Here is a 144179-nt window from a genome sequence, read left to right as displayed (position 1 = left end):
ATTTTCCAAAGAGGGAACATTTAAACTGAGATGTGAGTCATAAGATGTGTCAGCCCTGGGAAGATCTGGGGAAAGAATTTTCTAGGTAAAGAGGATAGAAAGTTGAATGCCTCAAGAATAGAAGAAGCTTAGTGGTTGCAAGAAGAGAAAAAGGCCTGTTGCCTATGGGGATGAGGAAGGGCGGTTGAGAGAGATGGTCCCAAAGGCAGGGAAACCTCAGATCAGGCACAGCCTTGTAGCCTCAGGTAGAAGGTTTTATTATTATTATTATTATTATTTATTATTTTTTGAGGCAGAGTTTTGCTCTTGTCGCCCAGGCTGGAGTACAGTGGTGCAGCCTTGATTCACTGCAACCTCTGCCTCCAGGTTCAAGTGATTCTCCTGCCTCAGCCTCCTGTGTAGCTGGGATTATGGGCATCCGCCACCACAACTGGTTAATTTTTGTAGTTTTAGAAGAGAGAGTTCCACGATATTGGCCAGGCTGCTCTCGAACTCTTGACCTCAGGTGATCCACCCTCCTGGGCCTCCCAAAGTGTTGGGATTACAGGCATGAGCCACTGTGCCTGGCCAGCAGAAGGTTTTAGATTTAAGTTTAGGTGTGACAGGAAGACATTTGAGGATTTTCAGCCAAACAATGATATGATTTAACTTTAAAAATATCACTCTGTCTGCTGTGTGGAGAAATGGTGGTGGATCAACCAAGTGGAGACAGAGAGCCTAGTGAGGAGGCTATTGCAACGGTCTGAGTGAGTGATGGTGGTGAGTGCAGAGAGAGAGAGGAGGGTGCAAATTGGGGTATGTTTGGGAGACAAAGATGGCGGTCCTGGTTGAGTGATTGATATAGTTGTTGGGAGGTCTTGGTCTTGGCTTGGGAAGTTGGGTGGTAAGTGTTGCTGTTTACTGAAGTGAAAGTGGCAGAAGCCTGACAGGGGCACAGGTTAAAGTGTTTTAGAGGAAAGAAAAGTCAGTAGGAGTTGGATGGCCTCATAGTGACTTCATAGAGGGAGTGAGACAAACTGAGCCTTGAAGAAGAATTAGGAGAACAGTGAAAGGGATGGCTTGAGATCCTGGGAAAACCAGGGTTTGTTTTGGACATGTTAAAGTTCAAGGTGTCTACTAGACATCTAAGTGGGGATAGCGTCTGAAATGTTTTTATTCACCTTTTTTATGTGCACATTTCTTGCTTTGCAACCTAGACAGCAAGCAACTCAGGGTCAGGGATCATGTCTAATATATTTTGCATCTCTCACAGTGCTAGGGAAAAGCCCTACGTACAGCAGGCCCTCATTAGATTGGAATGAATGGATATATTTGATCAGCCGGAAAAGTAAGGACTAAAGATGACTAAAGATGCCAAAACTAAGCCTTTTCTAATTAGCTCCAATAATTTTTTTGAACTCAAACTTCATTACACTCTAGCAATTTTTCAGCCCATGTTGCAAGAGAGTTAGTATTGGGGAAGAGAGAATCCTAAAGAGCTTGGAGTCCAAAAGTCACTGCAGAGGGACTTCTGTTACAATTTTGACCCTCTCCAAAACCTCAGACTTCCAAACAATGGCCTTTTCTGTTAATAATTGTGCTGGGTCTATGCTTTCTGACTTGTCTTCTTGCCTGTGATGGCACCCCAGGTTCTGCTCCCTGCGAGGCTCCTCTAATACCCCTCCCCTCACTGATCTCCAGTCTCCATTGCCTGAGGAACTCTCTTTCTTTATCAAAAGCATGTCATCAGAAACCTATTCAGCACCCTGCTGTGGGTTAGGGAGCTAGACATGCCCTGGCCTCAAGATTTCTGACAATTCTTAGAATCTTTCCGCAGAAATTGTCATGGCGCACTCATTTCCATCACCATCTTCAGAGGGTTGGAGAAGTGACAGTGAGGACATCGTTCAGGCTCTGCAGCATGTGCCTGGATATGGGTGTTAACCAAAAGCAATGCACATCTCCCGGGCTCTCTGTGTTTCAGTGAAGTGGCTGAGAGACAACGCTTGGGAAACACACAGAGCAGGCTCTGAATCCTGACTAGTACTTTCCAGCTGTTTTTCTAAACCTCAGTTTCGTCATTTGGATCGTAGGCTTTTAAAGATCTACTTTGCAGTTTGTCAGTTATAAATGAATAAATGTATGTAGGGTCACAGTGGCTCACACAGTCAGCATTCAATAAATGGTAACTCCTGCTATTATTATTATTATTTGAGTCAGAGTCTTGCTCTGTTGCCCAGGCTGGAGCGCAGTTGTGCGATCTCAGCTCACCACAACCTTCACCTTCTGAGTAGCTGGGACTACAGGTGTGTGCCACCACACCCAGGTAATTTTTTGTAGTTATAGTAGAGACAGGGTTTCACCATGTTGGCCAGGCTGATCTTGAACTCTTGGCCTCTCGAGTGATCCACCTGCCTTGGCCTCCCAAAGTGCTGGGATTACAGATGTGAGCCACTGCATCCAGCCTCCTGCTATTAATAAAATTGGACACACCATGTAGAACACTAACAAGGGGCTGAAAACAGACACAGATACAGTGAGAAAGTGCTGATAAAAATCTTTTAGATATGAGAGAGGACAAAACGGAAAAAGGAAGAGTTGTTGCAAACGTAGGTGGTGAATGCACACATGGAAACCTGAAGGCTACGTTATCAGCCTGATTCAATTCATGGGGACCTGATAAGGGAAAGGTAATATCTCCTGGAACTCACTCCATCAAGAACACGAAGATTTTATGACTTCTTCCAGACATGCACAAAGCCAACAACACAGTAGATTATCTTTCCCAAATCCCTTCTTTAGAAAGCTTTGCAGGTAAGGACAGCATCTCTATGTAAAAATTCACTCCAGGGGGTCACTGACTGCCTCTGGGGTCAGGAAATGGCTCTCTGAAGAGCTTGCTGGGCTTTGTGGTTGGATGCCGGGGCTGAGGATTGCATTAAGTTCTTCGAATAAACCTGTAGTTTGGCAAAAAGGCTTTCCTCCTGGGCAGCTGAATAATTTTTAGATGATCCAGCTGGCACATTGTGGAAACACGCTAATGAGTCAGGAGTGATCTAAGGCTCCCCCCTCAACCCACACCCCCTCCTTGCTCAAGGGTAGAGAATTTCCAGGGAAGCCAGTGAAAGATTTATGAGACTAATCCCGGAAATATTTCTTCCCCATCTATTCTTCTCAGCAGGAGTGCCAGCAGCCCTGGCTTTGGGGTGTGAGGGGTAGAGAGGGCAAATTAGAAGGGGACAAAAATGCTGACTTCTGCCTTCAAGTGCTGGAGAAATCAGCGACTACAGAAACCACCTAATTAGGGTTCCACTGTCAATAAAATATTCAGGTCTTTTTTGGAATGGGCCTGCCTGCAGGCCCCACAGAGCTTCATGGATGAATTTGAGGAGGCTTGGAGCATTGTGGCTTATGCAGTATGGAGTGAAGGAAAGCTTGTTTCAACTCTGGGCTGGGAGGAGTCTGACAAGTGAGCTCCTCTTACTTTCCAGGGATGAGGGGGAGGAGGCTGCAGGGATTTAGTGGTATAGGGCAGTGTCTCCCATCACCCATCACCCGTGAACTTCCTTCTCCACGCCCTGCATGCGCTACCTCTTCTTTGGGTGGGCTGACCTCTCCATGACGTCCTGGTCTGGAGGGCTACCCTGTCTTTCCTATAACGCCAGGCTCCTTTTATAGAAAAGCGAGGGCATGGGAGTTGGGTCACTGGAGAATATCTATAACAGGGTGCTACTCTTTGGTTAAAAAAAAAGTTCCTGTGTGCACTCAAAATATGATTTAAAAAAATATATATAAAAAGGTAAAATGGAGTAAGAAAATTCAATCCTTCTGGCTCAGTTTCAGTCACGCATGGGCAAAGGGAACAGAACTATCAGGCATGATCATTTGCCACAGCTTTCCCATTTTCTGTTTAGAAAAATATTTTAGTTGTAAAGGTTGGGAAAAGTAGGCTATTTGAGTTTCGCCTCTTATGTCTTCCCCCACCCTGTTTTCTGTAAAGACACTGCTAGAAATGGCCAAAAAGGATGTAAACACTGGAAGAGGCTTCAGGCACCAGCAGAACCTGCTGGAGAGTAATGAAGAGAGGCATAAACTACAGGAAAGGCCTTTCTCTTGATTAACACGTATTCCATTCAGCATCACCTTTCCTCATTGTTTCAGGTAGCCTCAGTCCTAAGATGGAGAGACCTTCTAGTCTCTGAGGAGAATGGTCCTGGGCTAACCTTCAGTTTGGACTTCCCTCAGACCCTCAATGGCTCCTGCCACCTGGGCACAAGAATGGCCTTCCTACCTGTGTCCTCTACCCAAAGCTTTCCAAACACAGATGTACTATTTAATATAGGTAAAAGGGAACTTTATTTTATTTTATTTTATTTTTATTTTTGGAGACAGGGTCTTGCTTTGTCACCCAGGCTGAAGTGCCTCAGTACAATCATGACTTACTGCAGCCTCAACCTCCGAGCTCAAGCAATCCTGTCATCTCAGCCTTCTGAGTAGCTAGGACCACAGGTGTGCACCACCATGCTTGGCTAATTTTTAAATTTTTAATGGAGATGAGGTCTCCCTATGTTGTCCAGGCTCGTCTTGAATTCCTGGGCTCAAATGATTCTCCCACTGCAGCCTCCCAAAGTGTTAGGATTGCAGGCATGAGCCACTCCCCATCTGGGGACTTTTAATAGTATAATTTTGTGTAACTACTGACAGTCTTGGTAGCAGAAAGGGCAACCATGACATTTCCCTTCCAGAAATTTCCAAATAGTCTCTGAAGATCTCAGAAGTCAGACTCTCATTTTTGCTAACAAAAGGAGGTTACCTAGCTAACTCCACCACTGTATTAGGTATGTAAATTTTGAGTACATCCATTTTTTTTTGTACATCTTTTTTGAGTACAACTTAGTACACTAAGTTATAAGCGGACTGGACTTGAAAATATTCAAATTTTAACCAAATATTTAAGAAAACTCCAATTTGACTACAGGCTTCAGGTCCTCACCATATGTCCCAGATTTCTGGGAGAGTCCCAATTCCAAATATTAAATATTGTGGTCAGACAAGTATTTTGGTTCAGGAAGTATGAAGTCTGCCTCAGGGAAAGAGGTAGGTGGTTCATCATAGCCCTAGTTTGCATTTTATAGTTTGCTTATATGGAGAGCAGATCTTTGGGCAGCGTTCCAAAACACCAGCATCTGAATTATCTGTTTAAAATTATGAAAAATATCAAGTCATCCAATGTCAGGACTATTTTCAGTTTCCTGTCACTATATTCAACCTGAGCCCAAACACAATCTATTTAATAAACCATTTCTCCCTACCTGGCTAGCCCTAGAGATGAACAATTGTCACTAATCCAGGGAAGATTCCATTCAACGTGTATTCACTCATAGCCAGGTATGCCCTGGGTTCCGTATGAGGTGAAGTATGTTACAGCAAAATACTTCTCTTTTCAAAACCAGAAATCATAATCATTAATAAACTTCTGATAAGGGTTTGTCCCACACTGTCAATTTATCTTTTGGAGGAAGATCAAAATGAATTAACCATAGAGAAGTGGAGCCAAACGGCACAGGCTCAAGATTTGACTGTGAGAACAAAACTTTTAATTAGGAGGTTTGAATTCTTCTCATGAGAACTGCAGGATTCCAAACCTTATCAACACTTGGGAAAATCCAGTGGATTTTTTTTTTTAATAACCCCATGTTCTTTGCTAACAGGAAACAGAAAAAGCCTGCTTTTTTTTTTTTTTAATTTGAAACTGGTTCTGTTGTAAATTAGGATGACACCACTAAACAGCTTCAGATATAAATTACTTTCAATGATTTTTTTCCCTTTCATCCAGAACCAGAGCTTGTATTTCCTGTTGATAAAAGAAAAAAAAAAAAAAAAAAAAAAGGCACTGTGTTTACCAACCTCCCTGATCTAGCCAGTCCCTCTGGCCTCTGTCTTTCAAACGAATGTGGAGTTTGCTTGAATCTGAGGCAGTTTAGAAGCGAATCTCCAGACCACCCACTTTCAGGATCTATAAGATGGTGCTGGAGTTAGGCTGAGCTGAGGCACTAATGCAAGCTCATGGGTTAGACCAGAGGTTCTCTTGACTCCATCAGAAAAAGTATTTTACAAATATCTTCTTGCTAGTGTCCTCCAGTGGAGGGGCTGACTCCAGGGCCCCTGGCTGCTGACACAGGTTGAATCAATCTACTTGCATGTGTGGAGGAGCCTCTTTTTAAGTTTCCTGGCTTCTTGACAGACACAAAATGTATTTAGGCATCTTCATTTTTTATAAAGTGGGATAATAATATCGAACATCCTTCCATCCATTACCTATTATGTCTTTCTACTAGGAAAACTGCCTTGAGGTCAGAGACGCTCCACATTTTCTGGTGAAGCACTAGTGCTGATTTTACCAAGTCCTGGAATCATAGTATAGTCAGTCTGGATCCTTGTTTTGAGTTCTTTTATTTGACTGATGTGGCAACCATGGTCTAGAGCGCTGTGAGGACTTTCCTCAAGTCATAGTGCTACTGCTTATTTATTTACTAATTTACTCATGCAAGAATTTTTTCACATCTGCTATATGCTGGGCATTGTGACAGAAAGAACCTCCGTCCTTCAGGAGCTTACAGTGTGTTCTGGAAGATTGCTGATAAGAAAATAAACATTATAGCCAGGTGCTGTGGCTCATGCCTGTAATCCCAGTACTTTGGAAGGCCAAGGTGGGAGGATTACCTGAGGTCAGGACTTCAAGACCAGCCTGGCCAACATGGTGAAACCCTGTCTCTATTAAAAATATAAAAATTAGCTGGGCATTGTGGCGGGCACCTGTAATCCCAGGTACTCAGGAGAATCGCTTGAACCTGGGAGGCAGAGGTTGCAGTGAGCCGAGATCGTGGCATTGCACTCCAGCCTGGGGAACAGAGCAAGACTCTATGTCAAAAAAAAAAGTTACAAATGGTGATATATTTTGTGAATGAAACAGGTAGGCTGCTCTTATAGAGAAAGGACGGGTGAGAGGTCGGAAGGGCCTCTTGGGCAGAGTTGTCAGGATACGTCTTTGGGAGATGAGGTTTTAGGCAGTGGGAAGAGGAAACTGGGGGTGTGTTGAGAGTACATTGCTGATAGAAGGATGCAGGGGAGTTATGGTAAAGAAATGAAGATAACCACAGGCCTTGATTCTCTGGCAGAAATCCTCTTCAGATTTCAAGTGAAACTAGATCTTGAATGACCAGTGAGGTTTATTAGTAGATGTCATTCTAAACTGCTCTTTTTTCTTTCATCTATCACAGTGGAAATAACATAAAGACTATGCCAAGTGAGGTTTTAGATAAAAAACTTATTCCGTTACATTCTGATATAGAGAAGAGACGATGTTTACACCACCAGCTCGTTGGGTTCTAATAGAGATAAATAAGCCCTGAGTACAAGATATGCACAAGGATAACTCAACACAGCCCAACTCCTGATTGCCCCTCCTCAGCTAGAAATGGACTTGCCTTTGGCTGGGTGCGGTGGCTCACACCAGTAATTCCAGCACTTTCGGAGACCTAGGCAGGTGGATTGCTTGAGGTCAGGAGTTTGAGACCAGCCTAGCCAATGTGGGAAAACCCCATCTCTACTAAAAATACAAAAATTAGCTGGATGAGGTGGCGCGTGCCTGTAATCCCAGCTACTCAGGAGGTTGAGGCATGAGAACTGCTTGAATCCGGGAGGCAGAGGCTGCAGTGAGCTGAGAACGTGCCACTGCACTCCAGCATGGGTGACAGAGTGAGACTCTGTCTCAAAACAAACAAACAAACAAACAAACAAAAAAACTACACACACACACACACACACAAAAACAAAAACAGAAATGGACTTGCCTTCCATCTGGCTCTGGGTCTCCCCAGTGGCACTTAGGACAATCTAGTTTTTCCATATCCATCTGCCCTCTATGGTGTCTTGTAAGTTCCTTGAGAGCAGGGATGAGTTGAACTCATCCACCAGCAAACCCAACACCCAGCATATTGCCATGCTCATGAAGACTGCTCAGTGAACGGTTGAATGGTTGATATAGAAATACTTAATCTTTAGGAAGATGGGATGCTGGAAAAACAGGGCCATTTTTCCCTTTTATGGCTTTTGCACAGGGCTTGTTATAGGGAGCCCATAATTATTACTGTTATTACCAATAACTGAAAAAAGGCTATTATAGGATCCTTGCTTAGTTCCTTTGATGAGGCCATTGGCTCAGTGACAAGAATATTACTGAGGATGGAGAAACAAACATTGAGCTGTTTAGCAGAACTTGCAGCAGAGCGATCATTGCATCATTCTGCTGAGATGTGAAGTAATGTCTGAGCCTTCAGTTCCCAGTGTAGGGCAGCTCGGTCTGTGCTCCCAGTTCGGACAGCGACATAAACCCTGTATCCTGTCTCCTGACCCTTGCTCTAGAGGCTCCAGGCCAGTCCCACAAGAGGCAGCTTGGCAGCCAGGCCCATCAGGAAGTACATGCAGCCCTAGGAGGGTCTCATAAGTACATATCAACACTGTGTTTGCCATGGAAAGTTTGGAGGAAAGACTGTCACCACTCAGTGAAATCCTTTCCTCTAATTCTCCGCTCCTGTCCTGCTTGCAAGTAAAGGAGAACAGCACAAGGAAATTGGGAACTGCATTGTTCTAGTGCCATCTACCCAAATGAAAAACAATATAAATATTTCACACAAATCCCAGGTCAAATTCCTGTATATACCGCAGCAGAGAAATTTCTCTGAAATGATGGTTGTGGATAGTAGTACAAATGATGAGAGAAGTTAGGAGTAGAACCCAGAGCCAGTCTGTCCCTGAGTGATGGGTACCGGGGGAGATCCCTCCTACTGTATTACCGTTCTGCAGTCACACTACTTCCTTATTAGAAAAACGCTTTCTCAGTGGGAGGCAAAAGGTTTAAATGCTCCAGAATCTGAGCTGACAATGGGATGTTGTTGCAGGTCAGAAGTGACAGATAAAAACAAAGACAATAAAAAGGATCAATGCCCCTAATTTGTTGATTGGCTCTCTGCCCCAGCTAACCACTCAGTCAACGCCCAGGGAAACTGGGCCACAGTTAACTGGGCATTTGGGCCAGAGGCACTAACAGGTGCTTATTGTTTAGTAGTGGATTCCTGGCTGGGCACGGTGGCTCAAGCCTGTAATCCCAGCACTTTGGGAGGTGGAGGTGGGCAAATTGACTGAGGTCAGGAGTTCGAGACCAGTCTGGCCAACATGTTGAAACCCTGTCTCTACTAAAAATACAAAAAATTTAGCTGGGTATGGTGGCGTGCGCCTGTAATCCCAGCTACTTGGGAGGCTGAGGCAGGGGAATTGCTTGAACCAGGGAGGCGGAGGTTGCAGTGAGCCGAGATAATGCCACTGCACTCCAGCCTGGGTGACAAGAGTGAAACTCTGTCTCAAAAAAAAAAAAAAAAAAAAAAAAAAAAAGTGAATTCCTGAGAAGCCCAGTGTACTGCTTACCTGTTGTCCCAGCTACCTGGGAGGCTGAGGGAGGATCCCTTGAGCCTAGGAGTTTGAGTCCAGCTTAGGTGACATAGATTCTGTCTCTAAAAAGAAAAAAAAAATTTTAAATTGTTGGATTCCTATGTCCATAAGGAAGACTTCAGGAATGGCAAGCTTCCCTCCTAATTTGGCTCCTCCTGAAGACACAGTATGACCTGGTTTACTTTGGGTTTAACACCCTATAATTACTGTCAGATGAAGAGAGAGAAAGATGCACTGTATTTCTTACTAGTTTCTTTTTCCTTTATTTTTACCTAAAACATAAGCTGAAAAGCAGCAGAAAAAGAAAGAGCCAAATTCAGGTAAGAAAGACCCAGTACTTCAGACTAGCAGTGGGGCAAAACCCCCACGGTTAAAAAGGGATACTAGTTTATTGTGTTTGAGGTTGGAATCACCAAGAGACCAATTAACACCTTATTTTTAGGATTAGCCATTCTGGTATTTGCAGATAGTTTCTTAAGCAGGACTGTTTGGAGTTCACACTGTAGGAGTAACTGAAGTGTTGATAAAAGAGATTCCAGAACAAATAGAGATTTCTACAGTAAAAGCTGGGGAGGTGTGTAAGGCTCCAGTCTTTGGGTTCACAGCTTGGCTCTACATTCATTGCTGGAGGAATCCAAGCCTCACAAAAGACCGCTTTTAAAGAAAAAACTCTTTTTTTCTTAGAAGAACTAGGTAAGTCTAGTTTTTCTCGGAAGTTTGTTTCATTACATGTCTCTGTTACCACCATCCATACAGCTCTGGGGGCCTGCATCTCCCAGGATTTGTAGCTTTCAGCTGCATTGAAAGTTTCTAACTTGGGAATCAAATCTTTGTTGTTGTTCTTGCTTGCAACTCGTTATTTTAAATTGCTTGCATAATTGCCAAGGTAATTTGCATTTAGAAGAGATCGACTGCATTTTCTTTACCCATCCTTTGCTGTATTCATTTGGTAAGCTTTTAAAGAACAAGTTTTGTAACCGGGAAGGTGGAGATCAGATACTGAGGGTCAATTTGGTGTCTCACTCAGAACCTGCCTCTCTGCAGCATTAATGCTGTCTCCAGGCAGAAATCATAATGGTGGTTTCTCTATGCTGTGCTTTCCCACTGCCATCTCCTGGGGAAATAAGGCGGGGGGCCTCTTTCGAAGAACCTATAAAGATTAGATTAATTACTGACCCACAATCCCATTATGTGAACTCATAGAGCCAAAGAACATTAAAGCTGGCAGAGAATAATTTAACCGTATTTTATAGATGAGGAAACTTGGGCCCAGAGAGGAAAAATAATCCCCCCACTTCTCCCGAAGTCTCAAAGCTAATTACCAGCCGAACTGGAACAGAAACCAGGTCTTTTGATTTCTAGATTAGTATTCAACAAGTATTTAACTCATTAATTAGAACTGTCATAGTTCCAACCTGGATGTCTTTCAGAATGGGTGGCTCAATTTTTATGTTTGCTGTTAAGATTCCCTCAGGGCTGCCTGGCTAATTTTACTATTATTTTGATTTTACTAAGTCAACATTTCAGATATTTGCAGTCTTCCCATCATCTGTGTCAGAACTATCTGTTAAAAATGCAAATCCCTAGCCTTTTCCAATCTTCAGAATCCGAGTCTCTTAGAGTGTCCTCAGGATCTGCATCTTAATAAGCTTCCTTGGAAGAGTCCAAGGCGCTTGAGAACCATTTTACTTGGCTCAAAGTCATGTAAGTTAATGTATTTTGTTGATTTAAAATGTTAAGATTTTGGAAATCAGGTGGCACCTTCTCATCAACGGTTAAGTAAGAAAAAAGTTGTTTTTTACATAAATGTTGTATCTGATAATCAATAGGAACTTAAGAGTTGAGGCCATGTTAAATTTCTCTTTTAAATCCTTTAGTTACTAAAAAGCAAAAACTTAAATTTGTATCTGAATTCAATTTCATGGCATTTGATTCTTTAGTGCTTAAGTTCTTCTTTAGTAGCAAAGAAAAAAATATTGAGAAATTTTATTTTTTCAGGCCATGGGCGGCCTTCAGTGAACCGTTACCTCCACAACTCAAGTCCTAGCCTACAGATTTTTCAAGACTGTTCATTATAAGACTCTGGCTTCTATTTTATAGTTTTTTTTTTCTGAGATTACCTCTAAATTTTCGTGTATATTTATTGTAAAATTTCCAACAAAATCTAGAATGATTAACTCTCTCTATATTCCTGAAAGGGTTAAGGAACTTACCATGCATTTTCTATTCATTGAATACCACTCCCATAGTATTACTATCTAGGTTTTTAGATTTGTCTTTTAAAAACACACATTAGTTACTTAAAGTAAATGGTTAATCATATTTATCAATGATTTCTCAATTTTAGGACTTAGCATGTGAGTGATAACACACTTAGTCTTTTTGCTTGAAAATGATTTATTTTACTCCACTGTGAATGATAGTTTACCTGGGTATAGAAGTCTTGGTTGATAATTGGCTGTGAAAAGATTCTTCCGCTGTTTTCTGGCACCCATTGCAGATGAGAGTCTAACTGTCTTTTCCTTGCAGGTTAGCTGTCTTTTTACTTTGGAAGCTTTCAAGATTTTCTCTCTACCTTCAATGTTCAGTAGTCTCACTGAAAAATGTTTCCTGTTATAGGTTCATTACTATGTATTCTTTTTGGCACTTGGTGTATGTAACCTTTTCTTCTGAGAACATATATCATTTTCTTCCATCTGAAAAGTTCATAGTATCTCTTTGACTATTGATTCACAGACATTTTCCTCTATTTTATTCTTGAACTCCTATTAGACATATATTAGATCTTTTCAATATGTCTTCCACATCTCTTAATTGCTATTTCCTGTTTTTTCCCCCTTCCTTAACTCTTTATTGCTGCATTCTGGGTAAGATCCTCTATATAACCTTCTAATGTATTAATTCTCTGTCTTGTTATATCCAAGACAGAGTTAATCCTGTTTATTGAGTTTTTCACTCAAATACTGTGGTTTTTATTACCAGAATTTCCAACTTGTCCCTTTTCATATCAGCCTGCTCTTGTTTCATTTTTTACTTGTTTTCTTTCACAATTTACTATTCATTTCTACGAATATTCCTCCTTTCTTTTTCTCCTTGATGGTTCTAACAATCCCTATTTTATTTTATTTTTATTTTTCTGAGACAGGGTCTTATTCCAGTTGCCAAGGTCGGTGTGCAGTGATGCAATCTTGGCTCACTGCAGCCTCCACTTCCCTGGCTCAGGGAATTCTCCCACCTTAGCCTCCTGAGTAGCTGGGACTACAGGTACATATCACCACACCTGGCTAATTTTTTGTACTTTTAGTAGAGATGGGGTTTTGCTATGTTGCCCAGGCTACAATCCCTATTGTAATTTCACTTTCAGATTCTGCTATTACAGGCATATCTCAGAGACATTGTGGGTTCATTTTCAGTACAATGCAATAAAGCAAATATCACAATAAAGTTAGTCACACAAATTTTTTGGTTTCCCAGTGCATATAGAAGTTATGTTTATACTGTTCTATAGTCTAAGTATGCAATAGCATTATGTCTAAAATTGTATGTCTCTTAATTAAAAAATACTTCATTGCTAAACATGCTAACAATCATCTGAGCCTTCAGTAAGTTGTAATCTTTTTGCTGGTAGAGGGTCTTGCTTTGGTGTTGATGGTGGCTGACTGATCAGGGTGTTGGTTGCTGAGGATTGGGATGTCTGTGGCCATTTCTTAAAGTAAGACAACAATGAAATTTGCAGCATCAGTTGACTCACAGAAGATTTTTCTGTAGCATATGATGCTATTTGATAGCATTTTACTCACAGTAGAACTTCTTTCAAACTTGGAGTCAATTCTCTCAAACTTTCCCACTGCTTTATCAACTAAATTTATGTAATACTCTAAATCCTTTGCTGTCATTTCAACAATGTTCACAGCATCTTCACCAAGTGTAGTAGATTCCATCTCAAGAAACCACTTTCTTTGATCATCTGTAAGAAGAAGCAACTCCTCATTCTTTCAAGTTTGATCATGAGATTGTAGCAATTCAGTCACATTTTCAGGCTCCACTTCTAATTCTAGTTGTTTTGCTATTTCCACCACATCTGCAGTTACTTCCTCCACTGAAGTCCTGAACCCCTCAAAGTCATCCATGAGGGTTGGAATCAACGTATTCCAATATCTTGTTAATGTTGATATTTTGACCTCCTCCCATGAATCACAAATGTTCTCACTGGTATCTGGAATAGTGAATCTTTTTTAGAAGGTTTTCAATTTACTTTGCTCACATCTATGAGAGGAATCACTATCTATGATAGCTATAGCTTCATAAAATGTGTTTCTTAAATAGTTAAGACTTGAAAGTTGAAACTACTCCTTAATTCATGGGTTGCAGAATAGATATTGTGTTAGCAGGCATGAAAACAACATTAATCTCCTTGTTCATCTCCATCAGAGCTCTTGGATGACTAAGTACATTGACAATGAGCCCTAATATTTTGAAATAAGTCTTTTTTTTCTGAGAAGTAGGTCTCAACTGTGGGCTTAAAATATTCAGTAAACCATACTCTAAACAGATGTGCTGTTTCCCAGGCTTTGTTGTTTTACTTACAGAGCACAGGCAGAGTACATTCAGCATAATTCATAAGGGGTCTAGGATTTTCAAATGGCAGATAAGCATTGGTTTCAACTTAAAGACACCATTTGCGTTAGTGCCTAACAAGGAAGTCAGCTTGTCCTTTGAACCTTTGAAGCCAGGCATTGACTTCTTTTCTCCAGCTAGGAAAGTCCTAGATGGCATCTTCTTCCAATAGAAGGCTGTTTCATCTCCACTGAAAATCTGTTGCTCAGTGTAGTCACCTTCATCAGTGATCTTAGCTAGATCTTCTGGGTAACTTGCTGCAACTTCTATATCAGCACTTGCTGCGTCACCTTACACTTCTATATTATGGAGATGGCTTCTTTTCTTAAACCTCATGAACCAACTTCTGCTGGTTTCAAACTTTTCTTGTGCAGTTCCTCACTTCTCAGCCTTCATAGAATGACTTAAGTGAATATTGTGGCTGGGTTGATTTTCTATCCAGACACTCAGACTTTTTCTATATTAGCAATAAGGCTGTTTTGTCTTCTTATCATTTGTGTGTTAATGGAATAGCACTTCTAATTTTCTTCAATAACTTTTCCTTTGCATTCACAATTTGATTAACCATTTGGCCTAGCTTTCAGTCTGTTTCAATTTTTAACATACCTTCCTCACTAAGCTTAATCATTTATAGCTTTTGATTTAACTTGAGAGTTGCAGGACTTTTCCTTTCACTTGAACACTTAGAGGCTTTTATAGAGTTATTAATTGGCCTAATTTCAATATTGTTGTGTGTCAAGGAATAGGGAGGCCTGAGGAGGAGAGAGATGGGAAAATGGCTGGTTGGTGGAGCAGTCAGAACATATACAACATTTACCGACTAAATTCATTGTTGTATATGGGTGTGATTGGTGGCACTCGAAAACAATTACAATAGTAATATCAAAGATCACTGATCAAGATCATCATAACAGACTAATAATAATGAAAAAGTTTGAAATACTGTGAGAATTTTCAAACTATGACTCAGAGATATAAAGTTAGCACATGCTGTTGGAAAACTGGCATGATAGACTTGCTTGATGCAGGATTGCTACAAATCTTCAATTTGTGAAAAACGAAGTGTCTGCAAAGAGCAATGTAATAAAACGAGGTATGCCTGTATTTCTACTTCATCTGAAATGAATGTATCCCAAATATTGATTTCATTGGCTCCTTTTCTTAATGTTAGTTTTCTTTAATTGTTTTAGAATTTTAACTTGTGTGATGTACATTTTGAGTGACATCGCACACACTTTCTCTCTTCTTGTTATACCTTTCCCTCCCTGCTTGGCCACAGGGCCCCAGTTCACAACCTGGTTTTATGTTGGTGGCTCTGAACTTTTATCTTACGATGGTATTCAGATATTACAGATTTAGTCACTGAGTCAGGAGGCAGCTTGGCCCAAGTCTTGGTTATACCTGCTTGTTTCTACTTTTCTAGATGCACATTTATATAAGTCCTAACCTTAGGTAACAGCTGCACCTTTTTTAGGGCATTTAGGTTCAAGCAATAAGCCTGGATCCAGGCTCCAACCATCTAGGGCCCCTTTACTCCCAATACTGCAGAGGAGTTATCTTGCCTATCTGTGTGTGTCTCCAGAGCCCACAAGCTCACAGCTTTAGTAACTAGTGTGTTATATTTCTGGTCTGTTTCTAGCACATAGATATTTATTTTTCTTTATGTGTGTATGGGCATGTGGTTTACTTTTTTTAAAACTTTCTTTTAAATTCGTTCTTAAAATATTTTATTTATAATTGCTAAGTGTTTGGAGTGCAGGTAGTGACTTCAAAGCATGAGCTTACAATGTCATTTTGATCTGCAGAGGCAGGCTCTGGGGATGAAAATAGCAGCAGTTCCTATGATGCCGTCTTTGAGACAGCTACCATTACCGCTACTGCTACATTAATATTGTCCTTTGTTTCCCATCTAACAAGCATTATTCTCCTAAAAATGGCTCTGTGTCTGACAAAGCCCATTCACTATAGATTAATTCTCTCTTAAATGACTTTATTAAGCTCATTAATGATTCACTTAGCAACCACTTTTGTAATAAATTTGCAATATTCTCTAAAGAAATCGATCTGGAGAAACGCCACACTGATTTAGGAAGGAACATGGTTTAAAAATGAGTGAATCATTCTCAAAAGCACACAACATGGCTGTAGAAATATTTTAATGGGTTTCTATCTTTCCACAGATTAAACTAAGATCCTTTGCCAATAAGAAGACAAACAATGGAAAATTCCTACAGATTAAGAATCCCAACCAAGCTTTCAATGAACTGACTTGCTTCAGCTCTGGGAGAACAGTTATGACATGGTGCTGAATTACATCAGCGAGGAACCAGAGGTGAGGCTGGGATACAGGGGAATTGGGTTTAGAATCACCTTAGCAATGCAGTATGCAAATCATGAAACAGCATAAAGACACATAAATTATGCAAGAATACATAAGGGGTTTCCAGAGAAACCTCAATTTCCATTATTAAAAATGGTGTGGTAAGCAGTCCAAAAAATCATTTTTGGCAGGTCACTATTTTTAACTGAGCTTTGAAGTTCATCTACATTTTTTTCCCCAGCATTACACTTGGTGGTTAGGACCCCTTGTTATAAGGGGCCGTATTAACACATGATTGTGGAAATGGACAAAGAAACAATTTTAATTCATATGGTAAGAGACAGGATAAAGATATGCAGGTGAGGGGTTCCCTAACACAGCCTACGAAGGTCAGAGAAGACTTCCTAGAGGAGGTAATGTCAGAGCTAACCTTTCATGGACAAATAAGCATGCATCAGGCAGAATGGGATGGTGGTAGCAGGTAAGAGTAAGGGGAGTTGCAGTATTCCAAGTATGGAGAAAAATGGGGTCATGACATACATGATTATTACTTTTCAGATGACCAGCATCTGCACCCTCTTCCTTTTTTATGTTAACATGGTGCTTTTATTTTTTAAATTTGTATTATTTATATACAATATTTGCACATATTTATGGGGTACATGTGATATTTTGTTAAATGCATAGAGAGTATAATGATCAAATCTGGGTATTTGGGCCTTCTATCACCTTGAACATTTATCATACCTATGTGTGGGGGGCATTTCAAGACCTCTTGTATAGCTATTTTAAAATATACAATACATTATTGCTAACTATAGTTATGTTACTCTGCTGTGGAACATTAGAATTTTTCCTTCTGTGTAACTGTATGCTTATACCCACGAACCAACCTCTCTTCATCCTCCCACCTCCAACCCTTCCCAGTTTACCCCCTTCCTTATATCACAACAACTTCCTTTGGGGAATTACCTCTTCCTGTACCTGTCCTCCATAGTTGTATTATTGGCAGGAGGTAATGTAGGGGTCGCTTCCTCCTACTAGGGAGTTGAAAGAATCACATTCTCCTTTAGCTGACCTCAGTACAACCATGGTACCAAGCTGCGGTATACTACTCAGATGCTTTTTGCTGAAACTTTGCTCTTGATCCCAGGCTGGACAGAAGCCTGGGAGGAAATTCATTGCAAGGTGGCAGGCCTACTGGACTGTTCCTATCAGAACATTTTTGCTATACTTTCTATTTCTTCCCAAGTGTCCATGGTTCCTGCCTTTTCCCAAGCTTTTCGCAAGCTTCAACCCTCAAATCATTTCAGTAAATACTATTTTGTTTTTAAATGGTAAAACTATTTCATTTTGGGAGACAGCAAGAAGTTCAGCATGGTGGAGCGCAGCACATGCATAGTGGTAGAAGGAAGTCGTTGAGAGGCTAGAGAGATGGGCGGACTAGAAAGTGTCTCTCTCTCTTTTTTTTTTTTTTTCCTGAGTTGGAGTTTTGCTCTTGTTGCCCAGGCTGGAGTGCAACAGCACAATCTCAGCTCACTGCAACCTCCACCTCACGGGTTCAAGCTATCCTCCTGCTTCAGCCTCCCAAGTAGCTGGGATTACAAGTATGTGCCACCATGCCCAGCTAATTTTGTATTTTTAGTAGAGACAGATTTCACCATGTTAGTCAGGCTGGTCTTGAACTCGTGACCTCAATTGATCCACCTGCCTCGGCTTCCCAAAGTGCTGGGATTACAGGCGTGAGCCACTGCACCTGGCCTAGACAGTGTCTTATATGACATCAGAAGCATCCCAATTTTATTCCCTAGGCATTGGAAAGCCTCTGAATGATTTTAAGCATGAACAGATTCATATTATTTTTGTGGCAGCTCCATGGTGAACTATTTGGAAAAGGGTGTGAGAGAGGACAAGGCTCAAAGCAGGGAGAGGGTACTTAGAGAAGACGCAGTAATCTAGGCAAGAAGGGACGATGGCTTGAGTTTCCAGGAGTTGGACTACTCAGTAGTTGGACTATTCATGAGGAAGGGTGAGATGTGAGCCCTTGCTGTCAGGTATGGAGAGCTAAAAGAATAATGGATCCATACCAGAGATAAGGAATATAGAGAGAGGGACAGGAGTGTGTGTGTGTGTGTGTGTGTGTGTTTGTGTGTGTGTGTGTGTGTATGTTAGCTGGAGGGCTCAGCTTTGGTTCCAGTTCCTAACTTTGGACCAGCAACAGCTCTTCTGCTGCCGCACCAGTGAGGAAACATCTGTCTACCAACTAAGATGCTGACTAACCTGGTCCAGGTTGGTGATTTCACCTGGGCAGGCCTGGTCTGAAAGGTGGGCCTGGAGCCTAGGGAGAGAGACAAACTGGGCATGATGGGCTGTGGGTTGGTGAGAGTTCCAAGAAGTTCAGACGTAAGAGGCCAGGCCTCCTGCCAATACAAGTGCTGTTTCCTCTTCTCCCTCCTTTATCCCTCTGGCGCCCCCCAGGGCTGGTCTATCTTGTTCTCTTTCTCCCTCCCCACACCTGTTGCTTCCTGCAAGGTTTCCATCTTTCAATGACCCTCTGAAAGGTTCCTCTGATAGTGGAGAGAATGGTTTTGGTTTAGAATTAGACTGGGGTCCACACAACAAGTGTTTGGCTTTCTTGGTGGCAGAAGTGGGACTAGGAAATAGAAGTAACATCTGGTTCAAGCTTGTTTATTGAGTTGATTGGTGCCAAGGTAGTCTAAGGCACCAGACCGTGTGACCATACTTTGCCTACCTTTACGGAGCTCACAGCCTGAGATTTCTTTACATTCTGGCAAAGTAGTTACTGGTAAAACTCAGTTTTGCAGAACATGGCATTCTAGAAGCACAGGGCAAAATTACAGTTCCAAGGAAGAACTGTAATTCTTTTGGGGAAAAGTCTATGGGGAAAAAGAACTTCCCTTGTCTTCTTCCTTATTTCCTTGGAAGTAGAAAAGAGGTACTCAAAATGCTCAGAGCACCTCATCTCTGGACTTTACCATAAAATTCTTTGATTCCAGGATATCATTTCATGTCAGCTTTGGCTTATGGATCCAGGAGGAACATGGGGTGGTTGTAGACAGGAAAGGGCAGATCCTAAAGGTAATTTTAAAGCAGGGCAATCTAGTTTTTAACATGAGGTGTGTTTTCTCCAACCTTATTTTTCTTTGGACTTCTCATGACAATAGATAATATGCTTATCATTTTGAATAATATTTGCTTATCACTTATATCTTCTCCTGGATTAAGAACTTCTTGAAGACATGACCTCGGTTTTACTCACTTTGTTACATTGTAGGGCCTCATCCAGAGCCTAGCACCCAATAAAAAAGCTCAGCGAATGATTGTGAAAAAGATGTGAATGATTTTCAGAAACGTCCCTATTCTTCATGCTTCCCTCCCTGCCTCCCTTTTCTGGAAGACCCTCGCCTATTCAAAGTTAAGGATAAGAGAGGCAAAGGAGAGCATATTCAGGGATCTAACACTTCCCTACAGGGATCTGTATCCCTTACCTACCTCTGACTCCTCCCCACCAGGAAAAGAATCTATTATTCAGTGAAACCTTTGAAATGTATTAACATTAAGGTCTTAATGACTAGTAATGGCATGCTTGCTTATCAAAACAAACCCTTTTATTGATAATATAAGGCTAAATCTTGATTTTTTTCCTCTCTTTTTCTGATTCTCCCCATTTTCTCTTTCTTTCTGATTACCTCTGCATCTCTTCCCAATCACCTACTCCCCAAGAGATTGAATAATTTTCAGCCTCTCTTGGCTTTTAGTAAACTCTCATTTAGGGCTTGTTTTAAGAGACAAGCAATGGTCTGAATCTATATTAAGAAGTCTAAGAAGATAGGACAGTCTGTAAATGAATTCAACTTTTAAATAAAAGAAAGCAGCAAGTCTTCCAAGGGACAAAAGAAAGGGAAAAAATCTGGGCTTACGCACCTGCAGCAGGCCCAGCCAATGTGTGGCTATGCTGTCGCGGAATCTTAGAATCACTAGTGTGTGCTGTACTTTGATGTTCACCTAGCTTTTGTGTGTGCTTTATTTCCCTTTCTAATTTCTCCTTAGAATCTTAGCAAAGTTCTTTTGAAAAGCCCACCATATGTCAGCTAAACCAAAAGAAGGAGAAGAAAGGGAGATTTGTGTACATTTAGATGAGAAAACAAGATTGGTGGTAAGAGTCTGATATAGCCCAGGGCTGGGATTTCTAATTTTGGGGGGTGCCAGACTCCTCTGAGAATCTTATGAAAACTATGGACTCCTTTCTTAGAAGAATGTACATATGCACAAAAGTTTGTGTCCAGTTTTAGGGAGCCAGAAGGCTCTGTAGATCCCAAGTAAAGAACCTCTATCTTGGCAGGAGGAGAAACTGTGGGTGAAAGCTGATATTGGTTGAGACCCTCATTCCTTCCAACCTGAATCAGTTCTTTTCTGAGCTAATTTTTGTCTTGTCCCTTGGATTATTTTATTCCATCAAGATCACTGTAATTAATAGGTTACATTTACTATTTGTTAGCATGTGATCTCACTTAATCCTGCCAACAACCTCACGAGGTAATTCTATTATTTGCATTTTGTAGATGAACCTGAGATTTAGCAAGGTTCAGGAACTTGTCCTCAGGTCCCACAGCAATTAATTCAAATCTGGACCATGCCCTTAATCCCTATGCTAAACTCATCCATATTTTTTTGTGTTCTGTTGTTTTTAAGGATGAGATTCCTTGATTCCTTCACACATCTCAATTATCAGGAACACCAAGGTGGCCCCAGTTTTACAACCATGTACAGATGCATCCATTTCAATAAGTGTCATATTCTTAACAGAGCAAGCTGTTTTCTGAATGTTCAGCTGCCATTCTATTCGACATTCTGGGCAAACCCATCCCTGTAGGGACTCTTTTTCCAATAGTGAGAACAAAGAGTTAAGTGCTTGTCTGAGGCAAAGAACATGATATTGTTCTCATTAGAGGACAACTGATGTCCTTCAGTTCCATAACTATTATTTGAGCACCTACTATAAGCCAGGCCCTATGTTGGTGCCTCAGCAGATCTCTCTGCTTATTGCTGACAACTCAGTGGGGGAATGGACACTGCTCAGGCAAATGTTAACTAGAATTGGTATATTTTGGATCAAAACTTCTGCAGGGCAATGGTTCAGGAGACTTAAAGTTTTCCTCCTAACTAACTTGAATGGAGTGATAAGAACTTGAAGGGGAGAAGTTTATATTGCTACTGGAATGTAACCATCATAAGGAACAAAGAAAGGTGAACTGGAGAGGGGCCTGGGCTTGGGCTTCCCTTATGGTTGTCCCATTAATTCACCATTATAGCTGGGAAAGCTATCAGCAACCATGGCATATTAGCCCATTTTCACATGCTGATAAAGACATACAGAGACTGGGCAATTTACAAAGGAAAGAGATTTAATAGACTTACAGTTCCATGTGCCTGGGGAGGCCTCACAATCAGTGACAGAAGGCAAGGAGGAGCAAGTCACATCTTACATGGATAGCAGCAGGCAAAGAGAGCTCATGCAGGGAAATTCCCCTTTTCAAAACTATCAGATCTTGTGAGATTTATTTATGTCATGTGAACAGCACAGGAAATACCTGCATGAGAAGAACAGCATGGAGTCCCTCCCACAACATGTGGGAATTTAAGATGAGATTTAGGTGGGGACACAACCAAACCATATCATTCCACCCCTCACCCCTCCCAAATCTCATGTCCTCACATTTCAAAACCAATGATGCCTTCCCAACAGTCCCCTAAAGTCTTAACACATTGTTGCATTAACTCAAAAGTCCATAGTCCAAAGTCTCATACAAGACAAGGCAAGTCCCTTTCACCTATGAGCCTGTAAAATTAAAAGCAAGTTAGTTACTTTCTAGATACAGTGTGGGTATAGGCATTGGGTAAATACAACCATTCCAAATGGGAGAAATTGGCCAAAACAAAAAGACTACAGGCCCACGCAAGTCCGAAATCCAGCAGGGCAGTCAAATCTTAAAGCTCCAAAATGATCTTCTTTGACTCCATGTCTCACATCCAGGTCAGGCTGATACAAGAGGTGGGCTCCCACAGCATTGGGCAGCTCTGCCCTGTGGCTTTGCAGGGTATAACCTCCCTCCTGGCTACATTCACAGGCTGGGCTGGTGTTGAGTGTCTGTGGCTTTTCCAGGCACATGGTACAAGCTGTCAGTGGATCTACCATTCTGGGGTCTGGAAGATAGTGGCCCTCTTCTCACAGCTCCACTAGGCAGTGTCCCAGTAGGGACTCTCTGTGGGGGCTCTGACCCCACATTTCCCTTCCACACTGTCCTAGCAGAGGTTCTCCATGAGGGCCGTGCCCCTGCAGCAAACTTCTGCCTTGTCATCCAGGCATTTCTATATATCTTCTGAAATCTAGGCGGAGGTTCCCAAACCCCAATGCTTGACTTCTGTGCACTTGTAGGCTCAACACCACATGGCAGCTGCCAGGGCTTGAGACTTGCACCCTCTGAAGCCATGGCCCGAGCTCTACGTTGGCCCCTTTCAGCAACACTGGAGTGGCTGGGATGCAGGGCACCAAGTCCCTAAGTTGCACACAGCAGATGGACCCTGGGCCTGGCCCCTGAAACCATTTTTTCCTCCTAAACTCCAGGCCTGTGATGGGAGGGGCTGCTGCAAAGGTCTCTGACATGCCCTGGAGACATTTTCCCCATTGTCTTGGTGATTAACATTCTGCTCCTCATTACTTATGCAGATTTCTGTAGCTGGCTTGAATTTCTCCTCAGAAAATGGGCTTTTCTTTTCTATTGCATTGTCAGGCTGCAAATTTTCCCAACTTTTATGCTCTGTTTCCCTTTTAAAACTGAATGCCTTTAACAGCACCCAAGTCACATTTTGAAGGCTTTGCTGCTTAGAAATTTCTTCTGCCAGATACTCTAAATCATCTCTCTTAAGTTCAAAGTTCCACAAAACTCTAGGGCAGGGGCAAAATGCTGCCAATCTCTCTTGGCTAAAACACAATAAGCGTCACTTTTGCTCCAGTTCCCAACAAGTTCCTCATCTCCATCTGAGACCACTTCAGCCTGGATTTCATTGTCCGTATCATTATCAGCATTTTGATCAAAGCCACTCAACAAGTCTCTAGGGAGTTCCAAACTTTCCCACGTTTTCCTGTCTTCTTCTGAGCCCTCCAAACTGTTCCTACCTCTGCCTGTTACCCAGTTCCAAAGTCACTCCCACATTTTCAGATATCTTTTCAGTAATGCCCCACTCTATTTGTGCCAATTTACTGTATTAGTCTGCTTTCACACTGCTGATAAAGACATACACAAGACTGGGCAATTTATAAAAGAGAGAGGTTTAATGGACTTACAATTCCATGTGACTGGAGAGGCCTCACAATCATGGCAGAAGGCAAGGAGGAGCAAGTCACATCCTACGTGGATGGCAGCAGGCAAAGAGAGGCCTTGTGCAGGGAAACTCCCCTTTTTAAAACCATCAGATCTTGTCAGACTTATTCACTATAATGAGAACAACACAGAAAAGAAAAGGCGTGCCCCCATGATTCAATTACCTCCCACTGGGTCCCTCCCACAACATGTAGGAATTCAAGATGAGATTTTCGTGGGGACATAGCCAAACCATATCATATGGTGTGGCTGAACAGGACAGGTACACACCCACTTTGCAGTGTGGGCCATTAACAACCGTGGAACATGCCATTTTATTGATAATTGCATTACACAAGATAGAAATTGTAAGATTTAAGGGATAAAAGGGTGATATTAAGAATGTGTTGTGCCAGGTGTGGTGGCTCATGCCTGTAATCCCAGTACTTTAGGAGGCTGGAATGCTTGAGACAGACCAGGCTGGCCAACATAGCAAAAACCCTGTCTTTACAAAAAACACACAAAATTAGCCATGCATGGTGGTGAATGCATGTAGTCCCAACTACTTGGGTTGAGGGGGCAAGATTGCTTGAGCCTGGGAGGTGGAGGCTACAGTGAGCTGAGATTGCACCACTACATTCCAACCTGGGCAACAGGAGTGAGACTCTGTCTCAAACAATACACACAACAACAAACCAGAATGAGTTGTGTAGAAGACTTTAGACTTCATTTTAGGCCAGGGCTCACCAGGTAGGATTCCTCACCCTCCTCACCTTTCCCATTTTCCAAATCCCAAGTGTGACAAAGACACATAGCATGTCCTCCAGCCTTTCAGAACACATTGCACACCTCTTGCACAGGGGCGAACAGGCCCGCCCTCATTGTTCTTTTAAAACAAATAATCCTTATAAGATACTGCATCATGTCAAATACAAACACAGGAATTGTCTGTGTGTGGTGCACACAAAGCACATCTGAAGAAGTGGCTTCGATGAGTTGTTTTCGTTTGAAAAGTAAGTACATATTTCCAGGGAGAATGAGCTATTCTAAATAGGATATTTTCTTTCATTCGTATACAGTCCCAAAATTCAGCAAAACTCTGTGTAGGTGGTATTCACGCCATGTCACAAAAGCACAAAAAGCAGGATCTTCTCCACGAGTGCAGATGTTGCCTTCACTCTTCCTAGCTGACATTTGTTTTTACAGTGGTGAGAATCAAGGATAGTGCCACCTCTTCCTGTGAACATCCATCCCCATGAAGCTCAGGAGCCTGTGCTATTTAAATATATGTCTTGTGCCCTGAGAGTTAATGCTGGCGGTACCTTTGGGTGCAGTTATTTCCTCACTAGCTCAGAAAAACCAGGATGTAGCTTTTTCAAAGGGGTAGAATGGAGCTTTTGAAAATGCAAATGTGTGTGTGCACTTGAGACAGAGGATGGCTTATGATTAATGAACTTTTGTGTATTGCTTATTGTGTGTGGGGTGGTCAGCTCAATAAAAAACACATTGCCTTTTCTTTGTCAGTGACAGATATTCTTATCAGAAACAAGGCTCTTATTGTACCAGTTTCCCTCTGACAGAAGAACAAGTGACTGCTGTGCGTGGTGCTGGCGGGGAGTGCAGGACAGACACTGGGAGTGGCCAGGGGTTTCTTTAAAGACCATCTGAAAACATTGGCATATTTATTGGAATAATCATGAAGAAGTAAGAAGTATTTTACTTAATACTGCAGTATGAGGTCCACTATAGGGTTAAAGTGGGGATTCCTCACTGGTCTTCAGTTTTTAAGGGGTAAACTTGCCAGCTCTTTTTAGAAGAGACTGAGCACCCATCACCTACTTTGTAGAGGGTAAAAAAAAAAAAAAAAAAAAAAAAAGCAAAAGAAACACATTTCTTCCCGTGGACTTTCTGGACTTACTCATTTTTAACACAAATTTAGTATCCTCCATGAACATTCAAGAAACAATGCTGGTTGGGCACAGTGGCTCATGCCTGTAATCCCAGCACTTTGGGGAGGCCAAGGCGGGCGGATTGACTGAGGTCAGGAGTTCGAGATCAGCCTGGGAAGTATGGTGAAACCCTGTCTCTACTAAAAATACAAAAAATTAGCCAGGTGCGGCAGTGCACAGCTGTAATCTCAGCTACTCAGGAGGCTGAGGCTGGAGAATCTCTTGAACCTGGGAGGCAGAGGTTGCAGTGAACCAAGATTGTGCCACTGCACTCCAGCCTGGGAGATAGAGCGAGACTCTGTCTCAAACAAAACAAAACAAAACAAAACAACAACAAAAAAAAACAATGCAGAAAACACTAAGTAGAAGTTTAGGGGCTCAAAAAGAGACCTCATCTCACTGAAGTAAAGTCTGAAGGGCAAGGGTCCTCTCTGTGGGGTGTGTATGTGGTGAGCAGGGATCATGTTTCTGAGACACTTTCTGAGCAGTTGCCTTTGTGAAATTCTTTTACCTGGTGGCTAGTTTGAGGACAGTCATTGGAAAATTTATGGCCTTAAACAGATTCCAAAATTGACGTTGATGTTTTACTTTCTGGAATAAAAATAATTCTAGAAGATTCTTTTTCCTGAAGGTGTAGACACATGGAAGCTCTTTGAAATGAGTTTAAGGAATTAGAAGTATCCTTTGATATGCTGAGCAGTCTGCCTAATTTTCATTTATAATCATACCTACCTAGTTGTGTGACTTGGTCAAGCTACTTTTATTTCTCTGTGCCTCAGTGTCCTCATCTGTAAAATGGAGATGCTAATAGTATCTACTTCAAGGAATTCTGAGGATCAAATGAATTGGTGGCTATAAAGCGTGTGGCACATAGGAAGTACATAGTCAACGCTATGTGTTAGGCCTTCTTCTTCTTCCTTCTCCTCTTCCTCCTCCTCCTGCCCCCCACCCCCACCCTTCACCAACCCATCTTCTCTACCTCTAGGCAATTATTCTCACCAGATCATGAGAACACAATGATCTTCTAGCCCTGAATAATTTCATAATTTGTCAAAAGAAAAATTCCCTTGAAAACAGAATAACCAAAAGAAGACAGAGAAAGAACTCACGTGTAAGATTCTCCTTTAGTCTTGGTTTTCTTCAGGTCCTCTCCCCAATCTCATGAGCCTAAGGGCCAGTGCTTGTTTTCCTTGCCTTGGCCAAGGAGGTTAGCCTGGTCTGGGGAGCCTGGTCTGGAGGAATGAGCACTGGTCCCAGAGCCTGGTTCTGGTCTTTGTTCTGTTTTACCTCTGTGCAGGGTTGCGCAAGTCATTCCACTTCCCTGAGACTCAGTTCCCTCCAGTGCAAATGAGAAGTTTGGACTAATTGATCTTTAGGCCTCTTCACAGTTTGGACAGCCTGGGGTTTCAGCCCCCTTGGAACCTACAAACTGCATGTATAATTAAATATCTCCTGGCTGGAAACATCCTCTGAGCTCAGGATGGGCAATGTCTAAGATTCGGGGTGTCAGTGCATTTCAGCCCCATTACCGCCTGTATTTAGGATGGGAGCTTCGTCTGTTCCAGGGCTGTGGCCATCATTCCCCATCGGGGATCTGTAATGACTGTGGGCCATTCCCCTTTCCTCTCCTGACCCTGACCCCAACTTCTTGGCACTTCCACTTAGGAACAAAGCAAGAAGTACTCAGATGAAGGCGCAGTCCTGTGATGAGCAAGCCCACAGAACCCTGTGAGTTGGTGGAGCAGGCACGGTCAGTCAGGGAGGATGTCACTGAAGAAAGTAAATCCATCAGCTCCCCTTATTACTATGTAAATGAATTTATCATGACTGGGGGGCGGGGCAAGAACAGGGAGGCCTCCTGGAGTTCCAAGGCCTTCAGCCTTTCTGATTTGCTGAGAGAGCTGCAAACAGGAAGACAGTCCATGACCACACCTGTGTTTGACAGCAGCACTAGGGGCAGCTCCGCGGGGAGTGTGGCATGCCCTGGGGGTGTCATCATCATTGCCACCTTAGCACTAAGTGTTTCACTGGACTCAGTCTTTCCAGCAGTGTCTTGAGAAGTGGCCTAAGTATGGGGTGGGGCAGGGTGGGCACTGGAGAAGAGGAAGGGTTTTTTTTTTGTTTTTTCTTTTTGTTTTTGTTTTTGAGATGGAGTCTCGCTCTGTTGCCCAGGCTGGAGTGCAATCAGTGCTGTGATCTTGGCTCACTGCAACCTCCACCTCCTGGGTTCAAGCAATTCTCCTGTCTCAGCCTCCTGAGTAGCTGGGACGACAGGCGCATACCACCACGCCCGACTAATTTTAGTATTTTTAGTAAAGACAGGGTTTCACCATATTGGTCAGGCTGGTCTCGAACTCCTGACCTCAGGTGATCCACCCACCTCGGCCTCCCAAAGTGCTGGGATTATAGGCATGAGCCACTGCACCCAGCTAGGAAGGGGTGATTTTGGAACAGAAATAGCATAGAGGGTAGAAATAGCATGGAGGGTAGAAAAATTGTGAAAGCAAAGGATGCCTGGGAAGGAGAGATGCTGTTGACAGGAGCTGATGCAGAGGCAGAGACAGATGGACATCCTACTAAGATGGCAGTTTCTACATTGAAGTAATTAATGCTTGTGATTAGGCCGGAAGGAGTGTTTTCCGGGAGTGCTGGAGCTGGTCTTGTCCCTGGAGATCGGGGCCCTGGAGGGGGTTTGCTCATGGTGGCTGCTCTTATGCTCGCACATTTCTGTCTTCCTGCCCTGGCTCGTGGATCTCCCCATGCCCACACCACCCCCTCCCAACCCAGTTTAGATCATAGTTTTAGCTTGTAAGTTTGCTCAGAGACAGGACCTGAGGTCCAGAGATGTGAAGAGAGGTGGCCAATGTCACACAGCAGGGCAGGACTAGAACCCACGTCTATGACCACTGATTCAGTGCCAAAGGGAGAGAAGGGGGAAGGGGATTCAAATTTATTCAGAGCTTTTCTGTCCTCAGCAGAGAGAGCTCTAGTTACTTGTGTGTCAGCTATTTCATTCAATTTGACTCTGTGAGGTAGGAATTAGCACCCCACTTTACAGATGAGGGAGTTGAGATGTTGGAGAGGCAAATTAATTTGTGCTGACAAATTGTGAACCCTCATCAGATTCCAAGCCCCATCCTTGGGACCTTCACACTCATGTTCTTTCCTCTGTGCCTTGTAATACAAATGACCAGCATTTCCATTACTCATGCAGCTGGTGAATCAAACCAACATTAAGCCTGTCCCTGGCTCTTCTCCCATCAAAACATGGCTGATCTATGCTCCATTCATTTTCCATCCTTGGGAGGTCATGAGTTTCAAACAAATTATTTGGTTTACACAGTACAGTACTAAAGTGAAATTTTGTCTTTGTCCTTTCCAGGTATCCTAAGCAAGGGGTGTCTTCTGTCCCCAGGAGTTACTTGTCAATATATTTGGCTGTACACTGATTGTGTGGTGGTATTGGCAATTAATATCCTGGGATTAAGGAGGCTGACCATCTTTTAATACTCTAGACAGTACTATACAATGAAAAATGGTCCTAATCAGAATATCAGTTGCACCCTCTCTGAAAAACATGGTACTGCTTTAAAATGAATGTGTCTTCCCAAAGACTGCGTTTCATTGCAGGAATGTGGGACAGAGGTTAGCCCTCTGGCTTTTGGTCTGGAGATCAGTAGGACATAGTAGATGACTTGCATGGTGTTCAGAGAAGTCTGGCTCTGCTTAAATGCATCCTGTATAACATTCCTACGTTCTCTAATCTTCATTTCCCTGTGTGTAAAATGGGGATAATTATAGCATCTGCCATACAAGGATTGTTGTATTGCTTTAATAAGTCGCTATGTATGGAGGGCTACAATAGTGCCTGGTATAATTAATCAATAGATGTTGGCTCCAATCCTATATATAATGTAATGCACTATACAGAATCATTAGGACTCCTTTGTAAAATGCTCAATTATATGTATTAACACTTTGAAATTCTGGGCCAGGCGTGGTGGCTCATGCCTGTAATCCCAGCAGTTTGGGAGGCCAAGGAGGATGGATCATTTGAGGTCAGGAGTTTGAGACCAGCCTGGCCAACATGGTGAAACCCTGCCTCTACTAAAAATACAAAAAAATCAGCTGGACATGGTGGCACATGCTTGTAATCCCAGCTACTCAGGAGGCTGAGGCAGGAGAATTGCTCGAACCTGGGAGACAGAGGTTGCAGTGAGCCGAGATTGTGTCACTGCACTCTAGCCTGGGCAACAGAGTGAGACTCTGTCTCAAAACAAAAACAAAAACAAAACAAAAAAATAAAACAAACAAAAAAGACTTTGAAATTCCTATTGTTTACTTAAATTTGAAGTAAAAGGACCCCCCAAATTTTAGTATTCTTAAAATATCCACCAGCTATTGGAGAATAAGGGTTCTAGTAGAAGTTGAAGGGTTACAACTCTATAAAATTAAAAAACAAAAAAACAGATACACCTATGAACATTTTCCCAGGCCTGAGTGATGCCTCTGGGAGTGAGTTGTCTCTTCCTATCTGGATCCTGGGATGGACACTGGTGTCTGTGGGGTGATCCATCTGCGTTCATGTCACATGCTATGGCTAGGAATAACCAGGAAATACTGGAGTGAGGATTCACACTGGCTCTTTTACATTTTCCCAAGGAGGAGAAGGAAAAGAAAGAGGGAGGAGGAGGAGGAGGAGAAAAAGGAGAAGGAGGAGGATGGTTATAGTGGTTCTTACAAATCCCTCAGCTGGATGGCTGGATTTAGGGCTGGGCATTTGTGCTTTCAAGAGCCAGGTCATTCTAAAGGAATGTGAGAAGTGCATCTCTGAGGACAGAGATTAAACAGTGGGAAAATAGATAAGTGATCTGGGGGCCTGTCCACCAATTGCTAGCTAAAAGTTAACATTTCACTAGCTCCCGCTGAGAAGGTAATGGCCAGGCTTCACACATGGAGCTTTATTATGAGAAGAGAGAGAGGCAAGTGGGGTAAGACGAATTTATCATCCCTGCACACGGTACCTCCAAACACACCTGTTTTTTTCTTAAACAGCTCCTTGTTTAGCATTCTTACAAAAGGCACGATAATGTTGGAGGATCAATGTAACATACTGTAAGTGATAAGAAGTACTAAATGTCAATATTATGACATTTTCAATATCATTCGGTCTATTAAAGGCCTGTTGTGTCCTGGAAGCTGTACTAAAGCCTACGGAAAATGCAAAGAAGAACAAGGAGTGAACCTTGGCCTCAAGAGATTTACAATATATTAAAACACCTAAGACACCAAATGGGAGTGCTTTTCAAAGAGTAGTTCTTAGAATCACAGGTTGGTTACAAAAGGAGATTCTTAAGATCCAAAGCAGATGGGACCCAGGAATCTGCATTTAAACTAAGCCCTCCAGGTAATTCTGATCTATACTGTGGTTTGAGTAGCCTTGGCCTGGAGCAAATGTAGGCTCTAAGCCTGGGGTATAAAGCCTTCAATTCTGTGTTACATAAGCAGTGTAGCCATATCTTGTAGAAGAGTGTCAAGGGATGTTTGAAAGAAGTGTGCAGCCTGTAGGCCTCAAGATGAGAAATATGTGGCAGGTGTGTTTGCAAAGTGGGGAAATTAGCATTGGGAGGTAAAAAATAGCATGACCTTCGTGGTGACCAGTGGAATAAATAAATATAATCCCAATGTTTATGGAACGTCTCGCTGAGTTACTGATGTATTCATCATTAGCGTTTAATCCTAATAGTTTTTAGTATGCTCTCAGACCAGGGGGGAAATCCAGAGGCTTGCATCTCCACAAATATTTATCAATGGATGTTTTGGGAATTAAAACATGCCAGGAAATAGGGGCAAAGCACACAAGTGCCTGTCTTTGTGTATGTAGGTTTCATAGATTGGGATATTCACTGGATAGAATAGTTGGTGACCTGTATTTATTTGGGGGTGTTCCTGTTTGTGATGTTGAAGGCTAATTCCTGGGGGAAGAAATTGTGAAATTTGCAAAGAAGAATTTACAGAGGGCCAGTGAGTAGACAGAGGAATGAATGTGTTGGGAGCAGGAGGCAGCTCGGGAAGCTCGGCAGTTGTTCTATTCCCTGGCTGTCTCCCTGGGGGAGTTTCTGTGGCAGAATCCAGGGCATGTTGTCCATCCTGGGATCAAGAGGCTGGGCAGGAGGTGTAGGAATCTAAAGCCTAGAAGTGGACCTGTGGCCGAGCAGAATGGTCCCTGCTTTCTGTGACTAAGGAGGCTCAGAGAGTGCTCAATTTAAGCCTGGAGTGGAAATAGATGAACTTGATGGAAAGAAGCATGATCCTCTGGCGTTGCTGCAGGAGACTGGAAATGTGAGTACATGGAAGGAAATTGGTTCATGCTGAAAGCCCAAGTCCCGTTAACTGAATTGCAGAGAACAGTGTCTCTTAGCCTAGTCTTGAACCCTGAGATGTTCCTCCACTGCTTTTATGTGACTAGCCATGGGAAAAAGGAGAAATAGAGTCCTAGGCTGGGAGAGTGATAGACTGGGGTGGAAGTCTTTGGACAAATCCTTTTCTTATTCTCTAGGTAGTAATGGGCCATGAGTTGAGGAGTCAATATCAAGAACCCCTAGGGGAAGACTTTAGTATGTGTTTGGGATTCTGCTTTTGGGATTTTTAAAATCCTGAGATGAGGGAACAGACTACTGTGAAGGCATGATGGATCCTGTGAACTGACCTGTTTACTCTGTTCCTGGGACAGTTATAAATTGAATGCTCTCCTGGCTGGAAAACAAAGGACACTTAGTTTGCCCTTTTCCTGGCCCCTGATTGGACACTTTGGCTCAAGGTAGACCACACTATTTTTGTTTAGTAGTTTCTCCAGGCTATTCTTTTTGTTACTGTAATAACTAGTTAAAGGTTGTGAAGCATGTTCTCTGACCTGCATTATAACTCTTGATCCATCTGCAGGGCACTGGGTAACCTCTTCCTCCTGGTCCTGGGTTTCTTTTTGGCCCCAAGGAAGTGGTGAAGGGATGTGGGGCTCCATCACACCGGAGGTTCAATTTTGCATGGTGAGTAAACAAGCAGAGAAGGCTTAGAAGAATCCCTTTTCCAGGAGTACCTCGCAAGGCTGTTTTGAAGCAAGGCTGGAGCCCCAGAAAGCTGTACCTTAGCTCCACAGCGGCAGCATCCCCTGTAGGAACCCCTCTGATCCTTTGTGACGTTCTTGTTCATGGTCCTGTGAAACGGTGCTCTGTGGGAGACTCCAGTCTGCTGGGAGAGCTCCCTTATTCTCAGCACGGAGAGGGGGAAACCATGAAGTAAGGGACCTAATTCATTTTTCAACAACACAACACACCAGTGCATACTCTTCTAAGTAAGTGAGTGTGAGCCCTTTCAAAGTAGCTCCAAAGTGGAGTGAAAGTCCCCCCTTGCCCCTCTGTCATTTTTTCTGACTGAATTCAGTGAGGAAAAGTCTTTATGCTTGGAAGGCAAATCGATTCTCAAAGACCATCCACAGTCCTTAGGAGTCAGGTTCAGTAAATAAAGTAGGCCTGATTGTAATATCCTAATAGTATTTTCTTCATGTAAAATGGCTCTGAAAGCAATGACAACAATAATTCCAAAATGATTCCAAAAAACGCCAGCCCAGTTGAAATCATCCTTCAAGATGAATATTTTCATGACAATGTATAAGCCCCTTAGTAATGTGGCTAATTTATTTTTTAAACCTATTTCTCTCATATATATAATTCATATGCCTACTATTATTTGCCAACTAATACTAAATTTATAGTTCTCAATGAGAATTGGTTTTTGTCTAAAACAAACTGTTTCCCTATTTATAAGGTTCTTTACACAAATAAGGTGATTAAAAAGATTGGCTTTGAGCAAACGAAAATGCAGTATGATTTTACTAGAATGAATGCTTTGGTTAGCACAACTATGATGGACTAACAGCTTTTCTTTACTACATGTTGATAGAGTGAGAAGATTTAAAACAAGCCTAATGTACATTAGCTGGGACACTTACTATTAGTGACAAATACTAAGAGAGAGGCTCTACTTGAACAGGCTCAAACTTAACTTAAAAATTATTTCTGCCTGTAATGGACCTTTTAGTTGCCTGAGCAATTGAGTGCTTTAGATAACCCCCATACATATCAAGAACATTCTAAATTTTTTTTCCTTGGCATTTGGAAATTTCAAGTTAAGGATGTCTGCCCTTGCTCAAGTTACACACTCTTCAACTTGGGCAGTTCAGCAGAATTCAAAAGATAAGATGTGAATGAGTCTATCTATTCATGTCATCACACTTCGCTAAATTGCCAGGCTATTTGATGAAGGGATAGCTCAGTTCTCACTAAACTGCAAGTGGGTTTGGCAGATCTTCAGCCGGAATCCTCTGAGGTGCTCTCATTTCTGAACACTAGATTGGGAAACCAGTTGTATTTTAAAAGCTCTGAGACCTCTTTAAATATCTGTCCATTTTGAGAGACCCATTGATTTACAGTAAAATATGAATGTAAGAGATGAACTTGTGGCATCATAACTAAGGGCTGTTGGCACTCTGGAAACTTGCTCAGAAGGTAATCAACATAGAGCTAGAACCATAGTCTTAGTTTTTGCTGTAGTCAATCAAGCAAAGGGGAACATTCTACTTAAAAACACATAAATAATTTTGTTTTTTTCCGTATTACGTTGAAACTTCAAAAGGGCTTGTAAATAGGAAGAGAAAATATTGCTAGATGGGTTGTATTCAGTAGTTACTTTTAAATAAAATAAAAAATTGTGGCTAAATCTATTGCCTAAAAACTGTGCTGTAAAATATGTAAATAGCCTGTATCTTTAAAGCCTTTTCTTTGAGATACAAATAAATGGTTTACAGTCCAAATTCTTCTTTAAGAGTTCAGTTTAATTCTTCAAATTCCATAAGCTTGAGATAGGTTTTGCAGTTAAATACTCCTCATTTGAATGCTTAGTCAGAAGGGAGTATTATATATAGATTATATGGAATCTTAGCCTATTTACAAATAATGAATGTTACTGAAAATATTCTGTCATAGAGACACATACATGTGTATGTCCATCACAGCACTATTCTCAATAGCAAAGACATGAAATCAACCTAAATGGCAATGATATACCAGATAAAGAAAATGTGGTACAATAACACCATGAAGTACTATGCAACCAATTAAAAAAAAAAAAAACAAGATCATGTCCTTTGAAGAAACATGGATGGAGCTGGAGGTCATTATCTTTAGCAAACTAATGCAGCAACAGGAAACCTAATACCACATGTTCTCACTTATAAGTGGGAGCTAAACGATGAGAACATATGGACACACTGGAGGGAACAACACACACTGGGGCCTATCAGAGGATGGATGATGGGAGGAGGGAGAGGATCAGGAAAAATAACTAATGGGTACTAGGCTTAATACGTGGGTGATGAAATATTTTGTACAACAAAGCCCCATGATGCAAGTTTACTTATATAACAAACCTGTACACGTACCCCTGAACTTAAAATAAAAGTTAAAAAAGGACATATTGTACAAACGATGTCAAAGCAAGTTTTGAAACAAAAGTTACTCATGATCCCACTATCCCAGCATATTTTTTATTTGTATGTATTATCTTCCGATTATTATTCATGTACATTCATATGCTTATGTACTTGCAATCATATGCACCATTTTATAGTCTACATTTTCATTTAGGATATCTGTGATGGTTGTTGGCTATATTATTGAGAATATTCAAAAAATACAAGAAAAATAAACAGGATGTTTGAAACTCACAAGACATGTTAAGCACACATTGCTGTGTAAGCAAGTAGCTCATGTGATACAGGCCAAACTCACTAGCTGTGTTAGGCTCGCAGATAGTGAGGAAGCAAGCAGCCTGTGCAATGTGGGCAGAATTTACGTAGTGGGTATATGTTAAATATAGGTAGTGGGTAACCTGAAAGACATGTTAAGAATGGAATGGAATATATAATGGAACAAATAAGATGAATACTTTTAGATAAAGAAGAAACAGAAAGATGAAGTCATATGATTTGGTCACTTCTGGGATGACGGCTATGCCATCCCTAAATTGGCACTCAATAGGAACATCCATTATACCCACTATGGGCCCATGTGTGCTTGGCCCCAAAAATGCAAATAAAAATCTATAGTTGCTCAGCAGACTGTTTGGCATGTTATAGCTATAACTCAGATCTCTGTGGAGTATGAGCACATCTTAGCTCCAAGCACATTACATTTGCTGGGCCTCTTTGCTCAAATCTCATTTTGGGTCCTTATAACCACATCAGTAGCAGAGGAGACTCATGTGGAGGAGAAAGAGACGAGGCATATGAACAATTGTGTAAGTAGGAATCAGGCAGTGTGGTCCTCCCAATTGGCTTATCTTTACCTTACCCTAAGTGTGTTAACCTAGCCTGGCTAGTTCCCCTTACATCTTGCCATGTGTTTTAAATAAATTTAGTACATTGTGCAATATGAGCATGTTATTGCAAATATGTGAGTCTGTGACTCTTTCTATTCCATGACCCTGGGATAGCCTGCCCGGTAGTGTACTTGGAGGCTACCATATGACAAGGGCTAGCAAAGGAGCTAGGTAGCTTGAAGGGAGGAGAAAGAGAGTTATTAGGGTTTTAAACTGGGCTTAAGGGTATAAGTCAACTGAATAACATGAGACTGGCACTCATCTGAGGTCATTTGTGCCAAAGACCCTTGGCTCTGCAAGCCAAAAAGCACCGACTAACCAACTATTTGTTTTCCTATAATGGAGAAAGCCCAAGAGAAGGGAAAGAGGGAAGAGCTGTGTCCTAGAAGCTGTATCTTTAAAAAACAAAATGCTTCCATTAAAGCGTTGTAATTGAACTTACTTCAGAATAGACAGTGTGAACCAAGTGTGATTTGCTGGTTATAATAAACTAGGATAGATTAAACATTTGAAGTTATCTCCTAATCAGGAATTCATACTCTAGGGGTAGTAAGTGAGCATCTGAAAGACCCTAATTTGGAATTCATACCCAGAGGCCATTACCATAAGTAGACTTGAACTAGGCCCATCAAGATCTGCCTTAGAGAATTTAATTCTTATAAGGGATGCTAGACATTTTTTATTGGGGAGCTGAATGACATTCTATTTATGTGCCTTGAGTAGAAATATTCAATTGCATGAACAGAAAACAAGATTCTGGTGAGTCCAAAAGCCTAATACCCTTTGGAGTGGTGGGATACTTGGTTTAGAGCTTCAGTCTAGTCCAGTGTTCTGCCACTTGATAGGTGCTTCTGTCACCTAATCAAACTAGAATATTAGCTTAATCGTGCCACTAGAATATGGCCACATCTACCTCAGGTAAACTTTTCATGGAAAGTGTTTGCTGACATGCTTAAAGGACAGAGAGGTGGGACCTCACCCGTTAAAAGAACAGATTACATGACTTTTTTTGGCCTGGCTGTTAATAAATGTTTACATGTGTGCTGAAAGGTAGCTTGATACTTATTGTTATTATAATATATTGTCAAGAACTGTGACTGGTCTGAGACTTAACCCTGCTTACAAGTTAACAAAGTGGTCTGCCATAGTTTCACGGATGTTGGTAGAAGACATGAGACTCTTCAGTCAGAGATGAAGGACAGTTTATCCCTCACAGCAAAAGCAGTAGCCAGAGTATTAGCATTTTTGTACCACTTTCTCAAGCTTCAATCCCCAAAGTGTGATGGGAGGGCCAGGTGACACCAATACATGGAGTGGATTATGTTACAGGAGATGACCCCTTCATTGAGGGAAACTGGATCTTATATATCTTATAATGGGAAGTAAACTCTGGAGAGAGACTCTGTCTTCCAAGATTATTCACTATACAAACATTCTTGAAAAGGTAGTCCAGAATAAAGGCAGTCAGTGTCTTGCTAACAAGACATGCAGAAAGTGAGGGAATTGCGGAGAATTGTCTCTAAGTCCGTTTTCTGTTGTTTATAATAGAATACCTTGAAACTGGGTAATTTATAAGAAATGAAATTTATTTCTTACTGTTCCGGAGGCTGGGAAGTCCAAGGTCAAGGAGGGACACCTGGTGAGAGCCTTCTTGTTGGTAAGGGACTCTCTGCAGAGTCCTGAGGTGGTGCAGGGTATCACATAGTGAGGGGGCTGAGCATCTTTGTTCAAGTTTCTCTTCCTCTTCTTGCAAAGCCACCAGTCCCACTCCCATGCTAAGCTATTTACCCATTAATCCATGAATGGATTCATCCACTCATAAAGGCAGGGTCCGCATGACCCAATCACCTCTTAAAGCCCTGCTTCTTAATATTGTCACATTGCGGATTAAACTTTAATGTAAGTTTTGCAGGGGACAAATATGCAAACCATAGCCTAACATATAGGCTCTAGGAATGAGGTGCGAGGGAGAGGTCCTATTGCCTTCACCATCTCAAATCCCTGGAGACAACCAATATTCACCAAAAAGAATAAGAAAATTGTGAACAGACAAATTGTTCCAGCCCCTCTGAGCAAAGGCAGCTGAAATCTCTCAGCACAAGTGGTGGGAAGTCCCTGGCTGGGAACATTCTGTTTGGTTCCCCTGCCTAGTTTGAGAATCCTACCCCCTTCCAATGCAGCAAATGGCAGTGAGGAGACTCCAGAGTCAGTTAGCTTTCCCTCGTGAGGAAGCTTCAGGGCCAGGGGCAGGCCCTAAGCAAAGCTACCTTGGTTTTGTGGGCTAGGTCTCTGGGCAAGAAGGCTAGCCCCTAGGGAGTAGACTTCCAGGCTCTTTGTACTGGATTTTCTGGATTCTGTTTGGTAGACTCAGATACAAACATATAATTATGTCACTGAAAAAAGGTTCTACTGAAAAAGACAAAACATACAAAAGGAGTCTCAGTAAATAGAGTGCACAGAGAGTGAACAGAAATCTAAAGTGATGGGCTGGGGAGGTGGGGAAGGAGGCTTCGGGAGAAACTAACAAGCAAAACCAAACCATTTCTTGTCTAATCTTATGTCCCTAGCAAAGGTGCAGACGGAGCTATCAATACTGCAAAAGATAGCAATCATATTGATAAGCAGGGGTAAGCATGTTCTTGTTTTAAGCTTACTTTAGATATCTGCCCCCTTAGGGACTGGTATCTTGGAAGAAGCAAGCAGGGCATTTGCCAAAGCTATCACTTTCTAGATATTCAATACCTGGCTTTGGTAGAGCATGAAGGGGAACATTCCATCAGGGCAAGACTGAGATTAAGAAGTAGAGACCTGATGGATCAGCGTTTTAACACACCTAGTCAAGGGGAAATGAAAGGCTTCCCTAGCTGCCCCATTAACTGCAAATTTTCAGGCCAACGGGGGGTGGCGGGGGGTTGGGGCGGGGAGGTGGGGCAAATGACAGAAGGGAGAGGCTCCACAGAACACCATTAAGCAGCTGCAAATTGAACCATTAATCTCTGTGATTCGGCTTAAAGGAAAACCAGTTCTCTAGTTGATGAAAATGCTGATAGGCTCCATGCTGGGAAAGTTCTGGTTAGAGGGGTGGCCCTCCCTTGGGGGAGCTCCAGGGACTGGTTGGGGGGATGGCAAGTCCCTGGCAGCACCCAAGCATTTTATTACAATTGCAAACGGGAATGCATGGTACTCCTTTGGAAACATTCTCCTGGAATTTGCAAATATTTTCAGCTCCAGCAACTTGATGGCTTTTCTCAGAAGCACCAGATGAGGGAAAGGGCTCCTCTTCTGCCATGATAGTGCCCATTCTTTATGTTGAGCCCTAGGGAAGGGATTGGGAGTCTTGTCAAGTGAAATGTGGGCTATCGCACGCTATCTGCAGTCTGCTGCCCACGGAGCATGGTCTGCCTGGGTCTTAAAGCAGGTTGTCTTCTTCCCTCTCAGAGCTGGGACTGTTTGTGTGAGGGGTTGCTGGATATGGGGCTACTCTTGGGGCTCCAAGGCTTCTCACAAAGGACACTGCCTCTTTGGAGTCAAAAAAATTAATGGGGTCTCAGGCCTGCTTCAGAACATTCTTGGTATATAGTAATATCTAACAATGACCACCCACTGTCTATGTTCCAGCATCTGCTCTAAGTGCTTTACATGTATTAATTCCTTTGAATCCGCAAAACCTGTGTTCATTATTGGACACTGAGGCAGAGACTTTAAGTCACTTGGCCAAGCTGACCCAGCTTAAAGAGGGTAGAACCAGCCTTTCAACCAGGCAGAGAGGTGTTAGCCTGGGGTATACCACTTCTCGTGGTGTGCACCCAACTGATAGTCACTGACTGGTAGGCTGCTGTGGCTGGTGAGGCCTCTGCCCTGCAGAGATTGGCTAGCCACAGCTTACCTGACCATGTGGCTGTCTGCATGGCACCCACTTCTGCATCCGCTAGGCTGGGCTCTGCTCGCCAGTCTGGACGTTCTGATTCTCTGTCCCGCTGCTTTACTGGACTATTCTTATTATTACAGCCTCCAGTGCCTGTGTTCTATCTGCAGGGCTGGATTCCTTCCAGTGGGGAGGGGGGACAAGCTGTGAGCCCCTGGACACCACAGTTGTCCCTTCTTTGACAGTTAGCTGGGTGCTGCCCCACCGTGTCCTCAGCTCAGCTACTGAACCTGCTGCTGGCTCATGAAGCGTCAGAACTGCGCTGTGCTGGACTGGAAAGAAGAAGGCTTTGGGCCCTGGTGAAGTGGGATTGAACACTATCTCCCCAACGGATCGGCTGTATGGCCTTCATAAGGTCACTCCTCTTTCAATCAGGGCTTCCCTCGGAAGAAAAGATGAGCTAACCTTTATGAAAGCACTTGACACAGGACTTAGCACACAGTAGGCTATCAATAAATCTTTGCTCTCCCGCCCTGCCTTCTCCATGTGAAATACAGCTACTCAAAATAAAGAAGTGTTAGCCACAGGCCCTAGGAATTTTATGTGTTTGCTTAGTCCCCCAGGGGAGGAACTGTGAGTGTACGTGGGGTCGATGTATGAGCGGGTAGAACTGGGCAGTGTATATACCAGGCCATTAATAATGATGTGGCTCATATGTTTGAAATTCAAGGATATGTTCATACAAGACCTGAGTATGTTTTTATAGCTCCACAAACCATTCATCCACCCCAGCATGACTTTTTTAGTGCCAGTTTTAGAATTTTGATGTTTTCTCTTTTCGCCTTAAAAAAGTGATTTACATTGCAGAGCAGTTTCTGGCCTTGGCGTGCTGTGGAGTTGGTGCCTGGACATTTCTTTTCTTTAACTGTTTATTAAGGATGAAGAATCTAGCTTGGAGATATCTTCAATCCTATGAATTTTGTCAAAAATTCAGCTCCAACCACTTTTTGAGCATAAAAAGAAAATCATTGGTTTTAAAATATGTACATAAGTTTACACGTTGGGATCCCTGCCGAGACCTGGGGAGGAATTACGGGAATGTCAGAACCTGGAGAATTCCCAGAAAGGCTGGGATGAGGCGCTGCTGGGGCCCTTGAGGAAAGGCTGATCTGGGTGGGAGCATGAACCCAGCTTGGGTTAGGGTTTTCCAGGAAGCACAGGCCTTCAGTGCTGTCTGTGGCAGTCCAGATAAAGGGATATTTCATTCATAACTAACTTCTATCTGAACCTGAGTACGCCGTGGGAGAAAATTATGGCTTTGTGTTTTTTTGCCAAAGTCATTTGAATTCTATCCAGTTCTGTTACAATGAAAACTGCTCTCCTTGATTGGCTAGGTGGTATATTTAACATTCTCGTTACTTGCAGGATCAGGAGCTGCCAAATTTGATCCTATCACTGTGATGTTGGTAACTACTGATGCTCCATTTTCCAGATAAAAAAATAGAAAAATATTTTGAAAAATGTGTAGAGCTATCTATAAACAAGAAGCTGACCTAAGACACACAGCTTTTGACCCCTTGAAGGTTTATTTATTTATTTCACTACTGTCCTCTCTAGCCCATTTGACTGCTGCTAATTTGGACATGGAGGCCAGTGACTTTACCACTGACAGCCAGCAGGACTGGCCTCATGGGCGTGTGACCTGTGTAGTAACCCACAGCCCCATCCTTAAAGCAGCCCATACCTGGTTTAATGCTCTGCTGGGGATGTCTTGAAATTCTTAATACTTTTTGAAAAAGGGACTTGCATTTTCATTTTGCAATGGGCCCCCAAAATTGTGTGGTTAGTCCTGATGGCCAGACTTACCCCGTTCATTCGCCTGCCTAGGTGGCAATTCCTTTCTTCCTTCCCTCCCTCTTTGGTCCATATATGTCACTTTGGTGCCCCTTTGTTGAGGAAGATGACTGTTTCACTTCTCACAGCCTCTATCTGCTAGCTGGGAGGTTTGGCCAACTTGGGAAGGGTGAGGGCTGTGAGTGCACAATCCAGATTTGAGTGGACGGCAGAATGCTCTGATACTCAGGAACACATGGCACCTCTGCAGGGAACCTGTTGTGTGTCTTGGAGTGAAGACTAGAAGTGACTGTGTCGTCCACAGCTATGAAGATCTGTATGTCCACTTAGGAAGGTGTCAGAGTTGTGGGGATGGGAGTGGTCAGGGGCATTATTTTGAAAGTAAAAGTAAATAGAACGGGATGTTGAAGCTGATGAAGCCTGAAAGCTGCAGTGAGTAAAGATCCATCTTGATTAAGTTGCACGTGCAGACAGGGTACATGAAGCCAGGCCTTTTCTCTTTATTTCTTCATATAGGCATACCCTTATTTTTTTTGGTGAGGCCCTTGTTGTTCCTTCATGCTGACGTGTAAGTAAAATTGCTCTGGGTCTCAAGATATAACTGTCTGTCATGCCTTCTTTAGAAAGGATTTTTGGGTAAAATGTCAGGGCCAGTTTGGATTTCACAGTGCCAGGAATCAAATTCCTGGTCAGTGTGTGAAGACTGAGGACTTTGGTCCCATAGTCACACATAAGTGCACATGAATATGTAAGCACAACTGGATATCAGGGAAATCTGGATTACAGAAAGATGGACAATCAGGACTGAGCTAGGACTGCAGTTTGTAGAGCTAGTCAGAGGGGTGACTGGAGCTAAATCCAGTCTGCATCTGGAGGATGTGTCTGCCCCGAGGTATTGCCTTTTAAATATCTACACAAAGGGGCCACATGCGGTGCCTCATCCTGTAATCCCAGCACTTTGGGAGGCTGAGGCAGGCAGATCACTTGAGGTCAGAAGTTTTAAGACCAGCCTGGCCAACATGGTGAAACCCCGTTTCTACCAAAAAATACAAAAATTAGCCAGGCGTGGCCGGGCACGGTGGCTCACGCCTGTAATCCCAGCACTTTGGGAGGTCAAGGTGGGTGGATCACAAGGTCAGGAGATCGAGACCATCCTGGCTAACATGGTGAAACCCTGTCTCTACTAAAAGTACAAAAAAATTAGCTGGGCATGGTGGCGGGCGCCTGTAGTCCCAGCTCCTCAGGAGGCTGAGGCAGGAGAATGGCGTGAACTTGCAGTATTCGTTTTAGGGGGCAGAGCCTGCAGTGCGTCGAGATCGCGCCACTGCACTCCAGCCTGGGTGACAGAAAGAGACTCCGTCTAAAAAAAAAAAAAAAAAAAAAAAATTAGCCAGGCATGGTGCTGTGCATTTGTAATCTCAGCTACTCATGAGGCTGAGACGGGAGATTTTCTTGAACCCGGGCGATGGAAATTACACTGAGATGGCACTGCTGCACTCCAGCCTGGGTGGCAGAGTGAGACCCTGCTTCTAAAAAAAAAAAAAAAAAAAAATTCACACACAGCCCTCAGAGAGATTCTTCATCTTGAATTCTACCATAGGATTTAATTTTTTTCTGATTTTAAAGGCAAAAATTGAACTTTGTATAAAAGCTTGAAAATAAGTGAAAAAGAACAATAAAAATGTACTCATAATCTCAGAACCCAGTGATAATCATTGTCTTCTTTTTTTTAAAGGATTTTGTAAAGGAGTCAGTCCTCTGAGGCATTCAGGGATGACTTTATATACAAATTTTATGTCACATTAGCCTGTAAAAATTCGCCACCTGTGTATGCGAATAGTCTTAAGAGATGAGTGTCTTATAAAAATGATTTTGTGTTTCTGCAAACCTGATTGTTATTGGAGTCCATGGAATTTCCTTTTTCTTTTCTTCATTGTGGTGGAAAAAGATGTTCATTCGGTTTGGTCTCCTTGAAACTGAGAACTTACAAGTAAAAATCCACTCTCCTTTTTTTTTTTTTTTTTAGGGGGGAAATTATTATTCAAGTGTTCAAATGAAGTTTTAACTGCGTATGCAGAGCCTCTTAAGCTAGTGGCCTTCCTGTGTTTGTCAAACTAAACTTTGGATTGTGATTGTGGAGAGTTTCCTGTGCTATTCTTATTAATAGATCCTGTGGATAAGGATCTCACAGACCTATCTTCGAGTGGCCACTGTATTCGTGTTAGGGGGGAGAAGTGATTTTCATGTAGTATGTTTTTTCCTTCTTTAGTTAAAAAATCATTAAGGCCTTTTGTGTTCATATGACTTGAAAGGCAAGGGGACCTATAGTTAACTTGAGAGTTAAATTATAACTTCTACCTTCTGTGTAAAGATAAAGACTCCTTTTTAAAAAAAATCAATGACCAAGTTGGTTGGGTGAGGGGTGTTTTCTCACATATCTGCTCTTTCTACTTTCACCTGCTATCCCTTTCAACCTTTAAAGAAAAAAACTTGATGTGTGAATGTGGATGAAAATGACTCTTTGGTTTTTGTTTTGTTTTGGAGTTCTAACATTTATTCAATTTAATTCAGCCATCATTTCTGCATGGATAGACACCTGCCTGATGAGGTGGAGGTGGGGGGAGGATGAAATCACAGGCAGAAGACTCGTAGTGCCTGACCTAGAGGGGTGTTGCCGCTCCAGCTGGGTAAATGGAATCGTATTCCAAGACAGAAAGGATACAGTGGTTTACAATTTCCTTAACCGAGGAGCGTTTGACAGGGATGATAATAATACTAGAGTAACTGACTTCACTTGCAGTTCTTTTAAGGGTTAAAACTAAACCAGAGGCCTTTGTTAATAGACCTGGATCTATTGTAAAATTACGCCAGGTTTGTTGGGGCCGCAAACATAAGGTCCTCTTCATCATTTTGGGGGTTTGGAAGCCAAACCAAGGGCCTTGGTCAGGATCGGTCCCAGGAACATCTAGGTTGATTCTTTCCCACTCCTTTCACCTAAATTTCCCTAGAACTGTGCAGAGTGTGTATAGGTCTATGACTGACACCTCTGGGATGAGATGGGTCTCTAGTCCTGGCCCGTGGGTGCAGGTAGAGAGATCATAGTGACTGGCTGGGGCCACATCTTCTACTGGGCTCCTTGAAACTGCCACAAAGGGTAGGTCAGAAGTTCCTGACCATCGTTTTAAGTTCTGGTTGGTTTGACCCTTTTGGCTTCTTTGTCCATCTGATGAATGATCACCAAATTGTCAGAGAACAGAAGCTAGACCTTCTTCGGAAGTATTATTTTGTTTTGCTTAGCATCCCTTTGGAGTGATAGCTTTCAATTTCTGGCAGGAGAAGTGAAACACAGATTAGATAGCTTGTGCCCATTTAGATAAAGTGTAAGGTTCATCGGGAGTTGGTACCTAAGCCTTTTCGTTTAGAGACCTCCATCCTTAGCCTCTGAGCTTACAAGCCTTTTCTTAGCTCATAGGTTTTTCTTAACGTAATCAATGTGTTTCAGAAATGCTGCTGAGAGAATTTATTTTTGTACAAAGCAATTATATTTTTATAGACAACAAAGATGCTTTTTCTTTCAAAGAATCAAGTTGTACACTATTTTCTAAAAAGAGCTGTGAATCTCCATTTTATCCTGTACATCAAGTCTTTTAAAGTAGGAAATACATATTCATTAATAAGTAGGCTAACAATTGTGTATTAAAATGATAACAATGTATCTGATAATTATGTGTCTTTTGGAAAACAGATCTTTTCTGAATGGCACATTCTCATCTTGGAAGAGGATATTCTTTAAATGGCGTTTTGTTGTTCCTGCCCTCTGCTCTTTTGACAGACGGTTTTGCCGTGATTGGTAGTATTTTCCTATCACGTTCCATTTTCAAATGTTAATCATTAGTCATTCTTCATGACCTCCCCATGCAGTCGCCAGAATATAATTATTAAGGGCTGCCTACTTGCACAATGATGGGGAGGGGATCTGAGGGTTACAAATGGCCCAGGGTCATGTCCCAGGTCAAAAAAAGATGAAACGTTAGTCTAGTGATCAGCCCCTGGGTCCTGGGAAAGATAGACCTCTAAGAGCAGTGGAAACTGAGAAGGAAGAGTGTCCGCTTGCACTCAGGGCTCTCAGAGCCCCCTTTGATTTGTTGCCCATTCCACACGATGTTTAGTAATAAACAGAGTTCAATGGCCAGAGTCTAGACAAACAAATCACGGCCTGGAAAACCCTGTGTTTTGATGACATGTTATGTCTTTACAGCATGTAGAGGAAGGAGCCAGCTTTGAAATTCTAATGCATGGTCTTTGTGAGCTTGCAGCAAATCAGAGAGGCTGGGTCGGGGAGTCAGACAATCAGGCCCTGCTCTGGCCAAATTAGAAGGCATTCCCCACTTTGTGGCTTGTGATTTTCCTGCTCTGTCTTCCTCCAGGCATTAGGAAGCTGTCGTGAACTTTAGTGAAATGTGAGAGGTTTAAATATTAATATTTCTGAAGCCCTCAGGGTAGACTCAACACCTGCTTTCCCTGCAGCAGCCGCCCTAAACAGTTTTCACTGGAGAGACCATTTTTCTCTTTAAACAAAATATTTTATCAAAGTTGGTTTTTAATTGAGCCAGGGCGCCTTTGTGTTCACTGGCTAGATTTATCTCTGCCATTTGGAGGGGAAGAGAAATCTCAGAGCTTCCCCGTTGACTCACTCTTTCCTCCCTCACTCCGTCAATGGAAGTCCAGCATCAAACGGGGATGCCTTGGCAGGCTGGGTATTAGCAGCATAAAAGACAAACACTAAAATTTCATTGCTGTTGGGACGGAAACAGAAAAAATGCTAAGGAAGGGCTGAGCCTGCTGAGTTCCCTGTAAAATTATGCCTGGAGTGAAAACAGCAGCTTCTTCTTCTTCTTCTTCCTTTTTTTTGAACATGTGCTTCTTATAAATACAGTCCAGGATGATCCACTATGTATACAACAAAGCATGCTTAGAAAACGTGGCTGGTAGTATTTTTCTGTGAATGTATTTGAGCTATTTTCATTTTGAAATAATTCATTTCCAGCATGTACGGAGGGAGGTTCTTTTACAATTATTCAAATACATTTTTCTTTGCAGGCATTGAATTGTTTACTCAATGTTAATGGTTCCTTACAAATATTTACTGAATCTCTTTGTAAACTCTCCTCTAAATTAGACCAGAAGGTTCTAAACTCTAACTCCCCTCTGGTATCCAGCCTTTTAAGGTAATCTCTCTGCTGGTATCTGTACAATTAACTGAGAACATTTTAATAACAGGGAATAATAATTGCTGTTTGCTTATCAACGAGAGGAATTTCCCCCTTGTGAATTTACTTTTAGGAAGACTAGATTGTTGTGTAGCACACGGTGATGCTGATAAGGACTTTAATTACTGTGTGAGAGATTTTGGTGGATGGGGAACAGGAATTTGCAATGTTTTTGCTCATATTTTATGGAGAATTGAGAATCTTAAATTTCTGTAATTGCTGAAAATGTGGGAACTGCTAGAGTAAAAGGTGTTTATATAGATAGCCATAAATCTACAAAATTGTTTATGTGTGCAACAAAGTGCACAGAGATGAACAAAGGATCAGGTGATAAAAACCCAAAGCTTACGTTTTTTGCTACTCTTTTCAGAGCAAAAGCTTTGTCATGGACATAAATTAATTCCTCTACAGATTTTTTCTTTTGGAATACTGTATTTTAATAGAATGTCTTTTCCTTATATATTTTTGTTAAGAAACAAAACATAGCCAGTCTATATATTAATTTAAATTTTAATTGCAACATGAAAGAACAATACCTGATTCTACTCTAACATTTACACCAGAGGTGACAATGTTCATGTTTTCAATAACTGAATGCCTTTGTTAATTAAGTTTCAGGGATCAAGAACTGTATTAAATAAGCTCAATTAATATATATGCATAAATGTATGTGTGATACTAGAACTGCAATTAATGGAATAGAAACATATTAAAACTATTTCTACATTACTGCAAATACTCATCAGTTTAAACTCTGAAATTCAAGGGGTTCTTTGTCATCCTTTATGTGGGGAAGTAGATGCAACTCATGTAGCTGCAGAATGTCAAAGGTAGGATATTTAAGAGTTCACTAGCCTGATCATATTAATTCATTCATTTCTACATTCATTCAACAAATGAAGGCCCACTGTGTGCTCAGTGCTGGCATCACCATGGTGAGTGAAGTAGACCGGCTCCCTCTCTCCAGAGGTGGATGTTGGGTAAAAGTGACATGATCAGATCTGCATTTTGAAAAGTTCAGCCTCATTTACTTTTAAGTTTTATAGATAACTATATAATTCAGGTAAACTACTGGAATAGAAACTTTTAATTCTAGGAAAATTTAAGGAGTGACATGTATTCAGTGATGAACTCTAAGTTTCTGAGAAGCTTTCTAATATTACAATGGGTTATATTGTTGTTGTGTGTTGCTGAAGTTGGAAAAGAATACTGTAGATACTTCCCCCCGACCCACATTCTTTTTCTAGACTTATCTATTGTTCTGCTGAACATATAAATTCCAAAATTTTTGATGGCTTAATTAATAGTTAAATAATGCATAAGAATTCAAAAACAGTTCAACTTAATCTTTACCTTGACACCCCATTCTCCTTGGTAGCTGAAAATTTAATCTTCCAGACTCAAGGGAAACAGTCCACGTAGTGATGACCCAGTCAAATGATTTAGTCATTTGCAGGGTTCTGCTCTCCTCCCTTTCTTAGGGGTGGCATCTAAGTTTACAGATGGGGAGGGGTTGGTGGCACTTGCAGAATGGGTTTGAGGAATCCTCTGGTTCTCTGGCCCAGGTTGGCACTCTGCGAGGTGTTTTTGGCCCTCTGTTCTTTAAAGGCTATTGGCCTCAATCCCTCTGGATTGTGCTACTAGGTCCACATGGTCTGACTTAGTCCACTGGGGCTATTGTAAGTAAGCACCCAAAGTGGATGGTCTATAAATAACAGAAATTTATTTCTCAAAGTTCTGGAAGCTGGGAAGTCTAAGACCAAAGTGCTAGCAAATTTGATATCGGGGGAGGGCCCTCTTCCTGGTTCATAGACAGTGACTTCCTGCTGTCTGTGTCCTCACATGGCAGAAGGAAGAGGAAGTCTCTCTTGGGTCTTTTTTTTTTTTTTTTTTGAGACAGAGTCTTGCTCTTGTCACCCAGGCTGGAGTACAGTGGCGCGATGTCGACTCACTGCAACTTCCGCCTCCTGGGTTCACGTCATTCTCCTGCCTCAGCCTCCCAGGTAGCTGGGATTACAGGCACCCGGCACCACACCCGGCTAATTTTGGTATTTTTAGCAGAGATGGGGTTTCACCATGTTGGTCAGGCCAGTCTTGAACTCCTGACCTGAGGTAATATGCCCACCTTGGCCTCCCAAAATGCCGGGATTACAGATGTGAGCCACTGAGCCTGGCCTTGGGTCTTTTTTTTTTTTTTGGCACTTAATCCCAGTCATGAGAGTTCTATTCTCTGGACTTAATCACCTCTCAGAGGCCCTACCTTCTAATTCCATCACCTTGGGGGTTAGGATTTCAACATAGAAATTTTGAGGCAATACAAGCATTCAGATCATAGCGTCACCTCCACTTACCAGACCCCCACATTCTGCATTCATCTCGTTCCAATCATGAGACCCCTTCACATCTGTGGCCCTTTCTCTGGCTTTCTATAATCTGATTGTGGGGGGAAGGACTCTCCACAGACACCTGACTGGCTCTTTCTGCTTCTTCCCGCTGGACCCTGGGGAATGAATTTGCTGCACAGGCCGTACTGCTCTGGGACCCTGGGATCTCCTTACTCAAGTTACCTGGGGCAGGGCATGGGGGTGGGGCATGGGGAATAGAGCAGGTAACTCTACTGCTATCCTGCTTCATTCTCAACACTCTACTCCCACTCAGAAAGATTTGTAATCTCCCCTCTCCCCAGTGGAGAGAAAATGATTTTCTAAACCATTATTCATGGATAAGCTTTATATAGTGATTCCTTCAGGGCTTTGGCTCTTGATATTCAAATCCAAGCTTTTAGACCTCAGACAGTCTTTTGCTGTTAAAAAGCCTGGTTTTACAAATCAGAGGGTCTTGGTTTTCAAGATGATTGTCTCTACTATGAGTTTCAACAATTGTTATTTGGAAATGTGGTTGCTTTATTTGTTCTCATGTCTTTTGCCCTCTTCCTAAACATAACTTGCAGCCTCACGGTACAGTTTTAATGGGAAAATGGGAGGCAGGGTTTGTAGCGAAGGCCGTAAGAGAAGGAAGGTGAATGGGCGGTGATTAGAAAAGTTTACAGGCCAGGCGCAGTGGCTCACACCTGTAATCTCAGCACTTTGGGAGGCTAAGGTGGGAGAATCACTTAAGCCCAGCAGTTTGAGACCAGCCTGGGCAACAAAAGGAGGCCCCATCTCTACAAAAAAATTTTTTAAATTTGCTGGGCATGGCTGCAGTGAGCTATGATCACACCACTGCAGCCCAGTCTGGGCAACAGAGCAAGACACTATCTCAAACCAAATCAAACCAAACCAAACCAAACCAAACCAAATGAAAACCCCCCTCAAAACCCATCAATAGTGTTTTCCATTGCCAGCTCTGCTGTACTTAGAGGTGGAGCTACTTACTAGAACTTCTTTAGTTTGTATTTATTCAGGGCGTGCCACACTCTTCAGAACCACTGTGATGTGCCAGTTTGTTTTTGTTTACAACTTTCTTAGCAAGGTCTTTATTGAGGTCAGTTCTATATCTGACCAAAATTTACAACCTAATTTACCCTGAAAACTCTTCTTGCTTCTGCTTTCTATGCCTCTACAGTGGTTTTAAAATTTGCCAAGAGTGAAATCTCACCCTAAAGCCTTTTTCTTGAAAGTGATTCCTAACCCTGAGGAGTGGATGATTTAAATGACTCTTTAAAAATCATTACACAAAATGTAGGATGACAGGAGACGTGAACTGCCAGCCATGAAGCGGGGAACACGATGCCAGGATTTGTAAAAATGAGACTTTCTTGATTCAAACAAAATAACCATTACCAGATTACCACTGGGGGGCAAATAACCTGTTATCCCTACTGCATTTCAAGTCATTGGACACTCCACTCATCTCTCTAATAACTCCACTCTGAAGAAAAACCAAATAGCAACCCTGTCTTGAGCATGCCTGGCTCAGAGTGGGTGTTTAGAAGCATCTGTTGACTGTCTGATGGCTTCTCACAGAGTGAGCAGAGCTCCTGGAGCTGTGAGCTTTCAGTGGGCATCATCCAACCACCTTGTTTTTCAGGGAAGAACCCAGGAGGCACTTGACATAGGAAACAGGACATGGGATCTTCTTCTATGAGACTAGTGTTAGCCGAACCTTGGCACCTGGATAATGTTTTGGAGACTATAGGAGAGAAAGCCCTGCTCTCCTCATTCTGTGGGACAAACTTTTTCTGGTGTCCCCAAGGATACAGAACCCTTCCCCATTACGGAACCCTATACACAGCCTGTCCCCTACCCAGACCCCTATACAGAGCTCTTCCCCATTTAGAACAAGCATGGAGACTGAATGACAAGTTACAAAACCAGCTACGGCCCAGGCTTGCAGCACTTGCTGCCTCTTTTGTTGAGAAACAATGCGGTCTAAAAGAGTAACCCTGAGTTCAGATGTTATCTCTGCTGTTTCTGTAGTGTGTTTTCAATAATAATAGTTTCTAAAAATATTTTCCAAATATGTAAAGTTACATGATCATATTGAATATGTTTCTTCAAACTATATGCTCCTCATCATACATTTGTGAGTTGCCCATCCCATGGGGAATCACTGAATTAGAGTTTTATAATGGACTCCCACGCTCATCTGGAGTGGGAGCACATACTGCAGAATATTATAACATAATCAATCTGAATGTCATTACCATTCATTATCTTTAAACGCATATAGGAGACAGCTATATGCTTGGGGCACTGTCTAGATGGATCCACAGCCTTTGATTTCTGGCACCTTGTAAGTTAAGATGGTTCTGCAGTAGTCAGGCATGAAGGAACTGGTATATTGGCAAGATCAGATCGCAGTTAAGACCTTTTCATTGTACACAAGTATAGGGAAGGAATACTTGGGATCGTATGGAACATATTGAGTAATGCGGAGAATGAGAATTGGGTGTGGAGATGGGTAGAGGTTAGTTAGTCTGGAAATTCTCAAAGGTGGTGATTGGATTTTGGGAGCTGCTCCAGAGAAGGGAAGGACACAGAGAGGGCTGGTCCAGCCAATTAAGGATAAATCCAAGTTGGGATGGAATAATCAGATAAGTCATGATCATTGGATCATGACTAATTTCAAAGGTTAGGAGAGCCCTGGAGATCTTCTGATCCTACCAATGAATGAAATATTTTGCATCCATTTTGTTCTGGTTCTAGGCTACAAGGAGAAATAAGATAATTTCTGCTCTCCAGATGCCATCAATCCAGCATTTGTGTGTCAGAGTAAGTACAGTGCAGAGTGTAGTGTGTTCAGAGGAGGTGCACAGCTAGATGGAGGGGCAGGCCCTTGGGGAAGCTTCACAGAGAAAGAGTCATTTACAGATGAGGAAACTGAGGCCCAGAGAGGCAAAATAAATTGTCCAAAAACACACAACAGAGGAGTAACAGAGCTGAGATCACAACCCAAACCCCCCATCCCTAGGCTATCATCCTTCCAGGAAATATTGCTGGTAGCTGTGGGTCTGTCTGAGGAAGGAAAAAAATCACAAGGGAGCAGAGAGCCATGAAACACACAGGGAGTGGCTCTGGGGTTTCCTGACAACAAATCTTGAGGTCGGGGCTTGGCTTAGGACACAGAAGACCTGCATTCTTAGGATCTCTTAGATGAAGCTGAGAATGAAGCCCATAATGGAGAGAGTTGAGAAATGAATTCCTGGTGACTTCATTTGACCTTTGAATCCAGCTATGTCTGAAGCCACTTCATGGTCTGAAGCCAGTTCTACCCATGTGTGATAAGGAAGCTTACAAACCTGAGTGGCCTCACCCTGGGAGACATTTTTGTATAATGATGATGGACTGGACTAATTATTAATGATTGGATGGGATTCCAGGAATGTGCTAGCCAGCATCTTTTGTAGTGGTATATTGTTTTGACTTAACAGATCTCTGTTAAAAAACCAGAGGGTAGACTATGATATTCTGAAATATACATTTGGTCTTTGTCCAATTTCCTGACACACAGACCTTAAAATCCTTGGAATCTCCAGAATAATAGGAGTATCTTTTGCATAGAATATCTTTTGCTCTCTTATTAGAGAGCTGGGGTCTGGGAGCCCCTAGATGGCTTCAGGATGGGGACTAGTCACAGGAAAGACCAAGGCATGGTTAGAACATTGGGACTTTCATCTCCATCCCCAACCTCCATGAAAGGGAGATGGGTGGAAGGTTAAGCTGATCACCAATGACCAATGATTTAATCAATGGTGCCAGTGTAATGAAGCTTCCATAAAAACCTCGAAGAACTGGATTTGGAAAGCTTCTTGACAGTTGAATCTGTGGAGGTTCTTGGAGGGTGGTGCTCTTGGAGAGGGAAAAGAAGTTCCACATCTCTTCCCCATACCTCACCTTATGCGTCTCTTCTATCTGGCTATTCATCTGTATCCTTTGCAATATCCTTTATCATAAAATGATAAATGTAAGTAAGTGTCTTCCTGAGTTCTAAGAGCTGCTGTAGAAAATTAATCAAACTCAAGAAAGGAGCTGTGGAAACCCCCGATTTATAGGTGGTTGCTCAGAAGCTCAGGTAAAACAACCAGGGGCTTTTGATTGGCATCTGAAGTCGGGGGCAGTCTTGTGGGACTGAGCCCTCAACCTGGGGGATCTCACACCATCTCCAAGTAGACAATGTCAGAATTGAGTTAAATTAGGGGATACCCAGCTGGGATCAGCTGGATAATTGCTTGGAGGGGAGAAATCCCCACACGTTTTGGAGACCAGAGGTTACACAAGCATTCTGTAATGTGAGGGTAAAGTAAGAGAACCTGAGTTTCTTTTTTCTTCTATCATCAGACCATGGGATTTGGCTCCATTCAGTCTGAGTTTATGACATACTGCTCCAGAATCTTGATTAGTGCAATTGAACAGACGTGGCTGCCTTGACAGTGTTCCTCTTCCTGACGTTTTTCGTGGTCTGGCTGAAAGGACACTGTGGGAAGTTAATAGTCTCCCTATGGAGACTGTAGATGTAAAGATGGGGAAAGGAGGTTCGCAAGATGCTGAAGAGGATAAGAGCAACAACAATTGTTTAAATGTGGTTTTTGAAGACTCTCTGGACCAGAGGTGGCCTCAAGGCAGTCTTCTGGCAAAGTGCACTTCAGGAAAACTTGAAAAAACAAGTATGTCACCAAAGCAGTGGAAAATACCCACCCTGTGGTTTTAGGATTTGCTGTTCAAATTGTATGATAGCTAAAAATTCAGAGAGAGAATTAGTTAGGAGCCAGGCTGCCCATACATGCTATTCATGTAATTAGATGATGAGAAGAGAATTCTAAAAGCTTCCAATTCAATTTCCTTCATTTAGGATATTCTTATTTAATTATCTGTGATCCTAAGGGAACAGCCTGAGAAAGTGTTGAAAATATGGGGAACAAAGTGAAATAAGAAAATCTGAAAGTGATTGTAGTTACTCTAATGTACGTACTTTAGGATTTTAGTCAGAGAGATTCACAGCCCATTGGGTCCCTTCACATTTCCTTGGTACACTAATAGAATCTGATTTCCTAGTGTCAGAATGAGAAATTCTGCATAACATCAGAAACACATATGTTTAGAGAAGCTGGAATGTGACCAAGTGTAAGCTGACTGCCCATCTGGCAGCTGGAAAGATGAACTAATATGACTCTTGAGCCCCAAGTTTGGTATGAAATAGCAGGAAGAGCTGGACTAGAGAACATGACTGTAGAGGGTGCTCTCACATGACGTCATGGGAGGAAATCACTGACTCTGCTGATTCTTTCTGAACAACCCAAGAGGCTTTGTTTAGTGTATCAGATGTTTTTAATTGATTTCAGGAGTTTCATCTCATTTCCTGGGTGATCTAACTGCAGAGTGTGAGAGAGCAGAACAGGATGCCATCGTTGAGAAAAGCATTATTCGTGTCACTGGAGAGGAGATTTTTAGACAAAGGAACACCTAGGAGCATGCTCTTGAGACCGTTATCCTGATGGGTTGATGAGAGAAGTCACCAAGTCTCCTAGTCTGAGAAAACTTGACTTCCAGGGTTGCCAGCCTGGTAATGATATGGGAGAAGAGTCCGTAATTCCCATGCCAGTGAGTGTCCTCCTTGAATCTGAGTGTCCAGTTTCATTACACTGACTCATTTTTGAGCAGGAGACACCTGAGTATGTAATGTGGCACTATTCTTCTTTTCTATTATGTTGAGCTGTATGAAAGTGAAGATAGTCAACCTTCTTTTTCTAACTTCAGAAATGACAATTTCATATAGTCCAATCTAATACGTCAGCAAAACTCAGTAGTGGTGTGAAATATAGGGGTGCTTTATTCTTCATGAGACTGTTACGGCCTGTTATTTTCACTTCCTATTGAGCTCTCTGAAATAAGACAAATTGAAGCTCCCTCTTGATTTCACACAGATGGGGCACCAGCTCTGCCCATTCATGCAGCACCATTCGTCTTCAGTGCCTGCCATGGCCCAGGTCCGCCGGACTTGATTTTCTGCTTCTCTGTTTGGGTAGCCAATGTCAGGTTCAGAGATTATGCTTTTGCTGCATGTCTGCTATTATTAACACAGAGAGCTGTCCAGTCATTCCCCACTTGTTTTTAAAGAGATCGCCCTGCTTTCCTTTATCTCTTTTTTTTGGCAGGGGGTGGGAGGAAGGTTTTTTTTTTTTTTTTTTTTTTGTACAAAGCTTTTGCTCATATTTTATCTCAGCATCATCAAAAAATTCCATGTAAAATACTCATGTAGCTGAATTTTTTTTTCTTTCAAACAGATATTTTCTGGCACTGCTGATGCATATATTGGATATTGTATCACAGCAACACAGCAGTGCATATTATTTACTACTTATCCTGTAGCATATTAACTTTGTTCCCATATCTATGCCTCTAGCATAAACATTAGGCAAAGTTTTTTCTCCATTAAAAAAATTTACGTTTACATTTACATTAAACTAGGAGGTGTTACAAATCAACACAGACAATTATCTAACCATATTGCCCCCCACCCCAAAAAAGTATACCTTTCACCAGTATAAAAATAAGGTTCAAGTGGATTAAAGAGCTAAATATGAAAATCAAAACTTAGAAACCTTTAGAGAAAAAAGAGGGAAGATTAACATTTGAAGACATTGGAACAGAAAGGAATTTCTTAAGTGAAACATAAGGAACATATAACAAAGATTTATACACCTGACTACATTAAAATTAGTAAACTTCTGCATGACAAAGCACTGTAAATAGAGCTAAAAATAAAACTCAGACTGGGAGATTTTTCCATTTCTAAAATTCCACAAACAATAGGTATCAAAAATATATGAGTGATTTCACACCAACAATTTTGAAAATGGGAAAAAGTATAAAGGGGCAGCTCGTAGAGAGGAAGGGCAAATGTGAACAACAGTTGCAAAGACACTCAACCTCATGAGCGACCAAGGAAATGCAAATGAACTCAGCAGTGGGTTCCATTTCATATCCACCAGACGGACAAACTTCAAAAGGCCTGCTAACACCAAGTGTTTGTCAAGGATCTAGGTAAATAGAAACTCATATATGCGTTGTTGGTAGAAGGCAGATTTTGCGGTATTCCTTTGTAGAGCAAATTGGTGATACCCAGTGAGTCCTCTATGACTTAGTTATTTCACTTCTAAGTATGGTTATGCATTGCTTAATGATGGGGATACATTCTGAGAAGTGCGTGGTTAGGTTGTGTGAACATCATAGAGTGTACTCACACAAACCTAGACAGTGTAGCCTACTGCACACCTAGGCTATATGGTATTGCCTATTGCTCCCAGGCTACAAACCTGGATAGCGTGGTACTGTACTGAACACTGTAGGCAACTGTAACACAATGGTGTTTGTGTACCTAGTCATATCTAAACATAGAAAAGGTACAGTGTTACAGTAGAAATGTGGTATTATTAATTTTTTTGTTTGAGATGGAGGAAATATGGTATTATTTTATAAGCCTAACGTCATATATGTGGTTTGTTGTTGACAAAATGTCATTATGTAGCGCATGACTGTATTTACTCTAAGGGTCTATCACAAAAGCTAAAGGAACTCTGTTTGTTACAGCAAAACAGTGGAACGGACCAAACTCTCTGGTGACTAGAGCGGGGGCTGGGCAAATTAAGCCTCCTGGGGTCAAATCCAGCCAACTCCCTCTTTGCACAGTTTGTGAATAGTTTTTACATTTTGATTGATTGATTGATTGATTGAGACAGAGACTTGCTGTGTCACCCAGGCTGGAGTGCAGTGGTTCGATCTTGGCTCACTGCAACCTCCACCTCTTGGGTTCAAATAATTCTCCTTCCTCAGCCTCCTGAGTAGCTGGGATTACAGGTGTGTGCCACCACATCCAGCTAATTTTTGTATTTTTAATAGAGACGGGGTTTCACCATGTTGGCCAGGCCGGTCTCGAACTCCTGACCTCAGGTGATCTGCCTACCTCAGCCTCCTAAAGTGCTGGGATTACAGGTGTGAGCAACTGCCCCTGGCCAGTTTTTACATTTTTAAGTGCTTAAAAACATCAGAGACAAATATTGTTTTATATTATGTAAAAATTTTATGAAATACAAATTTTAGTATCCACAGTAACGTTTTATTGGAACACAACCACACACATTCATGTAAGTATTGTACTGTGAGGGCCTTGAGGTGCTTCCGATGCATGCTGGAGTTTGAGGACCAATGGGATAGAGAAATGGATAGATTGTGGTATAGTCATACAACAGAATAGTATGCAGTAAAGGTATTAAATCTAAATGTATTAACATGACTAAATCTTGAAGTAAAAAAATTGCAAAAGGACATGTATAGTGATACTACTTTGTACTTCAAACATAATCATGTGGTTCAAAGATACATATATAAGTAGCAAAAGTTATAAAACATGCCCATGAATGATACATCTTAACTACAGAATAATGGTTACCTCTAAAACCAGAGGGAGGGGGAAGAATGAAGGAGGGGTTAGATTTTAGCTGTATTAATGTTTTATTCCTTAAAGGGACTCAAATTAAATATGACAAAACATTAATATCTGTTAAATATGAGTAGTGGATATGTGATATTTGTTATAGGCTTGAAAAATTCATAATTAAAGATAAGAAAATTTTAAGCCACACCTTCTCACTGAAAAAATTAGAAATATAAAGAATAATATCAAATAATTAAATATTAAAAGTGATCTATAATCCTACCACCTGAAGATAATTACTAATAATATTTTCGTATTTTCCCTTTTAGTCTTTTTTTTAACCTATGCATAGTAAAATAATTTTCATCATATATTTATAATTTTGTATCTTTTTCTTTTTATTTAATATTGGCTCTTAAGAATTTTCCATGTAATTATTCTAATTTTTATAATAACCACATATACTTTATATTTATATAGCACTTTTCATAAATATACGCTTGCTATAAAAATTTGGAAAATAAATTTCATAGAAAAGTGAAATTATCTGTCATTGCAGCACTTTGATGTAATAGTATTTTCTGTATATTTCTCTAGTCTTGATTGTTGTTTTATAGCTCTAATTTTTTAATTTAATGTATCATGAAAATTTCCTCCATGATAATTGTTCTAAAATATGACTTTATTTTTTTAAAATTTATTTATTTACATATTTTTTGAGATAGAGTCTCTTGCTCTGTCACACAGGCTGTAGTGCAGTGGTGTGATCTCGGCTCCCTGCAACCTCTGCCTCCCTGGCTCAAGCAATTCTCAGGAGGCCTCATCCTCCCGAGTAGCTGAGACTACAGGTGCCCGCCACCATGCCGAACTAAGTTTTTGTATTTTAATAGAGACGGGGTTTCACCATGTTGCTCAGGGTGGTCTTGAACTCCTGAGCTCAGGCAATCTGCCGCCTTGGTCTCCCAAAGTGCTAGGATTCCAGGTGTGAGCCACTGCACCCGGCCTAAAACATGACGTTGAATGGCTCCATATAATTCTATTATATATGGATTAAGATATGCACACATTTAATGAATTTTCGTCTGTTACCCTTCATGTTCACTCTGTTCACATCTGTAAACATGAGAGGGAAAACTGAATAATCTATTGGCAACATCTGTGGGACCAGAGAGGGAACAGCCAGGCCTGAAGAATGTTGAAGGAAAGACCCCTGTGCTCTGAGGAATGGGTGGGAGGGGTGTTGCCCTTGATTCTCACCTAAAAAGGGCTCTATGTGGGTTGAAGTTGAATGCTTATCTTCCACCCTTACCTTCTTCAGGACTTAGGTATGTTCCTGGCTGACTTGCAGGGTAAACTTTTTGGGGCAAGATACTGTGTAGTTCTCACCTTCCGTATTAAGGAGACAAGTGATAACTGTTGAGTGGTATAGGGGAGAAAGAATTTCGGGAAGCCTTCAGAAATGAAGACCCAGAGAAACTGAGAAATCTGTGTATTTTTATGCACAGTCATGCGGAAGTATGAATGAAAGACAAATGGGTATGATCTAATGGCAGTAAACGGAGAGGAACTTAGCAAGGCCTGTTTCTTCTCTGATTCTTCTCTGCATCCCTGTGTCTTTGTTCCTTTCCTCTGGGTATAGGGAGAACCTGTCTATGACGGTCTTATGATCTACTTTAGGAGAAGGTCAGAGAATTCTTTTATGGCCAGCTTCAAGGGAGAATGGCTGAAGAAAGCCAGAGAGAACATGCTTCTGCTGTTTTCTCAAATGCCAAGGTGCCATATTTTGGGGTTAGTGTGTTTTAAACCCCATCATTCCTTGTCTGAAACTTCCCCAAGAAGTTTCACAGTCCAGAAACTGGGTATTGGATTGTCCTGCAAGTTACTGAACCTGTCTTTTAGTCGTGGGTATAGACCAGTTCAGCTAAACAGTTAACAGTTATGTTTCATGTCAGGAGTTAGTGTGGCAGGTCGGCTTCCATTAGACTTAGACCTCTATATGGTCTGATCAATCAGGTATTTAAATGAGTCATTTCTATGAAAACAAAGAAAAACAAAAGCTAATGGTTAGAGCAAACTATAAACTCAGTTTCTGAATCCAGATGACAGAGAGTCGAGAAGATTTCTAAATATGAGCTTGAAGCATCTTCAGATGGAGTGAGGACAAGCAGGGGCACTCTGACAGATTTTTCTAGTTTGCAGTTTGAATGTCACGATGGTTGTCCATATGTAAGCTATTGTGGTGACTTCTCTGAAGTCTATATCAAGTCATCTAGCTTCAGTTCACAAGGCTTCAGGAAAGGGGCAGTTTTAATTTCAGTGACTCTATGTCAAAAGGGTGGGGAAACATTAGTCTGGAGAGTTGCAGCCAGATGTTGGAGGAAACTGTACGAATTTAGAATCCAATCCAGTTTGCAGGTAAATAACAAAACCTCAAAAAACTATGAACAAGGCTAGAATCTAATAACAGCCACACTACAAATTTTTTTCTGAAATGTAATTTATTTCTCTGTGGTCATCCCCAGTTTTACCAAAGATAACCAAAGTAGATAAATTCACTTGCAAATTAAGTTTAGTCTCATTAAACTTGGCCTCTTTATATACATAAGTGTAGGAAGAGTAGTGACTGACCATGTAGGCTCTGTTAAAGTTTGCTTTGCTGGAACTTTTCATAAGGAATCTCAGACTAGATTTTTAAAAGTCTTTTGAGGTTAAGAACCTCATCCAAGGACTTGGCCATCAGACTTCTGCAATACCTATAGTTTTGTTGAATTCTTCTCTTCTCAAAGTCCTCAAAATCTTCTGATGTTCCTCGGCCTGCCAGGAAGTGACATCCCTTACTCACCTGTAACTATGTAAGGGAACCATTTATAAGAACCATGTATGCAGAGTATCAGGTCAGTTTTTTTCCCCCTAAGAGGCTTTATTGGCACCATAAAGTCAACCTTAGTTCCTTAAGTTGTCTGGTCACATCTGAAAATATGACATTCCAGTCAATGCCTTCAGAATATAACCAGTGTTTCCAACTGTATCCTGTACAAGGAGAATAGATTTTTATTAAACTTATATAAATAACTATGTTATATAAATAACAGTTATTTATGTTAGTCATATAAATATGTTATTTATATAATATAGCTATTTATATAAATGTTATTTATATAAAAATATAATCCCTGGTATCTTATAATCCCCTTTAACAATTTTCCAATGTTAACACCTCTGGGATGTGACTTACAGTCAAAGACTTTCTAGGGTCAATAAAAATCAAAGACTTTCTAGGGTCTTGGCTGAGCTGGTATCTTAAAGCTGTAGTTTTCAATCCTGGCTAATGCTTTCAATGTTAGAATCATCTGGAACATTAAAAAAAATCAGATACCTGGTCCTCACCTCAGAGATTATATTAAATTGATTGAGATGGGAGAATATGCATCTATATTTAAAAAGCCCCCAAGAGTTGAAACCATTGTTATTTACAGCCTTTAGTGGAAGGAAAAATTATAGTAATCAAAGACCAACTGAGGGTGACTCTTAATAAAGTTATAGGACAACTTGGCTTCCAACATTTAGAGAAGTTCAATAAGGTGTCCTAGTCCTAGAAGAAAAAGCATTTGGCTTGGAATCAAAAGAGCTATTCTGGCTCCAGCAATTTCTAGTTTTATGACCTTAGGCAGGTGATGTTGTCTCTTCCAGACTGGGTTCCTTCCCTTGTTTAATAGCCGTATACCTACTTCACAAGGTTGTTGTGAGAAATAAACATGATAATGTAGTAACATACCTACCACATTTCATGACACATTTTTGGTGTCTATAAGCAGAGGTTTTCTTCCAAATATAAATTAAATTAAAAGTAGATTTATTGAGCCTGGAAGAAAAACAATAGAACTAAGTGTGGCTTATTTAAACCTTTTGAATGTATTTCTAGTGTTTAGGTTCCCAGCTCATTTACACGATAAAAATAGAAGCAACAAAAGTATAAGGGCCAGTGTCAGCTTAGTTTCTCATTTTTTTTTTCTCGAAAAATACTTAAAGGAATTGAGTGGAAAGAACCTATGCTAAGAAATACAAATTTACGTATCCAAAATGTTTCCAAATCCACCCAGCCAGATTTATAGAAGAAAGGGCTGGTTTTCCTCACAGCCAGTGATCACAAATGCTAATATGAAATGTGGGCAAATTTATATGACAGTATGGTAGGCCCCCCTTATCCCTAAGGTACATTCCAAGACCCCCAGAGAATGCCTGAAATCACAGATAGTACCAAACATTATAGCAGCGGTCCCCGACCTTTTTGGCACCAGGGACTGGTTTTGTGGAAGATAATTTTTCCATGGATGGTGGAGTGGTTGCGGGGAGGGGTTGGTTTCAGGATGAAACTGTTCCATCTCATATCATCAGGAGTTACATTCTTACAAGGAGCGTGCAACCTAGATTCCTCACGTGTACAGTTCATAGTAGGGTTCATGCACCTATGAGAATCCAGTACCGCCTGATCTGACAGGAGGTGGAGCTTAGGCAGTAATGCTCACTGTCCCACTGTTCACCTCCTCCTGTGCAGCCCAGTTCCTAACAGGACACAGATCGGTAAGGGTCCCTAGCCCGGGAGTTGGGGACCCCTGCTATATAGGCTATATTTTTCCCATACATGCATATCTATGATAAAGTTTAATTTATAAAATAGACACAGTAAGAGATTAACGACAATAAAAGAAAACAATTAAAACAATATATTGTAATAAAAATTATGTGACTGTGCCCTCTCTCAAAATATCTTATTGTACTGGAAACCTGAGCAACCTCAGCACATGATTTTTTTTCTTTCCTTAAGTCAACAGCTTTCACCTTTTCATTTAAAGGAAGCGCTTTACAGTTTCTTTTCGGCATGTCAGAATTGCCAGCATCACTACTCCTGGGCTTTGGGCCATTACTAAGTAAAATAAGGGTTCCTTGAACACAGGCTCTGGGATACCGCAACAGTCAATTGGACAACCAGCTGGCTACTAAGCGACTGACAGGCAGGGAGTGTCGGCAGCGTGGATCTGTCAGACAAAGGGACCATTCCTGTCTCAGTCAGGAGGGAGAGGGACAGCCCTGAGATTGTATCACAGTACTCAGAATAGTACACCATTGAAAACTTATAAATTAATTATTTCTGGAATTTTCCATTTAATATTTTTGGACTGTGGTTGGGCATGGGTAACTGAAACTGCAAAAAGCAAAACAGTGGATGGGGCAGCAGGGTGACGAGGACTTCTGTACCAACATAGACATTATTCTCCATTTTGGGGTTTGGTAAACAGTGTGCTTTAAATTGCATTAAATTCAATTTCTTTATGTATCATAACCGTTTCCTGTGTTTGCTGAAGAGATATGTAATAGTCCAGCCTTTTTCCACTATGAGAAAAAATATTTTCCAGCTGCATTGCATTTCTGGAAATGGAATCAACCGTAACCACTGGCACCAAATATTTAGCAGTCTGGATGCTAGTGGAGAGAAAAAGGGAGGAGTTTGCACTGCTCTCAAATCGTCTTTGCCACAGGGCAGTTACTATAATGTGATATTCCTGTGCTCTGAATAGCCAAGCTTGCAGCGAAAGCCAACATCCCCAGTGCTCAGAGTCAAACCACAACCTGGAATTGTCATGCCCAGGAGGGCCTTCATCTTGGATGGGTAGGGAAAGCCCTTTTCCATGTATAGCCAATGCTTGATGATCTGCTTCTGTGGATAACTCACTTTATGGATTATTCACAGCAAATTTTAGGCCAAGCCCGGATCCTTTTCTCCCAACTGTCTTGCCACCCACTATGATCCTCTAAACTGTCTCCTCTACTCAGCTGATGTGTGCTGAGGAAATCGGTTTTAACGCCACCACCATGCTTGTATTTATTAAATGCCTATCATGTGCCAGACTTTTCATTAGGTCAAATGTCTATACAATTTTGTAACGTAAGTGGTATTATCTTATTTTCCAGAAAAGGCAACAAGGATTTAGAGAGTTCAACATACTTGTCTAGGGTCACACACACATTTCAAAGCAGAGTAGAATGACTTCTAGGTTAACCACTCACTTTTGATAACTTGAGTCTTAGAAACTTCTCTATGGGTGAGAGGAATCTGACATGACTTTTACCAATTTAGTGTGGTCAGTTTTAAACCAGTCTCTTTATACATGAAAAGCTAAAGGCATTTAGCAAGTAAATCAAATTCAAGCTGTGTAACAGATACTCTATGATTTTATATTGAGGTTTTTAAAAATAAAATCAGTTTGCTTAAGTGTCTTTATTGCTAGATATTATTACAGGGAGGATTACAAAAGTAGTTAATTTTTTTTGGCCAGGTGTGCTGGTTCCTGCCTGTAGTCCCAGCAGTTTGAGAGGCCGAGGCGGGCAGATCGCCTGAGGTCAAGAGTTCGAGACCAGCCTGGCCAACATGGTGAAACCCCGTCTCTACTAAAAATACAAAAATTAGCCAGGCATGGTGGCATGTGCCTGTAATCCCAGCGACTCGGGAGGCTGAGGCAAGAGGATCACTCAAACCTGAGAGGCAGAGGTTGCAGTAAGCTGAGATTTCACCACTGCACTCCAGCCTGGGTGACAGAGCAAGATGACTCTCTTGTTAATAGTTCTGTTTAAAGCCCATTACCTTTGCTCCTTGTCCTACTGTACACCCTCATTTCCATAGCAACAAGACAGCATGCAGAGGGGCAGCCACTGGCTCTCGAGATAATGCAAATGCAGTGGAAAGTTCCACCTTGAAAGACAATCTGCAAATCCCTTTAGCATATGATAAACAACAAAGAAAGTGATGCTTTTTTGGGGAGACAGCTTATTTGGTTTTTGGAATGCGCTCATTTTTCTGACAGCTTCTCTGTCTTGTGCTATCTTTCTGGCCTTACTTTGTTGAGACCAAAATAAAATCATTAAAAAACAAAAATCCAACCTGACATTGCATGTGATTCCATGGCAGATGTAGTGATTTGTGCTTCCAGAGATAGATCTTGAGCAGAACATTTCCAAAGCCTTTTAATTGTGCAATGAATTTGACTCTTTATTAAGTAAACTTGTTACCAGGATATAGCTGAAGAGTGAGATATTCCTCTGAAAAAAAATTTCCCGAGGTTTTTTTTTTTTTTTTTTTTCTATTGAGGACCTCTGCTATTATTTTTCCTTGTATCTTGCTAAAAGATTTTTAATATACTCAAATGCTTAAGAGTATGTACTATTAGCCTATATGGCCTTAACTTAGGGAAATAAGATTTCCTTTATAGAATATTAGAAATAATGTGAATCTTTTTGGATTCACATTACTATTTTTGAGTACTTTCAAAATTGAGTTTCCCAAGAGGGATATCACTGCTGGAAGATTCTGTCTTGAGATAGTCAACTGAATAGAATGAACAACATAGGCGTTTATTTTATATTTCAAAAATTCTAGGCCTGTTTTAAGTATCCACTCTTTGTATAACACAAAGCACAATGTAAACATCATGTATATCTTGTAGGAGTAAAAAGAATACAGAAATGGTGCTCCTGTAAAGTTGGGGGAAATGCCTGTATCACCTCACTTTGTGGCCAAATATAGTCACTCTTCACACCTATTCATTGCTATTATTTATAGGGATTGTTCTTAGATATCTTTCCCCTGGTTCAAAATTTCAAGTGATCAAGGATCGTAGAATCCATCTTTAAAATTGTCTAAAGGTAAGAATTAGACACCGTGACACCTCCTTTTAGGCATGCATATAGTGTAGCTGTCACATGTCAGCTGAATGCTCTGGAGTAACACCCTTCTCCTCGAGTGTTTTCGCATACAGCTTCCCGTGGAATCATGCTTGCATATGGGATTTCCACTCATAAGGCCCTGAGCCTTCCCCTTGAGTCACTCACTGCGTGCTTTGCTCTACTGAATGAAGCCAATGGGCAGAAGATCTCAAGGTGTGGGTCTCCGGCCACCTGCAGCAGAATAACCTGGAGTACCTGGTACCTGTTAAAAATGCAGAGCCTCAAATCCAGACCTATGGACCCATTTCTGGGGATGAGGCATGATAATCTGAATTTTTAGTAGGCTCCCTAATCATTATTGTTATTCCTGATGCTTAAGAAAGTTTGAGAACTGGCTCTCAGCTAAGGAATGTTGAGGGTGGGGGCTGTCTGGTGCTAAGAAAGCCTTCAGGTCCCCATATGCACAAGCAGCCATTAACTCCTGCTCTTCTGTCTTCCCTGGTCACTGCACCAACCCCTCTGTGGCCCCTGCACCTGAACCCATCATCTCCCTCCTCACCAGGTCTTAAACCCTTCTGGTGTCTTCTTGTAAGTTTTTTCCTTAAAGTGTATAGAGAAATGATGTAATGTGTGAAGCAAATTAAATTGTGCATTACAAATTAAATCATTCCTTGACTTAGGAATGGGTGTGTGTGTTGGGGGACAAGCTGATGTGAGGGAGCGGGAGAGTTTTGTGTTTTTGTGCCAGGGCTCTGCCCTCATAGGATGACCTTGATCACACTGGTTCTTCCTGAATGGTGGGGGTGAAGGTGGGAGTACAACAGCCAGGGATATTCCATATAGGTGCTGATATGAAAACATTTCCATTTCCGTTCTTGATTTCATAGCTTTCATTTTGCACAGTTTGCAGCTAGAATCACACATGATGAAGAGTTTTTCTGGTTATGAAAAAACAGAAAAAAAGTGAGATGCACACTTAACTGGATATGATTTCAGGGCAGTATGGTTATCTCTCTAGTGGTTTGGTTCAGATCTATAAAAACGTAGCTTGCATTTCCTGAGAATAAACCAAGTTGTGGCTATGGAAAAGTGACCCAGAAGCATTGATGGATATATGGAGAAACCTACTTGGGTTAAAAAAAAAAATTCACCGACAATCCACAAGTGGATAATTTTGAGCTGATCTGATTTCTATGTAACCAACTAATGCATCTGAGGTAACATGAGATAAATAAAAGGGAAAACATTACTGCTGGTAGGAAGTTCCAAACTGGGGCCTGTCTCTGAGAATCACAGGTGAGACATTGTTAGAGAGTTCTCTGTGGTCTGGGAATGTAGAGAGTCACACTGAGTGTGTGATATGGATGTATGGTAGTCACCTTTACTTTCTCTAGGTCTAGGCTGGCCCTGGATTCCCAGGCCTGGTAGCTAGAGTGATATCGAGTAAGTCACCACCCTCACCAGCCCAGGTTTGAAAACTGACAAAAGCTCTACCCTTCACTTCTATGCATTCCTAGCCATCCTGTGCCAGAATTGAAATTGCTCTGGAAAATTCAGGGTCTCTAATAAGTGATTGGCAAGGCAGCACTTTTTCTGATACCATAGGGAGTAACAGCTTCCCAGATTGACCAGTTAACACATAGCAGAGATCACACCTTGTAAGAAGGGAAATTAGCAGGGAAATATTACTGATACTTAGGGGACAGGCAAGATCCAGGATGCAGGACTGAGGGCAGCTAAATCCAGGTAGGGGAGGAGACAGTGGGAGAGCACCGGGTCTCTGTAGATGGGGAGGGCCATATGGAAAATGTGGAAAGTAAAAATGAGGGCAAGAAAGGATAGCAGTAATCTTGTTACTTGCAAATGATGTATGGCTTTTCATAGCCATATGTTCTTTTGATCATTCTGATATGGGGGGGGGGCAGGGAAGTGCTGGGTAGAGAAAGGCGGGGTCCCTGAGGAGGGCTCCACCCTGGGGCCTGTGCCCACAGACCTCAGTGAGAACAGGCACTCCTGTGTTCACGCCCAAATGTTGCGTTTTCCAAGACCACTCTGGCCCATCATGCCCTGCATCCTGTGTCCATATAAACCTGAGACCTTAGTGGGCAGAAAAACAAGCGGCTGGACATTGAGAGGAGCAGAGGAACAGAGAGGCAGAGAGTGGCAGGGTAGCACAGCAGAGAAAGAGAGAAGAGGAGGGACATCTGGACACCAAGAGGAGTTCAGCTGGGGTGGTCAGAGAAGAGTTCGGCTACTGGGGACTTGACTCCAGGGGAAGATCACCTTCCCACTCTATCCCCTCCTTCCTTCCCCCCATCCATCTCGCTGAGAGCCACCTCCATTACTCAATAAGACCTTGCACTCATCCTTCCAGCCCACGTGTGATCCGATTCTTCTGATACAATGGGCAAGAACTCAGGCTGTCACACTGGTCCCCTGCCCCAGCAATAAGGCAGAGAGTCCATTGAGCTGATTAACACAAGCCGTCTGCAGATGGCAAAGCTGAAAGAGCACACTGTAACACACGCTCACTTGACACTTGGGCTTCGGGAGTCGCAGACACCCACCCCTAGATGCAGCCATGGGGCCAGAGCCCCAAAACACTCCCCGTGGCCTCTGCACCTGCCATCTGCATGCTTCCCCTACAGTTTTTTGGGGTTTTTAAAAATACTTTAAGTTCTAGGGTACATGTGCACAACATGCAGGTTTGTTACATATGTATACATGTGCCATGTTGGTGTGCTGCACCCATTAACTCGTCGTTTACATTAGGTATATCTCCTAATGCTATCCCTCCCCCCTCCCCCCTCCCCACAATACACCCCGGTGTGTGATACTCCCCTTCCTGTGTCCAAGTGTTCTCATTGTTCAATTCCCACCTATGAGTGAGAACATGCGGTATTTGGTTTTCTGTTCTTTCGATAGTTTGCCGAGAATGATGGTTTCCAGCTGCATCCATGTCCCTACAAAGGACATGAACTCATCCTTTTTTATGGTGCATAGTATTCCATGGTGTATATGTGTCACTCCCCTAGGGGTTTGAGTGGTGGGGCAGTGAGCCACACCTCCGTCTAACATCCTGCGACGGGGATACGGGAACCTTTCAATTCCAAGAGCCCTCAAAGTTTGAGGGTGGTTGTTATCCCCATTTTACAGCTGAAGATACTGAGCCCCAGAGAGGTAGTGACTAGCTAGGACTAGGACACGTATTTTTGTCTCTTGCTCCATTCTTAAATCTATATCTGTGTCTCCCACTCTGCTTTTGACTAATAGACTGAAAATAACCTCAAACTAACTCTGTCTACTTTATAATTTTGCCCACGATTAGCCTGATCAGGGAATGAGAGGTTAGAGAAGGAGGCATACTTAACAGACTGGACATTTTGCCTAGGTTGACTTCTGCTAAATGATGTTCATGACTGATGGTGTTTTGTTAGGCTAAACTGCATAATGGTTCTTTAATGTGGGTAAGACAAGACCACCCAATTCACTTTTAACTGATGAAGCTGAAACCAGATCTTTAGAAATGAAAGGCATATGCATTAACCTTGATAATAGATTTCCAGATGGCTGGAGTCATACCTCTGTCTCTGTCTTTGGCCAGTGATATTGACCAATAAACTGCTTTATGTCATTAGATCATGAGATATAGTGAGAGTGAATGTTACATGTAGATAATAGCCTTTATTCAGGATCTTTTATGAAGCCATTTAATGTACAATCTTTGCTTAAAGCTCTCAGAGGGGAAATGTTCCGAGAAACCTTTCTAGGGTGAAAGTATTTTAGGTGATTTTTTTTTTGAGAGGATAACACATACTAAAGTTAAGCAAGGTGTACTTAGAAGAAGGAAAAAGGTGAAGGCATTTGTGAGTGGTTTTGAACAGTGCTTGTAGCAAACAGCACTGCCTTTCCAAGCATCCTCTCCACAGATGTAATTTTGAAAGCAGTGTTATGAGTGACACACAAAAAGTAGAAGAATATCCTTATGTAACTGTCATTTGCTCGTGGAGAAGCATGATTATTTTCAACTCTGCTTTATGTAATGTAAAAGTGTGTCTCCGAGAAGGTTATTCTCTCCTGTGAATTATAATGTAGTCCATCTCAGAAGGGGTGATGAGTCCCCTGCAAGTAAATTTTGACATCCTGGGATGTTTCTTTGACATTGAATTTCGGGAGGTTGATCTGGTTAAGGCTGGTAATTGTGCCTCCTTCCTTGTGGGCTGTGTGCATATTTGCATGGGAGGGAAATGAATGCAAAGGCGGATGCAGAGTGCTCGCAGCACTTGGGAGTTGGCAGATGAACTCTTTTAGTGGTTGTTTTTTAAAAGTTGCTTTGAGTGGTCTGGGGAATACATTAATTTAATATCCTCTTCATATTCAGAATATGTAACACCGTTATGAGAAATAAAACCCCAAGGTGAACAAGATTGAAAGTGAAGGCAGCACTCTAAGGAGGAAGCAAGCTGACTTGAATGGTGATGTAAGCAGCCTTGGAGGCAGGAAAATGAAAAGTGCATCCCAGATATTTGTGTGTCTGTCACATTGGTGCTAGCAAGGGTGCAGAGATGTAAGAGATTTTACATTTTTACTGAGTCTGCAGCAAGAATCAGAATTGAAGGGCAAATGTGAGAAATGAGACAGTGTGTAGGTTTCCAAGAAAGATAGGGTGACAAAAATTGCCTGTCACTCCCATTTCAATACTTGTCATGCTGATCTGAAGAATAACATAACTGATCTAAAACTAGGACAAAATAAAAAATTTTGATAATGCATGGCTCTTGAATTCACAGCTTTCTCTTGCACAGTTTATAGCTAGAATCATACATCATGAAGACTTTTTCTGGTTATAAAATAATAGCATCAAAATATTACAAATAACTGTGCGAACTTTCTTTTAAATTTTGTTATCCATGTAATTTAGACATAGATAAGTTTATGTAGTCATGGATGTTCTCTTAACCTCTCTTGTTTAATGGTTTTTATTTACAATATGGACAAAGCATCATTCATTCCTTCAACTCAACAAATATTCATTGAGTGCTTACTATGTGCAATGCTCTGTTCTGAGTGCTTTTTCAGGCTTATCTCCTCTAATTCACACAAGCCTTAGGTCAATTCTCCAGAAATCAGACACTGAGTTGGAGACATATGATGTACATGCAGAAAGTTTGTTGGTGAATGCCTTTGTGATCAACACCTGTGGGGAGTAAAGGCAGTGAGACTGGGAGGCAGTGGGAGAGGAAGGAATTGCACTAAGACGTCACTGCAGCAAAGGTCTCAGCAGATCCCACTGGGTGCTTGAGCTGGGAAGGCCTTTGAGAGATGTATCTTCTTTTAATTTATCTTTTTTTTTTTTTTTGAGACTGAGTCTTGCTCTGTTGCCCAGGGTGGAGTACAGTGGCACAATCTTGGCTCACTGCAACATTTGCCTCCCGGGTTCAAGCAATTCTCATGCCTCAGCCTCCGGAATAGCTGGGATTACAGGTGTGCGCCACCACGCCTGGCTAAGTTTTGCATTTTTAGTAGAGATGGGGTTTCACCATGTTGGCCGGGCTGGCCTCAAACTCCTGACCTCATGATCTGCCCACCTCAGCCTCCCAAAGTGTTGGGATTACAGGCATGAGCCACCTCACCCACCCGAGAGTTGTATCTTCTTGAGGCAAAGAGAGTAGGTTTTTATATATTCCCATTCCCCACCCACATACCCCATCAATGGTCATTAGATATAGATGCCCCAGCAGAAGGTGTTACCATGGGGAAGACAATTTCTCATCAGCTGAGAGCCATCACCTGTCACTATTTCTAGCAGTTGGGGATAGATGCAATAGCACTGAAGTGGGACTGTCTGGGCAGCCCCCCATAGCATTCAGTATGGTATTATCTCCATTTTTACACAAGAAAACAGAGACTCCTAGAGTTTAACCATATGCCCAAGGTCACACAGGTACTAAGTTGAGGTGTCATGATGAACCCCAGACAGTCTGATGACTCTCATGCATCTGTGAGTAGACTAATATCCTGTAACAAATACCCTCTACACACACACACTGAAATCCAGGTGCTTAAAGAATAAGAAGTTGACTTTTAATGGCTCACACTTTGAGCTGCTGTTTTGTCTCCTCCCAATCGCTGCAAACCAGATAAACTAGTACACAAAAAAGATAATTTTGAAGAGAGAAAAGTGCTCTGAAGAAAATGAAATGTATTAATGTTGAGTTAATATACTGATGGCACTTTTACTTTCTGCCACCACCAGCTATCACACACACCGTGTGTGTATGGTGGAGACCACTAGTTCTCCCATTCTCCTACCTGGGAACACAGCTGATGTCATTACCCAGTTTCACTTGTAGTGATATGGGCCATTTCCCAGCCTGGCAAACAGAGCCTCTATACGTCCTTCTCCATGCTCCTTCCTTATGCCTGTGGGCTTTAGTGGCCAGAGTAGTCTCGGAAGCTGGTACAGAGTTATGGCTGCTGTGGTCCTGGCTCTCTCAGTGATTCCATGGAGCAGAGAGCCCTTGACCTAGAGTCTTCACCCTGGACTGCTACATGAGATAGTAAATGTATTCTTTAAGTCCCTGGATTTTAGTGTGTCTGTGTAGGGGTATTTGTTACAGGATCTTAGTTTAGTCTCATGAGTACTGTGTAGAAATTTATTTAAAATACTTTAGTATAAGCTGTATAAGGTATGAATAGTTATTATTAGGGTGGCATGATAATTTTATTTGTTGTCAACTTGGCTGGGACATAGTACACAGATATTGACTGAACATTATTCTGGATGTGTCTGTAAAGGTGTTTCTGAATGAGATTAAAGTTTTAAAAGGTAGAGTTTGAGTAAAGCAGATTAGTATACATAATGTGGATGGACTCCATCCACTCAGTTGAAGGCCTACATAGAACAAAGACTGACGTCTTCCATCCAAGAAGGGATTTTGCTGGCAGATTGCCTTTGAGCTGCTTCTGTAACGTCATCTCTTCCTGGTTCATCAGCAGACTGCCTTTGGACTTGAACTCTAGCTCTTTCTTGAGTCTCCAGCCTGCTGGCCTACCCCATCAGATTTTGAACTCTCCAAGCTTCTGCAATTACATGAGCCAATTCTTTAAAATAAACCTCTCTCTGTCTCTCTGTATACATGACACACACGCGCATGCCTCTTGGTTCTGTTTCTCTGGTAATCTCTGACTAATACAGGTAGTTGTTATCATTCAAAGCACCCAAGTGAGGGCTCTCTACTTCAGAGACAGATACAGCATCTTCGTGAGATGTTATAGAAATCTATTCGAAAAGGTTTATTAATTAGCATAAAGAATAATATAAATACTTTTTAAAATTGGTGATACAGAGTATATTAAAAAATGCTTGGCTGGCTAAAGAGATTTTTCAGACACCATTGCCCTTATCAGTATGACTTGCGAGAATCTGTCAGGTGCAATAGCATTAGGCAGAGCTCTATTGGGCCAGGCCACATGTCCCCCTGCCCCACAGAGGACTCTACTGAGCCTGATCCAGCTAGGAGTCTAGCTGATTCTTCTGTTAGAGTTTCTTTGTGCCTACCTCTGAGTGAGCCTCTCATGCAAGGAGTGTGCTGATGAGCCTGAGGACAAAGAAGAGAGACCTTACCCAGCTTTAAGGGACTGGCTGTATTGGCTATTTTTTTGTGTTTGTTTACTAATCAATATCATATAGGTGGCCCAATTTGATGTGAAAATTGCTTTCATTCTAACCTAATGTATCCTTTTTCACTTTTCCTCTCTGAAGGCTGTCACTGTTTACCTAAAGAACTGACCATTGTTGAGTGACGAGCTTGACTTAGATCAGTTCCCCCAGGAAGGAATTGAAGGAATTAAGGCAGCATAGAGCAGCATGGGCAAGAACATGGACGGTGGCTTTAAAGGACCTGGATTTGAGTCCCAGATCTGCTGCTTGTTAGTTGTATGGTCTTGGTCAACACATTCTTCCTTCTCACAGTTTCTTTAAGTACAGTCATCCTTCAGTTTCCACAGGGGATTGGTTCCAGGACCCTCATGGATACCAAAATATGTGGATACTCAAGTCCCTTATATAAAATAGTATTTGCATATAACCTACATATATCCTCCTGTATTTTTTAAATAATCTCTAGATTATTTATGATACCTAATACAATATAAATAACATGTAAATAGTTGCTATATTGTATTTTTAATTTGTATTATGTTTACCGTTGTATTATTTTTAATTATTATTTTTTCCAAATATTTTTGATCTGCTCTTGATTGAATCTGTAGATGTGCAGCTTACAGATGTGAAGGATTTATTGTATGCATCTGTTGCCAGGGGCTGTTGGGAAGATCACATGAGTTAGTGTCCATGACGTTCTTAACATAGTGCCTAAATAAGTGTCCACAACAAGCACTAATATTACTATTGTTAAAGAGTGGTTCTGTATATTGGAGGCTTTTAGATAAATGAATAAATCTTTTAAGCATTGTTACAAAAAGTAAAGAGTTTTCATAGATACATTTCTCACTTGGCTTCTTAATAAAGAGAGTGAACATTGAGAAAACAATCCTATTCTAAGTTTATATAAATGTTTACATACTCTATGTAAAAGTCCAGGTGTTTACTCCTAGGTATGAAGAGAGAGAAGTAAGCTAATTCTTTGAATTACCTTGAACAACATTTTCTGAGCTGTTTTGAGAGTTGTCACTGGCTGGGTGCAGTGGCTTACACCTGTAATCCCAGCACTTTGAGAGGCCGAGGCGGGTGAATCACTTGATGTCAGGAGTTTGAGACCAGCCTGGTCAATATGATGAAACCCCATCTCTACTAAAAATACAAAAATTAGCTGGGCATGGTGGTGCGCACCTGTAATTCCAGCTACTCGGGAGGCTAAGGCAGAAGAATTGCTTGAACCTGGGGGGTGGAGGTTGCAGTGAGCCAAGATCATGCCACTGCTCTCTAGCCTGGGCGACAGAATGAGACTGCCTCAAAAAAAAAAAAAAAAAAAAAAAAAAAAGAGAGAAAAGAGAGAGAGTTGTTACTACGATTTTGGAGACCTGAGTGTTCTGTGTTCAAATAAATTTGAGAAATACTGGCGTATTCATCTGTTTAGGCTGCCATAAGAGAAACACTGTCTGCGTGGCTTAAACAATATAAATTTATTTTAAATTTATTTTATTTATTTTTTATCTGAAAAATTCAAGATCAAGGTACAGGCAGGGTTGGTTTCTGGTGAGGCCTCTTTTCTTGGCTTGAAGACGGCCACCTTCTTGCTATGTCCTCGCATGGCCTTTCCTCTGTGTGTGCACACTCCTGGTGTCTCTTCTTCTTATATGGACTCCAGTCCTGTTGGATTAGAGCCTTACCCCTTAAGACCTTACTTAACCATTATTACCTCCTTAAGGGCCCTATCTACAAATAGTCACATTGAGGGTTAGGGCTTCAACCAATACATTTTGGGAAGATGCAATTCAGTCCATGACAAGTGAGTATGAAACAAAGATAAATGTTTGTTATAGGATTTTATTGTCCTAAAGAGACTCTCCAAGAGGACATATGTTATATAATGTTTCCCAAATGTATTTTTCTTTGAGATTACATTTTAATGTTTAAGAGTCACTTATTACAGATTTGGGAAAAACTAAACTATTGTGCTAATCCTGAGTGTGTGCCTTGGTGTGTGCTCAGAGAAGGCTGGGGCAGGCAGGACTGTTGGTTTCTGTGCAAAATATCCCAGTTTATCCTCACCTTCCAGTATTGGTTTTAATACTGGTTTTTATAGCCATCCCCACCAGGGCAGTGAGATGCCACTTTCTTTGCAATAGTGAGTATGTTGATCACAGCCTATCTTCTGTCATCTTGGCTGTTTTGGTTGCTACTCATGGTCAGATGCCCTTTCAAGGCTCCCCTGGAAAGCTGAGGGTGTACGACATCTAAATATTAATAAGCGGTACACCATTGTATTTAGAAAGCAGTTCTTTCTCTCTCTGAAAAAAATGGTAATACTAAAATATTATGCTCTTGGATTGACATTGCTGTAATGTGATGTGCTCATTTGTATTCATGCAGAGCTTCAAAACAACTCTCCTAGCCTGCAGATTCTCCTAATTAAATAGCTGGAAAAAGCATCTACCATTATCTCATTTGAACTTACTGTAATTGCTTATTTCCTCCGCTGCTTCTTCTTTTTAATGTATAAATAAAGCTTTAGGATTTTAATTTCCCTGTGACTCTTCTTTACCCATAAATACTACCCTTCTTGACATTTTTTTCATCAGTTCATGTAAAATAAAAGTTTATTGCATTATCTTTTAGATGCAATGTCAAAAGGCAAATTGCTGTAATTCTCCATTATTAAGGAATTATTATTAATAAATATTGTGATTCATTGCTACAAAACATTAAAGCATATAATTTTCTCCTCTGTTAAGCTTCATTATTTAATACATGTGAAGCTTCCATATTATTTGGTGGTAGTATTTAGAAACACCATTCTCTGGAGGCAGGATATGTTTTAGAAATGTGGCCTCTGTAGTTGTGGAAACCACTTATTAGCTGTCAGAACTTGCATGATTTATTGAAATCTAGAGGTATCATTTTATGGATCTATAAAATGAGGCTATCTTATAATTTTTTTTGGATTTGTGTAGTTGCAAGGATGATAAATTCATTCAAAAGAGTCTTAAAGGGAGGTTTTCTCCAAGAACGTAGTATCAATTGATCATCAAGTGACTGAATGATTGATTCATTCAAAAACCTTGAGCACCCAATATATATCACAAGTACTGTTCTCGACACTGGAACTAGTGTCATGAACGAAAACAGGCAAAGTGCCTGCTCTCTCAGCACTTAGCAGACGGGAGATGGATGGCATCTGCCAGGTGGTGATGAGCACTACAAAGATAATGAGGCAGGGTATGGGCAGGGCTGCTGCTACCCTTCATAACATTTTTGTGCAAATTAGGTACTTTACTGCTGAAAGATGTCTTAATTAATACACAAATCTTTGATGACTATGATGTGAATGGTGCCCCTGGAGTTGTGCAGTGCATATCCTGAAAGCCACATGGCAGCCCTTCAAGTGACAGAACCACCACAGCAAAAGTATTATTTTGCATAATGTAGTCAGGGAAGCCTTCTCTCATAGGGTGATATTTGAATAGGGATTTGAATGAATTAGAGAAAGAGCCTTACAGACATTTAGGGGAGAAGCATCCCAGGTGGAAGAAACAATAAGTTCAAAGACCCTAAGGTGGGTGTGTGATTGGTGTGTTCAAGGAGCAGTGAGGGCACCCAGGGTAGCTGGATGTGAGTACGCAGCAGGGACTGGTATGAAATGAGAGCTGAGAGCTGAGGGTGGGAAGGGGAGTGGGACAGGGGTGGGCAGTGGGGCCACATCCTATAGGGCCTCATAAGCCAAGATAAGAACTTGGTATTCTGAGGGAGATCAAAAGCAATGAGATGGTTTTAAGCAGAAATGACGCGATCTTTGTGTTGGAGGCAAGCAGGGAGGCTAATTAGCAGACCATCCATGTAAATCAGGTGAGAGACAATATGGCCATGGTTTAGACTGGAGGGGTAGTAGTGCAGGTGGTGAAAAAGTAGCAGGACTTTGTATGTATTTCATAGCTAAAAGCCAACAGAGTTTGCCAACAAATAAAATAGGAGCGTGTGTGAGAGAGCAGTTTGGAAAGACACCCATGTTTTTGATCTGAGTGACTGCTAGGAAGGGTGGCCACTTACTGAATGGGGAAGACGTCAAGAGGAGCAGGCTTAAGTGGAAGATCAAGAGTCTGGTTTCCAACACATAGAAACGCCTGTTGGAAATCCAGATGGAGACCATGAGCAGATGGTTAGATGTAGGGGTCTGGAGATCAGGGAAGAAGACATTGGAACTAATGGAAACCAGGAACAACACAATACTGAGAGGGGCTCCATGGGACGGGAGTTGAAGGTTTACTTTATAGTTAAATCTACTTTCGGGATCAGGAGCAGAAGTGTTTTTCACACTGGGGCTCCTACACCGCTAGGATCCAGTATGCTGATGTGTCATCTCTCTTCCCAAAGCAACTGAAGCTTTCTTTTTAAACTTTTAGCTCAAATTTCTAAGAGAGGAATTCTATGGGGCCCAGCTTATCTTTTACCCTTAGGACACAAATTGCTGACTGGTCATGGATCTGCTGCCTTTTGCTGAGGAGCCCATTCCCTGTCCAGTGAGCTGTGACTGCTGTTGCAACTGAGATCACAGGGTAGAAATATGGCTGCCTAGAAATATGGTGTGGACCAGGCAGTAATTCTTAGGAAGGAGTGGCTGATAGGCAGGAAATGGCTGAGATCTCCTGAATAAGTTCTGTGTTACAGAGCTGTTATGAGACTAGAAGGGAATAACATGAGAAAATGCCTTGCTGAGTTTCAAACATTTTAATTCATGACCAGAGGGAAAACAATGAAGCAAAAGGGACACACGTTTTCATGCTTGAGGTATACAATCTATGATTAGGTTGTAATTATGGGGAAGAGGCACTTAGAGTTCTGCCTGGCATCCCGTTTGCTGTTTATCTTGCAAACATTTGATTCTTGAAATTCAGTTCAGAAGTGACCTTCCCAGGAAGGCTTTCCTGAGCACTCCATTAGTTGACACTATTTCTGGGTCATAAGTACCTCCTCCCCACACCAGAGGGTTTATAATGTTTTAAAAATTAAAAATATATTTTTCAGGCCAGGCATGGTGGCTCATGCCGGTAATCCTAGCACTTTGGGAGGCCTAGGTGGGCAGATCACTTGAGCCTAGGCGTTCAAGACCAGCCTGTGCAACATGGTGAAACTTTGTCTCTATTAAAAAAAGAAAAAAAGTATTTTCAGCTTATAAAAGGACTCATGTTCATTGTATTAATTTGGAAAATACAAACAAATATAAAGAAGTAAAAAGAAAAAAGGTACCCATAATCCCATTACTCAGAGATGGCAACTGTGTGACATTGTACACTACCTCTCCCACTCTTCCAAAGGAGAGAGAGAAATCACTCACGTCTACACAGACTTACAGGGCCATAACTTACTGCTGTTCTAAACTTTATTTAACCATTTCTCTATTTTGAGTGTTTAAATTGTTTCCAATTTTTGCAATTATAAATTATGCTACAATGAACTTTTTGTGTATAAATCTATTCACATTTGTGATGATTTCATTAGAGAAGATTTCTTGATGTAAAAATTGCTGAGTTAAAGTGTATGTACTTAAACGTTTAAGCATATATTTCAAAATTGTTTTCCAGAAAGACAACCCAATTTACCTTCCATAAACCAGCAGTTTATGAAAGTAGACATCTCTCTATACTTTTACTAGTACTTAATAGTGGTATCTCATTGTAGTTTTAATTTGCATACCTATGATAATTAGTGACTGGTAATTAGTAAGGTTATTTTTAAATATTTATTAACCAGATATATTTTCTCGAGAATTATCTAATTGCATATATCTGTCTTGCATTAGTTGCTACTGTTTTTCCCATTAATTTATAGCAACTCTTTACATATTAAGAATATTAAACCTTTATCACATTGTTTGAAAACTGATTTTCCTCTATTGTTTGATTTTAATTTTACCTAGAATATTTTCTGGTAGACAGATGTTTACATCATTTTATGTGCTCAAATGCAAATATCTATTTGTTAAATATGGGTGTTAAATATGTGAGTGTTTATGATACAACTCTTCATAAATAAAACAAATTTTAAGTCACACCTGCTCATTAAAGGTTTCTTTCATTTATATTTAGAAAGCTATTGCATTTTCCCACTATTTCATGAAAAATTTATTTCTTTTCTCTTAGTTTGCTTCATATAGTGCTGTAATTAACACATCTATTTTCCTACTAGACTATAAATTAGAACTTTGAATCTCGGAGTCCATAATGTCTAGTAGATCCCATTAAATGCTTATTGTATAAATGAAAAAATAATCTCGGCAGGGCGCGGTGGCTCACGCCTGTAATCCCAGCACTTTGGGAGGCCGAGGCGGGTGGATCACGAGGTCAGGAGATCGAGACCATCCTGGCTAACACGGTGAAACCCCGTCTCTACTAAAAATACAAAAAATTAGCCGGGAGAGGTGGCGGGCGCCTGTAGTCCCAGCTACTCGGGAGGCTGAGGCAGGAGAATGGCGTGAACCCGGGAGGCGGAGCTTGCAGTGAGCTGAGATCGCGGCACTGCATTCCAGCCTGGGCGACAAAGCGAGACTCTGTCTCAAAGAAAAAAAAGAAAAAAAAAAAAAGAAAAAATAATCTCTTGGGGAGGAAGGATCATAAGAAGGATATGTGAGGTTGCAACCTGAGTGTTGGCTACCTCCTCATCCTGAGGCTGTGGGAATGATACAACTTAAAAATAGAACTTCTCAGCAGGCATGACTTGACGCAGATTTCATGGTAGACTTACTGAATCAGTCAGAATATTTGAGACTTCACAGTGAATATATACCAATCCCTTCCTTAAATGCATCCCTTTCCCAGGGTTAAATAGCATGAGCACCTTTGTTGATGATGCTGCCAAACAAATCAACAGTAAGGAAGACAAATATCACAGTGGCCACTCCCATTGCCAAACTCCCACGTTACTTAAGAATGGAAGCTAATTGTTTGACATGACATCTTATCTTGCATCAATAAAGACTTGTGGGATTAGGCTTGTCTTCTGAAAAGAGGGTGAATTCCTTAAGGGACCTGGCCATGTTAATTTTACCCTATTATCTACAGTGTCCAGCAAATTGCTGAATGCATCATAGACGCTCTGTAAATACCAAGGGATTATAATTGTCTTTCTTTTGTAGATTGCTCTTCTTAGCAATTTTGCATAAAACAGGAGGACTTTTAAAAAATGTTTTCAGTTAAAAAAATGATATATGCATATTTTTAGACTTGGGGTCTTGCTATGTTTCCCCGGCTAAAGTGCATCAGCTATTCACATTTGCAATCATGGTGTACTACAGTCCCGAACTCCTGGGCTCAAGCAATCCTCCTGCCTCAGCCTCCTGAGTAGCTGTTACTACAGGCGTCTACCACCTCACCAAGTGAAATGGGGAAACCACTGGGCCTCTCAAAGGTCATACTGAGCAGATGATAACAGCACCATGAAAAGCACCCAGCCCTTGGTAAGTTCACAAACCTTTATTCCATATCCCATGTTGAACTGCCTGCCCTGCCTACCTCTGTGCCTGGCTTTTTTTGTTTTGTTTTTAACCTAATACTTTTTTATATTCAGTTGAGAGTAAACTTTCTAAATATAATCTTAAATCTCAATGGAATACACAGGCTATTTTTAAAGCCTCATTTTGAATTCTTTTTTTTTTTTGAGACAGAGTCTCACCCTGTCGCCCAGGCTGGAGTGCAGTGGTGTGATCTTGGCTCACTGCAACCTCCGCCTCCCAGGTTCAAGGGATTCTCGTGCCTCAGCCTTCTGAGTAGCTAGGATTACAGAGGTGGGCCACCACACCGGGCCAATTTTTGTATTTTTAGTAGAGAGGGGGTTTCACTATGTTGCCAGACTGATCTCGAACTCCTGACCTCAGGTGATCCACCTGCCTTGGCCTCCCAAAGTGCTGGGATTATAGGTGTGAGCCACTGTACTTGGCCTCATTTTGAATTCTTATTTTAAAATATTGTCTATAAACATTTGGAATTTTATTTTTTAAAAAACAACCATGGCTCTCTTGGTTCTTCACAACGATACCAAGCATGCTTACGAGGTGGCCCTGGGGGCCCTGGACCTTTGATGGAACAGATGAGAGGAGGAAGAGGCAGACAGCAATTCATGTTGCAGCTTACCTTGCTACTTTGTGTCACAGATAAGATAGCTGTGTCTCCCTTAAATCTGTAAAATAGCTTTTTTTGGGTAAGCACTGCATCTTGCTATCTTTTTCTGCTCCAGGCTGGAGACAGATAACAGAACATTACAACAGACTGGAAAAATTAGGCAACACAGTGTGAGTAAAGCAATTTGGCAAAGCTAAGTAAAACGAGAAGGAAAGCTCTGTGGTCTGGCAGTGTTGAGTGACTGGCTGTTGTATGAAAGAGGTCTGACTTCCATGGGTCAGAAAAAGTCCCGGGCAGCACTATGTAGCTGCTTGAAAAGAGATTTTACTGTGAAATCAACAACTAGCTTTGTTGGATGATTATACAAAAAAAAAAAAAAAAAGAAAAAAGAAAAAAAAGCAAGTAATATATGCTTATGTACTAGCATGAGGTCCCAATAGAGAGCACTGAGATATTCCTTGTTGACATCCTGTGCAGTTATTTACTTTTCCCAACAGCTGTTGTTTTCTTGGCTTTTCTATTTTCAGCCACAGGTGTAACTTTTTATGACCTTTTCTTCCATTTTTTTTTTTAATTGTAGTAAAATACACATGACCAAAAATTTACCATTCTGATGATTTTTTTTTTTTTTTTTTTAGATAGAGTCTCGCTCTGTCACCCAGGCTGGAGTGCAGTGGTGCATTCTCGGCTCACTGCAACCTCTGCCTCCCGGGTTCAAGTGATTCTCCTGCCTCAGCCACCTAAGTAGCTGGGATCACAGGCATCCAGCACAACACCTGGCTAATTTTGTATTTTTAGTAGAGATGGGGTTTCACCACGTTGGCCAGGCTAGTCTCGAACTCCTTACCTCAGATGATCCACCTGCCTCGTTTTAAGTGCCCTGTTCAGTGATATTGAGTATGGTAAGTCCTCACTTAACGTTGTTGATAAGTTCTTGGAAACTATGACTTCAAGTGAAATGACCTATAATGTAGCCAGTTTAACATAAGTTAATTGATATAAACAAGAGTTAAGTTTCTAAATCATATTTCTGGTCACAAAAACATCACCAAACTTCTAATAGTAAACACTTCTAATATTAAATGTCGAAGCAAATGTGAGCTATACATACATTTAAGAAAGAAACATTAAAAGCAAGCAAAAATTATATATCCAATGTTTGGTGAATTGGTGAGTGACGGCAGTCAGAGCGATGGTGGGTTACATCAAGGTATAAATGTTTGCAAATCAAAAATTGTCTGGAGTACCTCCTATCACCACACAGTTCAAAAACAAGAACAAATAAGGCAGGCTTGCTGAATGCTTTTGTACAGCATTGTTTATTGTAGTTCATTTGTATGATTATCATATAAATTATAATTTTCTATTTTATAATAATTTGTAATCATTCATTCATTCATTCATTCTTTCTCCAACCTGATTATTTCAGTTCAGGATCACAGGTGGCCGGAGCCTTTCCTGGCAGCTCAGGGCACAGGGTGGGAACTGACCTTGGACAGGATGCCCTCCCACTGCGGGGTGCACTCACACCCACACCCACTCATGCTGGGATCATTTAGACATACCAATAAACCTAATGTGCATATTTTCTGGACATGGGGAGGAGGCTGGAGTACCTGAGAAAACCCACACAGGTGCATGTGCAGACTCCACAGACAGTGGCCCTAGCCAGGAATCAGTATTTTCCTCATCAACATTGTAATGAAATGACTTTGATCAAAATGATCAAAGAATTCTTATTCAAGAACCTCCTGAATTATATTAGTCAGATTTCTCCAGAGAGACAGAACCAGTAGAATATCTGGAAGGGGCTTATTAGGGGGAACTGACTCATAACAATCACAGAGGGTGAGAAGTTCCACCACAGGTCGACTGCAAACTGGAGAACCAGAGAAGCCGGCAGCATGGCTCCATCCAAGTCCAAAGCCTCAGAACTGGGGAAGCTGACGGTGCAGCTCCAAGTCAGTCCTGACGGCCCTGGGGAGACTGCTGGTCAGTCCCAGAGTGCAAAGATGGAGGAACCTGAGTCTGATGTCCAAGGGCAGGAGAAAAAGCGTCTTACTCCTGAAGCGAGTGAGAAAGCAGACAGGATGACTTCCCTGTCCTCTGCCTCTTGGTTCCAGCCAGGCCCCCAGCCAAAGTTATGGTAGGCAGGTCTTCCTCTCAGTCCAAAGCCTCCCACTTCAATCTCCTCTGGAAACATCCTCACAGGCGCCCAGAAGCAACACTTCACCCACCACCTGGGCATCCCTCAATCCAGTCCAGGTGACACCTAAAATTTACCCTCACAAGTACATTCATGGTTTAGCTGGATTTTTTGATACTAGAGTTTTCTCCTCAAGATTTTCTGTCGTAGGCCCGTGAAGCAACTGGAGAGTGAAAAGATTGGCACTTGGCATTGTATAAATTAGCCTAAAACTTTTATTTGTGTTTAAAAATTTTGGACTAACTCAATTTGGATTTTATTTTTAAAGGGTATTGGTGGTGGTGGTGGTGGTGGTAACAGTTGTACAGCCAAAAATCAAACCTGGCTTTGTTATCAAATATGATGTTAAGGGAACTTCATTCATGTGACAATTCAGTTAAAACATCTTTGGAACCTCAGGAATCAAATGTTTGTCAGAAAATAAAGCTGGTTTTCCAAATTGGTGTTCGTTCCTGGGCTGGGATCAATTTCCTGCTCATCTGACGTGTCTCCTAAAAACAGTGAGTGAAAACACATTGTCCTCCTATACCTCCCATGTTGGTCCTGGGGACCAGTCACAGGATTTTAGGAAAGTTATATTCTGTCCTGTACCATGGTTCCTTCTGCAGATAATAGTAGCATTTTTCACATTACTGAAGAGCTGAAAGGAATCATGAGATCTATGAGACTGGCACAATAGAATTTTTTAAAATTTCATGTATGCTAAACCTGCTTTGTTCTTATAAAGTATCTTGTACACCAAGAGTTTTCAATACTTTCTGGATGGTGTGTATGTGTGTGTGTGAATGTGTGTGTAAGGTTGTTGTGAATGTATGTCATTGCTTTAATGATCCATTTCCCCCTGTTTACTTAACTCCTAGTAGGAACACAGGTATTAAAACAAATGAAGCTGATATTCTTCACTGCTTGCTTGGTAGGAATTCTGTCTTGCCCTATGTAAATGATTATTTGCAAAACAATCTTACAATTGAGAAATAAAAAGAAGATCCAGGTAAGCCCCTGGACAGAGTTGTTTGTTGTTTCAGCAAGACATTTCAGAAGGTGTAGATTTCATTTTCCTGTCTCCCATTCTTGTTACTTTCCCATCTCCCATTCTTGTTACTTTCCCCTTTCCTCTCTTCCTTCTTTCCTCCTTTCTTTCTCTGGTGTGGAACATACTGCCTAGTTAATGTTGTCTTTCTTTGGTAAGTATCAATCTACTTTTTGGTCACACCGATCACACAGGTAACCGTTTCCTTGATTGGAGGTGTATTTATTGGTAAGATCTGAAAAGAGCTGCTCTGTCGTATGCTCTGTTTATTACGTTTGCTGAGCTATAGCTAATACATGGAATTCTGCTTTTTGCATCTTGTTTAAATATTGCAGTTTGTGCTCCATAATATCCTGCACTTAAAGGACATGATTACTGCTAATTATCATTTAGAAAATTGTTTTTGCTTGATTAGAGATCTTAGCTATGTGTACTGAAATCTAGTGGGTCTTCATTATGTGCAGTATTTTCTATTCTATACTTGCTTAAATATTAATATATGGAAATTTAGCTTCATCTGTCCTACCTTTTGATGTCAGAAGCATAATCAGCATAATTGGCTTAGATTGTTTTTTCTCCTGTTTGTATTTCATATTACCTAATGTCATTAGTGAGTTGACTACTGAGTGGGTAATCTGCATTTCAGAACTGCTTCTAGAGCACATTATTACCATTGATTTTGATTATTTTAATTCCCATTCACCCCAGGCAGGCCCTCAAGCTGTGCCATATTATTCAAAGAACTGCTTTCTTCCATTCTGGGAGCAAGCCTATTTCTGAAAACCCATCAGTATTCTTATAAACACTGATGTTTTTGCTTTGTCTAGGGGGCAACTTGATTTTCATAATATATGGATGAGGATGGGTAGGTAGCTCAGAACTTGTGTGCCTTTATTCTGAATGGCAGGTAATATGGTAGTCCCTGTTATGCATTTAGGATCTTGTATGGTAGAAAATAGAGTTAAACATGGAGGAGATTCTAAATTCTTCACATAGAAACATTCTGATCCCTGCCATCTAAGAGTAAAATACCAACACTTTCATGGTAATGTTGAGCTGGTGCCCATGAGGAAGCAGTGCCTGATCCTGCCTGCTTTCAGAGACTGAGCTGGATAACTGACCAGGGGCTCCCCATCCCTAGGACTCCTGTGTAATCTAACTGCTGGTACACAACAACTGCACCTCTCCTCCTCTTCCTAAGGCTTGCAGGTCTGCCTTTTGCCCGTGGAAAATAACGGCTGGACTGACTTAGGGATTGGGATCCAACTTCCTTTTGGTTTTTGAGTGTATTCCAAAACTAACTGTAAAAAGAACCCCACATTAAAGTCTAAGTTTGGCTATGGTCAGCCACAGATTCTGCTAACCCTCTGGCTGGGATACATACACTCGGTTTTCCTGGTGGTGGTGATTAAAGTCATTTGTAGTTGTACAGAATCTTGAATGTTATGGCTATAAGAGAATTTAACAGCACCAGTATTCTACTTCTGTCTTTTTATAGACAAGAAAACAGAGGCCTGGAGAGGTGAATAATTGGCTGAGGTCACACAGCTACCAAGTGGCAGAGCTGAGTGGTAAAGAGTCCCCTCTGTTCAGACAGAGCTCTTTACTTCTTAATGGTACCTTGTTACTGGATGACATAGTGTAACAGCATATTGTACACACCTGCTGACCACCACGGTCAGTGTGGGTGATTGACAGCTTTATATGTGTATATGTAGCCCAATGTGTTTTTCAGGCCAGAGACTTTTATGAGGGAAATGAGAATACAAAAATAATATAATTAAAAGCACTTGTATATGTGTCTACACACAAGTATATGTTAAGGGGATCAGCAGGGTTTTAAACCTGCTAAATTCTACTTCTGCCTGAATGTGACCTGAATCAGCAAATTAAAAAGTTGTGTTACGGTTTCCCAAAAAAAGCAGAACCAATAGGATATATATATATATATCCTAAATATATAGATATGTTTATAGAAAAAAAGATTTATTATGAGGGATTAACTCATGCGATTATGGAGGCTGGGAAGATCTGCTGTCTGGAAGCTGGAGGGCCAGGAAAGCCAGTGGTGTAGTTTCAGTACCAATCCAAAGGCCTGAGAATGAGGGGTGCCAGTGCTATAACTTCCAGACCGAGTCTAAAGGCCCAGAACCCAGAGTGCCAAGGTCTACAGACAGGAGAGGATGGATGTCCCAGCCCAGGCAAAGAGAGCAAATTTGCCCATCCTCTGCCTTTTTGTTCTACTCAGAACCTCAACAGACTGGATGATGTCTACCCACCTTGGTGAGGGCAATCTTATTTACCCAGTCTACTGGTTCAAATGCCAATCTCTTCCAAAATCCCCCTCACAGACACACCCGGATATAATGTTTTACCAGCTATCTGGGCACCTCTTAGCCTCGTCAAGTTGACACATACAATTCACCATCACGAGTCTCCCTTCTCTTTTTCCTGTTAGGACAAGCTCTTTGCTCTTGTCGTGCGGGAGAAACACAGTAGACTGGTGCTCCCGGAAGGGACCACATGAGTGAGACCCAACCCCTGGTTAGCACTTTTCTTCACTAATTTGAACCAAGGATTTGGAAGTGGAGGCAGCTTTCTTGGGGAGACCGGAGGGGGAGAATTGGGTAGGACTTTTCTGTTTGAAGTTTCTGTAGTAATTAGTTTAGAACCTACCAAGGTGTGATTCCTGATGAATATTATTGCCGAAGAGATTCTTAATTATCAAAGAGGTTTTAAAATGTTTTAACCAAGAAGCCTCCAGGGTGAATATTTTAGAATATGTGACATTAGTTAGCGTCCATAACCAGCAGTTCTTCTAACAGTTGCTTTAAGTTAATTTGGCCTCGTCAAAGGAGGCAAATAAAATTGAACCAGACAATATTTTACTGCACGTGTCTAGAAACAAAAATCTTAATCCTAAACAATCATTTCCTGATGTTTCCTTTTTGGGTCAGGACTCTCCTTGTTTTAATTTGTTGGTTTCTGGTATAGGGATGTGGGCTAATATCTTCCCTTCACAATTGTGTGTGAGAACCAGGTCCTCTGGTACACCTAAAATACACCCACATCACACCACCTTCCTTTACGATTAGTTAAAAATGCAAGGCAAGTGGCTCAGTTGGCACAGAGTAAATCTTGGACCAGCTGGACATTTGGAGACTGAATTTTTATATGAGTTGCCAGAGAACTTTCAAATTGAGTGGACTTGGATACTTAACAGACTAATTTACTTAAATGAAAAGGTCCAAAGGATAGACTTGGCTAGCAATTTCTTGATTTTTGAATTTCACTGACCGATAAAATTTCTAAAGTGATTTTGGAGACCGACATAGGATTATTAACATTTGTTCTTTGCCAAGTAAGAGCATTTACAAAGTACCAAAGCACCACCTACTATGAACAACTTACTATGGTGTCCTATTTTCATTTCACCAAAGACTGATAAAAACTGGCATTTGACAAATACTGAGCCAAGTGACCTTACAAAGTCCCCTCTAGATATAGCATTGGCTTGCATTTAACTTATAATCCACTGTGACCCAAAGATCCTTTTCTTCCTTATTCATGTTTTCCCCTTCTAAGTAACTCCTTTTTTGCTTGAATCATCTTTCTTTCCCCCTGTCACCTGTCCCACCTTCTCCTGCTGGTTCTTCCTCCTCTCTTGTTCTCCAGTGTTTCCCAGGAACTTTCTCAAGGGTTGTGTCTCACCACACTGGGGTATCCCTGTTCAAGGGGCTGGTTTCCCTGTCTACTGGGCAGTGTTCTCAAACCTAGTGAGCATGCTTTTCTGTAAAATATTTATGCCATAGATTAAAATGGAAAATATTTTTGTTTTGCTGACATTGACCTATTCGTAGCTACTTCTTGGATATAATTCTCCAACTACCTATGTACTTACCAATAGTTTTGTGTTCTGAATATTTTTCTTATTAGTTACTCTTGTGTTATGTGAGACTTAATTAAAAAAATCTTTTTTGAATCAAGATCTATTATGTCATTTGCTTCTCTTCAATCTACTGGGCCTATTACTCTGTCATAGAAATAGATTAATGAGCTGAAAATTTCACCAGAGCTTGTTTTCTCATGAAATTTGCTGATCTGTCTGCTTTTGTTTGGGCCAAAATTTACAGTAACTGTAACTCTGGTTGTTTTTCAACATTTGGCTTTCCAGTTTCAATAAAATATTTCCCAAGTATGCAAGAGTGAAAGGAAATAAAAACTATTTTCATAAATTATACAAATAAACCTGTTTTTGATACTTATAAAATCAGCTGGTTTGGCTTTTGGATAAAGGTTAAGTTAGTGCATTCCTCATTCAAATGACTTCTAGGGAACTATTTTATACAGTTAATATGAAACAAAATACACTTCTTTAATGAGTTATAGTCTTATATTCCAATCATCATGAAATACAAATTATAGCAGGTATATAGCGGCATCTCAGCTTAATTTATTTGCCCAGGTTTGAATGAGAGGACTAGATATCTTTTGGCTAATGAAAAAGAATACTAGGCCAGGAACAGCGGCTCATGCCTGTAATCCCAGCAGTTTGGGAGGCTGAGTTGGCAGATCACTTGAGTCCAGGAGTTAGAAACCAGCCTGGGTAACATGGAGAAACCCTGTCACTACAACAACAACAACAAAATACACACACACAAAATTAGCCACGTGTGGTAGCACATGCCTGTAGTTCCAGCTAGTTGGGAGGCTGAGGTGGGAGGATCATTTGAGCCTGGCCGTAAGCCAAGATCACGCCATTATGCTCCAGCCTGGGTGACAGATCACGTCTCAAGGAAACAAACAAACAAACAAACAAACAGACAAAAAAAAAACTACACAAATTCTTTAAAATTCAGATAGATATTTCTTTTATTCTGTCTGTAAAAAATGCAATAAAAGCCTCAGTTCATCAGGCACCATCATTTCTTAAAAACATTCTGACAGACATTTTTTTCAGAGATGCCTTTGATATCTATGGAGTATTTAGGATCTTGTATGGTAGAAAATAGAGTTAAACATATAGGAGATTCTAAGTTCTTCACATAGAAACATTCTGATCCATGCCATCTAAGAGTAAAATACCAACACTTTCATGGTAATGTTGAGCTCCTGGCTTAGCAGTTTGGATCTGAGCAGCAGAGTTCCAGGAGAGCATGTGGTTTTTTAAGTTCATATGGGTTATGTGTTTAAAGCATTGAGTGTGTATTGGCTGCCGTGTAGGGCTCTGCCCTACCTCAGCAGTAGTGTAGTGGACGAAGTCCTTGTTATGGTTTGGATTTGTGTCCCCACCCAAATCTCATGTCGAGTTGTAATCCTCACATGTCAGGGGAGGAACCTGGTGGGAGGTGATTGGATCATAGGGGTGAATTTCCCCATTGCTGTTTTCTGTGATATTGAGTGGGTTCTCATGAGACCCGGTTGTTTAAAAGTGTGTGGCATTTCCCTTTTTTTCTCTCTCTCTCTCTCGCTCCCCCATGTAAGATATGCTTACTCAGTCTTAGGTAACTCTTTATAGAAGTGTGAGAATGGACTGATACAGCACTGAACTTGCAATCCCTGGGTTCAAGTCCTGACAGCTCCTTACTAACTACTGACTTAAGAAGGTTCCTCTCTGAGCTACGGTTCCCCTCATCAGGAGAATGGCAGTACTCTATTCAAAGGGTTATCATGAAGATTAAATGACATAATGTGGATGAAAATATTTGATAAACTGTGGAGTTCTATACAATATCACATATTACAGTTGTGTTAACCCTGTTAGAAGCAGGTGTGGCTAAGAATCGATAGGGTTTAACGACACACATTCCTACCCTCGACATTCTCACCTGTCAATGTATGGCAAGTCTGCCCCACCCCTCCTTTTCTGCCCTGCTGTGTTGAATTGATAGCAGTTACAGGGCATCAATCTTATCATGAAATCATATTAGGTCTTGTAATGTCACCGCAGGGACTTCAAGTCAGGATAGGTACAGGCCTAGGGTTCCAGAGGGTTGATAATTATTTTTACTCCAAATTGTGAGCTGATATATTTTTCAAGAACCAGAGGTAAGAAAGACTCAAAAGCAAGAACATGTCATCTGGTTGGAGGTAGAAGAGAGAAAATAATACCCTTGTGGCATCTGAGCATGATGCCCTGACAGAATGGGGAGCATGTGAAGACCTATGCTTTGTTCTTGGCACTAAAGAGCCAGTCTCTTGGGCTCCTTGGCAGGAATGAACTGTAGCATCTGTTGGAGCAGAGAGAATATTTAAATGGAGTTAGTTTCGATTTCTCAGTTTCTTGTCACTAGGGCTGGGTAAGCCAGTAGTGCTCTATGTTTTCAGAAAGCTTTGACTTATTTTTCAAGCATTTTGGGTTTGGCTAAATTTTACATTTGTTTTGTCAGCTTTCTTTTCTTAATTATTAATATTAAACCCATGTGCATGAATCTGAATGGAAATTTAATAGCCATTTTTATATTTGTTTATACTTAGTTCATCCAAAAACTGTGTTGACTAAAAGCTGTTATATCTTATAAGAATTCCTTGAAATTCACGAGAATTTCTCTTTATAATATGTCACACTAATTTCACTCCTTATGTCCGCACTCAAAAAAATGGATTTGGGATGGTTATGATAGAATCCCAATTCCAAATCCGTGATTCTTGTGACAAGGTCTGGACAATACAAGTGAGTTTTCACCATCTTTTTCACAGTTGACTTTGAGGCAGTTGTTTTGGTAAACCCCCAAATAAATTTTTTTCTTTTATTTTCTTTGTAAGACAAGGTCTCACTTTGTCACCCAGGCTGAGGTGCAGTGGCACCATCACACCTCACTGCAGCCTTGACCTCTCGGGCTCAAGAAATCTTCCCACGTCAGCCACCCAAATAGCTGGGACAACAGGTGCACACCATCATGCCCTGCTAATTTTTGTATTTTTTTTTTTTTTTGTTTTTTTTTTTTTTTTGAGACAGAGTCTCACTGTCACCCAGGCTTGGAGTGCAATGGCGTGATCTCGGCTCACTGCAACCTCCGCCTCCTGGGTTCAAGCGATTCTTCTGCCTCAGTCTCCTGAGTAGCTTGGATTACCTGTGTGCGCCACCATGCCCGGCTAATTTTTGTGTTTTTAGTAGAGACGGGGTTTCATCATGTTGGTCAGGCTGGTCTCGAACTCCTGACCTCATGATCTGCCTGCCTCAGCCTCCCAAAGTGCAAGGATTGCAGGTGTGAGCCACTGTGCCTGGCTAATTTTTGTATTTTTTGTAAAGATGGTGTTTCACCATGTTGTTCAGTCTGCTCTCAAACTCCTGGGCTCAAACCATCTGCCTGCCTCAGCCTCCCAAAGTGCTAGGATTACAGGCATGAGCCACTGCACCCGGCCTCCAAATGAACTTTTGACAAAGCACGTGCTCTTTTAGAAAACATTATTCCCCATCCCTAGGTCTTTCACACAGTTGCCAGACCTATGAAAAAGTAATTTCCATGACCCAGCATTTTCCCCCCAAGTACAGCACACAAATTGGCTCTGGGGAGTAGGAGATGAGTAAAAAGTAACGGTAATTTCCAAATAATTCTTATCTTCTCCTTGCCCAGTAACCCATCTGTGTCTCTCTTAGGTTTTCTATGGTACTAACTACACCAGCAATGTTGATATAAAGGAAAATGCATTATTTTGTTAATGATAGAATCATGGTATTATTTTGTTATGGTCACAAGGTACTATTCTATTCATAATAGTTTGTTCTTAGATGACAGCTGGAGTTGGACATGGAGTTACTAATATTAGAGGTGGGGGTGGGAGAGGAAGGAGGTTTAGTGATTGTCCAGTTCTGGGCAGAGAGACCTTTATTACCAGAAGGTCTAAAATAATAAATGAAACAAATATAAACCTGGCCATATGGTAGATATGTAAATGAATTTGAATTAATAAATTTAATCTTAAAGATTAAGCATTTTTATGCCTAAAGAATTATAAGCATTAAATTGAATTAAATAGCCAGAAAAATAGTACAGTTGTTTATTCTTAGGTTTTTCTCTCCTGCCCTTTGTCCACAGAACAGAACTGTGTCTCCTTGAACTGAGAATTAATTTTGTACTTTATCTCAGTTAATACAATTTTAAATGTAAATATTGTACTTTAATGAGCATAAGATTGGAGGGTGGAAAAGGGATCCAAAATCATTAGATAGTTGGTCATAACTTATGAAGTTGTTTGCCTTAGAAGGTGCACTGTTTACTTTTTTATTTTTCTTTTGATAGAGACAGGGTCTTACCATGTTGTTCAGGCTGGTCTTGAACTCCTAGCTTTAGCAGATCCTCCCCCTTGGCCTCATAAAGTGCTGGGATTACAGGTGTGAGCCACTGCACCCAACCTGTTTTTATTTTTTAATTAAACCTTCTATTTTGAGATAATAATAGATTTACATGCAGTTGTAATAAATAATAACAGAAAGAAAGGGCATTATCAAGATGGCTGACCAGAGGCACCCAGCACTCATCTCCTCCAAAGGCAAAACAGCACATAGATAACTGCGTATCAAATAGAGTGTCTAGGGGAGAACAGTGGAATTCAGCAATGAAGTGACAAACACCCTCCCTGTGGCTCTTAATATCATCTATTTCTTTACTGTGTCTTTCTGTTTTCTTCACAAAACTTTTATGTTTTATTTGCTTCAACTGTGTTTGTAATTGCTCATTGAGGCATTTTGTGGTGGCTGCCTTAAAAATCTTTGTCAGATAAAGCTCTTTGACAGAGGTGTTAGATATCTGTCTACCCAATGTTGGCATCTTTTTATTGTCTTTTTAAATTCAGTTTAAGAACTTCCTGATTCTTGGTATCATGAGTGATTTTTGATGGAAACCTGGACATTTTGGGTCTTATGCTATGAGACTGTGAATTTTAAACCTTGTGTTTTGTCTGGCTTCCTCTGCCACCACTCAAACAAGGAGAGGGGAGGAAGCACCTCATTACCAGTTGATGGGGAGAGAAGTTGCTATAGTTTGGATGTTTGTTTCCCCAAACTTCATGTTGAAATTTGACCTGAATGCTGGAGGTGGTTTCCCTACTGGGAAGTGTTTGGGTCATGGGGGCGGATCCCTCATGAACAGACTGATGCTCTCCCCAGGATGGGGAGGTGAGTGAGTTCTCCCTCTGTTAGTTCCCGAGAGAGCTGTTTGTTAAACATAGCCTGACACTTCTCTCCTCTCTTTCACTTCCTCTCTTACCATGGGATCTCTGCACATGTTGGCTCTACTTTGCCTCCCACCATGAGTGGAAGCAGCCTGAAGCTCTCAGCAGAAACAGATGCTGGCATCATGCTTCTTGTACAGCCTGCATAATCATGAGGCAAATAAACCTCTTTTCTGTATAAATTACCCAGCTTCAGGTATTTTTTTTTATAGCAACACAAACACACTAAGACAGAAGTCTGGGTTCTTCACAGGCGTCTATTAACACTTGTGGGGGGTCTCCTTGTGTTAGTCCATTTTGCATTGCTATAAAGGAATACCCGAGGCTGGGTAATTTATTAAGAAAAAGAGTTTATTTGGCTCAGGGTTCTGCGGGCTGTACAAGCATGGTGCTGGTATCTGCTCAGCTTCTAGTGAGGCTTCAGGAAGCTTTTACTCATGACGGAAGGTGAAGGGGGAGCAGGCATGTCACATGGCGAGAGAGGGAGTCAGAGAGAGAGGGGAGGAGATGCCAGGCTCCTTTTAACAACCAGCTCTCAATGAACTAATAGAGGTGACAACTCACTCATATCCACGGGGGTGGCACCAAGCCATTCATGAAGGATCCACCCCCATGATCCAATACCTCCAACTAGGCTCCACCTCCAACACTGGGGATCATGTTTCAACATGAGATTTAGAGGGGGCAAACATCTAAACCATATCCCTCCTCATAACTGCTGGGCAGGCCTGGGAGCTCCAGCACCCCACCTGGCTTCTCTGACACTGCCTGGCTGGGAGGGGTAGTAGGCATGCTTTGTTATTCCTCCCTATGTGCCTTCCACTGACAGCACAGGAGGGGAGGTAGCCTTGTTACCACTTGTGACAATGGTAATGATGAGCATCCTGCCTCTCTACCAGGTCTATGACAGTAGTCTATCAGGGAAAGAGGAATGCCTTACTGTTGCCGAGTGAGGATAGTAGTTCAAGTTCCCCATGTGGTCTCTCTATTTTGGAGTAAGGGAGGGACATGTGAAAAATCAGCAGGGAAGAAAATCCTGGCTCCCTTCTTAGTGCATGCTTTTCTTAGTCTGCTTTGTGTTGCTATAACAGAATATACAGACTGGGTAATTTATAAAGAAAATAAATTTATTTTTCACAATTTTAGGGGCTGGGAAATCCTTATAGGGGACCTTGAGTGGCCAGCATCTGGTGAGGGTTTCCTTATTAACTATCCCATGGTGTGAGGGCAAAGAGAGAGCAAAGAAAAGCAAGACCAGGAACTTGCAGCTTCAAGCCCATTGATAATCAGCATTAATCCATTTGTGAGGTTGGAGCTTTCATGACCTAAACACCTCCCATTGGGCCCCAACTCCCAACACTGTTGGATTGGGGATTAAGTTTCCCACACCACCTGGGATGTGTGGATTCAAGCTATAGCAGCACCGCATAACAGCCTCCAGAGGGTAAAAATCTAGGCTTTCCCTAAGCCTTTGTTGGCATGGCTGAAGCGGGGGACATACTTTTTCTGTGGTTGTATCAGGGTAGTTATTGTCTAAAAGTCTTCTGTCTTACAAGGCTGTCTGATTCCTAGTCTTTTGGCTAAAGTGAGCAAGCTTTTGTTGGGGTTTTGTTTTTGCTTTTGTTTTTTGCCTGTGATCAATGGCATTTATGGTTGTCAGCTTCTTTATCTCCAAGTCTTGGATATATGAGGCGAAAAGACATCCAAGGAAACTTCCCACCATCTTGTTTTTTCAGTCTCCCAACAGTTCCTAACAGTTCTGTCTTCTTTTCACCTTTTAGAGTCTTCTGTTTGTTTTATATGTAACGGCCAGGCTTTTCTGTTGTACTTAGTGGGAGGAATAGGGAAGAGTATATCTACTCCACCTTCCCATGTTTACATTTTAAACAGAAAGGGAGAGATGAAATTGATGTCAGGGAAAAAAGTATGTTTTTCTTCCTATTGATTGGGAAACACAAGTTTTGTTTGTTTTTAACTGTCATTATTGAGTCAAACATTTAATAAAACTGTTACTGCCTTCCAAACTCCCTCTACAGCTACAAAAGCTTGCGTGTTTTATTTTTCACCAAGGTTGGTCATTTGTAGCTTTGCACATTTCAGCCAGCGCTAGCAGAGGAAAACACTGGAAGATAATGTCACAGCCTTTGGGAAGGCTCATATTTTCTGACAGCTCCCATTTCTTCTGCCGTCTGTGTCTTCACCCTTCATAGACATTGTAGTTTATCAGCAATTTTGTTTTATCTCCCAACACAGGAAAGGATTTTGCTTGGCAACACGTTTATCATGAATAACATTTCAGGTCCATTAAAAATGATTATTATCGCCAAAGCTCTATTTTGAAGACCGTTTTTTAACTCTGCTATTAGGTTTGCCTTGAAAACTTGCATTTACACATTCACACACACATACACACATGTAGAGGCTCCGACGTAAAAACTGGCTGTTAGCATTCACATTTTATTGAACCAATAAATTGTGAGTTTAACATTTTAGTCAAATTGAATGCCAAGTGTTTCATTTCAGGCTCTAGTGTCCATATTGACAGGACTTTAAATCTACTACGTGTGCATCTGGAGCTTGTTAGATGTTTATAGTTTGAATGGAGCCAAATGTCAATGGCACCTTTGGTCTATGGAGAGACCCAGTGGAGCAGGCAGTTACTCTGCCTCTGGCACCAAAGGGCCAGCTCCTCACGGATTCACAGTGTGCAAGAAAGGCCTTGGCCAATAGGAGATTGGTTGGGTTCATAGTTACATGTTTGCTCATAATTCATCACCGAGGCACAAGAAATATGCTCACAGAGACATGCATGAGAGGTTCTATGATGGGAAGACAAGCATAGTCTCCCTGGATAACACTGTCTAATAGAATTTAATATGATGATGGAGTGTTCTGTATCTGTGCTGTTCAATATGCAGCCACTAACCACATGTGGCTACTGAGTATCTGAAATGTACCTAGTGCAATTTGTACCTAGTGCAATGAAATTTTTATTTATTTAATTTTAACTAGTTAAAAATTTAATTTTAACAGGCATATGTGACTATTGGTTGCTGTTTTGAACAACCTAACCATAAAGCCAAGCCAGATGTGAAGAAATACTAGAATTAAGTTGTTTTTTGTACCCGTAATTACTCAGAGTGATGATATTTTATTCCATCCATCCATCCACCTCTGAAGTATACATTAAGCATTTCTATGGCAAGGCATCATGATAACTGTGGAAGACACACAGGCACTCACTATTCTAAGCCCTCTTCCTGTTTCAAAACGTCCTATTCAAATAAATTTCTCTAGACCCAGAACAATTCATCATGGAAACACACAACTGTGGCATTGGCATACCCATTTACATTTCACAGATGAGGGAATTAAGGTCCAGAGAGGTTAAGTGTGAGTGATGATTTTCTAACAAAGACATATATTTGGAATACCTCCTGATCCATTTCTCCTTAGTATTCTGTTTCTCCTCCTTCACTCATAGCCTTTCTTCTTTTAAAGTTGAGTGTGAGTTTTGTTGGCCTAGGAGGGAGATGAAGGGGACAGCCTGGAATACAGAGATTTAGTGCATCTCCTGGATTCCTTCCTGTCGGTGGCACCTTCCAAGGTAAATAATGTCCACTGCTCACTTTCCCAGCCTCCTTCGTAGCTTGACATGAGCAGGACAGTCAGTTCAGACCAAAGTGACCTAAGGACACATTGCTGAGAGCTTTTGTGAAATAGGTCCTTCCTGATGAAAAGAGGGTCTCATGAGCAGAAACTTCTTTTTTTTTTTCTATCCTTATTTGGATACTGAAAAGGGAGGCCTGGCTGCCACAGCCACTCTGTAGCCGTTGATGAATCTCAGATCTATTATGCCAAGTCCAAGAAGCCAAGGCTACATAATGGATGATTCCATGTATCTGTCATTCTTGCACAGGCAGACCCTCGGAAAGCTTGAGGAGGACTGGCCTACACCACAGTTTCCTTTAACTGCTGCCCCGAGTTCCATTCCCACTTAGATTTATAGCCAAGATGTCCCAATGTCCTTCGTGGGAGCCATCACTACTCACCTTTCACTAAAAGGACTCCCAGGCTGCATTAGGAAGGCGGAATGAGCTCATACCTGATTAATCAAAGAACAGCTTTTTAGCTCTCGCTCTATGGTAAATAAAAAGCATTCTCAGAAATTTAATACAAAGCTTTCTTTCTTTTTTTAAATCTTTGAACAATCGAGCTTGTAATTTTTCTTCCCAATATGTTCCAAATCTCTCTGACTGCTGGAGAAATTGGATAACGATTCCCTTCTCTCCTCATTTTATCACGTATTGTTTTGTTCCAAATAGTTGGAAACAGCTGGATTTTTCATTCATCTGTGGGAAACTTGGAAATTGCCAAACGCTGGCGACCAGCTTAGATGTGTGAAATGCGACATTGAGTTCCGGAAGAGACAGCACTGCAGCTCACACGGAATTGGTTCACAGCCTCCTGTGGAGGGATGTGTGGCAGGAGGGGGTATCGTGTTTATCGGGGTGGTCATGCTCTCATTTCTAGGAGAGACAGTGAGGTCTCAGCTCCCATGCTGGCACCTGAATAATGAGGCCAATCCTCATGTTGGCATGAGAATAACTAACCCATGTTGACATCGTAACCTAGTACTGGTGGGAAAGACTCAATATTGTTGGAAAGTACATTTCATCACAGGGAGAATCATCAGTTATTCTTGGCACTGCTGAGTTTGTTCTGAAATCGAGGCTAACTCACAAGGAAGATAAGCACACTTCTCCACCCCCTCCTTCTTCTGTAATGCTTTAGGCTCTATGAATTTATCAGCTCATGACACGGTATAGTCATGATTACTAGGTATGTTGATTTGAGAGTCTATGTGATCCTGTTGAGTTGTCTGGAAATTCAGTAATTCTATTATCTAAGAATATTTCCAAAGATGACAAGAGGCTACACAATCTATTTTGAATGTAGGTGACCATTTTCCTGATCTATCAAGAAAGGATAATAGTGTAAAGTTGAGAAATCAGACAGAAACGGTTAATTGAATGTTTCCCTGTCTTTGAGGTGGTATTCAAACAAACTCTAACCAAGACCCCATACCTTTCTGTCCCTATCTTTTTTTTTTTTTTTCTGAGATGGAGTCTCACTCACTGTTGCTCAGGCTGGAGTGCAGTGGCGCGATTTGGGCTCACTGCAACCTCTGCCTCCCAGGTTCAAGCAATTCTTCTGCCTCAGCCTCCTGAGTAGCTGGGTTTATAAGCATGCACCATCATGTCCGGCTAATTTTTATATTTTTCATTGAGATGGGGTTTCACCATGTTACCTGGGCTGGTGTTGAACTCCTGACCTCCTGCCTTGGCCTCCCAAAGTGCTGAGATTACAGGCGTGAGCCACCGCGCCTGGCCATTATGATAGATATGAATTTGTTTCTTTTTTTTTCTTTTCTAGAATTCAAGTTACTTTTAAAAAGATAGGAATTTATTAGAAAGATATGGTGTATGTCATGGAAGCTGGGGGCAAGCATCTGGAGGGACATGTACAGTTGGATAATTACTCTGTCTCACTGGGGCCACGTTTTCTCTCATCTCTGACTCTCTCTGCTGGCCTATTCCTTCTTCCTCTTACCAGAAAACTCCCCTTTATTTTCTTTTGAACTCACATAGTTGCCCCAACTGCAACTTTATATCACTTCCCAGTTTCAGCATGCAAGAGAGACCGGCAAGACCCCTAAAGCCCCCTAAGACACCCTCTATTTCCAAGTGCAGTTTTTTTTTTGGGCCTAGGCTTGACTTGGTTGCTCACTTCTGATTTAAATGACATGACTTGAGACCAGAGTCCCAGGGCCTGCTGTTCAATCAGAGGGGTAGGGTGATCACACTGTCTAAAAGAGACATGGCCGGCAGGCAAATTGACCACCAGCAAACTCGCTACACTTCCCTGTAAATATTACAGTTACCAATATAAGGTACTAAATGAAAAGAATATTAAACACTGTTCAGAAAGAAAACTAGATTCTAATACAGCTTTGCTTTCTACCCCAGCAGCCGAAACAGACTGAGTGAATCAGGAGGGATCTGCATGACTGCATCAGGTGACCCCAGAAAGAAGGGACCCCGGAGTCTGTCTCTATCATCATTGACTCTGCAGTCACTCACAAAGCTGAATTCATCAAATAAGCTAAACCAGTTTAGTATGGCCATGGTATTCCTGATGATCAGGGTCTGTAGTGCTTGGGAAATTATTATCACCTAAGTTCAGGTGACTAAATGGCAGCCAATGTGCTGCTTTTAAGCTAGCATGGACCTTCCGTAAACTAACAAGGAGAGTCTCCTTGTACAGAAAGGGAATGGAGACAGACTTAAGAAAGCTGTTTTACAACTTAGAATCTGTCCAAGTGAACTTGCCTCTTTCAATAAATTTGTTGAAATAGCCTCATTGTTTCTTTTCATTTCAAAACATTAACCTCTTCATTCATATGTTTTCTTTTCCATTTGCGCCTTTTCCCTGTTTTGAATCTGTATCATGCATTTGACAGAATAGGGGCTGCCTTTCCTTAACAGGTGTCCTTATTTGTCTGTCTATCTGCTCACACAGGTTGCTGTGTCACCAAGGAGGTACATTTTATTCTCCCACCTTTCTCTAGAGACAGAATGGGGTTAAGAATCAGCCCATCCAGAGAGGCCAGATCCATCCAGCTGAGTGACAGAAGTTTGATGGTGGTAGGAAAGAATGTCACTGGTCAGGGGGAGAAGTTAGAGTTCAAGCATGGCAACGTGTGTAGGAAGCAGCAGTGGTGCAGTTTTGGGGAGAATAAGTGGAAACACAGACTGAGTGGACTCAAGGAGGAGATTTAGAAGACAAAAATTAGATAGAACAGGTGTTCCCTGACCAGGGAAGGGTCCCTGACCTAGAGCAGGGTGCTTCTAGGGAATGTATAGGCTGCGTATAATCTCCTAATGCAGAATCCACCCTTCTAACTTGGTTTTCCTTCTCTGTGTTATGAATTTATTAAGGGAGTGTTCTCTGGAGGAACTGGTATGGGAGTGGGAGAAGCGTGATAGGGAAGAGGAAGGCAGGAAAGAGTGCAATTTCAGGAAAGGTTCCCTGGAGAGTGACTTCAACCTGATCATGAAAGGAACTTGCAGGTCAGTTTGTTCGGCCCAAATTGACCTAGAGTGTTGGGCCTAGAGTGTGCTTAACCCAAGGCCAGGAATTCAGGCATCCATACTCCTAACTCCTCCGTCATTGGCTAAGGGCTTTCCTCATAAAGTTCTAGTTGTTTTTTTTTTTTTTTTTTGACAGAGTCTTGCTCTGTTGCCCAGGCTGGAATACAGTGGCACGATCTTGGCTGCAACTTTCACCTCCTGGGTTCAAGTGATTCTTCTGCCTCAGTCCCCTGAGTGTCTGGGACTATAGTTGCACACCACCACACCCTGCTAATTTTTATATTTTTGGTAGAGATGGAGTTTCACCATATTGGCCAGACTGGTCTTGAACTCCTGACCTTGTGATCCACCTGCTTTGGCCTCCCAAAGTGTTGGGATTACAGACGTGAGCCACTGCGCCCAGCCTCTAGCTTGTTTTTAAGTCCACTGTAGAATCAGAGAGGACTGTCTATGAAAAAGCCACTTTGTCCAAGTAAGTGCTTTGGCCCTTAAAACTTGTTGACACGGGTTACATGGTTATTTCCTATGACTGGCCAATTCATTCATTCATTCAACAAACTTCCATGGAGTGCCTGCTATGCATGAGAATTGTGCCAGGCACAGGTGATACAAAAACAAATCAATATTGTCTCTTTTCCAAGTACCTGAGTAGTCAAAGAAATCCCAAATTCTTATAATCATGGAGTTGTGAGAGCAAGATTCTGTTCTTATTAGAGAAGTGCAGCTTTCTTGCCCACTGATTAAATTGTCACACAAAATCATCAGAGAACTGAATTGTCTCTTTTCTAGACTGTATTTTAAATAACAGAGTGGATTTTCTTAGCCATCTTAATATACTTAAATTAACCTCAGACCTGAAGGACAAGTTCTCTAAAAAAATCAAGCTTTGGCTGGGCACGATGGCTCACATCTGTAATCCCAGCACTTTGGGAGGGTGAGGTAGGCAGATCACTTGAGGTCAGGAGTTTGAGACCAGCCTGGGCAACATGGTGAAACCCCATCTCTACTAAAAATACAAAAATCATCCGGGCATTGTGGCACACGCCTGTAGTCCCAGCTACTCGGGAGGCTGAGGCGGGAGAATCACTTGAACCCAGGAGGTGGAGGTTGCAGTGAGACAAGATTGTGCCACTGCACTCCAGCCTTGGTGACAGAGTGAGAGAAAGAAAAAAAAAAAATCAAGCTTTGGGGAAAAAAAGAAGATATTAATTCTATATTTTGTTTAGTATAGCAATTCTCATAAAGTAATCTTTTCTTTTTGATTTTTTTGAAGAGTGGAATTTTTCTGCTGGATATTTCTGAATTGCCCTAATGTCTAATTTAAATAGGTATATTGGTAGATCAGTAGACAAAGAAATACATATTTAGTGAGCACTTACTATACATCAGGTACTATACTGGATACCAAGGACGTATTTAATGCTACAGAAGACCCCCTGGAGGGTCCTTGTTAAGATTAGATTTGGAAAAAGCTTGTGAAAGTTTCCAGCTAATTTCAAAAAATGAAGTGTGTGTGTGTGTGTGTATGTGTGAAAACCTATCAACAAAGCTGCCTTTGGGCTCTGTGTGTCTTCTACTATCTTATCCCCACTATGAATTCCTTTCAGTTGCAAAATCACAGTTGCTAATGCTATCAGCACACCACTCGGATCCCTTCACTCTGACCACTTCTGTGCACATCTGCCCAAATTCCAGCCCGCCAGCCTCAGGCTTCTTTACCTAAGAGTTTTGCTGCCAAGGACTATGGGGCGGTAAGAATGAGATGTTAGTAAGAGTTGTATCTTATCCGTACCAAGGCACAAGGAATACTGGCATTCCTCACCACAAGACTCCAAAGCAGAAAGGATTCTAAAAGTGCAGCTAGCAGATGGTGGCTGTAGATAGGGCAGGGTACTCCTTCCTTCTTCTGGGCTCCAAAAGAACATTTTCCATTATATCATGTGAAGATCCAGGGTAGGGAAGAGAGATGACTGCTGAAAATACTGACAAATTCATTCTATACCCAATGTCATAAAAAAAAATAAGAGAAAGTAGAATAAATTTTGCTTTGGACAATAGACAGAAGGTTACTAAAATCAAGCCTGCACATACTTTATTGTGTTTTTCGGGGCAAGGTGTGGTGAGAGACATTGTGAAAAATTGGTGCTAAGCTATTTTTAAGATTGTAACCGGCCCTTTAATCTTTAAAAAATATTAATGATTATGGAAATGCCAAGAACAGCCCTAAAGAAAATGCTGATCACTAGGCACAATGTCTTTCGGTCCCTTCCAGGCCAAACCTGAGGGCACTGAAGAGGGTTGGGGGAATGGCATCTTAATATACTTAAAATAACTATTATCCTGAACTTGGTGTCTTCAAATCAAATAAAGATGAGTACAGCAAGGGAATAAACAATCAGATTAGTCAAGCAACCTAGATACAGTCTTTGCCTCTGACTATGAGACACAGAAACCTCTGTGTATTGTGGGTGAAATCAATCAGAGTCTGGTGGCATTGTCAGCTGGAGTCAGCTCTGTGTCCAAACTTAGACTGTATGTCTAGAATCTGTGTCTTAATGTAAATTGGCTTATGGCTCCGTCTCCCTCGGGCATAAGCTTCCATCGTCCAGATGGCAGGGTGACCCCGGTGGAAATAAACATATGGTAGGCTCTATCTGTCGCTCACAGAGGAAGAATAAGTACACTATTTGTAAGAGCCAATTAAACAGGAGTCAGTGCCACAAACAGTGGACATCTCTGACAATAGATTAACAGGAAAGTAAAACTTTGGAGTAAGGGCTATCGATAACTGGGGAGGAGAAAGCCTATCATTGGGATGCTGCATGTTGGTAGAAGGTGGGGGGAAAGGAGGGATATAAGAGGCGGTATCAAGGACTGGATATGAATTGTGCTTCGAAATTCTTCTATGGGAGAATTGTTGGCAATTGTTGTCAATTCCCTCATAGAAGACAGAACAGCTACTTGTCTTGTGGCTTTCGGTCAACTTCCGTATTCTTTGGAGAGTGATTGGCTTAGTTGGGGCTTCCCCAGGAGAAGATGCTAAGTCAAAGATCAAAGTGCAAAGAGTGAATTTAGGGAACAGCGGTCGGAGAGTGGGGAAGTGAGACAGGAAAGTGAGAAGGTAGGCATGAAGGAGAGTGTCATCAAGCCAGCTACCACCCTGAGGGACTGGGAGTCAATCCCTCTGGGGAAGATCTGGCAGCCAGTGTGGAAAACACTCACTCAAAGTCATCCCACCTGAGGGGCAAGGGAGCACCAACTCTTTTTAGTCATGAGTTGAGGACTATTCATGAGGACATTAATTCCACAATACTTTGCTTGTCTCCAAAGCAGCAAAGTGGGCTTAGGCAACAAGAAAACACTCAAGTAAAGAAAGACTCATGCTGGCAGTTGAAATTTTGGTAGATGTTCTCAGAAATTTGGGTAGATGTGGTCAGGGCGAGTGGATACGGGTGGTGTGCTGATAGCATTAGCAACTGTGATTTTGCAACTGAAAGGAATTTATGGTGGGGATAGGACAGCAGAGGACATACACCCATATATTTATGTATATAAAAAGTGTATTTGCATGTATTTGTTGTGGAAATGATACCTGAATGGGTGGAAATTGGCACAGAGAAGAATAGGAAAAGGTTATGGTTCTGTTTAAGAAAAAATAAGTAGTACTTAAGACGAAATAAGTTTCCTTCTTCCTGTTTCATCTGTACTGCTTTCACCCTTTTGGAAATGGGATGTAGCAAATGGAAGATGTTGTTCTTATGACTAAATATTATTTGAAGATAAAAATGCTAACAGGAATTATTTGGCAACGTGGAACTTGCTCTAAGCCTAACTGAAGCTTGTGATACATTTTGTGATAACATCATAGGCCACAAAAATCATGAAACCATGCTCACGAACTAGAGCTCATTGTGTCATGCCTATTATAGTTTTATTAGGCAACTTGCTACACTGAATTATAAAGAACAATATTTATTTACTGGGTTTACTTTATGAGCCATTTGCTACAAAGGAGAGTCTAACGAGCATCTTCCCTTGGTGTTGATTGTGTTCTTCTTTTCCCCGCAACATAAATGAGCATAAAACAATGTATTTTCCAATCTCACAGGAGGGAGAAAGTGAGGCAGAGAGGGCTGCATGGAGGCAGAGTATCTTCAATTGTTTTATTGGGGATATGGAAATATTCATTCCATTAGGAGGTGTGTTTGAGTCAATGCCTCTTTTCCCTTCTGTGAGGGACAGAAATACGATGGTGCCATGTTGTAGTGCAGGGCCCTGGTCAGTGGCCAGTGAGATTTTCCTTGCTACAAGGAAGATAAGCTGTGTCACAAATATATTAATCCATTTAAAAATACGGATGCAAATAGGAGAAAAGGAAACGCATAGGAGATAAAAATCTGAAAAAATTGGGGCCACATAAACTATTGTTGATATAATAAGAACTAAAGGTATGCTTGGGTGACTAAGACTTACGTAAAGACCAAAGCTGGTGACCAGCACTGCTCACAAAGATGAGTGCTTAGCTCTGAATGGCTTCTTTCAGGCTGGTTCTATCCATTATGAAATAAAATATGTGGCATTATTTTGTAAATTTAGAATATACGGAATGCAATTTTATAATCAAGAATCAAATATTTTGAACGGAAAAATGTTAAAAATTTTAACTTTCTGCCAGTGGAATCTTGGAAAGGCAGCCTGGGAAAGTGGCTCTGCAGCTCCATAACCTCTTTGTCCTTCTGTTTCCTTCTTCATAAGGTGGAGATATCATAGAGCTATTTGTAAAATATTTAACAATGTCTGTCACATAGTAAACCCTACAAGTACTTGTAGAATACAATACAAAAACCTTGATGGAAGCCCTTTTATTATGCTCCTTCTGTATCTCAGAGAGTTTTCCAAACATTTAAATTCAACAAGTATGTACTGAGCACTCACCTGGACTGGACATGTGCCAGGTACTGGTCAGAATGAATTTTCATGGTCTCTACCCTTCTGGGTGCTCATGAGCTAGCTCACAGCCTTTTCTTTTGTTAATTAGATTTTAAAAATACTTTGCAACAGTGATAAACATATGAAAAAGTATGAAGTGCAATATAAATAAAGTTTGTTTCTTGACACATGTGGGAGTAAGTTGTCATAGAACGCCCATCGTTCCAGAGTGCTTTAGAGTGTCCTTCCTACAAATAAAAATATTCTCCTCCATAACCACAGTACAATCTCTAAAATCACGACAGTCACAGGGGCACATGATTACCATCTAATCTTCCAACTCCATTCAAGTTTCAACACTTGTCCTTGCAACGTTTTCTATAGCGAAAGGGTCCAGGTTGAGATTACATGTTGAATTATGTTGTGATATCTCTTTAGTCTCGTTGAGTCTAGACTACCACATCCTCAGTCTTCCCTTCATTTTCATGACCTTCACACGTTTGAAATACTGGCCAGATATTTTGTAGAATGTGCTTCAATTTGGGTTTGTCTGATGTTCTTTCATGATTAGATTCAGATTGTGCCTTTTTTTTGGCAGAAATAAGAGAGGAGTGATTCTGTGTTCTATTCATTGTGTCTTATCAGATAGCACAAGATTTTACATTGTTCTCGGTTGATGATGGTCATTGTGATCACTTGATTAGGGTAGTGTCTGCCAGCCTTTCCCACTGCAAAGCTATTCTTTTCTCTTTGTAATTTATAAGCATTTTGTTGGGGAGGTATTTTGAAACTATGTAAATACTCTGTTCCTCATCAAGCTTTCAATTTGTTTGTTTATTCATTTCAGAATAGACTATTTTATTCAATGGGTTATAATCTGTTGCTATTATAATTTTTTGATGCTCAAATTATCCCTGATTTGGCCAGTGGAGACTAGTGAAGTGGGTCTCTGTTTCCCTTTGGCATTTCTACCTCACTCTTGTTTATTTATTTCTTTTTTCTTAAAAATTACACTTTAAGTTCTGAGAAACATGTGCAGAACGTGCCGGTTTGTTACATAGGTATATGTGTGCCATGGTGATTTGCTGCACCCATCAACCTGTCATCTACATTAGGTATTTCTCCTAATTCTATCCATCCCCTACCTCCCTACCCCCTGATAGGTCCTGGTGTGTGATGTTCCCCTCCCTGTGTCCATGTGCTTTCATTGTTCAGCTCCCACTTATGAGTGAGAATATATGGTGTTTGGTTTTCTGTTCCTGTGTTAGTTTGCTGAGAATGATGACTTCCAGCTTCATCCATGTCCCTGCAAAGGACAAGAACTCATCCTTTTTTTATGGCTGCATAGTATTCCATGATGCATATGTGCCACATTTTCTTCATCCAGTCTATCATCGATGGGCATTTGGGTTTGTTCCAAGTCTTTGCTATTGTTAATAGTGCTACAATAAACATACATGTACACGTGTCTTTATAGTAGAATGATTTATAATCCTTTATATATACCCAGTAATGGGATTGCTGGGTCAAATGGTATTTATGGTTCTAGATTCTTAAGGAATTGGCACACTGTCTTCCACAATGGTTGAACTAATTTACACTCCCACCAACAGTGTAAAAGCCTTCCTATTTCTTCACATCTTCTTCAGCATCTGTTGTTTTCTGATTTTTTAGTGATCACCATTCTAACTGGTGTGGGATTGTATCTCATTGTGGTTTTGATTTGCATTTCTCTAATGAAGAGTGATTCTGAGCTTTTTTTCATGTTTGTGGGCTGCATAAATGTCTTCTTTTGAGAAGTGTCTGTTCATATCCTTCACCCACTTTTTGATGGGGCTGTTTTTTTCTTGTAAATTTGTTTAAGTTCTTTGTAGATTCTGGATATTAGTCCTTTGTCAGGTGAATAGATTGTAAAATTTTTCTCCCATCCTGTAGGTTGCCTATTCACTCTGATGATAGTTTCTTTTGCTATGCAGAAGCTCTTTAGTTTAATTAGATCCCATTTGCCAATTTCGGCTTTTGTTGCCATCGTTTTTGGTGTTTTAGTAATGGAGTCTTTGCCCATGCCTATGTCCTGAATGGTATTGCCCAGATTTTCTCCTAGGGTTTTCATGGTTTTAGGTTTTACATTTAAGTCTTCAATCCATCTTGAGTTAATTTTTGTATAAGGTGTAAGGAAGGGGTCCAGTTTCAGTTTTCTGCATATGGCTAGCCAGTTTTCTCAATACCATTTATTAAGTAGGGAATCCTTTCCCCATTGCTTGTTTTTGTCAGCTTTCTTGAAGATCGGATGGTTGTAGATGTGTGGCACTATTTCTGAGGCCTCTGTTCTGTTCCATTGGTCTATATATCTGTTTTGGTACCAACACCATGTTGTTTTGGTTACTGTAGCCTTGTAGTGTACTTTGAAGTCAGGTAGCGTGATGCCTCCAACTTTGTTCTTTTTGCTTAGGATTGTCTTGACTATACGGGTTCTTTTTTGGTTCCATATGAAATTTAAAGTAGTTTTTTTCTAATTCTGTGAAGAAAGTCAGTGGTAGCTTGTTGGGGATAGCATTGAATCTATAAATTACTTTGGGTGGTATGGCCATTTTCATATATTGATTCTTTCTATCCGTGAGCATGAATGTTTTTCCATTTGTTTGTGTCCTTTCTTGTTTCCTTGAGCAGTGGTTTGTAGATCTCCTTGAAGAGGCCTTCCACATCCCTTCTAAATTGTATTTCTAGGTATTTTATCCTCTTCGTAGCAATCGTGAATGGGAGTTCACTCATGATTTGGCCCTCAGTTCGTCTATTATTGTTGTATAGGAATGCTTGTGATTTTTGCACATTGATTTCGTATCCTGAGACTTTGCTGAAGTTGCTTACCAGCTTAAGGAGACTTGGGGTTGAGACGATGGGGTTTTCTAAATATACAATCATGTCATCTGCAAACAGAGACAATTTGACTTCCTCTCTTCTTATTGGAATACCCTTGTTTTCTTTCTCTTGCCTGATTGCCCTGGCCAGAACCTCCAATACTATGTTGAATATGAGTGGTGAGAGAGGGCATCCTTGTCTTGTGCCGGTTTTCAAAGGAAATGCTTCCAGCTTTTGCACATTTAGTATGATATTGGCTGTGGATTTGTCATAAATAGCTCTTATTATTTTGAGATATGTTCCATCAATACCTAGTTTATTGAGAGTTTTTAGCATAAAGGGGTGTTGAATTTTATCAAAGGCCTTTTCTGCATCTATTGAGAAAATCATGTGTTTTTTGTCATTGGTTCTGTTTGCACCCTCCCAATACTAAACCAGGAAGAAGTCAAATCTCTGAATAGATCAGTAACAGTTCTGAAATTGGGGCAGTAAACAATAGCCTACCAACCAAAATATAGCTCAGGACCAGATGGATTCACAGCCAAATTCTACCAGAGATACAAAGAGGGGCTGATAGCATTCCTTCAAAAATGATTCCGAATAATAGAACAAAAAAAGAAAAATTCAGGCCAATGTCCCTGATGAACATTGATGCAAAAATCCTCAATAAGAGACTGGCAAACTGAATCCAGCAGCACATCGAAAAGCTTATTCACCACAATCAAGTTGGCTTCATCCCTGGGATGCAAGGCTGGTTCAACATACGCAAATCAATAAACGTAATTCATCACATAAACTCTTGTCTATTTCTACCTCATCTTCCTTGCTTTTTGGTATGATGAGAAATTGTACTCATCTTACACTTTCTTCCAGGTTTGAAATCAGCTGTTTCTCTAAGTAGGCTGATTTCCTTTAGTGGAGAAGAGTATTTAGAATACTGTGAATATCTGGGCACTAGGTGTGCTCATTACCACTGTGATGTCATTGCTCCCAGGTCCTAGCCATGGACAGAACTACATTTATTTCTATATTTATGTATGTATATTGAAAACTATTCATTCACATCAATATCCAATTCCAATCCAACAATACATAGGGTTCATTCTAGTTTTCTCCCTTTCTGTTATCCCTAAAATATCTGCTTAACCTCCTATATGTAACCTGTCTCCCGGCTCTGTTGCTACCCCTCCTCCTTGCATCCCTCTTCTATTGTAGCTGCCTGGGCTCTGACACCTCATACTCCCAGCTCCTTCCTTGCTGCATTTGTGCTCTGGCTTATATCTCCCTGTGGATACCCCACTTACCTGGCTTGGGCTCCAAACCCCATGCCAGGCTGCCGTCCCATGTGAACCCGTTTCTCGCCTTGCTCAGGCTTTCTGTCAGTCATTTTCAATCTGACTCCGAGCAGATTTTTAAAAGACTCCTCTTGGGTAGATACAAAATGAGTTTAAGCAACTAAACTCAGAAAAAAAAACAAAAACAAAACCCCCCCCCAAAACCCCAAGCTCAAACCTATTTAATAACATGTATTACATTTTAAAATACGTAGATTAGAATACTAAACTAAAGGTTGTTGAGTCTCTTCTCTTACACTTTAACCCTTTAAATTAAAACAAATGCTAGGGCTTAGCTGGGATATGTAGTAGTTGGCTGATGGGAAAGGAAGTGAAGATGATGCTGCCTTCTGGGCTGGCATCTACATAATGATTATGCAAGACTAGGGTGAAGGAGGCAATGCGGAACAAGGACAGAAGAGGCAGCCTCTTTTCTGCCCTTATTTTATGATTTGTAATCTTGACTTGAGAACCAGATGTTCTGATTAAAGAATGAATGAGGACTGGGGACATAGCCAAGGTTTTAAAAAGAGGCAATGGACATAAGATGCTTCTGGTAGACCAGGTGACGTCAGAAAGAAAATTAATCCAATTTGATGTAAGTGAATTTCCTCCTGAACCAGGATAGCAGGAAATGTAATCTTTCAGGAAAGATAGAGTTGGAGATTTCATTTTCTACTTATCACTTTTCCCATGCTAGAGAAACAGTTTTACTTCAAAGGAACAGCCAAGGAGGTGTTTCCTGTAGGGTGAACAGATTTGCAGAGTGGGCTGGTGCTACTCCCTTGATGAGGAACCTCTGTGTGGGGCAGCCCATCTGGGGAATTAAATCGTTCTCTGGCCCTTGCCTGCTGGGTTGCAGGGCCTTAGTGATGGGGAATGGGGGTGGGGCACTCCTTAGTTCCTATGGCTAAATGAGTTCGCATAGCAGGATTGTCCCAAGCTTTGTTTAATGGCATTTCAATGGGGGAAAATGAAGATCCCAGAACAAAATCTCAAGTTGTTCTTGCTTTATCCTCCTCCTAAATGTGTGTATTTCTGAGCTGAAAGGCAAAGGAAGTAAAACTCCACCACCTCTTCCCCATCTGACCATGTCAGATCCCAAGCATTTGTCTGTGCTCTAATTAAAGAGAAGCAGATTCTTGATTTCACCCCAGCTCTTGTCAGTACAGAGACCTCTTAACTTTCCACATGGAAGTAGGGAAATGTAATTTTTGAGGAGAAGTGCTGATTTTTATTGGGCATGACTTAACTCAAGCTGCATCCCTGTTTTTTTTTTTCTTTTTAAGAATAATCACTTCAAAATGATTAATGATGCCTGAAGCCTGACCAGTCTTACTTCCTGCGGTGAATGTGGAACTTCTGTGCATGTCTGGGTTTGTAGGAGGGTGTGCACCAAACTCTAGCAAGAGATAGTTTCCCATACTGTACAAACAGTTGGGTCATTGTTCAGAAAAGCTGACGCTCTGAAGGAAACGTGCTACAGAGTGGTACCATATCCACAGTGGGGAGGGAAGGGCTTTGCTTCAGTTACGGAAGGGAAGTAAACTCATTTCCTTCTTAAGGTGCCAGAACAAGAGAGTTGCTGGGTCAGCGGGAGCCTCATCCTGGCTTTTTTGTTGTTGGTGGTGGTAGGAGTTACAAACAATGAGGATGATGTCTTTGAAAACAGGTGGAATTTTTGAAGGGTCACAATAGAGGAATAGGTAGAACAGAGTCACATCCTGCTGGGATGCAACCATTCTACTGGACCTCTAGGCTGATGTGGGGGAACAGACTCCTCAGGGGAGTATCCGGCCCTTCCAGCGTTTCCCAGGAGCAGCCCTAGCCTGACTGCTGACTCCTCTTCATTGTGGACCCAGAACTGGTCTGCAGCAACTGCATTTAGCATTTTTGTGAATCCTGTTTGGAAAAGAGCATGGATGATGCTTATTTAGGAAAGCTAAAACTAAATACAGAATACTATTGATAGATTTTTTTTTTACAGGATTTTGGAAGTCTAATAATTGTGTCATGTATATGTTCTCCTACCTCCTTCCCCACTCCTCCATGCTATTCTTTGCGTTAATATTCTGAGAAGGGTGATTTGGTGAAATAGAATAGCAGACCGTCAGCTTTTCTTTTCTGGAGCTCTGAGGAAGCTCTATAGTGATCTTTCCCTCAATAAGTTGTTTTATAGAGAAGCTGAACTTTCCACTAAGGCAGAGTGCATGGGATAAAAGACTGGCTTAAGAGATACAAAGTCAGGAAGGGGAAAGGGATACTAGCAGAGCTCTGAGTGCTGAGGTTGGTGCGAGCCAGTGTGTGCCTGTGAGAATGCACACATGTGTGCAAGCCTTCTCTCTTCTGAACAAATTCATCCCAATAGTCTCCATTTCCTCAGGACTCATAACATCACCCACTTATGGGAGGGCTTTGAAGAACAGTGGGTGACAGCTGCAAAGAAATATTAAGGCATAAATTATTACTTCATGATTATCTTCTATTAGAAAAGCCACATGTGAGATGAAACAAACAAAGAATTCCTCCCCAACCTCCACAAAATACAAAAAGTCTACACTGGCTGCTCCTGAGCTGAGCTGTTCTTAGGTTACGTTGTGTAAACCAGGCTGTCGATTGCAGAACTGCATTGGCATCAACTGTGTTAGAAACTGTAAGTAATTTTGGGCACAGTGCCCGAGGGGTTGGAGCCAGGAGGACTGATCTTTATGTTAACAGGCAGAGCACCTGCCTGAGAAATCTGGGAACACAGGTTTTCTTCCCACGACACCTTCTTCACGCGAATTAATCTATTAGCTGGTATGTGTGTCAGTTCATTTAGGAGCATGTGTGCTGACAATTGGCTTCTGACTGTAAAATATGGTCTTGAGGGAGAAAATGATTAATTCCCTGCTTTAAAGTGTGTGTGTGTGTGTGTGTGTGTGTGTGTATGCATATGTGTATGTGTTTGATGACAGTCACTATTAGTATGCATGTGTCTATAAAACTAAAGGCAAACTAAAGGCAAATAACCATTAAGACATTGAAATGCGTGAATAAGCAAATATAAAAGAAATAGGGCTGTGAACATCTCAAATAGGTCTTTAGTATAATAAACATTTTTTTGGGGGGGGTCTCTGTATCTTACTTTTAAAATGCTATATGTATTAGTAACCTCTTCATTCTCATCAATGTGATAAGAATGTAGGAATGGGATTACTTGGTCCCTTGTGGAAATTCAGAGTAACAGACTAGATTATATAGTTTCCAAAATACAAAATGTAGGCCATTTACGGTTCTGAACTATTTTCCCAAATAAAGATACGGAAATAAGAAACAAAACAAAATTGCCATTGTTTCATTATAAAAAGGGCATTTTAACACAGAAAGCAGAAGTACATAGTCTCGATAAAGAGCAAAGCCTTGAGTTGAAGATATGTAATGTGATGAAAGGTCACTACACTGCTTTTATCTTTCTCATTTTGCCGTGGATGGACATTTGGGAACCCCCCCTTTTTATTGGCACTCTGCATTAGAAATGTCATTATAGCAGTGGTGCTCAGAATTCAAGTGAAGATAAATGGGAACAGGGATGGCCAGTTTGAAGGCCAGTTTGCCCAGGATGGAGGTATGACAACACTCAGTAAGTGCCTAAGGCACTGCTAAGTACTTTATGCACATTGCTTCATTTAATTGCTGTCTAGTTTCCAGAAACCGGCCTGAGGATTCTAGTTTCCATTGGCACATGGTCCGTAGGCTAGCTACAGAGCACTTTTGGAGAGTGGCTGTGACTAGCACTTTTAGAAAATTAACAATTGAGGAGTTGAGAAAACAAATTATTGCTGAGACAAAGAGGGTGGATGAGATGCTGGAAGAGGAAAATGGATCAGCTCAAAACTTAAAAATAAGGCCATCAGATGCTGCAGAGGGGGGAAAGAAGAGTGGGGAATGAGGAGCAGTCAGTAAGCTACGTGATGAGGAAATAATCGAGGTCAATAAAGCAGATCCAGGGGTAGGCTGGCAACAGAAATCAGCTTGCATATGGTGCAGACTGGGTTACGGGAAGTTTGATTAGATAGCTGTTCCAGAAGACAGCAGAATGATCATTTTTTCTTTTTAATTTCTTTTTTTAATAGAAAGATTTGGACATTCTTTCAATCACTCAACAAACATTTATTGGGTGTCTACTAGTAAGGACTGTGCTAAGTGCTGAGGATTTAGACGTAAAAGGAACAACCTCTGCTCTTAAAGAGCTCTCAGTCTGGGAACTTTTCGAGGAAGTCTGAGAGGTGAACAGACGAGGCTAATTTCATGTGTTAAAAGCTCTGGGAGAGGAAAACCTGGGTCTCTCGCCATGCAGGGCAGAGAGTATTAATGATGCAGGAATTTTTTTGACCCCTTCATCGGACTTGCAATAGGGGTGCTCCATTTACCAGGCCCACTGTGCTTAACCTTTTGCAGGAGGGAGTGCATGAGCAAGCGAGTGCAGGATCTGGCTGGATGCTTTGGGTGCTGGCAGGAGCAGGTTCCATGTGGCCACATGGTGGTGCCCAGGTGGGGGTGCCTGTGATCCCTGAAGCCCCAGAGGGCGTATTACAATGCTCTCTTAGCTCTTCCATCTGTGGACAGCAGTGTGTTATCAGCTCAGTGGGCTCCTTGCCTCATCATGTGGGGTGGCTGTCCTCTGCTAGCAAGGGTAAAGGGCCAGTGTGACAACCTTTTTTGAGTACCCACACTTGGTGGGTCCTGAGCTCTTGTCCAGTGACCAAGAAGAATTAGGTTGCATGGACACTTGAAGGATGGTGGAGGCAGAGAATTTTTTTTTAGTGATGGAAGTGGCTCTCAGTGGAGAGAGGAGCTGGAGAGGGGACAGGATGGGCAGGTAATCTTCCCTGAAGTCTGGTTGTCTCCACATGGCTCTTCCCTGAAGTTAAGCTGTCTCTCCTCTGAAGTCCAGCCATCCCTCTGAAGTCAAGTTGCCTTTCTCCCGTCAAGATACTTCTCCCTCTCTACTACTGAGTCTGGGGTCTTTATAGGCACAGGATAGGAGGTGGGGCAGGCCATAGGTAGTTTTGGAAAAGGCAAAATTTGATTGGTAAAAATACATTATTCAGAAAGAACCAGCTGGGTGCAGTGGCTCCCACGTATAATCTCAGCACTCTGGAAGGCCGAGGTGGGTGGATCACCAGAAAGAACCAATCAGGAGAGAGTGGGCAAACAGGGATAGAAGTTTCCACTTTGGGCTGTGGGTTTTAGGCTTTTTGGCTTGATGGTGGGGTTTCACCAGGGACCCACCCTTGTCTGCCTCTATCATTAACTTTCACTGAAGATGGCCAGTGGTTGGGAACAGCATCACAGAGGTCAATGCTGAGCTAGGCATTGAGGGATGATTAGGAGTTTTCTGGCAAAAAATGGAGGAATGGCCTTCCAGGCAGAGAAAACAGTGGGTGCAAAGGAATGGGGGGGATCTCAGTGAGCTTCACGGCTGAAGTAGAGAACACTATAAGTGTAGCAATGACACGGGAGGCACTCATGAGTTGCATTGCACACTATGCTGAGTAGTTTGGATTTCAACATACCAGTAGATCAAGGGGAAGCAGCCAGTTGAGCAAAGGCAGAATATCCAAACAAGAGGGGATGTCACTGAGGGGAAGGGAGAGGAGCTGAATGAGGGTAAAAGTGTTTTTGAGGTGGGAAGGAGGAATGTGAAGGGAGTTGGTGAGGGTCAGCATTGGTGTCCTCTGCACAGTAGCTGTTGAGGCCATCTGGCTGTGAGGAAGAGATGAAATTGGGAGGGGGTTTGGAGGAGGGTCCTGGGGAATTCTAAAGAGAAGTAAAAGGATTGCCATATTGTCATTATTTGAGATTCACAAAGACTTTCATTAGATATGTAACTGATTCTCATTGACACCATTGCCCCTACATCTGTTGTTCTGCTTTTAAATGAAGTGTGATATTTCTTTCCAATATCCATTTTCTGCAAAGATATCAAGTGCCAGGCATGGTTGTTCTGAACAGGAGCCAAGGTGTATTGATTACATATTCTCTGTCCTCTTGTTGAAACTTGTTTATATTTCACAGAGTCAGGCATCAACCATCAGGAAGGACTCTTTATGAAACACCAATCAGGACTACTGGTGGGAGCTTTTTAATAAAGAGGAAAATTAGGACAAGTATTTGAACTCATTAACGTGTATCATTAATGTGTAAATTTCTACCAAAATTTTTTTAATCTGAAAGAGAAGAATGGCAGAATAGTGTGGCTAGGTTAAACAGCACTGGTTCTGGAGTCCAGAGGCTGTGGTTTTTGACCAGGTCATACCATTAATAATCTGTGTAAGCTTGGGTGCAACTTCTTCTTGGTTCCAGTTTAGATTACATTTTTCCTTTTTTCCCCTCACACACCACAGTGATATAAATACAATTATGATAGGAGACTGTAGACTTTCAACACATGATTTTATAGATACCAAGAAATAATTTCAGGAAATAATTCTGAATTCTATTCCTATACCTAACTTACAAAGTGACATTGACTACTGTGTGTTTTATCAGTTTGTGAAAAATTGAGTCTGCTCATGGGATTCCACCATAAGAGAAAAGGGACTAGAATATGAGAAGAATGGGATTCCACCATAAGAGAAAAGGGACTAGAATATGAGAAGATCAGCATGTCAGAATCAGAGTCATTTGCCATGAGAACATTTTGGAGAAAGTAGAAATGGTAAAAGAAGCAGAGGCGGTATAGAAGACCTCTGATGTTTGATGTTATCCACATAATTTTAACTTGTAATTTAGATGATTTGTGGCTAGCTTTCAGAAGATAAAGATTTATGAGTTCTTTCTTTGATAAAAATAAATGGGGGAGATGAAGATAAAAAACCCTTTTCACAGGGATAATGATACAATGTGATACAATGATACAACCTATTTACACAAAGGATTTCTTTTTAAAGGAATTAACTACATGGTAGAGAGAATAATGCCACCTTCCAGCCCCTCACTCCCCCTACCTCACTGCCCCTGCCAAGATGACCATGTCCTGATCCCTGGAACCTGTGAATATTTTACCTTACAGGTCAAAGGGACTTTACAGATGTGATCAAGTTAAAGATCTTGAGATGGGAGATTGGAGATTGATCACAGATTATTTGGGTGGGCCAAATGTAAGCATCTTATAAGGATCCTTCTAAAAGGAAGGTAGGAGTGTTAGAATCAGAAGATGATGAGAGCAGGGTAGAGAAGGAGGTGTGATGGTAGAAGCAGAGGTCAGAGTGATGCCATCACTGGACAGAGGCCCTGAACCAAAGCAGCGGATGGCCTCCAGAAACTGACACAAGGCATGAAATCTCTGCAGGTCCTTCTGAAGGAATGCAGTCCTGTTGGCACTGGACACCTTGATTTTAGTCCCTTAAGATCTGTTTTTGGACTTCTGATCCCCAGAAGTCTAAGATAATAAAGTTGTATTGTTTTAAGTCATTTAAGCAGCAAGAGGAAACTAACACAAACATATTGAGTGGTCCTGATCCTCTGGGTTACATATCGCTCTTACGTTACAAACTTCTCTGTGCCTTTAATTCATGTCAAACTTCTTTCTCTTGTAGCGCTGGCCATTCTTTGTGTAACTGTCCCTTTAATTTTTTGTTTCCTCACTAGATGTAAGCTCCCTGAGGGCAGGGAATTGGCCCTTTTGGTGTCTCATTTTCAGGTGCAGAACTGAGTGTGAAGTAAGAACACAATCATGGATTAATAATGTGAACTAATCAAATCAATGCCAGATGAAGGATTTTCAAATGGATGAAAAGGATCACATGGATCAAGGGAATCATGTCTGCTGCTCGGGCTTGGTAAGATCTGGGTGTCACTCTTTGAAGATACCAACTGAAGGTGAAAATGGCTTATGAGAGAATGTTAGGAAGTGTCCTTTTATCTTAGAACTCCTTGGTTCCAGCCATTTTCTTTTCTCCTTTTCTTCCCTTACACTGAAATCTGGCATGAACAGTTGGCTCCTGTGGTTGACTGAACCTGAATGGGCTGTGAGGCCCTCTGAGATGACCAGCTTAGGCAAAGTCTTTGCCAAGTCTCGTTGAGTTCATACAGCCTATTTGCTGGAATGATCCCCACATGTACCAATCCACCTTTAATGCTCTGTGCTGGGTCTCTTGGGACTACAGGCCTTCTGGAGACTCCATTTAACATCTGCTCTCTAGGCCTGGGCTTCGATCCAGACTTCAGATGCTCATTGATCTCTGGGGCAAGGAGAGTCTTTTCTGTCTGGATGCTGGTTGCACCACTGCAGTTTGTGGCCAAGTTCTTGTGAGACTTGTCATCTCCATGGGAGACATTTTAACAGAAACTAGGTTCTCACTAGGGATCTGCTTCCTATCTTTCCTGTCTGGCCTTGGCCAAGTTTCCCTAGAAGCTGCTGTAAATTCCGTAATTTTGGCTACTTTATATCAGCAACTCTTGGGTTCCTGTGCCTCAGGATCCTAAAGAAGGCCTGGTCCTCACTCCTACACAAATCCTGTCTGTCCTTTATCTGGGAACCTCTATTTCAATTTTTATCTTACTGTCCATCCTGGATATCTTTGTTTATCAAAGGAGCTCCCTTCAGTCCTCCCCAGCAGCCAGGGGTGGTCCTGAGACTTCTTTTTCCACCTAACCTGGTCATCTTTTCTCCTGGTACTGAACTACTATTTCATCCCATACATTCTCACGGTGAAGATAGCCTCCATCTTTTTTCAAAGAAGCCCCAGACATTTAAAATTTTATAAAATAAAGAAGTATTAGAGAAAGAACACGAGTGTGTTCAGGCTGCAACTCTTGTCTTGCAACTCTACTGATTTGCCAGAGTTGGCTTAGCGAATGGAGATGGGGAGCTGCCTACTCTCTCTGTCACCAGACTAACGACAACCCTCAAAAATGCATTCTAGGTTGAAAGAATGGTCATCTTTGGATAGAGGAAGGCATTTCAATAAAGAAAATTAGAATAACATGGGGGCATTTACCCCCACAAATTGAAAGCAGGGACTTGGCAGATATCTGTACACCCAGGTTCATAGCAGGATTATTCACAACAGCCAAAGGTGGAAACAATCCAAATGTCCATCAACAGACATGGATAACAATGTTAAATGGATAAACAAAATGTAATACAATAACATATTACTCATCCTTAAAAATGAATGAAATTTTGATACATACTACATTGTGGATTAACCTTGAAGACATTATGCTAACTAAAGTTAGCCAGACGTGAAGAGACAAATATTGTGTGAGTTTACTTATATGAGACACCCAGAATAGTCAAATCCTTAGAGACAAGAATTAGAATGGTAGTTACCAGGGGCTGGAGGAGGGGAGAATGTGAAGTTATTATTTCATAGGTGCAGAATTTTAGTTTGGGAAGATTAAAAAGTTCTGGAGATAAGTGGTGGTGATAGTTGCATAATGATGTGAATGTACTTAATGCCACTTGGTTGTACACTTAAAAATGACAAAAAAGGGCTGGTCATGGTGGTTCATGTCTGTAATCCCAGCACTTTGGGAAGCCAGTGTGAGAGGATCACTTGAGCCCAGGAATTTGAGACCAGTCTGGACAACATAGCAAGACCCCATCTCTAGAAAAAATAAAAAATTAGCTGGCTGTGTGGCGTGCCTCTGTGTTAGGAGGCTGAGGCAGGAGGAGCACTTGAGCCCAGTAGGCCAAGGCTGCAATAAGCTGCGGTTGTGCCACTGTACTTCAGCCTGGACAAGAGAGTGAGACCCTGTCTTAAAAAAACAAAAACAAAACAGGTTTAAGTGGTAAAAATTATGCTATGTATATTTTACCACAATAAGACATATATTATAAGTATATCATGGAAACTGCAGTTTGGTGGTTTTTCCACTCTTCATATTCACTTTTTGGTCAAGAATCTGCATAAAAAAAAATCAAAAGATGTGCAGAAATTATTGGAGGAGATTGTCTATTAATGTAGTTTTCATTTGTGTGTCTTCTTTCCAAGTAATGGTGAGAAAATCTTATTTAAACAGCCCTCAAGGACATTCTCCTACTAAGTAATTTTTTCCTGTGACTTTTGCACACTAATATACAAAAGAAAACATGCTTAATGAATCAAACGTGTATTTGCAAAAGTTACCCAATAACCTTGCTGATGGTGGCAACTATTTGTAGTTGTGCTGGGTAACCCAGATTTTGCAATTCATCCATACACATTGAATAACACTTTTTGTCCTGGGATCTTTTACTTCACATAGGAAGTATGTGACCTCCAGGTACCACGCACTCTGAAAGAGAGCTTTGATTCAAACAAAGTAAGCGGTTGGATTCCTCTTCATTCAGGTAATTTTTGTGGCTGATAATTGTGTTGAATTTTTGAAAAACAAACACCACCTGCTTGTCCTGAGAATGAGAGTATGGGTGAAATGAATACAGATTTGATGGCCAGGTGCCCTGAGCACTTGGCGGGCTTATAGGGTGATTTCTAGTGAGTCATTTGCCTGCCTACAATGGTGCAGTAAGGGTTTGAAGTGGTCCACATGATACCTTCCAGGTCTTCCCAGGTCAATCCAGGTTACATTCCTTTTTCTAATTTGGGGTGCAGGCATGCTGAGAATGGAATCACCTCCTCTAATATAATTTTAAATGAAAACAATATTAAGCCATAAAAACTGTATGAGGAACTTCAATGAGATTCTAGTATTTTTGCTCTGATGACTAATTGGGAACAATTTTGAAATATCAAATTGAAATTATCTCAAAGTGTCTAACTGATAGGGTTTGGATCTGTGTCCCCACCCAAATCTCATGTTAAATTTTAATCCTCAGTGTTGGAGGTGGGGCCTAGTGGGAGGTGATTTGATCATGGGGGCAGATTTCTCATGAATGGTTTAGCACCATCCCTCTTGGTACTGTCCTCATGACAGTGAGTTCTCATGAAATCTGATTGTTTAAAGGTGTGTTTAAAGCATCTCCCCCCTCACTGTCTTGCTCTTGCCAAGTGATATTTCTGCTTCCCCTTCACCTTCCACCATGATTGTAAGATTCCTAAGGCCTCCCCAGAAGTCAAGTAATGCTAGCATCAGGCTTCCTGTACGGCTGCAGAACCATGAGCCAATTAAACTTCTTTTCCTTATAAATTACCCAGTCTCAGGTATTTCTTTATAGCAATGAGAGAACAGCCTAGTATACCGACCTTCTTATTCTTCCCTTTCCCTTCCCTCCTCTTTCCTTCCCTTCCCTTCTCCTCCCCTTCCCTTCCTCTTCCCCTCTCCCTTTCCCTTTTCTTTCCTTCACTTCCCTTCCCCTCGCTTCCCCCATCCTTTTCTCTCCCTTCCCCTCCCCTTCCCTCCCTTCCTCCTCTGCCTCCTTACCTCCCTTTTTTCCCTCTCTCCCTTCCTTCCTTCCCTCCTTCCCTTCTTCCTTATTTCCCCTTCTTTCTTCTTTTCTTTGTCTTTCTTTGCTTTTGTTTTGCAATTCATGCACCCCAGTACTGTTTATTTCACCTTTTGTGTAATCCAATGATGCAAAAAAAAAAAAAAAGCCAAATAAAACCCTATCTGTCCTACCATACTGTAATGTCTTCAGACAAAGATTGTAGGTGGCTACAAGAATATATAATGGGAGATGTAGGGGGAAGTGTAGGGAGTTGGCAATAAATGATTGGTCAAAGTTATCTGAAAATGGAAAAGACAGGGAGGGTGTGGGGTCAACCCCCAGCCCCAGCTTTTTCTTTCTTGCCAATACCCCTCCCCAGCTCCTGCACGCAAAGCCTGAACTCTGACCTCTCCTAGGAGAAAATGGATGGGAACCCAAAAGAGAACAGGACGTGATGTCATGCATATGCTTTCTCTTTGGGACAGGCAGGCTGTGTGGGTGGTGCTAAGGTCCTGTAGTTTTCTATTGGAGACACCTTGTCTCTGAAGAGCCAGACAGTCGCATAAGGCTGGAAGGTAGAGATCCCACGAGCTTCCTCCCTGGGGCTGTTGTTATTAGACCCAGAACTGGGAGGAAGAGGACCCTGCAGTTTCTTTCTAGGTTGTTCATATGACTCAGATTGGCCTGATGGCATAAAGGGAAGACATGCTGTCCCTGAGCAAAGATGAATTTGACAGGGCCTTTTCCTGATAACCTGGAAGTGTAGGTTAGCTTGAAGTAATGAAAAACTCCTCTGGTAGCATGTGAAGTATTGCTAAATATCAATCATGGTACTAAATTATATCTGTTAGCCCAGCTAAGTGTTTTTATTATATTATTTCTTTTTCAACCTTCTGATACACTGCTATTTCCGTTGTTTTAAACATGTGAGATAGGTAATATTATTGTTATCCCTGTTAAAAGATAAACTGAGGCATATTACAATTTTGAAGAGTTTATTTGAACAGATTGGGATTCTCGAATCAGGCAGCTCCAGACTGCAGACGGTTTGGGGCTCCAACAAAGAGGAGTTGGGCGAGGCTTTTATAAGCGAAACTAGGAAGCAAGGCAAAGAAAATATTTGACTGGTTAAAGTGGAGCAATAACCTCCAAGTCCATAGTTAGAAGATAGTTGTTGGTTTCTAATTGGTGAAATCCATAGTTAGAGGCCAGTTGGCAGTTTCTGATTGGGAAAACATAGGTTTCACTTTCTGGGATGTGGCGGTTCACATTGAGTTGAGTTTGGGTTCGCTTACATGGGAACCTGGCACTAGGGCTACCTCAGTCTAATGGTTTCCCAATTAATTATTTTAATGCTTCATTTTAGATATTGAAACTGCCATAAGAAGTTATTTGCTTAAAGACAAGGTGACTAAGGGGCAGTACTTACTACCTCCTTTCTTTACTCTTTCAACACTGTTGATTCTTATATTTTACTTAGAAATAACTCTGACAGGAAACAAAGTGAAGTCTTATTTGAAAACCATCTCAGGGAATTTGCTGCAGGTAGAAGAGAGAGAAAAGTGGTCTTCTCTGAGCCAAGTTAATTGCCAGCTTAGGTAGGCAGTCCTTCCCACAGCCTGGCTGATGGCTTAAAATGGGCATGTTATAATTTAATTGGCATGAGGGAGTGAGAGTAAAAAGAAACCGTTTTGAGGTGTGGGCTTCTTGAGGTGACATGGAGATATATAAAGTTTTTTTTTCTTTTAATGGTGTTTTAGTTTGGGCAATAATACAGGTTGAGCAATTTTGCATTCTGAATAACAGGAGAAGCCAACAGTCTAGTGTTAACCAAGGACACAGAGCTACCAGTGCCAGTGACAATGGCAGATGAGAACCACTGGCTGAAGGGATGCCACCTTAGGGCTCCAGGGGACCCAGACCCCAGTGGGAAGCACTCTCTGGCTGGGCCGATTGTTCTCTGCTCCTTCCGTGACTCTCTGCTCTGTGCTCTGGAGGCTGGGCCTTGAGGACTGCATCTCCTGGGCCCCCTATCTTCTGGTTAGTTTTGGCCAGTGGAAGATACCAGCAAGAGCCTGACAGACAGGCGTGCAGACAGCTTAGGTTATTTCTTCTGTATTTGCTCCCTGCTCTGGGGATGCGTCTACAGAAGTTGCTGTCTCCTCTTCAAAGACAGCTCTATCGGGCTGCCCCTCCTCCAGGACTCCAGTGCAAAATGGACTCGGGTATCACAATTTCTCCTGTATATCCCTTCAGCTTCAGGTCTTGTAATGGCTTCAGCTGTTGCTGGTCCAAAGGTTCCTACCATCCCATGGTTCATCTACCTCTTGCTGCACCCCACTAAGCCGTCCCTTCATTGTCACCTCTCCATTCACTCCACCTGAGGTTGACATCTATTATTTTTTGCCAGGACCTTGTGTGCTTCTCAAATGGAATGTGCATAGGAGTTGTGTGGGAATCTGATTAGATGGAGGCTCTGATTCAGTAGGTTTGGGATGGGGCCCAAGACACTGAATTTCCAAGAAGCACCCAGGTGATGCTGAGGCTACTGGTGTACTATGGACCTTACTTTCCTACTCACTGTATGGTCAGAATTGCTGGTAAATATGGCCCAAGAAATGTGAAAGTTGAGTCTCATTACAAAACACTGTAAGTAAAATGTAGGCTTTCCCTTATCCTGAGAGTCAGGAACAGTTTTTTGTAAAAACAACAAAAAGCAGAAGACATTTTGCTGTTCAAGTTTGGCTCTCCACTCCCATCCTCCCCTGTGTGTGTGTGTGCATATGTGTGTGTGTGTGTGTGTGTGTGTGTGTGTATTATAAACGTAGGCAATTGAGGGACTTCCAGGTTCACTAATGGCTGAATGATAGTGGATCATTTTAGAAAATCTGAGCCTGAACGCAGGAACAGGAAGGGTGGTATGGAGATATAGAGCTTGTTTTTTTCTTTTTTTTTTTCTTTTAAACCAGGGGCAGATTAAGGCCCATAGGCCAAATCCAGCGTGTCATCTGTAGTTGTAAATAAAGCTTTATTGGAACACAGCCATGATCATTTGCTTTAAGTATTATCTGTGGCTGCTTTTGCCCTAAGTCGGCAGAGTTGAGTTGTTACAACGAAGACTACGTGGCCATAAAGCTTAAAATGTTGACTACCTGGCCTTTTACAGAAGAAGACTGCTGATCCCTGGCTTAGGTTATTGTGCAAAGTTTCTCGATAATTAAGATCTTTGAGCAAAAAGGAGTCTTAGGAATCATCTTGTCTCACTTCACAGATGAGGAAATGGAGAGTCACATTCTCCCTGCCAGCTTCAATTTGTATTTTTAAAAGACACAAGGAAAAAACTGGAGGGAATCTGGAGGAAAAAAACCCCAAGGACTTCCTTTGAGAAAAACCAAACTCTAATGATAGAAGCTGAAAAACAAAAGATGTGACAATAATTACTTCTAAGTTATTAGAGAAGCAGGCCAAACTGTTATTCTCCATTTCCACATAGGAAAGGTTTTTCCAATTTTAAATGGGTCAGATGTTGGAATTATACTTCCAAGGGAGGCCAGGGCCTGGATATCTTTAAAACAGATAGGAACAGCTGCTCAAAATGACTTAGGCTAAGACTGATGATATTTCCCAGGCAGCACCCAAACTTGCCATTCATTCCTTCACTACCAAACAGTCAGGAGGAAGTGAGGAGGCCCAAGACAGGAGTCAGGCAATTAGGCACGTGCTCTCACACACACAGAGGACTCTGTTCTCTACACCTCTGGCCATGTTAAAAATCATCTCGAGGCTAATGAGACGTCAAACATTTGTGTAAGCATTCATCAACTGGGGTGAAGGATGCCTTTGAGCTTAGTAATTCTGGGAATAGAATGATGGTATTAATACCTTAGGCCCTTTAAAAATATCTTTAGTAATAATTTGTAGCCCTTGTAGATACAGGGAAGAAAATGTGCAAAATTTTGATTTGTCATAGTACATGTCATGGGCTGAAGCAGTCATTGCTAATGAAAGCCAGTTACAAAATTATTGGACTTTTTTTGTGTAAAATCTTGCTTTGGGATGCTTTAAGCTCTTGGGAGACTCACCTCTCTCTAGACTAAATAGAGAATGCACAGTTCTCTTGTTTTAATTGTGATCTCTGAAGATGTAAGAACTATATATTAATTTGTATATTTTCAATCCTTAGTGCAGCCTTGAACACTATAGGTACAGAATAAATGTTTATTTCTTTTATTGGGGTAGGGATAGAGTATATAGCAGGTGTGCATTAAATTATAGTATTGAGTCTTTCAGAAAAGCAAGAAAAGAGATCACGGTGAGCTACCAAGTATGGACAATTAAGACAATTACATTGGCTCTGAGAAAATGTGCTTCTTGGTCTCAGGCACTCCTGCCCTTCCCCGGGCGTATCAAGGTCAGTCTGGTTTAGATCTGCTGACAGGTAGCAATTGCCTAAGCAGTACATTTCTGTTAATTCACACTGAGATCTTGACAATAATGCTTGGAATTTATATTGAGTCTTTCATCTTTGAAGTTCAATGTTCTAACTCTAATCTTTATGACTTCCTTGTGAGGTAGGAACTAGCAAGTTGCTTTTATTTTATTTTTACAGGTGGAGGTGGGGAATGTGATGGACATATAGGTTCAAGGACCTGCTTAAGGGCTCTGAATGAGTCAGGGCCAGGGTGGGAATGGAACTGGACATTTTGTAGCCCAAATAAGCAATAAAATATTTCTTATTTTTTTTCTCCCAGTGAAAAGTTGGGTAAATGCAGTATGCCTTAAAAAAAAAATCCTTAGGAGAGATACATTTGCAATGAATCTTATGTAGCTTGTTTCAAATATGTTTAGAGTCAGAGAGATGGAAATCAAAGAAACTGCAAAGTCTATATTTTCTAAAATTTCTTCTAAAGCACTCATAAGGTCCTTGGTTTAATTGTTGGATTTAATTTGAAGCTTAGAATATAGTCATCATCCCTACTTTACCATTCAGCCCAGCTTTTCTTCCCAGATTCCAAGCTGATCTTCCTTCTTTAAAGTAACTATTAAACTGTCTCTGTTTCAACTCACAGGCTTATTATGTCTTGGTGATTATCATTCAAACCTAAGGCTTAGGCATATACCTTTTCTCTGATCCTAATACAGTCCCTGAAGATCGACTGAGCAACAACAGTTGAAAAATGCACGACTTTATAATTGAAATATGATGATTATTGGGAGGACAATATAGAGTTGCAATACTATTTAAAAACTAGTCTCTGTAAACAATAATAAAACTTAAGGTGATTATACAGACAGATGGAATAATACATGTTAGGTAAACAAATAGTATCAGTTTCCTTGACACATCTTATTAGCATTTATCAAGTAGTTAATGGTCCCCAAACTCTTGACAGTTAATTCATAGAACATCCTTTGTAGATAATTAAATATTCTGATCTGAGCTTTGCAGAGGAGATACACCAAGTGGCTCCATGACTTGACCAGAAGGCAAGACGGGAAGCTGCGGTTGGACTGAGCATTGGAAGACAGGAAGGCAGGGTTGGACTGGGCATTCAATAAAACCCTGTCCCTTCAGAAATATAATGTTGAGAGCACTGCTCTTCAAACTTTATTCTCTTTCACAGTTGCAAATTAAAATCCAAGCAAGAAGAAGAGCTATTTTATTTTTAACAAGTTTATATTTAATCAAAATAGAAATGTAGTTAATTTACATCAGAATTAATCCTTGCCTGCTGCCAGCCTTATTCGTGAAGACCAAGCAGATTGCCACTTACACTGGGTGATTTCAGAGGTACAGGAACTTCTCTGCTCCTTCCCCTCAAGGACGCTTATGATCCTTTGACATTTAAGTGTATTTGCCTGAGGTAAGACTTTGTACCAAAGAACATCTTGTTAGATGGCCTAGAGTAACAATAAGATCTTGGAAAAATAGGACCCATCTTGTTGCAGCCAGAAAACATTGTCTAATAGACATAGTTTCCTTCTCTGATGGCCATTATGCCATGTTATAGATGTGAGGTGTTGCAAAAAGTATTTTAAGATAAAAGGAACCATTTCTATCTTTGGCTAACTCATTCTATGGCATTTCTTCCCCTCAAAAAACTTCTTATTCAATGATATTTTACACTGATAACACAGATAGATTGAAATAGATTTTGTAGAAACAAAGCATGTATCGAATCAAGATATAGGAAATATATTAAGGTTTTAGATTAGTAACAAGAGATGATTATTTTCTATATTGAAAAAAACATGAAAATTTAAGAGACTTTCTTGTCCTACAGCTATTTCTACCCAAAGGCTCTTTAAATTGCTATACTTTAAAAAATGTCAACAAAAAGTCTTATGTGATATAAAACAACCTTGGAGACAGAATTCTGTGAAAAGATCCTGACCTTAGTAAATACAAGATTTCTTAAATTATTATTTTCTGCAGCGTGGGTTGCTTTTAAAAATTCAATTCCTGTAATATCAAGAAAAATATGTTCACTTTGATCATTTCTGACCATACAATGACAGGAATAATATTGGCTAACTCTCAAGGGTCAGCCATCGTTCTAAGAGCTTTACATTTCTACCACAGTTAATCTTCATGATAATCTTATAAAGAAGGTAATGTTATTATCATCCTCATTTTGCTGATGAGACTCAGATTTTTTAAACTGAGACTCAGATTAAAAAGTATTGACAAAGCCATATGACTAGTACATGGGGAAGTCAGGATTTGAACTTGGGTAATCCAGCACAAGAGCTGTTCATAGCAATCACCTAAGCAACTGCCAAGAGGGAGGCCTTTGGTCCTGGGGTGAGGTATTAAAAGCATATCACACAATAATGGGAAGTTTTAAGGAAGGCATTCCTAGTGACGAAAATCAAACAGAATTTGAGTATAAATCAAACAGGCTTTGAGTATAAAATATTTACAATAAGAATAATGACTTACGGTCAGAGATAATACTTTGACTTAAGTTTATTATGAAGTGTAAATGATTGGTTTGAGATTCTTTCATTAAAGCTGGCTTTGACAGTCAAAAGAAGAGAGAAGAGGGAACATTAGCAGAATGATGAAGGCAGTGTCATCATGCTCTCCCTAGACGTGGACACCTGATACTCTGCTTTAAAACACAGAAGATCTGTCTAAGTCAGTGCTCCTACTTTTAACGTACATGCACTATGTTCAACTGTGTTGAAGACGGTTTCAAATTCTTGCATCCTATACCTCTCTGATGTAATAATGATCATTGTATTTGAAATGAACTGTAATCAGTTATTAAGAGCTTATTTTAACCATCCTTTTTTAAAACTGCAGAGATAGACTTTTGAAAGGAAAAAAATACCCTGAAGTAGAAGCTGGGTAGAATTTGAAAGCGAGCCCAGTTGGCGTCTCACTGTTTAAGTCTTATCTATTAGAGCCAGGGATGAAAGGCAGAAAGACCAGTCAGTCTCTTTCCTGTTTGTTTATTTCCTGGCCCTCTTGTCCTGTCTGCAGCTTTGCCCCCAGAGCTCCTCATCTGTATTTATTTTCCATCTGCTTCCTGCTCTCTAGACAGTCTGAGACAGTCTGCTCACCAGCCAGCAGTTCAGACAGAGAGGTATAAATATTGTAAAGTGCACAAAGACCGTGCTAGGCAGGGAGGGACAACGAGCAGACATAAAGATGCTGGTATTGCAGAGAGATTGTTTTAGGTGGGATTAAGAAGCAATGTTCTTTGGAGTTAGGCAAGACTGCTATCCATGCTGGAAGATGAGCTCATGCTTCATGGTGGGAAGGCTACTGGGGACATGTGTTAGCTTCATGTCAGAAGGAGTTTGTGATGAAGCCTATTGTTTTCCTCTCTTCTGCAGCTATTTCTTAAGGTCCTTTACAGTAGACCGTATTATCTGAGCCAGCTCTAAAGGGATTTTTGTGGTTGTTTTGTTTTGGTCTTTGGTCATTTTGACCAGTGGTTTTAGACTTCTGGATATCACAGACTTAGTTCTAAAAAAAAGCTAAAAATATACATAAATAAAAGCAAATCTCTGTGTGTGTAAAGGGAGGGAGCAGATCGCTTTAGGGTTGCCAGTTTTCATTTGTGCCAAGAAAGGATATTGAAAAAAAAGATGATCATCTCTTCTCATTGCTTGTCCTACGAAAGGACAATATATCCCTAAAGAGTGGGAAGCAGCACCATCCTTCCCAGGAAACAGTGCTCAGCAACTTTAAACCCATACATATGTTTAGAAAGATACATGTAAAATTTTTAAACGTAGAAAAATCATAAAGTGAAATTTTAGTTTATCATGCCACCTTCTAGATACTTGTTTTATTGCAAGTTTATCAGCTTAAAGATTTCTGCTCTACAATATGAAGGAGAGCCCAAATGTCCAGCTTCTGGGAGTGACATTTTAAAATCACATTCAGTGCTAAAAATCCATTCTCCCATAATTACGTTGATGCAGATGAAAACATCATTTCTGGTGTTACTTCACTGCATTTGGAATATCCTGGGCAGGGCAATACTTGCAGGTGCCAGAGGCTATGAAATAATTTGGAACTACCTTCACATTGGTAATACTTAGATTCCACATTTGTTAAGTGGGGTGGTGGGGGGTGCTGGTGGTAGTCACTGAATAGAGGAAGGTCAGAGATGTAAAACTGGTAGAACTCAGTTTTGCTTTGACTGATCTGAGCAATTAAATGTTGCCCCCAGCCCTGAAAACCCTACTCTACAAATCCAAAATCCTTTAGTTAGCAGAATCTGTTCTCCCATGAAGACAACAGAGAGACATATGTTGTTATTTGAACATGCTCTCAGAGGGCTGCACAGTCCCACCTATGAGGGAAAATACAGTTTTCTTGGTTACTTCAGTTTTAGCAATTTTAAGAGCTCCTGTGTTATCATAGGTTGACACCAAGGAAAGGTGTTTTATTGACCCACTCTTTACCAGGGCCCGTATCGTCTGTGAGCCAAGAGAAGTGGACAAACAGCGGCTTCCCCCACCCACTACTTCCTCTACCCCCTCCCTGGGTTGGGGGGAGCAGGAAGCAATAGACAGCATGTCTTGGCAGTGGGGAGAGGTGAAGGGATCAGGGAGGTCTGTAAGAGACAGGGTCACACAGTGTGGCCTACAGCAGAGCAGAAAATACTTGATCTGGAAGAAATTGATCCGAGAGGGAGGTTGCAGCTTCCCTCTGCTTTGGCCCTAAACCAGAACTGGGGAGTGACTGATTTAGATACAACTAAGTTGCTATGGGTTGAGTTGTATCCCCTGAAATATTATATATTGAAGTCCTAACACTCAGTACTTCAGAATGTGGCCTTCCTTGGGACTAGTCATTGCAGATGTAATTAGTCAAGTTGAGGCAGGTGCGGTCGTGCCTTTGACCTTGTTTTCTGGGCAATCGGTGGCCATCCTTTCCATTTTTTATTGCTGCTTCTAGGTGCTCTGCTTGCCTGGCTATAAAATGTCTCTAGACCAGAAGGATACTCTGGGAACTGGCAAGAAAAAATGAGCACAACTCTCTCTACTAGTCGTTAGAATTCACAGCTGTACCAAGAGACACTTTTGATTAGACTAAAGGTCACCCAGGACAAATGTAGAACACTGCCAATGAACTTTGAGTTCTCATGGTAGTTGATCCTGGGAGAATATTGCAGGCATAGTATGATTAACTGAAGTTCCCATGAGTCTAGCAATAGGTTCCAATAAATGGGAAGAAAAAACTGCGCTCAGAGTTGCTCCTTTTTCCTAGGAAAAGTCTTTTTTTTTTTTAATGGATGCATTAATTGGACTTAACCCAGGTGCAAAGTTGATGAACTTAAGAGTATGGCAAACCTTGGTTGATTTCCTGAACATGCCTGGGAGAGATATCCTTGTTATCCTTGTTCTCCAGAAAGGCACGTGAGGCAGGAAGGTGGATACTGCATGAACACAGTGTGCCATGCTGCCAGAGTCCAGTTTCCTAAGCAGGTTTTCTTCCATTCTTCATGCTTTCAATTGTTCCTCTCAGTGCCTAATGGAAACACAGCAAGTGCAGAAGTGAGAGTTAAGTGGGAGGAGGAGGACAAAGTCAGAGTGGATTGTTAGACCAAGACGCAGGCTTTGGAAGTATCCAGGGGTAACTGACAACGTGGCTCCATCTTTCTCTGAGGTTAGCATCTTTAATTATTAAACACAGAAGTTTCATCAACATTTGGACTCCTTGGAGACAACCAGCAATTATCTCAAATTCTGTTCCCACTGCCACCCCTCCTCAACTTCAAAGGAAACTCATTACCAGGCCCCAAATTCTTCAAATTACTTACCCATCATCTTAAATGATGTTTATAAGTAGTTCATAATGAGAGTCTAATCTCACCCTTCAGATTACTAAAGGAGCTCACTGTAGATAGACTGTGATAAAATTATTCCAAGTCAGGGTGATTATCTTTGGATCATTCTTCACAAGAAGATTTTATTCACTGGTTTGTTAAAATTTTAGAAGATATTTTATGTACATATATTTACAAAAATAATTTATACAAACTTCTTCCAGACTTTTATTTGCAAATTAACATCCAAATGAGACTTCTTTTCAAAACGCAATATTTTATGTCTTGCTGATGAGTCATTAAGAAACATATTAAATTGTAATGAATGTAATGATCTTGTCTTTGAGGTTGCCAGTAAAATATAGTCTTTGTTTTCTAGAAGATTGTCAACTATGTCTTTGTTTTCTAGAAGATTGTATTTCATGTAACAGAGATCAAGACGTGCCTGAGATTTCAAGCCTATATTCATAGTCAGAAAGCCTAATTCATTAATTTGAAAAGTGTTCCTATTTTGGTTTATCCTTGACATCAACAAAAGAAAAAAAAGTAAACAGAAAATAGGCAGGTAGAAATGGATATGAAGTTGTCAGGTGTCATATTTTGTTAACCAGGATGTTTTTCAATGACTATTTCCATTATTATTTCTTAAAAATTTAAATAGATACTAGATGGTTAAAGTAGATGCTAAGATTTTTTTTTTTTTTTTTTTTTCTGGAAATCATCTTTACATTGAACAAAAGATTCACGAGTACATCAGACTGCCCTTGCCTTCCTGAAGTCTTTCTTCTTCTCTACCTCTTGTTTCCCTTCCTCACAGTTGCCTGCATTCTCAGACAGGCTCTCCCCTGTGGCAGTGAGGTATCTATTGGCAGCTAATCATTGTGTCCTTCCAAGCTGCAAAGGAGCAGATGGCCTCGGGGGGAGGTATGTGAGGGGGGAAAAGCAGGAGTCTGCCTTTAAGAATTTCAAGATTTACAGCGACAGATAGCTACTGAGTAACAATTACAGATAGCTACTGAGTAACAATTACAATTATGATACAAAGTGATATGATCAGTTAGGATATGCAGAGGTTGCAATGGCAGCATGAGGAAAAGGAATCTGATACAACCGGAGGAAGCCTAAGAACATTAAGTGGCAACCATCAGACAGACAAATTTGCAGAGTGGGTAGAACCCAGGGAGTTGTCAATAGCATGATGCCCACTATACGTGTAAAAAAGATAGTTAGGCAGTAAGTAGACGGAGAGATGGATTGATGGATAGATAGAATCTATAGCTCAGCTTTTGTAGATCCCATCCTCAGAGGACCCTTGCATCCTGACCCAATCTCCTCATGCTTATGGTAGTTCTCTTATGCTTTACTTCTTGTTCTATTTCTATAATAAAGTCAGAAAAGTCATTTGGGGAGACAGAAGCTGGGAAAGGTTATACTTTACACAACTGGAAAAACTGCAATTAAAAACGTTTTAAAAGATGGTTTAATACCCATAAATCCTTGTGCATTTCTGAATATATCTGATTACCTGTTTAGGATCAGGCAACATAATCAAAATGGAAACATTGCTATGTGAACACGTTATTTTTTATCCCTGAACTTATGGCACTAAAGACTAAATCACTGGATACAGATAGGAAATACAGAAGTGCTTTGGAAGCCTAAAAGACTACTCCCAAGGAGGAAGTCAAAAGACATTCAAAAGGGAGAAAGGCAGACACAGGTAAACAAGGTAAAGGCAGGTGGAAGGCAGTCACCATTTCTCCCTATCCTCTGACTGCTCATGTATGAGCAGCCTACTATGGTCCTGGGCAGCCCAATTAAAAGGGGCATTGTAAAGAGATAGGAGGCCCAAATAGATGAAGTGGAAGGAAACATAGAATGGAAAGAGGAGAGAAATCTTGTTTGGCAAATAAATTATAAAGTAGTTGATGATTCATTTCTCTAACAGTGCATTTAACTAAGGTAATCCTACTGTGATTCTTGCTATGGGGTCCCCATTCTACAGTAGAGAACAGCAGCCATCACAGGTCACTTCTTAGCCACTGCAAATAATTCAACCCGAAGAGCCCCAGTTACAGAGACATAGGCAAGAAGGAAGAGTAAAGTGTGTTTGCATCGTGCACAGACAGTATTATCATTAGCATGATTATTGTTTGAGGAAAACCAAACAGAGCAAGAAGAGCCTGTATTTTTTCACTCTTTATGGAATGCTTTGCTAAATACAGACACAATTGTAAATCCTTCTGCTTCTAGGACATTTCATTTTGTTTGGATCCTACTGGTTTCCTGACCGGTCAGAGAAACCTCTTGCAGTCTGTGAATTAAAACACAGTATCTCCTCCCTAATTGGTCCTGATGTTTGTAAAGAGCCGTTTGAATTCCCAAAAGGGCCTGAATAGCAAAAGAAATGTAATTCTATTACTTTAATGCCCACGTAGTAACTCAACTAATGGCTATAAAATGTTGCCAACAGGGGGCCCCTAGGGACTTGGAATTATCTTTTTATCAAAAAACATTAATGGATGTTTGTATGTAGAAGATTAAAAGAAAAATGTACTACATGGCTAAATTCTATATAGATAAGATTAATTTGTTTGTAATAAGCATACTGGTTGAAGAGGAAAATACATCCTGCTACATAGTTAGACACAGTCCACTCCTACATGAAATTTGAAAATTCCCTCTTCTTCCCCAATGTTTAAGATATTTACATTACTTTTCTTAAGTCCTTTTGGGGATCGTCATTTTCTTCAAACTCCACCTTCTTTCTTATTGCAGAACACGAAATATTACCCTGTTTCTCTTTCTTCCCCCAATAATCCACTCCATGACTTTGCTGTGTTCTTCCCAATAGGGTCTGTGGAGTGGGTTTTCATCTAACCTATTCCTCATGTTCTCTGAAGACGAACGTGCAATCTCTTGTCACATATTGATTTTGAAACAGACAATAGCTGAAATTGCAAATGTGGGAAAGTTATGAAAGTTCAGACACATAAAGTTATTCAGATCCCAACCCCAAATACCTTATTTTCTCAAATAGCTCTCATAAGCTCTCTAATAATGTTCTTTTTTTCCTCCCTCAAGTGATCTAGGGGTCCTCAAGGAGAGGTTTGCAAGTGTCCCCAGGCCCTCCTGCCTAGGGATCTGAGCTGTCCCAGGCTACAGCTCCTCTTTCCTGTTCTCCAACCAGGAGTCACTCTTGCTGAGCGTATTAGGCTTGTCGGGCAGGGCGGGCTCAGTGATCACTGAGTGCCAATGTTAGCCGCGGCCTCTGGCAGAGTCAGGAAGAAGGGCTCCCATCCTTTTGTGTCACACTGTGTTAGATGTGGGACATGATCCCAGTGGGCTAAAGCAGCTATTGAAACAGTTGCTCAAGTTTTGTTATGGTGCCTCTCCCTAGGACCTGACATGTGGCCTGAGGGACTGGGCTGGGCATTGAGTAGTGACCACTCGCTCCATGTAGATTCCTCCTACACCTTCTTTGAATTCTAACATTTTGTTACTCAGCCCTATTCCTGGCTTCTTCCTCTCTTAGAATGAGCTGTCTCCTGGGGGTACCTACGTCTTCCCTGAGAGTGGAATTTTGCCTGGTACTCCGCTAGACGGTAATGTGCCCAGATCATACACTTTCCAGCATCAGGTACAACGCTGGCTTGTTCCCAAGAGGCTGCTCATTCCCAATGCACTAGACCTCCATCTGGCCCAAGCCACCAGCTTAGGCCCAGAGAGGCCTGGACTCTGCAAGTGGATGGCAGAAAGCCAGGCTCAAGCTGAGATCCTCTGCACAGGGATGGTCTCTGCTTCCTCATTTTGAAATAGTAATGGAAGACCTGGCTGTTGGCCCTCTGTTGTCCATTTTCTTTCTGAGTATAGGGGTCACCAAACTCTTCCGAGATAAAAAATATACATTTTGAAATATTGAGTTCTGACTCTCTGTGAAGGCCTGCAGGGGGACGTCAGTGATACCTGAATAGTTGCTGTCTGTTGCCTTTGGCCTCTGCTGTGTCACAGCCATGACCCTGCTTGGGCATTACTGGACAAATCTCAGAAGCATAGTCTTCTACCGATTCCTGGTTATCTTTTGACAGATTCAGAATTTAGTGTGATCTGAGTTGATAAGATTTTCCTAATTTCAACTTTCACATCAAGATGGTATGCAGCAAATTATATGTGATAATTATTAAGGATAGAGCAGATTTCAGCTTTGCGACTAGAAAAATACAATCCAGGCTATTCATATTTGAAAAATCTTGAGAAATTTTCTCCTGTGTAGAAGAAACCAACTTCAGAAGTCATGAACGTGTTAGACAAAGATAAGAGCAAAATCTAAGCTCAATAAAATATTTACTCTGACAGCTGTTAAGTTTGCATTTGTTTAGAACCTGAAGTTATCTGTCAGTTGTCTGTGAAATTCACTGCTTTAGCTTTCAGGTCCCCAGATTCTCTTCTATTTGTTACCATTTTTTTCTAGCTTCCTTTCTTCAAAATTCACCCACCATCTCTCATAGCCCCACTGCCATTGTGATTTCATCTTTCCCTGTGTCCTCAGAGGTCTCAGCAATCCAGCAAGACAGTGTACAATCCAGCAAGGCTGTACAGTGCTTGGTGCCATGGAGCATTTTTTACAGCAGGTTCTGTAAAGTTGACCGTAGGTTTAAAGCAACCTTTACATCCTATCTGAAGTGAGTTGATGTATGAGTCAATGTTTGGTAAGTATTCAGAGATCCTTACATTAAATGCAAGATCCAAGTGCACCGTATTATTGCTTCACTTTATTTGTCTTTTGTAAAGCACCTGGTACCATGACAATATTCACTAAATAAATAACAAATGAAGCACACTTCCTTCTCTGTTTTAATAATGTACTATTCATGCAATTTTTTTTCTCAGAACAAAGAATCATTGTAGGAAGTTGCTCTGACAATATTAGGCTGATATCTTATTGCAGGTAGAATGAAGAGATAAAATGGCATGACACAGGAAAACTGATAGAGTTTCTTTTCAAAACAAAGGAGAACAAGGCAATAACACAAAATATGATAAACCAATAAATGATTCAATAGAATTAATACAGATACGAATGTAGTTCCTTTGATATTTTAATGCTTCTCTCAGTTATAGAACAATACCTACATGCCCAGAGGAAAATTCAAATTATAGTTTCTTGATCAATTCTATGTTGTTTTTCTTAAAAGAAAAATCTGTTGTCTTCTCTGTTATGATTCTGTCCTTAGGGAATCATGCCAGAGATGTTTAACAGAGAGCAGAATCATTGCCAAACATTTCTAGTGGGAACTGAGCTACCAAATATTTCCCTCAAATTATAGAAAATTGCCATTTGTAAAGTCCACATTATATTTAGCTTCTTAATTTAGGATTAAACATCTGTAACTTATTGTTAGGATATCCGGAGAGTTTGCAAAATTCTATAATAGGAATATTGTCTCTTTCTTTAGTCCCATGGTGTCTCCAAAGAAAGTTGTTTTGATCCCATTTGTAAAGATTTACTGATGGTCAAAGGAACCACTATGTAATTTTAGAGTAAAAAAATTGCAATGTAATGTTGACATGTTTTCACCCCAAATTGCCACCAGTTGACCAAGGAGTCTGATAGAGGTCACTGTTTAAGCTGCCTCACGTACTCCAGCTGGGATCCAGTGAAACAGAAAGGGCAACTTTATCTCTCACTCCTTGGGCATCAGCTGGAGACCAAGATGCTGCAGTAACACAAGCCTTGGAGGAATTTAGGAAGGGCCATGATTTTGCCCTGTAGGCTCCACCAACAGTCAACTAGGAAATAGTATGACTTATTCTTAAAACATTAAAGAATGGACAGTGATCTTTTAATGACTAAATTTAGCCAAGGGGCTTAGAATTTCTGAAGGGTCAAGGGAAATGTAACAGAACTTGAGTCTTGCATTTACAAGATTTTCAGATTAGCTTTAGTTCAGTTTCTTCAAACATGGTCAAGGAAAACTTCTGAGAAGACACCACATTGAAGCTGAGCTTTGAAGGATGATGAAGAAGACATAGGAATAAAATTCAAGAGGAGGTTTTCTGGCTAAAGGAGTAGAGTGGGTGAAGCAAAGAAGTGGGAAGGGACATGTGGGCTTAAATATTCGTCAGAGCTCCCCAGTGGCCCTGGAGGTACAGATGAGGCTAGAAACATGTTACAACACTCTGTTCTCCCAAATTGTTGGCATTGATGTTATTTTCCCTGGAAAGGCTTATCTGACACTGGATCAAGTGCCCTTTCTCTGCTTCTAGAACCCTCTGCCCTTGCTCCAATTTAGTTCTTAGAGAAATATATGCATTTATTTATTTTTTCTTATTTGACTTCCTCTCTCTGTTTTAAGTTCTTTAGAGAAGGGTCCATGTCTTCACCACTTCTGCCTTCTTACTGCCCTAGACAATGCTTGATAGGTGCTCAATGAATATTTTTTGAACTGAATAAACAATGCAAGCTGTTCCTTAAATGCTGCTTTTAAAGTGTTTTAAATTTTGTTCAAAGGCCTTAGACTAATTGTTTTAAAGGCATAAACTAATGTATTAATAATGAATGTGAATATTTTTTATAGTTAAACTATTAAAATGAACTTACTCTAGACCATTATAGAGAGAACAGAATGCAATACCAGATGAGTACCTTTTGGATCCACCTGAAGGATTTCAGCTGTCAAATTGTTAAAGTACCTCTTTATAAAGGAGTTTAATCTGTGTGATAAATTGCTTATATAAGGGACTATTCAGATAGCAGTACAGTAAGTCCTCACCTAACATTGTTGACAGGTACTTGGAAACTGCAACTATAAGCAAAATAGTGTATAATGAAATTTTACCATAGGCTAAATGATATAAACAAGAATTAAGTTCCTACAGCATATTTTTGGTCTCAAAACATCAAACTTCTAAATAAACACCAAAATACTTTGGATATTAAACATTGAAATAAATTTGAGTTATACATAGATTTAAGAAAGATTAATACAAACAAGCAAGATCATTGTTCAACTGCTTATTCCAGTTCAGGGTCGACAGTGGTCAGAGCCTATCCCAGCAGCTTGGGGCACAGGGCAGACACCAACCCTGAATGGGACACTTTCTCATTACAGGGTGCACTCACCCACACTCACTCAGGGACAATTTAGATACACCAATGAACTGAATGTGCCTATTTTGGGGATGCAGGAAGAAACTGCAGGACCCTGAGAGAACTCATACAGACATGGGGAGAGCATGCAAACTCTACAAAGACAGCAGCCCTGGGCAGGAATCTATTTTTTCCCTTCTCATCAATGTTATAATGAAATAATATTGAATGAAACATTATTTGAGGACCTGCTGTGGAAGTGGGTAGAGTCCTTATAATCTGCTTGGGAAAGACTGTGTTGGAGAGAACTTGGACACGGGGTCAGAAAACATGAGACAGCTCTGGAAATGGCTGTGGGAACCTGAGAAAGCTATGCAATCCCTGATCTTCAATTTCATATCTGCACACTAACAAACAGCATATCAGCTCTGCTTGCTTTGCAGAGTTGGGAAGATAAATTAAGATAATGTAGACATGAGATAATAAACTACAAAGAATTCTCCTTTTTCTTATCATAATGGTGCAAGAAACAAGTTGAATTGATATCCCAAATCCCAGGATGTTTTTTATTCACAAGTTCAATCACATATTCCAGACCTTAGGACTTTTGATTTGATATGGAATCCATTGATTGTACCCTCACGTCTTTCTAACCTGATAAGGAAAGGAATGTAAATCACCAGTAGAGACCAAGATGCTGCAGTGACACAAGTCTTAGAGGAATTTAGGAATGGCCATGATTCCCCCCTGTAGGCTCCACTAACAGTCAACTAGGAAATAGTATGACTTATTCTTAAAACATGAAATAATGGATGGTGATCTTTTAATGACTAAATTTAGCTGAGGGGCTTAGAATTTCTGAAGGATCAAGGGAAATGTAACAGAACTTGAGTCTTGTATTTACAAGTTTTTCAGATTAGCTTTAGTTCAGTTGCTTCAAACATGGTCAAGGAAAGCTTCTGAGAAGACACCACATTAAAGCTGAACTTTAAAGGATAATGAAGATGATATAGGAATAAAATTCAAGAGGAGGTCTTCTGGCTCAAGGAGTAGAGTGGGTAAATGTGGGGTTACAAAAGTTTATCCTTGGCAGGACACTGTATACGCTCTGGTATTTAACACCAAATCCCAGAGTCAGATTCAGCCTCCAGGTAGTTTTTATGTACAGCTTATTAATAACTGCATGGAAATATTCAATAGCAGGTTCTGGCCACAGTTATGTTGAGTGCTGGCGGGACAGATGAGTTCTATTCTCCAGAACATTTCTCCCATTTTCTGCTCCTTTCCAGGCTGTCAGGGGGTGGCTTTTACCAACATGCTGAAAGGCCTGGCCAGTTTTCCTTCAATGCTGCTCAGACTAGGTTACAGGGAGGGTTGGCGTGTTCACCAACTCTATTTCTACACTGACTGTTCTGACAAAATTTAAACCTGATAGGGATTTGTCACTCCCTGGTGGCCCTTTGCCTTGGTTTATGACAGGCTTATTATCCTTGATCTTCCAAACCCAGGGAGTAGAGGATAGGTGTTTGATTTCATATACCAGGTACTATTGACTTTAATTATCTTCTTGAAATCAGTCCAGCATGCAGGGATGAGGAACTGAAGTCCCAAATCACTCTGTAGTTTGGACAGTCTCTAAAACCACAATGTGCATATAAAGCTTAGTTATGCAGTATTTGTCAGGAAAATGCCATATTTTGCTGAGTTGTGATTTTCTGATATGCCCCATTTTAAATTAGACCTTTTCGTGTGTGCGGCAGATTTATAATTCTGACAGAGAAATAGCTATAAAATATAAAATATATAACCAGCCATGGCTGGAACACAGCCATATAATTTCTCCATTTGCTCTGCTGAAATTGGTCATATGTAAATCCTCTTCTTTGCTTGGTGGCAGGGTCCATGGATGGGAAAACTGGAAGAACATTGTAGAGTGGGAGTTAGTCATATCATGTTTAACAGCATTGAGAGTCAAATATTTTTTCTCAATTTCAAATAATTTCTCTCTTAAATTTTGGTTAGTTACTTGGGTCCTGCTTAGTACATCATTTAGTTCAGTCAACTGTGGAATTAGAGCTTGACAAAAAAATATGTAGCCAGGTAGCCAGGCACCGTGGCTCATGCCTGTAATCCCAGCACTTTGGGAGGCCGAGGTGGGTGGATCATGATGTCAAGAGATTGAGACCATCCTGGCCAACATGGTGAAAATCCATCTCTACTAAAAATACAAAAATTAGCTGGGCATGATGGCATGTGCCTATAGTCCCAGCTACTTGGGAGGCTGAGGCAGGAGAATTGCTTGAACCCGGGAGGCAGAGGTTGCAGTGAGCTGAGATTGCACCACTGCACTCTAGTCTGGTGACAGAGCAAGACTCTGTCTCAAAATATATATCTATATATCTATATCTGAATCTGTAAAATTAAAATGGTGATATCTGTCTTATCAGCCTCATGGCCAGGGAGGGGATTCTATGGTGGGAGGGTGTAGGGGGTAGGGTGTATGAAATAGAAGGCTCTCCAGAGACTGTGATGTTCTATAACTGTAGTGTATTGTCATCACTCAGCCCACAAATACAGATATTTGAGAAAGTGATAAAATGCTGTTGAAAAGAAGGCGTTGTGTTGTGCGCAGAGACATCCCGTGGCTCATGGGGAAAGGATCGCCATCATGGGCTGCCATATGGACCTCAGCTTACAGGCCCCCATGGGGACAGAAGTCATGACCTCGATTTTGGAGATTGGTTCAGTGTAGAAACCACATTCAAAAGTCTTCCATGTATAAATTCAGAGAAAGTGATGAGCAGAAAAGTTGGAAGCCAGTAGAGTGATGATTAGACACGCATTTATTTGCTTTACTTTAATGTGGGGTTTTAAAAAACCAGTAGACTCTAACAACTTTGTCAAGATGCCCATCCCAACTTAAACCATTCATTTCCTCTTTCTTTATCTCTTACACTCCAACTGTGGAGCAGCCTGTGGCTTAGCCGGCAGCCAGGCATGGAGTGGGGGTCGGGGGTGTAGGTGTGGGAATGAGTGTGCCTGTCTCGGAAGCTGGAGTCCGGGGCTTGAGTCTAGACTGCACCTCCACTGAGTAACTTGGAAACCATACTATCTCATCAATGCAGTTTGCCTACTTCACTGGGTTATTGTGAAGCTCTAAGCAAAAGCTCTACAGAAACTGTAGAGTCAGCCATGTAAACTATTTTTATTATTACTGTGTACATCAATGTGCATGAATGTGTGTTTATCAATGAAATAAGCAGAAAGGAGAAAAGACGCCATGTTACATTTTTACAAATTGGCTGCCTAATTTGCGTCTTAGTTAAGCACGTGTCAGAATGCTTGGCTGCCTAGTTGTGGTTGTGAAGGATGTGTCTAGAAGTTACTGATCAAAATACATCCAGGAGCTCTGCCCTGGCTGCAGAAAGGGAGGCAATCTTCCACTGGTGATTTTCACATTTTATATTGAGCAAAAATAACTCTTTTCAAAAGTCTGTTTGATTGTCAAGAAGCTTTTCAAAAACATCTTCTGTAGGAACAAAAAGACCAAACCTTCCTGCCTGCCCACTTCTGCCCATAGGCTCTCTCTCAGTTATTTCTTCCCCTCCTCCTACGTGCTTTCTACCCCATTCTTCCTTTCCTACACGCCTGCTTACTGTGTATTTGCAGTCCAGAAGAGGCAGCTGCCCACACAGATGAATTCAGTGGGTCAAGGGAGATACTGTATCCATAGGAACCTGAAAAGAGCCAGGCAGCCTCTGCTGTCCAACCCACGTGTTTGTGGTGTGGCCAGACTGGCTGATGAAGGAGTTTTGCTCCAGTTATGACACTTAGGAATAGACAGGGCAGAAACTGCCAGCTTTGATCCAGACCCTGGGATGTAAAATGTGCCCAGCGGGAGCCACTGTGGGCAGTTGTCAATCACTTCCTCTTAACCCGCTCCTGGGATCCTGCCTCTGGGTCCAAGCTGAACATTCCCAGCTCCTGGCCAGGCTGGCTATAGCAGGTAAACTAGAAGAGAATCTGAACTGGGAGCTTATTCTTTCATTCCACAATGATCAAACATGTACTAAACACCAGACACTGTGTAATAGTATATAGTAGTAATAGAAGAAATAGTATATAATAGTAATAGAGGAAAACCCAAATAAATAAGATATGGTTCTTCCTTTTAAGAAGTTGACAGTTGAATGGGAAAGACAGAAATGTACACAAATAATTATAATATGTGACAAGTGCTAATTCAGGACCAAGCACTATGGGAACCACTGGAGGAAGTCACAACCTCTGCCCAGATGCTGGGAAGGCATAAGAGAAGTGTTTTTTGGCCAGAGTTGTGAAAGATGACTCACATTCTTCCACATGGAGGAGATAAGCATGGACATTTCAGGCACAGGAATTTGCAAGAAGAAAGGCAGGGAACCAGGGGGATGTTCGAGGAATTGTGAGTGTCCAATGTGGCCGAAGCAGAGTCTTCAGTGCGGGTGGGTGGGGCAAATGAGAGGGGACTGGTTGAATGAGTCAGTTTGGAATGGGGCTTGAGAGCAGTGCTAATGGGATTGAATGAAAAAAGAAGCCAAGGCAGATATTTTAAAAATACCTTTCATAATGAAAATCTAAGCCTGCAGAAAGTCCACTGCCGGTATTTATGCTAGTGACATCATCAAATCTGTGTTTTGGATGGGAGCTCTGGGGCAGTGTGGAAATGTACTGTTGAGGGAGGATGGAGAAGCTGAGTCAGGGAGGTCCATTAGATGGCTGTTGAAAAGCTATAAGAAAGAGGCTATGAGAAGCCACAGTAAGGCAGAGTCAGGAGGACTGAGGAGGAGCAGCTTAGTGGCGTGTTAGACACAGTAAGGCCCCAACTGGTTGGGGAGAATGGTTTGGGAGTTAGCAATGTTCTAACTTAATGGATGAGGTGGAGGGATAGGAGTGTGAGTAACCCATCTGGGGAGCCCAAGCCTAGGAGGAAGCTGCTGGGGAGGATGGGAGAGCTTCTGACTCTACTTTCCACTTAAGACAGCAGTTGTCAGCTGTTGAGTTCAAGGGCTCTGAGTTGGGAAAGGCCAGGGGCTGAGTTCAGCAGGCCTGTGTCTTGGGACTAACCTTTAAAATATTTGAAAGCAGCTATTTAGCCCTCCCCTGGCTTTCTTATCACTAGAATAAAGCCATCTCAATTCCTTTAATCT

Source organism: Theropithecus gelada, chromosome 6 (assembly GCF_003255815.1).
Source record: "Theropithecus gelada isolate Dixy chromosome 6, Tgel_1.0, whole genome shotgun sequence".
Lineage (NCBI taxonomy): Eukaryota > Metazoa > Chordata > Mammalia > Primates > Cercopithecidae > Theropithecus > Theropithecus gelada.
This window is presented reverse-complemented; position numbering follows the sequence as displayed.